Source organism: Rhinolophus sinicus, chromosome 10, assembly GCF_057876585.1.
Source record: "Rhinolophus sinicus isolate RSI-liver-muscle chromosome 10, RSI-T2T, whole genome shotgun sequence".
In the NCBI taxonomy this organism is placed as follows: Eukaryota; Metazoa; Chordata; class Mammalia; order Chiroptera; family Rhinolophidae; genus Rhinolophus; species Rhinolophus sinicus.
The window spans coordinates 17118518-17227889 of NC_142510.1; the positions used below are offsets into that span (position 1 = coordinate 17118518).

A 109372-nucleotide genomic window follows, 5' to 3' on the forward strand; every position below is an offset into this window, starting at 1 on the left:
AACTAGGCTATCAGAGAGACCAAACTCCCTGCTCTCTGAATTTCAGAAATGGGGACGGGACCCTGTGTCATCACCGGCTTAAAAGATGTCATCCAGAGGGTGGGAGGCAGGCGACCCTACGAGCTGGAGCCCTCTGACGCCCTCCCTCCCTGGGCGCACACACCGGCCCCTCCCTCACTGCCCCGCTCCCCCCAGCCCAGGACGGTCCCCTCCCCTGCATGCCGGCCCTGAAGAAGCTCTGAGCGGAAAGAAGCTCCCTAACCAGTGTTTATATAACAACAACATAAGCATTTTATTTTTTCATTAAGCTTTTTAGTTTCTTAGTATCACAATGGAATGATGAGAAAACAAGAACAAAAAAACCCCCACGAGTCTGCAAATCTCTAACACAAAGCAGAGACTTCAAGGCAATGGGGGGGGGGGGGGGGCTTGACAGAAGTGCCAAACAGTTCCTACTTCACGTTTCTCTTCAGCCAGCTGGGCCGGGATGGGGGGTTGGGGGGTGGAATGGTGAGAAGGTGGCACTGTCACAAGCTGTCCTTGGCATTTGTCTCGTGACTGACACACGAAGGATTTGCACGTCCCGCCCACAGGACTTGCCGGGGCCTCACGGGTACCTGGCCACACGACCCTCCGTCTGCCCCAAACGCCCTGGGCACCCCAATGAGTGCTAAGACACCCCCTGAGGCCAGTTCTGGGTACAGGAGGAGCGTGGAGGAGGGTGGAGGGCGTGAGGATCCAGGGAGTGGCCACCACCGTCCCGGAGTCACCTGGCAGGAGGTGAGCTGGTGCAGTGGCAGCGGCAGCATCGGTCCTTCGGGCGCCGGCGGCCCCGCCTAGAGCTTCACGGTGCCGGGGGGCAGGCTGTCGTTGCAGAGTCGGTAGTAACGCAGGTCGTTCACCAGCCTGTGCACGTTCTGGGTGAACGAGGGCAGGTCCTGGACGGGAGGGGCACAGCTAAGCCCCCGGCACCCTGTCACCCGCCCGCCACCCCAGTCACCCACCTGGCACCCCGAGTCACCTACCCGCCACCCCAGCACTTGAGTCACCCATCTGCCATCCTTACCACCCCGAGTCACCCACCCACCATCCCCGAGTCACCCACCCGCCATCCCCGAGTCACCCACCCGCCATCCCCGTCACCCCGAGTCACCCACCCGCCACCCCCGAGTCACCCACCCGCCACCAGCACAGCGCTCCCCCACCCCCCGAGTGTGACCAGGGACCTGCGAACATCTCCCACGCCTGACGCGCAGCTCATACCCCTTCCCACATGTGTGAGCACAGGCGCCGTAGGGGGAAAGAACGCAGCTCGCACCTGCCCGTGTGCGTCCGGGCCACCTCCGCCCAGAACTCATCCCTCATGCCTGTCGTCCCCAGCGTGTGCCCGGGCCACCTCCACCCGGGGACTCCCAGCTTGCGTGTCGTCCCCACACACGCCTGCTGCATGGGGTCTGTTAGCACCACCACTCTAAGGGTGAAGATGGTGAAGCAGAGGTCGCGGAGCTCGCCCCGGTTACGAGACAGGAGGGAAGGAGGTGAGCACGCGTGTGGCTGCAGTGTGCGTCTCTCCTTCCCCACGGCCAGCCGAGCCATGTCCTCTGGGCAGCCCACGTGACAGTCATGCTGACAGCAGCCCACAGACTACATGGAGGGCGCCCCTCGCAGCTGGAACCCCAAAGCCCCAGGCAGCACCAGGAGACCGCCGGCCCAAGGCCCGCGTTCTTATCCTTCATTTGGGGTTACTGGGCGCCCGACTGTAGGGCCACCTGCGGAGTCGCACATCACAGCTCTCTGACTGGCTGGGAGCGCCAACGCGATGGCTTCTAAAAGCCCAGTGATGGGGGAGGCTCAGCAAACAGCTCTCCTCTGCCCCCACCACCTGGCTACCCTCCACTCCTCTCCAAACGGCAGCACAAAGCGCACCAGCGCCCAGAAGGCCCCCAGAAGCTGCCGCTTCCCAGCCCAGCCGGCAGGTCAGCGCGTCCTCCGGGGCCACCAGAGCGGCCTGCTTACTGCGCTGCTGGTGGAGCCACAGCCCCAGGCCCGACCTGCTCCGGGCGCCCCAGGGGCCTGCCGCCCTTTGGGGCCTGGGTTCACCTGAGAAACGGGGTAACAACAGGACCCACTGAGGCATGGCTGCCAGGCTTCCCAGCAAGACGCCTGGGAGGCAGCAGCATGTGGCTCCCAAATGCCGAACCTAAACTCCCTGGTGGGACACGCGACACACGACATGCGACCACGCTTCTGTACGTTTAGTAAGCCCCCCAGGTGCTCTGATGCATGACTAGACCGGAGACCACGGCTTTCAGTCAAGACGCTAACTGATAACGACATCAGTAGAAACTGATCATTAAATATTAGGACCTGGCCTCTAGTAAAAAAAAATACCCAAGTGGCTGAAGTGAACTTCAAGAAGCTCAAGAGAGACCAAGGTAAGAGCCAGGAAAGAAAGATTCCAAGACAAAGGAAAGCAGGAGCCGAGCCTAAGGAAAACGTGCCCCGACACCCAGCTCAGGAGACAAGCAGGAGAAAGTCTGCTCCAGCACCAGCCCCCGTGATCTGGGGACGAAGCGAAGGGGTGGGCGGGCCACACGGGGGACGCGGGCAGAAGAGGTTCTGTTTTCTCAAGTGCGAGGCGCTGACGGCCGAAAACGACTTCTCCCGCAGGGGAGCCCGTCGACGGACCGGCACGCAGCGGATCTAACAGCTACAAGAAGGAGGCCCCAGGAGAGGAAACGCAAGGCGCCGCGGGGCCGACACCCAGCATCAGGGCTGTCACCCCAGCTCTCACCCAAGGCACGGAAAAGGAGGGGACAGCTCACCAGACCTTCCCCGGGAGGGCAGGTGGCAAGAGGGTGAGTACTGCGGGGTCCTCGCCAGACCTGGAAGCAGGTCGGGCCCCTCTAGCCGGGCGGGGGTGGTCGGGGAGGAGCCAGGGTCCATGTCTATGCCTGGGGCCCCAAGAAGCAGCTCTGAACACCCATCTTCGCAGCCCATGACCATAGGAACCAGCGGCGCAGCCCCATGTGCTCAGCGGGGGACAGTGACTGAGAAGCTGAGAACGCAGCTGGGCTGCCGGGGCCCAAACGGGGGCGCAAACGGGGGCCCAGCGGCTGAGATGGAGAACTTGGTGCTGCTGAAGCCCAAATGGGGCCAGCACGGACCCTGCATCCAGGAGCTGCACGCGCGGCCCGGGGCTGCCAGGGGCACAGCCCACACGCGGAGGCAGCCCGGCCCCTCGCTGAGCAGGGCCGGGCGTGGGGGCCCACAGCCGTCCTCCCGTTAGCCTGGCCGCTCGCGCCTCACCCGGTCCATCTTGAAATTCCGGCCCAGGACGTTCTTCTGGTTGGCGTCCACGCCGTCGCAGCTGCTGAGGAACTCAGGCAGGAAGGCTGCGAAGAAGCCGTCAAAGTCCACGGAGGCCATGTTGTACACGGCGATGCCGATCTCCTCCTGCAGGAGGTCGTGCGACCGGTGCACCAGCACCTGCAGCAGCACGTTCACGAACTGGAACAGCATGGTGGTCCGGAAGGGCTTCTGCACAGACAGCGGGTGTGATGGCTGCGGCCGCGCAGGGCGCCGGGGCCGCTTCCCACGCGCAGGGGGCAGGGAGCCCGGGGAAGGATGCCTTCTGACGGGCTCTTACCTTGTGGTACAGCTTCTGCTTGGTGTTCAGAGTCTCCAAGTAGAACAGATTTTGTTTAAACAAGTGGATGTCAGGCTGAAGAAAGGACTGTCCAAAGGCCTGTCCAAGGAAGGGAGACCACCATCTATGAGCAGCACTGAGACCAGCCCTCCGGGCGCCCCCACCCCACAATGGCTCCTTCCACCACGGCGGGGCCACGGGTCACCGTCCCGAGGCTTCGGCCTGTCGGGCACACCTGTGGACCCCCGCCCCCCGTAACCTTGGCTCCTAAGGCCTCCCCACTGGGCCTCACTTCCTCTCTTGGTCTCACCCCGCACCTTTTGTTATAAAACTCTAGACCCCTCCACGGGACGTGTCTCTGAAGCAAGAAGCTGACGACTCTAGTCAAAAACACCGCAGCTTCCCCTCAAGCCGACCACCTGCACCCCCTCAGCTGCCCGCTCCCTGGCGTCCCAGGCCTCATAAGCCAAATCCGCAGCAGCTCCTTCACAGCTGGCTGCCTCTGCCTTGGCGCTAAGCAATAGCAAGTTTTTTAAACTGCTTTGCAATTTCTGGGCTGTAAAAGTTATTCGTTCAAGGGCAAAAAGACCCCCCCCACACACATCAGAAAAACCCAAACAGAGCTGTGCCCCAACAGGCGGTGGGAGGAGCGGAGGAGGCCCTCAGAATGGAAACCTGGGGTGTGCAGGGCAACCCCTCCAACAAGCTGGTGGCCCCTCTGCCGTTCCGTCCTGGGCTCCTGAGCTACAAGAAGGGTCTCAAGACCCCTGCGGCCGTGACAGCATCTCCATGCTGCCTGGTGGTTCTCATTCACTTCTGTTTTTAAAGTCGGCTTACTGAAGCATAACACAGTAAGTCACCCTTCACGATGGAATTCTGACCCCCACAGCAGCTCACCTACCGCCCTCCCCATCAGGACTCAGACACACACACCTACAGCTCCTCCGGAAGTTCCCGCACCCCCCGCACCCCATGGTCAGGGCTCCCCGCGCCCTAGGCCACCCCTGTTCATTTCCCATCCCTGCAGGACTGCCTCTTCCAGAAGGTACATAATGGAGTATGTGTGCGCATGTGTGTGTTGGTGGGGCGCTGAAGGGAAGACACCTTCTTGCTTTCCCGTGAGGAAAAACATGCACTAAAGAAAACAAAAAGGAAACCTACTTCCACCTGAAGTTAAAACACAAAAGTCACATAGCTGTGTGCAGGACACGCAGGGCCCCTGGAAGGGGACACGGACGGACGCCCTGAGGAGGGGAGGCCGGCCCAGTCCTCCCTGGCACGGCGGGGCCCGCCCCACCGGGCAGCTCTGACGGGAGTGGACTCACAGGGCAGCGCTCCGCCCAGCGCGGCACAGACAGAAGTCTCTCTTCAAACGCAGCTCACGCCCCCCCACCCCCTGCCCCAGACACTCCTGTTCAGTTCACTTCCAGTTAGAGGGGCCCGGTGACTGGCAGGCAGTGTCCTTGCACTTGGGGACACAGTCTCTAGGGCAGAGGGGCGGACATCTCTCCAACATGTGCACGTGCCAGGTGTTCTGTGCGCTCATTTCCCCGCACGACCCTGTGAAGCCGGCAGTCAGCCCCAGCCGCTGATGGAGACCCTGAGGTCCCAGGAAGTCACTCAGCTCCGCGGAACTGGGAGGGAGGCTGAGCTCCGGCTCTAAGGCTGCAGGGCTTCGGAGACTGGCCCTGTCGCAGTGGCCACTTTAAGAAAAAAGGGCCCATGTGCCCAAGAAGCAAACCAAGGACGACAGTCGGCCGACCCCGGCGGTGTCCCGACCGCAGCGTCTGGCCCTGGCTCCGCGGGCACCCCCAGCTCTGCCACGCTTGGTACCTGCATGATGGCGCTGAACTGAGGCTCGTTCTCCATGGGCTCCTCGGCGAGGCCCCTCTGGACGCTGGCCAGCACGGTGGACTTGAAGAAGTACCTCCAGTTGTGATGGAGCGTCCGGAAGAGGAGCTCAAACAGCTCGGCCTTCACGTCAGGGGAGGGGCGCTGGGGACACACACAGGCCTTCAGACCTTCCCTGCCTGCAGCGCGGGAGCCCCTCAGCGCCGGGCCCAGAGCGACACAGGCCGGGGCGCAGCGTCCCACCCCACCCCACTCCTGTCCTGTCGGCCCCCATGGCAGCAGCTCACACCACGAGCACATCGGTAGAGACCAGCCACATCTGAGACATTTGCCTGGGTCAGCGCCAGGGGCCCTTTTTCTGAGGGAAGCACTCAGCTTCTCAAGCTAAGAAGGGGCTACTAAATGGAAAAACAATTAGGAATATGGATTTTCTGTTCAGAAAGCAGCTGAATTCACCGGCCACTTCATCAGGGTCTGCTGCCCCTTTTCCAGGATAAACAATGCTGTCCCGCTAACCTTGTGATCTTATGCGACCCTTGAGGCGTAAAGCACATCTGCCTCTATAGAAAGGGAGTGGAAGGAGCACTTAGGAGCCACAGACAGACTCGTCTGAGGGCCTCCGGGAGGAGGCGGTGTGCAGCGCTAACCACTCTCTTCTACCGGCAGCTGCCGTTCTGGGATGAGGAGGGAAGAGGGGAGCAGGCTCAGCATTATTTTCTAATTTGACCAAAAATCTCCAAATCACTGGAAAATATGACAGGTCACATTATTCCAGATGTCTCTGTAGAATTCAAAATTATAAGCCCAGATATTTAATTCAGCCTGATTAAGATGAAACGGGACCTGAAGGCACAAGCTGCCACGGCTGAATCCTTCCAGGGCCCACGTTTTAATGATGCAAAGCAACGGGGCTCACTTAGGCCTCGGTGCGGGCTCTTACTTGCATGACTACTACATACAATGGAGCTAAGTCTACACAGTGGTACCTCAGTTTTCGAACGTCTCCGTTGACGAACATTTCGGTTTACGAACGCTGTAAATTTTATGGATCTGTGGTATCATTAGACAGTAAAATTCATGCTAAACTTGCAGTTTTAGGGGTTGGTTTGAAAGTTCTGGAACAGATTCATCCAGTTTGCATCACTTTCTATGGGGAAACCGCACCTCGGTTTTCGAACGTTTCAGAACGCGAACGGTCTTCCGGAACGGATTGCGTTTGAAAACCGAGGCACCACTGTACTTATTCTGGCTCTTGTCAAGCTGAGTGTCCGTCTGTTTTCTAAGAACAAAGAGTTTTCCTGTAAGAAGGAAAGCTGTGACTCATTCCAAGAACTTGCCTTGTCACCTTGAGGTCAAGGATTTTCTTAGTAGGACAGGACACCTGTTAAAATGTTTGCTACAGAAAACCACATATTCACCTAAAGTTATACACTTCGCCTTGGGAGACGGATCTGATCTACCCGCCAACCTTGTGACAATTCCCCTGCCTGCTCACACTGGACTAGTTTAACTGACTCAACCAACATGAAAATACTGATCCGAGCTAAAGGCCTTCTTTCTTGGAAAACAATCATTTACAAGGAAACTGAAACAACCAACTGGCTTTAAAACACAAACCACGTCCCTTGACATTTCAACCTGTCCCCGCCCAGTCGACGGGCGCCGCCTCCTACCTCGGCGATGATGGGGTACACCTGCTCCATGCACAGGGAGACGATACTGGGCAGGAAGGGCTTGAACACCTGGCCGGGCTCCTGGACCACCACCTGCAGGATCTTCAGGAACTTCTCGACCACCCGGCAGCCGGTGCTGCCCTCGTGGAGGATGCTCTCAGCCAGCTGTTCTCTGCAGACGAGAGAAACCACACGAGAGTAGCCAAGGACAGGTTTCCCTGGGGCGAGCAAAGAGCCGCGGCCTCTGCAGCCAGGCCCCCTTCACTCCTCCTCACTGGGACTCTGAACACCAGGGACAGACAGCAGCGGGAGGTTACCTGGTAAACATATTGAGGAACGTCTGTATGATCTGCTCAGTGAAAGGCACGCCCATCTGTACTCTAAGGCCTCGGAACAAAGTGAGGAAAAAGCTCAGCATCTCATCAGTCACATCTAAACAAAGGGACAAAGCAAAGGCTCAGGCGCGCGCACACAGGAACAGAATCCCTGTCCGACGGACTGCCTCCTGCCATCGGCACTGCCGTCTCTAGGCTTCCTGCTGGAAGTAACGTCCCAGCACCATGGGAGCCGGGGGTGGAAGTGGAAAATGATTAGGGGCCCACTGAGAAACCAGCTCAGGGACGGCGAGCCTCTGCCCGGCACCGCACCTTGGGAAACGAAGCCCCCCTCCCGGCCCGGACTCAGCGATGCTCAGTTTTCACTGCAGGTGGATCATTTTGTGAGCACACGATGGAACTAGTCAATGGGTCAGCACCCCAGTGCTTTAGCCATTTCTCTCTCTGACCAATAATCCCTGCAGCTGGGATTAAATCAGGGTTAAGTGGCTAAAAGTGGATCGTGAAGGTATATTCAGATTGTATGGCCCTGGTCCATTAAATGCATTAACTGCAGAAAATATTGACTACATTTAATGTGGTTCTATTTCCAGATCTAAACAACCATCTTGTATAGCATGTTTTGGCTCTAGCCACACAAACTCTGCTTACATGAGGCAATCAGTGCATTCTGGCTGGCTGAGAAGCTCCCGATATTCTTCTCATAAGACTAACAAGACGACGACTGCAAATGACTCAGGAGAGCCAGGCACGTGCCTCCAGGAAGCCAGCGACAGTGACAGAGTGGGGTGAGGGGAACCATCTCAGCAAAATCCCCCTTGTCGTGGAAGTGAATGAGCAGCACTTATGGAAAGTTCTTTCCTCGCCTGTGTACTGCCCCCATTCCTCCCACCACGTACGCCCCATTCTGGAGAAGGCGAAGCCTTAAAAATGAAAATGAGGACACAGGTGTGAGGCCCGTACGAAGGCTCCAGGGGGCCCTGGCCCAGGCCCCACAGAACCCTCCCTGCCCTCGGCCGTCAGCGTCAAGGCCGGCCCGGCCCTGTGCCTCGGTGGGCTCCGCAGAGCTAAGCAGTCTCTCTGACCCTCGCCAGCACCCTGCACCCCACCCGAGAGGCCTGCCTGCCGCCAGCGCCTACCTGACTGATGAATAAAAGCTGGGAAGAGGGCCAGGGAGACCTGAACGGATTCCTGCAGCGAGTGGTAGCAGATCTGGCGGGACTTGGTAGATTCCCCGGAGACGTTCTCCACGATATCTTCCAAGACACTGAGTGTCTGGTGGATGATCACTTTGGCTGCAAATCAAGAGGAAGCTGCAGGTCATGACTTGTCTGAGGACACAGCAGAGTAACAGAGAGCACGAGGGAAGTGGAAGAAACCTGCACAGGTACTCAGAGGACAGTAACAGACGTCTTGCCAAAGGAATCCCCAGTCTCTTGACTGAGTTCTCTCTCTCTCTCTCTCTGTATCTCTATTTCTATATCCTTTTCTTTCTTTCATTTTTTTCCTTTTTACCGTTAGGACTCGTTGCCTGCTCAGCTTTTCCCCCCTCTAGTCTGCTTCTATCCACCAGAAACAAGTCCACAGAGAAGATGAAATGTACCCTCAGGTTAGGTGCCTTGGACTTAATCAAGACTCTAAAATGGTGAACTGACTGGTGAGAAAATAAGTGTCGTAAGATAATTACCACAGGCAAGAATGGATACATGCAGGTCAAACACTCCCCTTCAACTCCAAATATGACTCTGCCTGGTAATCCACACAGCACCTCCTGTGCACACTGTGAAAATACTGCGAAGCCCTGAAGGGAGAAATTTCACACACGTACCGCTCGGTGCAGCCTGCGTGACCCGCAGAAAGAAGATAAGAACTATTTTGACAAGGAAGGTGATTTTTCACATAGGAACTTCGTCTCCTGCTTTTAAGAAAAAGAAGGCGGCTCCCTCCCTGCCCCAACAAGGACGCACTAACCACCACTTGCAGCCAATGGGAAACTGCCACAACCTCCAACTCTTGTTCTCCAACAAACTTCGGTTCAAAACATCCTCCCCAGTTTCCTCCTAAAACCAAATAAAAGCTTCCCTTCCCTTTGTCTTTCCAGACGTGCCTGTAGCTTGCTACAAATTGCTTGTCCCAAACTGCAATTCTCTGCTATTCCCAAAGAAACCCATTTTGCTGGTAAAATAAGTGGCTATTTTATTTTTGAGGTTGACATTATGTGGTGTCAGAAGTGGGATCCAAAGGAGACGGCCCTGAGCAGCTAGTGAGGGCCCCACCTGAGCGGCGTGTGCTCTCCACTCCCAGGAGAGCTCCCTCTCCATTCGGTCTGGTCTATCTGTGCGGTGCCGAGCTCCCTCCCTTTGGCTGAGCCCTCCGACTTCATCTGGGATCTATTGAAAGGCGTTATCCTTTCGGTTTGCATGGAGACATGCCCTTCCTGGTGAGTACTCTTTCTGTTTGGAATTGCAATGGCCATTCTGGGGACCCTTTGTTTTAAGTAAGTCCATCTTAAGGGGTAGAGTACCCTTAAAAGAGATAACTCCAAACCTCTCAGAGACAATGAAATGTATCCTTTGGTTGATATGCAGAAGCTTCAAAATGATAAAATAACTCCAGAAACAGCTCTAAAAAGGATCCTTACAGCATGCAAATTTGAAAAAATCTTTACTATGAAACTTTGGCCATTTGAGCAGGAAACCTTAACTTACTCCGTATCTGCCAGAAACACAATGTGGATCCAACTATTTTCTTTTGAGTTTTATGCCTGAGACATGGCTGATATTTTAAAAAATCTGTGTCTATTTGTATGTCTATATATGTATGTGATATTTTTCTACCTTCAGATGGTATTACCAAAATTGATTTGTAAAGAGCTCTATTTAATGGGCTTTAAAAAATTAAGCATTTATATAAATTAAGCATACTCTCAGAAACATTACAGAAAATAACCCAAATGAATTTCAGGGAAAATACTCAATATTCACGTTAGTGCCAGGTTGTCGGTTTAATTAAAATACGCATGGCTTTAGAATTATTAGTGTAATACTTTTATGCTATCTAGGTTTACTGAAAATCAAATAAGTTCATATTATCTCAGTTACAAAATTTGTCAGCAAGGAAATAACTTAAGATGATGGTTAGCTGTGTAATGTCTAATCCAAGCATAACTGTTAAAAACAATTTAAATAAATGCAAATAAGATCAAACTTTATACTAAGTTAAACTAAATAACAGATATTCACTGAATATCTAAATCATTTCCAAATAAAATAAACAATGAATGCTAAACATAAATTTATCCACTTTTGGCACTTTGAGTTTTATATAAAAAATGTTGATTATGAGGAAGACTATACCTCCAAAAATTATGAAACGTATTTATAAGTTTGCTGGTCTACTACTGCTGGATGCTATTATATGATAAACAGTTCACTACTGCCTGTTTCCTAGTTTTCACTAGAAAGCAAAGATTACAAATAGTTTAAAAAGTTGGAAGAAGAGCTAAGAATACAAATAACTACAGAGAAAATATCAAAACACCTAGAGTAATAAGCATAAATTAAGTGCACAAACTACGAGCACTGATGCTGAGAATGGGAAATAAGAAGCAATGGAACTCGCCTGCGAACTTTCTCCCACTACAGAGATGCACTGTAACTTCTTGTTCTGTAAACTGTGATGACAGCCCCTGCTGAGCTATGATTAACATTTACTGAAACAGAAAACATACACATTATCTGTATTTGTCAGTACTGACAAATGGATAAGGTATATCTTTAAGTTTATCTATAATTTATAGATTGTAGATTGATAGATATGTAAATAAGAGTAATTTTATAAAGTGCAAAATGGACGGCATGCACGGCATATCCTGAAAACAGGAAACACACGTCAATTTGATAAACTCTTATTTGTTACTTAGATGATTCTGGATGTGCAGGTATATGCTGGTCCATTTATACCCTGTATTTCTTGCTGTGAAATGACCCCAGTCTGCAGCTGGCTGCAGAGGCCAGTCCAAGAACGACACCTTTCGGTCCTGTACCCGCAGCGTCAGTTCCTCAGGCCAGGCTGTCATCACGCTGAGAGGCTCCTACTTTGCTGCCTGTCTTTTCAGATTTGTCACCAGGCAGTAATCTTGATTGAAAAGAACGTCTCCCATTTCTTATGACTTGCAAGGCTGAGGATTCTGGTCGTGGCTCCCCAGATCTTTACCGCTCTGCCATCAGTTTAGAAGTTGCCCCATCTTTCACATCTTTATTCTGCCGACTCGACACAGAGCTATCCTTCTCGGCAACAACGGGGGCTCCTACTGCCCCCGCCTCTTCTAATCGTTATTCTAACTATTTATGTCGAAAAAGTTTATTTCATTTAACGTGATGCACAGGCAATCACGCTGTCCTCTAGGAGTAAGGCTTAATTACTCTGTAACAAATGCCTTGCATCACTTCTTTCCTAGACCAGATTTGTAAGTTTCTGAAATTGAGAAAATAACACTTAAACTAATAACACTGAAATTATTACCCCCGAAAAAGCTTTTTTACAAAACTACTGGGAAATAATGAGGATGAAAGAAAATGATTGTATATGAAAAGTAGGATGTGTGTTTTTTATGAAAAAAGGTCTGAGGAATAGAGATGCATTTTTTGGAAAGGGGGGAAAAAAGAATTTTGTCCTAAAGTAAAATGATTATTCCAAAACAAGAAAGAAAAAATACAGGACATCACCTAATTGGATATGAAAAGTTACAGAAGGTTTATGGAAAAGAAATCTTGAGAAAGGAATTTTGTCTTGACCGGAGATGGGAATTCCAATAAGCAACTATAGTCTGCTTGTCCCCAGATGCAATTCTCCACTAGTCCCAAATAAACTCATTTTGCTGGTAAAAGAACGGGCTATTTCATCTTTGAGTGTGAGCACATCTACCGCTGACGTGTTCAGGAATAAACTGCCCGATCAATCCTGGGCCTAACAGGCCTGTGGCCTGACAACGTTTTCAATTATTGTCATTACAGCGGACTGTATGTTGCTGACAATACATACTTGTAACAGTACCCTGATGTCTGAGCTCACTGGATGACTCAAGACAGCACAGGGGGCAGAGATGGCTCGGCACCCCGGGCTCGGCCCACAGCCCCACCCTGCACAGCGGCGTGGGGACCAGAGACAAGGGTCAGAGTAATTCTGGCCCAGTGTCTGGTGTATCAGAAGGTCCAGGAGAGGAAAGCTGCCGTCGTTCCCCAGCAAGGGTGGGGTGCTTTCCCCCTTAGACGTGGCTCCCGAGCTGGGCTCCGAGAGCTGCTCTCCACTTGGCAGTTCTTTCTGGGCCGCACGGTCCCCCGAGCTCAGCAGCCTGTGGGGGGCTGAGGCGGCTTCCAGGGAAGGGGGCAACATGCTTGGAGGTGGGTGGAATCAGCTTTAACTCCTGAGCTAATCAACTTTAACATTCTGAGGCTCGGTTTCCTCATATGAAGAAGTGGAAAGATGACGCGGCCTCACTCACGGGGGCTGAGCACGAGAGGAGAGAGCGGCTCACACAGGCCTGGTCCACAACGGCTGGTCCCGGGGATGCTGGACAGTGGATGAAGGCCCACCCGCCCACACGGCTGATCACGGAGCCATCACTCACCACGACCACAACGCGGGGACTTTCCGAGCCAGGAAACTGCACCGAGCAGACTTTTCCCCAAGAATTACATACACGAGGCACAAGGAAGGCAGTTTAAGGAAAGGCCAAGAGTCAGGGAACCAAAATCTGACCTCTGACGTGTATGGAAATTGAAACAAGAACCAAGATTTATTCACAAAAGTATACAAGTGAAAAGCTGAAAGCACCATTAAATACATAGTAACGGCACAGGCATGTAAATGGTGGTACTGCCACAGGCTAGGCTATTACAAGGCAATGAAAGACAACGTTTTCCAGAAAAAGGGGCAGTGTGGGGAAGAGCGCAGGTTTGGAGCCATTCAGCCCCACGTCCAACTCCTGCCCCAACTTTCCCTCTGATCCTGAGCACCTTCCACCTGCCAGGCCCGGGGGGCGGGGGGTGAAGGCACTTTGACAATGGAGAGAGCAGCAGACACTGCCTGAAGCAGGCAGGCACACTGAGCATCCAATAACGGGACAAACAGAAGCGATGCCACAGGCAACACACATCACCACCTGGGTGGTGTCCCTGCCAAAACCTGCGGGGAACGATCAGACAGAACAAGATACAGGACCTTCTACCAAAAAAGCCACGCCAGGACTCTTCAAAGTCAAGGTCATGAAAAAGAAGAAAGAGGAATGCTTGTCTATATTAAGAGACTAAAGAGATCTGGCAACCAAATATAACACATGATCCTTGATTGTATCTTAGATTTTTAAAAAGCGAAAAAAGGACATTTTGGGAAAATCTGGACAGGGTCTATATGTTCAATGACATCATAATAATGTGACAGACACCGCTTGGTTGTGTTAATGGTATTATGGTTATATTAAGAGGGTATCTTGTTTTCAAAGATACAGGTTAAATATTCAGGGATAGTGTCAATGTCTGCAATTTGCTTTAAATAGCTCAGTTAAAAAGAAAAAGTACATGTGAGTGGGGGAGAACACAAATGTGGCCAATTATTAACAACTGGTGAATCCTGGTGAAAGATATATACTTGTTCATTTGCTTATTCTTCCAACTATTCTGCAGGCTTGAAAATTTTTCCAAGTTTAAAGTCAGGCTAGGAAAAACTTTCCAGGCCTTCATTTCATCAGTTGGAAGATGAGGATAAGATATACCAGACAGGACTATGGGAAGACTAAACAAAATAATGTGTATGATGTTCTCAACCCACTGTCTGGCATGCAGTAAACATTCAACAAATGTTAACTATGTTTTTAATTACATCCACTGTGGAAATCATTCATGCTTTTCAGCAAGTATTTCCAGCACATGCTGGCATCACACTTTAAATCCCCCTGAAGTTAAGCCATGGTCATGTAACCATGCACTCTGGCCAACAAAACACGAGTGGAAGTGGTAAGTACCACTTATAGGCCGGAGCTTTACGAACAACTACATGACTCATAGGAAAGCACTCACTGGAATGGACCCTTCAGAAGCCTGGGTCCTTCAGTGACTGGAATGAGCAGGAGCTCCCCAGCCCTCCTGCCCCAAGCTGGACATGTAGTATCAACAGGAAATACAGTTCTCCCTGCATTAAGCCACTAAGCTTTTGGGATTGTTTGTTACACATACCATAACTTAGCTGGTGCTGACTGATACAAGTACATGTAAGATAAAATAAAAAAAATAAAAAAGACAAACTTCATAAAACACGATTCCACAGTAATTATATGTAACACCTGAGCAAGTTACTTAACCTTCTCATACCTCAGTTTCCTCATGGATCAAGTCAGGATAATTCACAGTACCTAGCTCATAAGGCTGATATGAGAATTAAATGAATTACTGAGTGTAAAACACTCGGAATCAGACAAGTACCAGACTGTGACAGCTGATGCTGGCACAGTCAGAGATCTGATGATGGAGAGAAGATGGCCAAAGCCAGCATGCCCTCACACAGCACGCCAGCCATTCTTAAGCAACTAGGTAACTATAATACATATTTGAAAACAGGAAAAGGAAAACAGGACAATTAAAACGGTCACTTTGTAAAATACTAAAACTGTGAGATTTTAGAGTTTCTTTTTTCTTCTTTATACTATTCTAACATTTCTGTACAATGAGCATATGATAAAGTTCCTAATTATAAAAGTAATTTTTTTTAGATGTTGAGTATTTATTACTATTTCTAACACTTCACAAAGCATTTTGTTAACATTCTATAATGATGTTACCCAGTAAATGTCCCATTATTTCCTTATGTGAAACAGACCATATTTTAGAAGTACATCTAATCTCTCAGGAAGGTTTTTCAGAGAAATCTGACTCCTTCTACTTGACTACTGAGTGCTCCTGATGGAGTTTTCCTCCCTCCTTTAACATAAACAGTCAACTTAAAGTGCCATTTGTGAAGATATCGAGCTCTTGTGAATCTCTCTGAAATATCTATATTTGGAGAAAGGTTAAAACGTTTCAAAAGATAATTTTTAACTTCTTTGCTCCCCAGTGTGCAGAGGCGCACTGCTCTGCTTGCTTGTACAAGTATCTAAAATAGATCGGTCATCCCTGCAGGACTTTTTTATCCACAGAAGGCACCATCAACAGTGCTTCCAATAAACGTTTTTCTTATTTTTTACATTTCAAATACGAGAAGGGGCAGCCTGCCCTCAGGAAACAGGCCCCGCTGATGTGTTCACTGAACCCCACAGCTAAGTGGTGTCTCCCCAGGCTGACTCTTCCCCGTGACAGCCATGTGACTGCGCACAGAGAATTCACCGCATGAGCTTCAGATGCAAATTGCAGCCGCCACAAAGCAAGAACACTGCGGCCCTGCTAGCTCCTGGGATGTCCCTGCCCGGCAGCCACTTACTGTCATCCAGTGGCATCTTCCTCTGTGGGGCCACCGCATTGGCTTTCAGGTTGCGATAGTCCCGGGACAGTGCGGAGATGAGGCTGGCATGGTTGATGGAGCGCACAGGCCACTGCTGCTCGTTCTCGGGGAGGTTTGGCCATGGGAGCAGCAGGATGTTAGAGAGAGCGCGGCACACCAACACCTGAGCCTGGAAGAGACCCCACCGCATGCATCGTAAGACGTTCCAGAGCATCGGAGAACAGAGCGGCCATGCGTCACAGCCCTTGGTACCCGAGCTCGGGCCCCAGGCTCCTTTCTTAAAACCTGGACCTGGGGCTTTGCTTCAACTCGGGAAACCCAGGGAGGAAAGAGAAAAGGAAGCATAACACCAGGGCCAGCCCCAGTAACCAATCCTGGCACCGTCACTTCCCCTCTAATCTAGTGCTTGCCCCAGCAGAGGGACACGTCTGACCCTGCCTCTAACTGGCCTCCACAGCTGGCTTCTGACACCCTCTGAGGAGCTCAGAAGAGTGCTGGTGGGACAATCGCTTCCCATCAGTGTCCCCTGGCGCCAGCTCAGCAGCCAGGGGCTCGGAAAGAACTGTCTTGAGCCCCTCCAACCATCTGGATTGTTTCTGAGCTTCCAGCCTGAGCCTCCCAGGAGGCCTCGCGCAGTAGCAGCCACACTGCCAGCTCTGCCAGCAGCACGGCCGCTGTGCGTTACCGGGAGCACTGCTCCTGTGTGAACCAACACGCCGCCTGCCCCGTCAGAGGGCATTACAGGCGGGCATAGAGGCTGCTCAGCGCCAGGCCTTAGGAAAGCCGTCCACATTGGCATGGCCATTAAGTGCTGGGCGCAAAAAGCAAGGCCAGACTCTTCTCCGCAGCTTCCCCAAGGACGAGCCCCGGCTCCGGTGCCCACCAGGTGGCCCCGTGGCCTCACCTTGTCAACGAGGCGCTGGGCAGAGGCGTCCGTGATCCTGTTGAACAGTTTCTGCACAGCGGGGATGCTGATCAGGAAGACGGGCCTCACGGTGGTGGCCAGAGACACCAACAGGTGGCACGCAGACAGCAGCAGCTTGTCCTGGACCTGACGGGGCGGGGGGAGAGGACACGTCAGCTCGCTGCACCCCGAGGGACCGGCATGAGAACTCTGAGGAGGCAGCCACAAGCGAAACGCGGTTCTTGGCCGCCAAGCTAGGGCGCGCAGGCTCTCTCTGAAAGGCGCTTTCCTCCGGTGACGCCCGTCAAGAGGCGTCCTCTTCTCTGCCGTGTGCACAGCTCCTCCCGCAGGCCAGCACCGCCACCTCCAGCTCCTCCAGCTCAACAGTCTACAGTGGCTCCCGTCAGCCCTTGCACCACATGCCCACCTCCTGGGCAGGGCACCCGAACCACTCAGACGGGTCACCTCCTTCCTCTACTCCAAGCAAACAAGACCCCGCGGCCGCGCCTCTGTGCTCCGCCAGTCCCCAGGCTCCCCACTGCCTGCACGCAACGTGCCAGTCAGAAACGGGATTCCAGCACCGTTCTGCCCTTGTCACAGTAGCAAAGGAGAGAACTTTCTATAGGCAAGACTTTATGCTGGGAAGACATGGTGAAAACAATACACAAAAGCGTCAGGGGCACGCAGACGTGCTTAGGGAAGAAACGTTACTATAATTTCCTGGGAGCACAAAGTATCCCTAACCTTTCACGCTACAATCCCACCAATTCCAAGGAAATTACCTAAAAGGAGGAAGTTACGTTCATGAATACACGCACTTTACAAATATTTGCAATGGCTGTTTTCAAGTGGCAGCTACTTAAAAGTCCAGCAGTAGCTAGGGAAACTATGAAAACACCCCCCTCCGTGGGATATCACAACTCATTTACAAATTACAAGCATAAGCACAACGGAAAGCTGTGGAAAACAGTTCATTATCCTGTCAATAGTGGCACAGAACGCTGTGTGTGACTGAAACCATGGGACAGAGAAACGAGCGTCTATACGCTCTGGTGATATAAGCTGCTGTCTTCCTGGAGCATAACTTCCTAGAACCTATCAAGGCTTATGTGGACATAACCTTCCGCCCAGCAGTTCCACTTGCAGGGACCCACCTACAAGGGTCCAACCTCCGCTAACACGAGCGTTATAATACATCCCACTGCAGAGCCACAGGAGGCAGTTTGCAAAACCGAAGTGGCTCTGCACGTGTAAAGGACGCCAAACCACACTGTTAGGCAAAGGAACCCGTATCTCCAGGCATCGGCCAACTGTCAGTGACATGTGTAAGAGGAACACGTCTGAAGGACACACAGCCGTGGAGAATGTTTGGGAAGAAGGGCGTAAAGGGCACCACAGCTTTTCAGTCTATAAATCTGAACTGTGCTGTACTTTTCACAATAAGCGCGTATCCACATAGGACTCAGAGAACTAAAACCAGGAAGTTCTATGTGACTTTATGTGAAATGACGCGTACTGTACCCCAGCAGTGTAACAACTGAGTCTAATGCTATGTAGCCTTCGGGGCTACAGTCAGCGGGTTCGAGGACAGAGGCACAGAGGAAGCTAAAGGGGCAGCTTCGCCGTTGAGACCTTGGTGCTGATCAGGGGTGTGACGGCATCCATGGTGGTGGAGATGAGCGTGACGAACTGCTGCGTGTTCTGCCGATGGGCGTCGCTGCAGTACTGCGCCAACCAGTGCGAGTAAGCCTGCAGAGCAGCCAGGGACTGGGCGTGCCTGCGGGAAGGAGACAGGGCGCGAGGTCAGAGGTCACGGGCAACGTACGGTAGCGTCACACGTGTCGCAGGAGGAGACAATGCCATCTGCTGCGTTTCCTGTTCCAGGATCCGTCCAACAGCATGGAAATCGTTTACTGGCTCACGCAGCACCTAAAAACTGAAACCATGAGCTAAATGTTGCCACCACAGCCTGAAACCCAGGGGGCAGTCAGTAAATGTCTCCCAGATCTTACTCGATCTCTCTGTGACACCCGTGAGCTCCCCTGAGAAAATGATAATAAAAAACAGAACCAAAGAACTTAGGTGATAATGACTTGACTTGGGAACTAGCAAAAATGTAACATCCACAGCTGCGGATCAGGGTGTAGACACCTACCAGGTTTTACCGCTTTACAAACAAGTTTTGCTGGAAGCTTCCACAGTTTAAGCCTCTGTCCCACCATGTATTGTATCTGACTATGGGACAACTCTGGAGGTGGCAAACACTATTTGGTTTATGCCAATTTTGTACTGCATTACAAAATTGTACAGGCAACAAAATATACATCATGACAGCTCAGAATTCATCAAGGCTAATACATCTTAAAGTGGGGCAGACCTTACAAACACCACACCTCCTAATAAACCTAAATGTAACTTCTCCCTTTCCTATCATAATCTGTGGGGTGACCCTCGGAGACTATGTAAATATTCTGTTCCCCAACAAACACCCATGGTTTTATCACCCATTGAGGATCCCTGCCAAAATCATTACTGCATTGGTGAACGCAAACTGGTGATTTTTCTAATTCTACTTTTTCTTTTCTGTTCATTAGCTGACATTCTTCTGTAAAAAAGAGCTTTCCTTCCCCATCTTTTTTCAATCACTATGGATGCATGGATTCTTATATTCAATGTTACAATCCATTATCATTGTTATTCTTTCTTGATGATCAACTTGTCACCTCTGGCAGGAGTAACCCTCTCAGGCTGGTCCCTGCATCCTTTACATGTCCCTGACATTCACTGAGCACTTCCTTCCTTCCTGACTCAACAAGAGTCTCCAGGGTCCCCCTCCCCAAACTCAGAGCATTTCTCAAGGAGCCCCGCCTTTTAGTGGAGAATGACCCTTAGAAACCGAGAGCCGGGATACTCGGTAGCACTACTTCTAGGATCTTTCAGTAGACAGTGCTGGGACGTATGCAGACCCACTTTAAAATCAAACTTAGCATCAAAACTCACAGGGCAAGGTAAACTCAAGTGCCTCCAGACATGATGCAAGAGGAAGGACACACCACCACCTACGTAGTCTTCTTGCTAAACATGTTTCTAATATTACAGGAGGAAAAACAACTAGACAAATCCAGATTTTTAAGATTGCTTTAAAAAACAAATTTCGGGGCTGGATCTCCGAAACGTCAGTCTGTCTCTCTCTACCCCTCCATCTTCCCATTCCTCTTCCCTGCAAACATGCACAATCGGAAGAACTGTTCTAGATTTTAAGAGACAAATGTAATCTGTGGTTCATAAGTAGTTACGCTTTGGATCCAAATCGATACATGTATATATGTATACAGGACACGCCTGGGACAATTGGGAGCATATGAATATAGAAACGTGTATCTGTATGTGTGTCTTCTCTCTCTCTCAAAAACACTAGGTGATATTACTGTATTCATGCAAGTTTCTTAGCGTTGCTAAGGGTATTATGGCTACACAGGAGAATTACCTTGTTGCTAGGAGACACATGCTAAAGAATTTATTGGTGAAGCAACATAGTCTGCAATTTATTTTTAAGTAGTTCACACACACAAAAATGTATGTATGTGTGTATGTACACATGTGTACACAGAGAAAAAGCACAAGAAACAAGAGCAAATGTGACAGAATATTTACAATCGATGAGTCTATCCTAAGAGTATAAAGGTGTTCCTTATGTTTCCCCCTTTTCTATAGCTTGGCACTTTTTCAAAATAAGAAGTTAGGTAAGAAATGTACTAAGTGCCTTAAAGTAAGAAAATATAGATATTGAGAGAGTTTAAAATTCATAGCGACCAGGCAGTTCTTTCGCCTTCTGTACTGAGAATCCAGTGACCGTTTTACCCTTCGTTTAGGATCTGAGCACAAAGGCAGGAGGGAGGACTTGAAGTCTGCCTCTACAGGCTCAGAATTTCGGTCAATCCATCAGATTGATGGAGCTCCTTAAGGACAAAGGGACGGGCTCTAAAACTTCCAGAAATCGTGTGCAAGGGGATTGTGTTTATAGGCAAATTAGCGCCTTTTGCAGGAGAAGATTCACAGCTTTCTTTAAGTTCTCAAAAAGGAAAGAAATATTTACAACATGGAAACCACCATAGTGAAAAAAGATTCTATCATTTATCTAATTTGCAGCTCCAGAATGCTCCAGAACAGACGTCAGCAGACTTTTTCTGTAAAAACCAGTGTAAATATTTTAAGCTCTGCAGGCCACACATTCTCTGTCACATTCAACTCTGCCATTATAATGCAAAAGCAGCACAAACAATATGTATGTACATGAGTGGGCATGGCTGTGTGCCAATAAAACTTTATTTACAAAAGCTGGCAGCGGGTTAGATGTGGCCCGCTCTAGCCTAGAGCAGGCCTTCTGGGCAGTGTGACCTCTGGGTTATGGCCCATGTCAGTCCCCATTCCTCTACCCCATTTGTCACTTTCCTAATGGCTTCCGATCATCTATCCAGTCTCTCAAAGCGTGGTCCCTGCAAGTCCTGTGTCAGCATCGCCTGAGGCTGTTTCCTGGGCCTTATGCCAGCCTATCCATCAGAACCTGTGAGCAGATGTGTCCCCACGTCATTCTCTGCACATCACAGCGCCGGTCCGTTCTAGGCTCAGACCCACGGCATTCACGGTGCTTCCGCCCTGGCTCCCATGCCCACCTGTGCAGCCCCACCTCCCAGCGCCCGATGTGCACCACCTCGCCCCGTCTCGGCCTGTGCCGTCCTCTCCTCCTGAAATGACGCCCCCTCCGTGGATCCCCCGTTCCCAGAGCTCCGCTGCCTGATGGAGCCCACTCTCTCCGACCACCTCGGCCCGGGCGTTCCATCAAACAATCTTCCTCTTCCAGGTTTGGAGGTGGGAGTTTTCTCGTGCAGCCACCACTGTGGCCTTTATCTGCACAATTCCTGGGGGCTGGGGGACAAGGTCCTTCCCGAGACGACAGACGTCTGCCTGTACTTACACATCGATGAGGTCCGGTTTCAGGACCGACGGCACGGCAGTCTCAATGTTGTACAGTTTGATCTGAGAGCCGTACAGAGTGACTTTGACCAACCTGCCGGCAAAGGAGGTGAGAGAAAACACTCAGCTTCTGAACCAAAGGAAGACAAAAGGAGAGAGGCGCCAACAGAGGTCCCCAAAATAAAGGCCAGACCTTCAGTTTCATCCCAGAGATATGACCTGAGATGTGCATAAAAGATTTATCCACAGACACCCACGAAAGCATTACTTACAGTAGCAAAAATTTTTGAAAACCCTATAAATATCTAACATATACTCTCTATGATGTACTATAATATATACAATAAAAATAATTAAAATATAAGTTTTGGTTGTGTGTTTTACAATAAAAAAATTTTTTTTAAGTAAACATTTCAAATGGGTAGATCTATATGATAAAGCAAATACAGCTCTGTAGAATCTGGGTGATGGGCGTAGCCTGTATTATTTTCCCACTTTGCTGAAGATTTGAAAATGTTCATGATAAAATATTGGGGCAGTGAGTGGAGGGAGCAAAAGTCCTTAGAATGAATCGAGGGTTTTTTTCGTTTGTTTTGCTCTGATCACCCTCACTGGGTGCCAGAGGCACACGGTGGTTTTCCTGGAGCAGCTGCGCAGTGGCCACTTGCGACTGGACCTCTATCCCTCCACTGGGTTCCTCTGCACAGAACACACCAGAAATGTGCCATCGCCACCTCCACCAACAGTGACACTGCGTGGTGTGAGAATCCCCAAACAGCTCACTGATGCTCACTTACTCCAAGCAGCAGCAGCTGCGTAAATCCAGGTGTTTTCTTTCCCAGCACAACTTTCAGAAGCGAGCGGCTGAGCCTGCTGCCGCCCGGGGCTCACTGCACACCAACGAGCATTAAATGCAGGAACTAAAAGCCAGCTCTCCTGGCGCATGGAAAACGCCTCTTTCCTCAGAGACAGACAGACACTCTTTTCTGAGTCAAGAGGGACAAACTGGAGACCTGGCGAAGTTCCCTCCGTGCCTGCTCAGAAAGGAAAGCTGCGAGCAGGCCTGACCGGACGCCAGGGAAGACAGCGTGCTCCTCCCTCCGTGCAGCAGAGCAGGGCTTCTCGAGCTTCGCTGGGCGTGAGAATCACCGGCGAGCTTGTTACCAGGGCGAGCTCCCCGTCCTACCCCACACACCATAGCTGGAAATAGGCATCTCTGGAAAGCACCCGGGGGCTCTGATGCCTGCGGACACCCTCTGGGAATGCTCCTCGGCTGCGGGCAGAGGAGGACTTCATCACAAAGCTACAAGCTGGTCAGAAAGGGGCAGACAGGCGGGCACTGCCAGTCAGTCAAGAAGGGGAGGGTCAAAGAGCCACGGCCCCCAGTCTGACCTCCCAGGAAGGGGGGCGGTGACTAGAAATCTGAACAGTTACTACAGGAAGGAGTACACATGTGCCCTGGGGTCCTCTTCAAATTGCTCTCCATGCTTACACTCGTACAGTAAGTACTAAGTATATTCACAACGGGCAACTATCACCACCAACCATTTCATCCTGTAGAACTTGATACCCATTAAATAATAATTCTCCATATCCCAGCCCCGGCCCTGCAACCACCATTCTCCTTCCCGACCCTATGAATCTGACGCCTCTAGGGACCTTCTATGCGTGACTCACACAGGACGACCACATTCTGTTTTTACATTCCACGGCGTTCTTTAACGCTGTTCCACACTAAAAATGGACTTTTGAATGTCTTTTAATGTTTCTATGGTTAGCAGTTTTAATGCCAGGTTTGTTTTCTGGAACCTATAGGTGAAAACACTGCTAAACACACTGGCTATTAAGATCACGTGGCTATAACAAGGCACCGCCTCTCACACTTTAAGTTGAAGACAAAATTAGCTGAGTATCTTTAAGTACTGGTGCTCTGGACTGAAGCGGTGCAGAGAGGTCCCAAGCTGTCACTTCCCAGGTCCTGAGAGATACATCTCTCTGCACTGAGGCCTGGAAGCAAAGGGCACAGTCCTGGACTCAGGAAGCTGCTTAGTCCACGGGCTCCGTCACAGGAGCTGTGTGACCCGAGGCAAGGCACTCAGCGTCTCTGGGCCTCGCTGACTCGCAGGTAAAGTGACAATACCTGTCCCTCCAAGTACAGATGGAAGGTGCAAAACGACTTTCGAAAACGTCCTACTACTATAGGCCACTTTTATTATCGATATTAATCTGGCTTTTAAAGAGTCACTTAAAATTCTTAGTTATCTCTATTTTTAAGCTTAGAGTAACAGTTAAATAAAAACCTGGGAAGCAAGTGACGAGGCTTGCAGCTTGGTGTCCCCTCAGTGTGTTAGCAGTGATGCGGCTACTGGGCCAGGGGAAGCACCAAGCGTCTCCATCTTGACTTTGGGCTGGACCCACATCCACCCAGTTTTGATCCAATCAACTCAGTGTTACTGTGAAATGCACGAACCGCCCATCACTTCCATCTTAAGCGTATGACTTAAGTGTGTGAGTTCCTGAGCAGAGGGGCAGCGGGCAGACTAGGTAGCATGAAATGTTCCTCAACAAATGCAGCTGTGAACCCTACGAGGGACCCAGGGGAGGAAGTCGCGAGAGGGCTTGGTGGTGGGAAGGCTGGGAACCCCTCTCAGGTCAGGCGTGGCGGCAGCCCAGCTTTAACTCCCTAGGACCCGAACAGGACGAGAAAAGCAGTCCTATTACACCAGGACAGGGAAAGTCCCACCTGTGACATCTAGCTGCCTATTACCTGCTTGTTTGTCCTTTTATTAATTAACATGGCCTTCCTGATGTCTCTGTAGCCTCTAAGCAGAGACCTCACCTTCTCATCTGGCTAATCCTGTCTTTACATCTACATACGAGACCCTCAATGAAATTAACAGCTGTATTTTTGTCTGCTACACAGCAGGCCCGGTGCCAAGTGCCTCATCTCATTAATTCCCCCAAGAAACCGACAAGAGACTCCTCCCCACTCCACTCTACCAGTGAGGAGCCTGAGGCTCAGAGGCCACGGGACCCACGTCTCCATGTTCACGTTGCAGGGGCAGAGCCTTGGTTTCCCTGGCGCCAGGGCAGCGGCTGGCGGGAGTGCACTGCCCTCACACACGAAGGCACAGCGGAGCGCCGCAGAGGGCCTGGCGGCCAGCCTACCTCTCCACGACTGTGAAGGCATCGCTGAAGCGCGCAGCGAACACGTCTCCGGTGAAGTACTCGGCCAAGCGGCCGGCAGCCTGCAGCAGCGAGCTCAGGTCTCTCAGGGAGCAGTGCAGCCGCCGGCAGTCGTTCTCCGCTGTGATGTTCAGCCTGTGGCCTGCAACACAGCAGTGCAGACGTGTCGTCATGGGAAGAACATGCCTTAGTGACCACGACAGACAACGGCTCAGCCAGGCCAGATACGTTTAGCAAAACCCATTCTCTAAACTCAGCAACCCACAGGCTGACTCCCGGGACCACGCAGGGCGGCTGGGCCAGCCTGGGGGTGACAAATGGACCGAGCACCTGTCAGGTCCTGACGCCACCAGTTTTACAGACAAGGGAGCACACCCGGGAGGCCCAGTAACGTGCCCAGTGTGGGCCCCATTTCCGGGGCAGAGCTGCTGTCCTCATCAAGCCCGTCTAAGCAGCTCCACACCTCCCTGCCCTCTGCACACGGCCCTGCCATAGGATGATGTCTCCATGGGCTGAGGGGCGGGACTGTCCCTGCTCAAAGAACAGGGTCGCTCGGCGGCCCAGCCCAGGAGAGCCGTAGGCGCAGAGCATGAGACACCCAGCACAGCACTGGGACTCGGGGCAGGTTCCCTGCCACCTGCTGGCTCTGGGCCTCGGCAAGCCCTTCTGTCTCATCTTCAAAATGGAAAAATATGCTACTATTTCATTCACTGTTGTAAGGGCCAAGCTGGAATGCACAGAAAAACCCATACACTATACACCATTATTCAATGTTTGCAATAATTATGACAGAAAAAGCTAGTGATTTTCTAAGGCCTGAAACTCCCTTGCTTTTCAACATCATTTCTACAAGCTGAGCAAGGATAATGCAAAGATGAAAGACAAAACTGCCTCAGTTCGGCAACCTCTTGGGCCCCTCTCCCCACAAGGCCCACAAGACAGTAAGAACCATGAGCCAGAGGGGGGGGCTCTGCGTTCGATAAAGTCCTCCTCCATCACCCAGCAGGACTGAGGGGGGGCAGTACCAGTCAGCCCACTGCCCCCGGGTACCTGCGATCCCACCAGTCCCGACACTGTCCAAGGCTTTGCCCTCCGCTGCCACTTCAGGGCTTTACTGTCAGGAGACAAGCACCTCAAAGCGCTCATCACCAACCCTCCTCCCGCGGCGCTCCACAAACACCTTCCTAGAACCCCGATGGAAGCGCACAGCGCCCTGCAGCAAGGGGCCAAAGCCTCCTGGGCCCTCCAGCCAAAGGGGGAGCCTGAACTCCCAGTACCAGCTCCAGGTCTCCCACGACCTCACCGCCCCCGATGATTCCACTCTATCATTGCGACCCGATAACCCCCAGGGCACCTCATGCCTGCACAAGGGTGTCCCTTCCTGGACTGCCCACCCGCCTTGCTCGCTCTCACGTCTCCTGCACACCCACGTAACCAGCACCTCTTCTGGGAGGCCCGCCCCCCCACCCTTCCCCCAGCAGAGAACCTGCCTCCCGCCTCCTGAGTTCCTCCCGGGCACCTCCTCCCGGGCACCTCACGCACAGACAGATAAACTAATGATTTGCAAGTCTTCTCACTTTCAAGTCCTTCATGGGAAGGGGCCATGCCCAGTGTCACACAGCACCTGGTACAGCACAAGTGACCCCAGGTGCAGAAGTGAGTTCAATACAACAGAACAAAAAGCAAACTAGACAGAGCAGAAGAGGGAATCTTGGGAGCTTAACTTCCTCGAACTGCCCTTGGGGATATTCACATTAGTATTTAAAGGTGAATGCGGATGAGCTACACCTGTGGAGAAGAAACCAGCAAAGCTGAATGAACACCTACGAAGGTGATGGGTGAAGTAGCCGGTTTGATGCCTGACCTCCTACACCGACTTCCGAGCGGTGAAGCTGGGGACGGACCTGTGACAACACATGGAAAAGGGGACACTGTGTCCAGGGCACTGTGGGTCACATCCCAAGGAGAACAAAAGAAGGGGCAGGTCCAGGAAGGACCTTACAAGGTGACAAAGGCCAGCTCTGACCGGCCCCGATCGCGTGTTCTTTCCTCCACAGAGAGCAAGCAGAGCCTTCGTGCAGAGATGACTGTCCGCCCCCAGGCAGCCCTGCGAGGGCCCCGGGGGGGCATCCAGGAGCCTGAGCCAGGCCCCCCAGTCAGAGCAACGGGAGGACCAGCCCACAGCACCAGCCTGGTGAGCCCACAGCAGACCGAACCAGGAACCATTTCTAGCCACGCTGGGTCACATGAGAGGACACACCCCTCTCTTCATCCCCACCCCGTTAACAAAAGGAGCACAATTATACACCTCCCGAGTGTCTGGGATTTTCAGGGTCAAGGAGAGCCAGCCGACTCCCAGGGTAAACTTCTAAACCCTGCGGCTCCCCTGCACACCCGCCACGCCTTCCGGCTCTGTGGGAAACAAACCTCCTGAACACACCCCCGGGAACGGATGTGGTGGCAGGACAGGGACAAGGCCAGCCTTTCCTTCGAAAGCGGTGTGGGTGGGCTCTGACTGAGAGCCCGCGGCCAATCACTCTCCCTGCACCCACCCATCTTCATCTTCACTCCGTCTCCCACAAGCTCCGCCCTGATCACTAATTTTCAGCTTATCTGTTGTACTGAATACCTGGAACGAGGCACCCTCAGGTGTACGTTTAAGAACTAGGTTCTTAAATATTTGAAGCATGAAGGGAAACATTCTGTTTCTGTCTTAAAAACCAACTCCAAACACCACCGTAAGTCAAGGTCCCGTCTGCGTACAGCCCGACAGACAGTCATTAGACAGCCAAGAGCCACCCTGCCCAGGCCTGCGGCCCTCCCCTCTGCCCACCCGCCATCCACACAAACCACCTGAGGCACGGCCCTTCCCTGGCACCGCACCCAGATGCCACGGAGCCCAGTGCCCCTGGAGGGAGCCCCCACCCATGGACGCCTTGGTCAGACGTGGGGAACCTCCTGCCTTTACTTCCTCCTCACGTCCCCGGCCCACTCCTGGAGGGTGGAACACAAACTGAGCCGGAGCCTGCTGACACGCGACAGGCAGTCCTGGAGGGATGTGAAGACAGGGGAGACGTTCCTGCAAACTGCACTTGGCTGACATAACGCCCGAGGGTCCCTTCCGTGTCCCATCACCCTCCTGGGAGTCCTCACCATCCGGGTCACTCCCCGCTACACCTGCCCTAACTTGTCTAACGAGGAGCCGTGTCCACAAGGAGAAGCAGCTCGGACTGCCGTGCGTGGTTTCCACTAACTAGGAGTTTGAACCATATGCAACTGCTGAGGTTTGGCCATTTCTGGCCGAACAAAACTGCAATTCCATGTAATTCATCTTAACACACGTGCCATCTAAGGTGCATGTTAACCCAAACTGCAGCTGGTTCTTTCCCGCAGTACCTGCAAGCCGGACGAACACACAGGCAGAAGGACCCCGTCCAAGGCTCCGCCTAGGAACCTCCTACCCCCAGCCCCACTGCCAGGTCACCAGGCACCCCCTCCCCCTGAGGAGGCAGGCTGGGGCTCCCACTGCGGAAAGCCATTCAGATCCCCCCCCTTCCTCTACTTGGCTAAGCTCAGGGCTCCCCCCAGCAGCACAGAGTCTGCAGAGTGGGGCGTTCAGGTGAGAACACTGCTCCGTGTGGGTTTGAAACAGAAGAAATCACGGCCACGCTCAAGTCCCATCTTCCAGAAACCACCCCCTGAAGCTGCCCACATGCACTCTGAGCCACCTCCGAAAAGGAGCTCCCTGGCAAACCACTGCCCTGGAAATAAACACCTCCTGTCATGCGAGTTCAGTCTTCTCCTTCTGAGGGGGCTGGGGAGGTGAAGGTGTGAAAATGAGCGATTGCGGTTTGCGGCATTCCACCCCGAGGAAAAGGCAGGCCCTAAACAAACCCAAGCAGAACAAAGAATTAAGTCCCAAACTCTTACATATTGTAGCTGAAGCACTTGGTTAGGACAGACAGTCTACATGGCCAAGAGGAGGGGCTCACAGGGTTTCTCAGGGCAGAAATACTGCCCCAGGCAGGAAACATCTCAGGAGAACAGCAGACATCACACTCACACGAGGAACGGATCCCTCGGGCCAGAAAGGGCACAAACGCCGGGTGAAGGGAAAGATAGGCAGCGAGGGCAGGGCCCCGCAGGGTGAGGGAGCCCACGGCAACGGCCCTGTCACAGCGACATGTCTGCCTTGGACTTGACTGAGGAAGAGGAAGCAGGAAGGTGAGCAGCAGTGGAGAAAAAGTGAGGCTGCCATCCACACAGGCTCCAGGAGACCCAAGAATTAAAGGCCGGGAGGATAAATATGAGTGGAAGGCGTGGGCCACAACCTATGGGGACAGGACACCGTGGCTTCTGCTGCGAGGCTAATAAGCACGCAAGTTATGTGGGGGGTAAGCAGCCATGGGAACCAGGGACAGAATGTACTCAGAGTTTCCATTTGTTAATAGCCTTTGCGTTGGAAACTTGGCTTTGGAGCCACCAAGGGATGGGAGAATACTTCGTTATGGATTGGAGAGCTCATTTTAAAAAAGGAAATAAGTGTTTCTGTGGCCTGAGAGGCAGTGCCACTGGAGTCTGCACTAAGGAGCAGGCGAGGGTGAGATTTAGAAATAATCTGGAAGAGCCTAGCACACTGTGAAATTGCCAGTAAATGAGCAGGGATACGGTACCGCACTTGGGGAAAACTAAGTCAGATTATCCTCCTCGGATGAGAAGCTCTAAGTGATCGGCTATGTCTCAGAAAAAGGATTTAAGAATCATCACTGAAAATTTTCACCTCAAGACAGACTCGATGTAATATACGAAAGGCAGCTACCACACTAAAAAGGAAGCTGAGGGGTCGATTCTGGGGGGAGGGAATACATGCTTAGTGTTTTATTTTTAAGGTCAAGAACAGTGTCGTCAGGGTCCTGAGTACATTTTAGGAGAGACCCCCAGGGTGCGCTTTTTCCCAAGAATGGATTCTGGAAACATCCGTAGCATCTGTACACAGTCAAATGATTTTCATTCATGTTGACAACCTATTTTACAGGTGTGCTTGCTCTGCAAAGTTCTGTAGAAGCTGTTCTTGCCCTGTCTACAAAACCAGGGCCTGTACTTGGGCCATGCCAAGTCCCATCAACCTCCAGGGGCCCAGTGGATTATTTAGAAGCTCATCTAGTCATGGAAAGAAGCCGTCACAGGCCACCCAGAAGGGCGGTCTCAGAAAGAGCACCCCAGGGAGGCCGTGCCATGAAAAACAAAGTGACCAGGAGCCGGGCTGCACCTTGCAGCTCGATGACAGGCTGAAACAAGAGTCACCCAGCCCCGGGGCTGCAGGCCAGGGCCAGGCCAACTCCGGCAGGGAAAACCCTGGAGGAGGAGTGCGAATGACTGCAGGAGATGCGCAGGCAGCCCGGGCGTCTGCAAACGCACTCGTGAGTGTCTGGTGTTTGCAGCAGGCATGATGCACGTCCGATTTTAGTTCATTCAACTTGGTATCCTTCCCCGTCACACCATCTTGGGACCAGCAGAAATGAGCTACGTGACTGAGTAAATTAACACCTTTGAGCAGCTCTGATTTCCTCTTTTGTAAAATAGAGCTAACGAGTATTAATGCTAACACCTCACAGGCCAGCTAAGGGAACGAAAGAAGATAACATAAGCAAATAACACAATGCGTGGCATGGAATGAGTGTTTTACAAATGGAGGTTATCATTATTACTACTATTGTTATCATTACTAGCAATAAATAAACAAGTGCTAGCCCTAAACCCCAAGAGGTGAGCTGGGTACTTGGCAGCCCAGAGCTTTCCCAGCGGCCGTTTCTACGGGGGACGCTAAGGTCCCCGGGCTCCAGGTGCTCCCCACCGGCCGGTCTGCTCCATGACTGCTCTTCTGTCCTCCTGGACTCTGACGTCCAGACAAGAAGACGTGTGTCACGGCACAGCCTTGGGTCATGTTTTCCCAGCACACCCGCAGATTTATAGGACATCAGGACATACTCCAAGGGCCAGAGTTTTTAAAAAGCCCCACCTCTGCTCCAGATTATCTCCTCCCCCCACTGAAACCTCTGGAACAGACTGTCACAGGCTTATCTTTGAGCTCCCCGTGCCCCTTTTTATCATGGCTTTTCCTTTTTTCTGTTTAGAAGTGAGGGGAGATGAGCAGCAGGGAGGTGGCAGAGGAGAAACCATGTTCTGACAGTACAGAAAGCAGTAATTGAATGTTAGTCAATCTGTTTGAATGTTGGTTAAATTAGACAATAAAAACGAGTTTACCTGACCCTGAAGTAACTACAAACTGCTGTAAGCCCAGATAAACGTCTAAATTGTCCTGAAGAACTGGGAACTGAAAACAAAGAAACAAAGATTAAAAACAAAATCATAAATGTGAGTTTTAACAGCATTTTTCCATTAAAACAGTACAAGTCCTTGGGGGGGGGGGGGGGTAGGCGCAGATAAAGGTTCTCCTGGGAACCTTTCCAGGCAGCTAAGAGGTGGCTCCCTTCAGTGTCCCCCCGTTCCCACAACTGAAACCACCACGTCATATTTGGACTAAGAAAAAAAACGTCAGTTTGACACTTTTTTAAATTTTTAAACAAAACAGTGGATGCTAAGTATGCCTATTACGCTCCTAGAGGCCGTCCAGCCCCCAATGATCTCCCCCTTTGGGAGCTGAGACTGGCCTAGCTCCCTTCAAATCCAAGTCCAAGGGAAACCCGACCTTTGAGAGAAATGTACACATGCCTTTAGTGAAAGGCAGGCCGAGTGAGAAGACGGCTGGACTATATGGAAGTCAGCTTCCCTTACTCATTTAGTGACAGGACCTTCAGAACCAGGGCGGCAGCTTCTCTTTCTAAACTGCTAACTCCCCATGAAGATAAAACCTAATGTGACAGGTCCCTAAGAAAGGCAGATGACAAAATAAAATGCCGCTTTCCATCGGAGAACATGAGATACAGCGCGGCTGCACAATGCAAGGCCCCCCATTAGGTTAGCTTGCCTGTGAAGAAGAGACAGGTTAGAGAAATCTCCTCGCAAGACAAGCACCACCTAGGGAATGAATGGGCCGTGTGATGGAAGCTGCCAGCACCTGAGCACAGGCAAGCAGTGCCAGCCCCTGCCAGGATGCACCTCCCAGCGGCTCGCTGTTCAGCAGCGTAACTCGTGGAAGTAAACCCTCTATGGCCTGGCCTGTCAAACCACCGATGAAGGCAGTAGTAAAACTCACATTACGTCCCAGAGCCGCGCAAAGAAAAACAGGGCTTCCCAAAGTTGACTTAAAATATTTCGAGAAAATGCTAACATTTGATCAATGGAAGGGTCGGGGCTGGCACTTAGTTTCTGTTTGGCATACTCACTTTGGTAACACCAGTGACAAAGCAGCCCTCCTCCTCACACTGTCTGCGAAAGGAGAGCGTGAGGCTCCTGCCCCCCACACGGTGACTTACCAGGGTTGAGAAGGCGTGTGTGGGAAGCAGCTCCATCACTCTGGCCACGACCTCCAAGCTCTGGCGTAAGTACCGCTGCCACTCAGTCTGCTGCTGCAGGGGGACACGGAAGAGTCAGCTCTCCTAACGGGCAGAGTCTTGTCACCTTCCCTGCCCACCTGTCCTCGGCCTAAGGCCACTCTCAGACAGAACATTTTGAAGGAAAGGCTAGTGATGGAACCAGGTTATTTGGTACTTGAAAAACGCCAAGCTAAAATATATCTTAAATCCAATGAATTAATGTCATTAAAAGCTTTTTCCTGAGAAAGCAAATGATCCATGCAGAATGAACCGACTCTATCCCCTACAGTCATAGGAACAGATAAAAAGGCACTTGGGAAATGCTCGAGTCCCCTTTGCGGCAGCCCGACTGTAAGACCGGGCCCCTCACTGCCCTCTGAGCCAGTCCACACTGCATTCCTGTAAGTATAACCTCAGTGCCGCGCCAGGTGTGGTCTGCAGACGGCCTGTCAGAGATGCAAATGCTGGGTCCTGTCCCCAGCCCAACCCTACCGGCGAAACTCATCCATGGAAAGTGCGAGAAGCACTGGCCTCAATCACACAGTTCACAAGAAGTGAAGCTAGTTCACAAGCACCTACTATGCACCAGGCACCAGGCACCAGGCACGCGGCCATTCCTGCCTTGTGAGTTACCCTCACATAACTGTCAACACCGACATATCACCCCCTTCCAGGAGATGAGAAACTAAGGCTCAGAGAAATCCCATGTCCACAGCTCAGTCTCCTTCATGCGAGGTTGCAGATTCACACCCAGGATACCTGGTTCCGAGAACGGGACTCTTTCTAACCCTGTAGACACGGCTCCCTCAAGGTCTTCACAATGCCACACTCACTGCTCTTTTGAAAGCCATACCAGTGACTTGAAAATGTTAAAAGCGCACGTGGTCAAGCAAAGAGCACAGGAGTTGGGGCCTTAGCGCCGCGGGGGACACCAGCATCAGTAAGTTCAAGGCTGACTTGACGAGAGCAGTTTACAAAATGTGCTCGGAAGCAACTTCCCCTCCTTCTAGCCTTATCGTGACGACTCCACCAGCAGCCAGGCGCGGGCGCAAGGCAGGGGAAGCGGGAGGCACACAGAGCTCTCACTAAACCACGCGTCCATGTACACGTGTACTTACGCCTCCCGACCACACAGGTCAAAATGCCTGAAAAACTGGTTTTTTACAATTAATGAACCCAAAGAGACAGGCTGGATACAAATATCACACGTGCAACTCAAGCCCTAAGATGACTGGCTTAGAAGACTCAGAGCAGAGGCTGACAGGCTCCAAGTCTCCTGTCAGAGCGCGAGTGACAGTGGCCACAGCTCAGGGAGGCTGTGTCCCTTACGTCGTCGTCCAGAGTCTCGTCGTCCAGCTCCTCCAGCTGCGCCTGGTTGTATCTGAACTGGATTCGATGCAACACCTCCGTGAGCAGGAGGCCGAGGGCGTCTTCGTACCTGGGTGGCGGCAGGAGGAATTCAAGGTCAGGTGACAGCAGGCTTTGAGCGTCGGGTCTGAAAAGGCCCCCAAGGCCCCCCGCACTGTGAAGGGTGTGTGTGAGTCATATACAAGCGGCATCTAAGCTACACTCAGCTGATGGGGTGGCACATGTGTATGTGACAGTGGAACAGCAGCAGGTTTCTCTTTATTTAGCTGTGTTCCAGGCACCTCGATGGACTGACCCTTTCTTTTCTCATTATATAACGTCCTCCTTTGTCTCTGGTAGCAATTTTTGTCTTAAAGTCTATTTTGTCTGTGTAACTACGCTAGATCTCTTTTGGTTATTGTGAGCATGGACTATCTTTTCCTATCCTTTCACTTGCAACCTAGTTGTGTCTTCGAAACTAAAGTGAGTCGCTTGGAGACAAACAACATGGAGTTGGGCCATGTTTTTTAATCCCTTCTGCCAATCTCTGCTTTTTAACTGGAGAAGTTAATCTTTTACATTTAACGTAATTACTGATAAGGAAGGACTTCTACCATTTTGCTGTTTTCTCTCTGTCATATCTTTTGTTCCTCAATCCCACCACTACTGCCTTCTTTTGTATTTTCTAGAATACCATTTTAATTCCCTTGCCATTTTTTTTCCTCTTCTTCCGCCTCCCCCCCCCCCCCCACTCTGGTTCAAGCCGTAGTTTCTCAGTCTAGTTGTGTAGGACGCAGCTCCCTGGCCCATGCTGGTGTTATGAGCCTTGTGCTCCACACCCCACCCCACCCCGCTGAGGCAGTTGGTTGGTGGTCAGCCGCTCTCGATGGCTGCCGGCCACTCACGCTGGCCACTGACCGCTCATGGCAGCCCATGGCAGCACACAGCAGCCCGTGGCAGCTCACGCTGGCTGCCGGCCACTCACAGTAGCACATGGTAGCCCACGGCAGCTCACATCAATCTCCGACTGCTCATGGCAACTCAGCTCCAGGGAGAGCTGTTGTTCACAATCTTAGCTGTAGAGGGCGCAGCTCACTGGCCCATGGGGGAGTCGAACCAGTGACCTCGGCGGCGTTAGGAGCAGGCGCTCCAAACACCTGAGCCACTGGGCAAGCCCTTTGCCATTTCTTTTACCATATATTTTTTAGTTATTTTCTCAGTGGTTGTCTTGGGAAGTACAGGTACTATATTTAACTACCAGTTAATTCAATAATTCAATCCTTTTAACAACTGTGAGAGGCAGGTGGTATTGATGGTGTTTTTCTGACAATTTTAATAAACCCAAACCTTAGTCCTAGGGGTGGAGCTGCTTCCTGTAGCTATCGTCTGTATCATCTCAGGGCCCCCTTTTGCTTTTCCAGTCCCCTAAAGCCAGTTTAATTCATTTCCTACATTGAATTCCTAAAATAATTAAGTGTGGTTTCTGTTTTCCTGACAGGACTCTAATAAACCACCTAATCTACTCAGGTGAGTATTAGGATAACGAGATAACGAACGCTAAAAGGTATCCAATGCCAATATCAAATGCAGTCCATCTAGACTAAGAGTTCCAGACTCTGGAGAGACCGTCTAAAGACATTTCAGAGTGTGGTGGGGGAAGAGATCATTTCTTCACTAGAGACAGAAATGCTGCCCACTCTCCCCACCCCAACAATGACTCCCTCGGTCTTTGTAAGTGACTAGACTTAACGGAGACTAGATTGCCAACAGAGCATGGGGAAAAAAAGGAGTGATGGCAGGAAAATCACTAATAAAATAGGCAATTATTTGTGGGGAAAATTGCCAAGAGAATCAAAATCCCACTTAGGTAGACTTCAGAGAGAGGTAAGACCAAACACTTGAGTCTGGAGCCTATATTTGCCATTTGTTCAAGACATAAATTCCTAACATTACAGAAGTTGCATGCTATAATTTACTATGATGAACCAAAACATTTTCACAATTTTGCTAAGAAAGAAAATCTTCTTCACACTAGAGGACATAAAATCTGTCACCTATAAACTGTCTTATTGAGCTAAAAGGGAATTTAAAGACTTTGTACGCAAAGGTTACCCCTAAGTTAGACCTAAAATCCTTACTGGTAGTTGGTAACTATGGCTGCAGAAAAAAACCGTATCACTTAGAAAATTAAAGCCGACTGGGAACCAGGCTGAAGCACACTAAGGTGACTCATCCCCCGAGTGTGGGGTGAGGGCTGGGGAGCATATGGAGGTGGCAGACGCCAGTTGCCTACCCAGCAGCCATTCTTCCCTCCTCTGTAAGAGAACACTGGGCATTGAGGCCATCCATCTGTGAGACTACGTTTCCCAGCCTCATTTGCAGATTAGGGGTATGGTCAAGGACGTATTAAAAGGAGTCACCACGTGGGGCCTTTGGGAAAGCTTCTTTGTCCAACTTCCCCCTCTCATTCCTGCTCCCTGAATTGTGGGTCTGATGCCTGGGAATTCAGCGTGCATCTTTGACCATAAGGGGACAGCAGAGATGGAAACCATGTCTAAGGCTGGTAGAACAAACAGGTAAAAGGAGCCAAAATATAAGTCAACACACCAAGAAACGAGAAGGCACTGACCCTTTTATCAAGGGAAAGACAATCAACAGGTGCCAACCTCAAGATGACACGGATGCTGGAATTATCCGACGTTTACAGCACTTACTATAACCACCCTCCATGAGGTTCTTCAGGTGGGAGGTGTTATGGGCTGAACTATGTCCACTCAAAATTCCTATGTTGAAGCCTGGACCCCTAGTGTGACTGTATTTGAAGATAGGGCCACTAAAAAGGGAATGAAAGTTGCATGGGGTCATCAGGGTTGGAGCCTTAATCCCACAGGACTAGAGCTCTAAATGAAGGGCCACGAGGGCGTGTGTGTGCTTGCCCGCTCTGTCCTGTGCATGAGCAGAAGAAAGGCCATGGGAGACACAGAGAGAAGGCAGCCCCTGTGAGTCGGGGAGAGTCCTCACCAGAACGGCATCTGCCAGCACCTCCAGTCTCCAGAACTATAGGAAAATAGATTTCCATTCTTGAAGCCACCCAACCTGCAGTATTTCATTATGGCAGACCGAGATAATACATAATATTAGGTTGGTGCAAAAGTAATTGTGGTTTAAAAGGTAAAAAATAGTTGCAAAAACCGCAGTTACTTTTGCACCAACCTAACAGAAGGTAAATGATTATAAGAAAGAAACCTGGAACTTCAAGAAAGAAGGTAAAATAAGAGACCTGGCAAACGCCTGGGTAAATACCATAGACTATTTCTCTCCTGTTAAGATCTTTAAAATATGAATGATGGGTGAAAGCAAACACTGAACACTGTCTGATGGGGTTTTCAATGTACACAGATGTAAAACATACAGCAACCTCAATATAAAGAAGGGAGCGTGAAAGGATCTACGTGGCGATGAGGTTTCTACATTACACTGGAAGTGGTCAAAAAATGTGCGAAGTATATATGATACCCAGAGCAACCACTTAAAAATCTCATATAATGAGATATATAGTCAGACACTCAATAGATACATTGAAAAGGAAAATTAAATTTGTGTGCAACTAACAGTCTCAAAATAAATGAAACAAAAACTGACAGAATTGACGAGAGAGATGGACAAATCCACAATTATACCTGGAGCATTCACCTCTCTTGGTAACTGATGGACCAAGCAAGATAAAAACAACACGTAGAACATGATTGATCGATCAGCCTGACCTGACTGAAATTCACAGAACACTCCACCCAACAACAGCAGAATACACACTCTTTTCAAGTGCACGATGAACAATCGCCACGAAGACTAGGTCATACACAAACTGTAACAAATGGAAAATAACTGAAATTGTACTATGTTTACAGATCAATATCAACTAGAAAACAATAATAACAAGATATATGGAAAACTCTCAAAATATTTGGAAATTAAAGAGGAAATCTCAAGAGAAATTTCAAAATATATTGGACAATGAAAAGGAAAATGGGACATATTGAAATTTGATGGATGAAGCCAAAGCACTGCTCAGAGGAAAATTTATAGCATCAAACACTTCAACATACAATGGAGATAAACCTATAGGCCTGTGTGGATCAAGCCCACAGATGTGATTCCAAAAGCACCCCAACTTCTTCTGAGAGTTAAATAAAGTTGTACGTGTTAAGGCAACTACATAGTAGGTTTGCTCAGTAAGTATATGATGAATGAAAGAACAAACGAACAAAGAAATAAACAACTCGGGCAATAAACAAAGTTCCAAGTAGGATAACTACGAAGGACTGAAGCATAATCCTAGATAGCTTTTTCAACTCTAAGAAATAACTAAGATCCATTCACTCGCTCTCTGGGGCAGTCAATAGCACAAACCTCTCGTAGCAAGAGCTAGAAAGCTACTGGAACCCGACATACACCTGGTTAACACCTTTTATTAGTTGTAGCAAAACGCCATGTGTCATAATGGCACTTCCTCTTTATTAAGCAGAAAACTATATTAAGCAGGGAAAAAAGGGGCAGCAATTTTTCTCACGCTCACCCACATTTGTTTACAGTCCAATCTAATGTCACCCGGAATCCCTGGCTGGTCTGTGGCCAGAGCTTGCCCGTGTTCTCAAGACAAAGAGGTTTACAGGCCATGGCTCAATAATGTTAGGTTGCTTAACTCACTTCAGGTTGCCCCATCTTCCTGTAAAAATAAGTTTGTACACAGGTGACTCCCTCCACATTGACAAGCACAAAGTGAAGGGAAGGAGAGAAAAGGGAAGAAAACCAATACTTATTTACTCAGCACTCACTGTCAGCCAAGGTACGTAGTGTGATCAAACAATACGGTGAATGTTTAAATAAAGAAAATTTATTACAGTAAAAGACACGTTGCCATTAATCCCCTTGAAATACTCCCCCTTGCTTCGAACACACTTACCCATCGTTCTTGTCACTTGCTGAAGCAGCTCTGGAAGTCCTCTTTCATGAGTGTCTTCAGTTGCGCTGTTGTGGCTGCACTGATGTCCTGAATCATCAGAAGTCACTTGGTGCCAGATCCAGTGAATAAGGTGGATGAGGACACACCATAATGTTTTTATTTGACAGAATCGCCGTACCAGCCGTGATGTGTGACACAGAGCGTTGTCATGATGGAGGATTATTTACGGCACACTTTAAAACACACCTTCTCTAAACCATAGCTCACACCTGACTGACTGCACCGAACAAGTTGAAACTTGTCCCACACTGTTACTAAGGTTCGTCGCGTCACTTCCCGTATTGAAGATCCTGCCTTTCCGTTGGATGGCACTTGGCAGCAGCATCCACCGTGGTTTGTGATCACAATGGAAAGGCTCCATGTCACATATCACTTCTTGCACAGCATTTTCTGTCAAATAAAAATGTTACAGTGTGTCCTCATCCACCTTATTCACCAGATCTGGCACCATGTGACTTCTGGCTCTTCCCCCAAGTTAAATGATTCAGGATATCGAGGCAGCCATGACAGCGTCACTGAAAACACTCAGGAAAGAGGACTTCCAGAACTGCTTCAGAAAGTGGCAAAACGATGGGATAAGTGTGTTCAAAGTGAGGGGGAGTATCTTCAGGGCGGTTAATGGCAATGTGCCTTTTACTGTAATAAAATTTTTTTTAATTTAAACATTCACCGTATTGTTTGATCACACTGCATACTTTACACACACTGGTTCATTTAATTTTCTCAAAAACTTGTAAGACAGGTACAACCATCCCCAAAGTACAAATGAGGAAAAGGAAACTGAAAATTCAGGTCTCTCCACACCACTTGAAAATGGTGAATCTGGACCATAAGCCCCATCGGCAATTCCGTTCAGCAGGGTATGTTACAGAACATTCATCCCATGAACACTGGGAACCAAGCTCTCTGAAGTCCCCACCCGCTCTGACTAAGACCCTCTGAGCGTTCTCACTGAGCAAGGAACACGCAGAGCCAACACGCTCCAAAGACTGAAAATAAATGCCCGTACGATTTGTGCTTCTCCACGTGTGGCCCCCACTGTGTTGTGATGAATGATGAGAAACCTTTAAACCACAAGAGACAGGAACTCAGCGCTGCCTCTGTGACTTAACCACACCTACATTTCCCACTGAACACACAGAGAAAACATTCGACTACTTCCAGCAAGATCAGTTGTTTCTGAAATTCTGACTCAAGCCACAAGTGTGATTCCAAAAGCACCAACTTCTCTCAGATATATTTTGTCAGCTGCAAAACACCTGATCACATTTATAAGCTCCTGGGTAAAACGAATGTGGTAACTACCAGGAGCCAGTGCTCTTATCAGCTGCTTCTGCAAAACCACGCACTCTGATAATCGGGGTCTTTTATAACCTAGAACAATGGCTGTCAAACTTTCCAGACTTTCATTTAAAACCTTTGGAGCACAGCCTTGTATCCGTGTACAGTGTAAGAGGTAACAGGTAAAATATGTAAGTTTCACAGGCAGGTGCCCAGATGATGGTTACGCTAACAGCATAAACCACAGACCAGCTTTGAAGGTTTGGGGTTTTTGTCTTTTTTGTTTAACTAAAGGCATAAAAGCGTTATAAGTGTTCTGTTTAAAAAACAAAAAAGGTCCCGCATAATTAGAAAGCCTTAGGATGATAATCAACTGCTCACAGAAGAATCCCTCAGGGGTAAAGTGCTCAGCCAGAGCCACTGCCAACTGTGCGCTCAGCCTGTATCAGATGACAGGGGCCTGGGCAGACAGGTCCACATCTGCAGGAGGGCTCCAGGCTGTCCAGGGGCCCTTGTCACCTAACTGCATGGTCACCACCACAGCCCGATGGCAGCCACATCACCCACTAGCTATTATCACTGTGGGGTCACCTCTGTGACCATTTCCTGAGTGCCTACCCGTGCTAGAGGCTGTCCCAGGCAGCTTACACACGTGGTTTTCCTGAATCCTAACCATCGTTCAACAGAGGTATTAATTAGTATGCTCATTTTGCAAGAGGAAATGTGCTCAGCACATAAAACCTGACCAAAAGTAACAATGCGACCATGAAGCAGAAAAGGAATTTAAACTCTATACCACTGCTCCTTCTACGGGTTGGTGCACTAATTTGAGTAAGTGTGTATCTAATAGCAATACTTTGTTGCTGTACTTTGCTCAATGGAACCATATTCTCCATACCTAAAGCACAACCGTACTGTGCTTTAAAAAGCATTTTCATATTAATAATTTCCCTAAGTTATCCTTCCAACAGCCTGAGAGATATGAAAGAATATCTACCACTCAACACAGCAAAATCAGGCACAGTTCCCAGACCAAAGGATGAGACTGCTAAGCATCCAAGAAAGACAATTTGGTGGAATTACCTTTTCTCTGAAGAATCTCATTCAAGAACACAATTACTCACAGCTGGCAAATTCATCAAAAACAGGATCTACTGTTGTATAATAAGGTTTCTGATACATGAATATACTACCCATAACCACATTTGACCCAGCACCATGGCAACCTGGAAGCTATTTTGCAATCACAAAACTAAAGTTAGGAGACAAAGTGCAAATGTTGAAACTTGGAATGCAAATCTTCTGTTTAAAATTTTTAAAAACTCAAAACCTCGGCTCTTCCCGGGCAAAGGGTTCTAAAGGATGGGTCCAGCCTCTTCCCGGGAGGGGATTCTCCTCCCAGTTCCGCCTGGCATGGTTCTGGGGAAGGGGTGGGTGTTCACGGTGTCCACCACCCAACACTGACACCATTTACTGAGCACTCAGAATGTGCCAAGCATTCTAGACACATTAGCTCATTGTTTCATTTCTGAAATGAAATAATGACCACAGTGCACAGGAAACATACTTTCTGCCTGCAAGCAAGAAAAACAGGCTTGAGAAACATAGGGAAAAAGCATTTCCCCATTTTCTATTTTTAAAAAATACAATGAAGGGCCGGCCTGGTGGCTCACATGGTTAGAGCTCCATGCTCCTAACTCCGAAGGCTGCCAGTTCGATTCCCACATGGGCCAGTGGGCTCTTAACCACAAGGTTGCCAGTTCAATTCCTCAAGTCCCGCAAGGGATGGTGGGCTCCGCCCCCTGCAACTAAGGTTGATCACAGCACCTTGAACTGAGCTGCCTCCCAGATGGCTCAGTTGGTTGGAGCGCACGCGGGCTCTCAACCACAAGGTTGCCAGTTCAATTCTTCGACTTCTGCAAGGGATGGTGGGCAGCGCCCCCTGCAACTAAAATTGAACACGGCACCTTGAGCTGAGCTGCCTCCCGGATGGCTCAGTTGGTTGGAGCGCATCCTCTCAACCACAAGGTTGCCGGTTCAATTCCCAAAAAGGATGGTGGGCTGTGCACCCCCTGCAACTAGCAACGGCAACTGGACCTGGAGCTGAGCTGCGCCCTCCACAACTAAGACTAAAAGAACAACAACTTGAAGCTGAACAGCACCCTCCACAACTGAGATTGAAAGGACAACAACTTGACTTGGAAAAAAGGCCTGGAAGTACACACTGTTCCCCAATCAAGTCCTGTTCCCCTTCCCCAATAAAATCTTTAAAAATAAAAAAAAATACAATGAAAAGTACAAAAGTCATTATCTTGGATGGTGGGATTATGGATAACTTATCTTTTTTATATTTTTCGATCTTTTCCTGGTTTCTAAAATAAATACCTTTCAGGAAATGTTCAAACATGTACAAAAGGAATAAGAATATAATGGAACCCAAGTTCCTATCAACTAAGTTCAACATCAATTATCAACACGTGGCCCGCCCACTTCCCCTCCTCCCCAGTGGATTACTTTAGAGCAAATCCCAGGTGTCATATCATTTCGTCCCCTAAAATACTTCAATTTGTATCTCTAAAGCAGTGCCATTAAAAAGAAACAAACACAAAAGCATTATCACACCTTAAAAAATTAACAATACTCACTACTTTTTTCATCAGAAAAAAAAATATGTTTTCAGAAAATGAGATATTTAAGGGGAAAAAAGAAGAAGAAAATACTCATTACTACCTAAACAGCCCATGTGACTCAATTTCACTAAAGGGTCTGGCTGCATGGCTGCCCCTTTAGGCCGTAAGAAAAATAGGCAAAAATGTCTATTTCTAGTTATCAATGTTTCTGGGGTTTACCTGTTGAGAACTGCTTCCTTGTCTCCCAGACGACTTTTAATTTTACTTGTCAGATAGTCCAAAAACAGCGTCCAGATATCCAAGCAAGAGAAGTAACCTTCATGAGTAGGCTATGGTGCAAAAGAAATCCAGACAATAAAATTACTTACTGCAAATACTCCTTAGAAACACACCCACCAGATTACTTCCACCAGAAAGTTACAACCATGAGCCTAGATGCCCTCAGCGTCCTGGTAACCACAACTGGTGTCGTACAGTCGGTGTTTCCAATCGGACCCCGTTCACCCTCACAGGACAAGGGTACAATGGGAAACATCATTAGGGAGCGGCTATTTAGGGCAGACACAGTTACAAACACGCCGAGCGAACACCTGTCTTTGATCCGAGACTGCTGAGGAGGGCTCTTACAGATCACCCACTTCAAATCTGTTTTACAGAGAAAAGAACTGAGATCCAGAGACGTGATTTACTCAAGGTCAGGGGAAGGAGTAGGCCCGCTTTCCCCCAGCTAACGCTCTTTCCACAGCAAACCATCAGAAAATCAAAAATAAGTTTCAGTGGCTCCAAAGGTGCCAAGTGGACACATCTGAACAGCAGGAAAGTAACTCGATGTAACGGACTGACAATGAGCTGGTTGAGTCTGACCACTGGACATTATCTCTGTACAAGTAGGGGTGTGCAACACGTAACAGCAAGCTCTAAGCCGGTGCTGATAAGGGCAAAGAAAAGAGAGAAGAGGAAGTGTCTGCAGGGTCCGTGTGCTAGGCCCCCGCACCAACCACTTCCAAAGCCTGGAGATTCTATTTCAGGCGAAACCCAGGCGTTAAGCTCGCCAACATCTAGTCCTTCTCACCCATACTCAGTTTCGCCTTGTGGTCCCCCAACCCCTTACACAGCCACTCAAATTCTTGAACCTGCAAAAGTTCTTTGGTTTTATTTTTCATTGCTTTATGAGCCACGTGATTGGTGGCAGGATCAGATATGGAAAGAAAGAATACCATCGTCTCTTTGGATCAGTTTTCCTTCCATTTCTGATCCATAAGGAAATCCAGTTCACAAGGGCATGTATTGAGTGAGGTGCCCAAGAGGTCCCTGACAGTAGGCGGTCGCACGCGGTGGGAGTTCTGTACCCAGGCTGGTTCTGAGACAGAAAACTGTAACTTAGAGAACGGGCAGACTCCAAGCCCATAGTCCACAGGGCAGCCCCGGAGCCAGACCGCTCTGCTCGGTCAGGACCACTGACAAGTCACCCAAAACACCCGTTTCCTGTCTCTGAAAAATCCAGGAGATGCAATGAAGCAGAATAAGCAGGAAAAACAATGAATGAGCCACGTGGACATAAGATGGGTAGTGATGGATGACACTCAACTGGCACAGCCAGGAAATGTCGTCTCAGACCCATTTTAAAAGTGTACCTGTGCTCAGATTTACTTTTTGGATTCCAGGGCTGATTTACCACTGAAGACCCGGGCCAGTTCCTTCAGGAAACTAGTGAATGACACCACTCTTACCCCCCAGTGGTTCACAGTGGTTGTTATTTGCATTGGTCAGTTTGATCTTCACGATCGTCCTAGAAAGTGGACAGATGTATTTTTTCTTCTTCCCATCTTACAGATAAAGAACCCAAGGTTCAGAAGTGAAGTTACCTGCCCAAGGTGACAAGATAAGAACCAGAACTGGAACCAGAATGTGGATCTGAAGACTCTGCTCGGGAGCCCGCCCTCCTCTCCGAGGCCACACCATCGCAGGCAGTTTTAGGAAGAAGAAGGGGCAACAGGAGAAGCGCAAGACCAAGAAGGAATCGCGGATGATACAATAAGAGAAGGAGCAGGAAGACCGAAAGCATATGCTCATGCAGACACCTCAGGGGCTCGGCAAGCCAGGAGGTGACAACGTGACAACACTGGAGAGCGCTGGGTCTGAAGGGACTGCGGCCAAAACTCAGGTGGGAGAGGAACAGAAGAGAGGAGCTGCTAAAAAAAGGTACGGACACCATCCTGTCTTATTACGATGCTTTCAAAGTATGTTTACCAGCACCTAAATGTCTCAGAATTTTAGAAACAAAGGCCAAAATAGTGAGCACACCCCTAGTAATCCTCTAGACAAGAAGAAAGACGCTTTCCCGCTTTACAGGTAACTACCTATGATAAAGTAAGTTAGTAGATAAGAACTTCAAGCTCTCTCGGGAGGGCATGGACTTTCTTATTCTTAAATCTTACCCCCAAAACTCCCCTCCGACCAGCTCCTGATCCGAGCGCGTCCCCTGCCATCTCTTCTCCACGCTCCCTCTGCAGCACAGGGCTGCCTACCCCTCAGTCAACTGCACGAGCCTGGACTTGGGGACACCAGCCCCCACTCTGTGAGAACCTGTGCCCAGAAAGAAAGGTCCTCACCCAGGAGGCCAAGCGAGCAGAAGGGAACTCGGCTGACAGAGACCTACAGGTAAAGGGGGAAGAAAGAAGCTTGCTGTTTGCCCCACGACCGCATCTAGTTCTTTTTCCAGTGTATAGATATAATATATACAAATACATGAAACCATCACTTTCAGTTCCATGGCAAACTAACAGGCAGGATTCTAGGGAAAGAACCCTAACGGTCGAACGCTGGGAAAGCCCCTGAAGATGCTCCCTGCAGCCTCGCTCCTCAGGCGAGGAAACTGAAATCGAAGGAAATTAAAGACTTTCCAAGGACACAGACCCGACAGAAATAACCAGAACTCAACACAGAACTTCTGGTCCAAGTCCAAAGGAGCAAGCGTAAGACGGGCACACTTCAACACACTTGTGTAGCTTTCTCCTATCCCATAATACCAAGGATCCTTTTACACAGGGAGCGAAACTGCAAGATATTCTTTCCATTTCCCCAAACAAGCCCCTCCTTTCTGACCTCAGCACAGGCTCTGGACCTCTCTTGCATTTCTGCTACACTCATCCTGAGGCATCTGTCAAATCCTTCTTTTTTTCTGGGTCCCCTTTTAGATTTCTCATCCTGCCCCTCCCACAACTCACCCCGTCTTCTATTTCTTCCTGGGCCTGGTGAGCTCTGTGTGCTCTGCCTGCTCTGCCCTTAGCGGCCCCTCTGTCAGACATTTCGACACCTCTGTACACTGTGGCCACCCTCCCCCGAGCCCTCCCCATTCCCAGGAATGGCTCACCCTTACCATGGGGCACTCGGGCTTGTTTTTTTCTCGCCTCCTAATACATTTCTTTAAATTTTATTAACTGAGTACTCTGACTTCCACGTGCCAGGTACCTCATTGCAGGGCTGGCTCCACACAATCCTTACTCCAAACCCCGTCACACATGCACTCCTCCCAGCCTCGGTCCTTGCTTCGCCTCTAGCCTCATAAAGCCACAAAAGTAGTGGTTTAAACAACCAAGAGAGTCTACTTATAAAATCAGATGCCTCACTAACCCAGAGAAAGAGCTACCTATGTGCCCCCAAAATGCGTGCAGACATGTTCACGTTTGCTGCAGCATGAACTGTGACCATCCAAACGGAAAGCAGCCCGAATCCGCAGTGAAACGGACTTTCAGGTAAAGACTCTATAAGCAAGATGAACGACTGCCACACACACGGATGAATCTCACACGTGTAACATACAGAAGAAAAGCCCGGGAGAACAGAACCAATATACCTTGTGTTTCCACTGAGAGAAATTCGAAAACAGGCAAAACCAATGTGGGGTATCAGAGTCAGGATTTGGGGTACTCCTGGGGAACAGGATGGGAAGGGACAAGACAGGGCTTGTTATGCTCGTTCTGGACTCAGCTGGTGGTTACAGTCTGTTCATTTGGGGAAAATGCATCGGGCTGTACCTGTGCGATTTATGTACTTTCCCGTGTTTGTAATACTTCAATAAAAAGCTGCTTTTAAAAACACACAGGGGGGCACAGAAATAGGGCCCGATGGTAATGTCTCAAACGGGACTGTGGTGATGGCTGCCCAAGTCTGTAGACTCATTGGGCATCACTGAATTAGACAATGACAACGCTGGATTCAGCAGCACCTAACTTTCACCTTCATAAAGCTGGTAAAATGTATACAAATACAAAATACTGGGTCCCTAGACTGCAAACTCAGTGGCAGCAAGGACTTTGAGGGTTAGATGCCCAGCTCCCGAAATATAACAGGAGTTCAAGAAAATATTTGCTGGATGGGGGAAAACCTGGATCCACAAAAACTCAACTCGAGAGCTTCACTATAACCTCCTTCTGGGAAGTTCCCGGGACAGTTTCAGGACAGAACTAGAGGCCTCACTTCAGACTTCCCCTTTAGTTTGCTTCTCCAACACAACAGTGGGTAAGAGCACAGACTCCATGGGTTCAAATCCTGGCTCCATCGGTTACTAACTGTACGACCCTGAGCAAGTTACTCTGTGCCTCAGTTTCTTTCTCTGTAAAATGGTGATGCTGACGATGGTGCTAATGCCACCTACCTCACAGGGCTGTGATGAAGGATAAACGGATTCACCTTCACACAGCACGCACTACGTAAATCTCTGGGAAATAAGGTAGTTCTTTCTCCTGAAAATAACCAAGTAGCCCGTTTGGGGAGGAAGCGCTGGGCCGTGGTGCTTTACCTGGTGAAACGTGTACTTGAACAAAAGCGTCAAAAACTCCACCACAGGGAACTGGGAGTAGGACTCGATTCTTCTCAGGTGAACACTCACGAAGAGACGCACAAAGTCCGTGAACTTCTCGATGTAGCTGAGACGACAAGAAGACAAAGGCGACAGTAAGAAGCCCGGCCACCTCCTCGGAAGAGAACTCAAATTCAATCCAAATTTCTTTCAGTACAGAACTGTACAGATTGATATTTTCAGTTAAAAATATAAAGGCCTGCAACAATTACCTACAGGTCAGGCAACCCTTCATTCCATTACCACCTGAAACATAGCAGAAAAGCAACTTTAATCCTCAGACACCACACACGAAGGCATCTTATCAGCTAGTGCGCTCAGATCGCCTATCTCATTAGTGTTATGACCCAGCGAAAGGGAATGGTACTAAAAAGGCGAGGGACACAGTGTGTGTGTCATTTCAATGTGGTAAGTCTGGAAGGCTGGTTTTCTTGGCGAGGAGGCCAACACATTAAAATGCATGTGCTACAAAACACAAGAACAGAACCAGGCTGTACAAAAGGCACGGGTGGCGTCCAGGTAAGATATCCAGGCTTGCCCGCTTGTTCCTGGTGCTAATTAAACACAGCACATCCCAATCCACTCCAAAGTGATTTCAAATATTAGAAGGATGGCTGTTCGAGCTGGAAAAGCTTGAGGACAATTTATCTGATGCTTCATGTGACAGACAAGGCCCACACAGGCGAAGTGACCAGTCCAAGGTCACTCGGCCAGCTCCTGGCAGAAGGGGACCACCACCCACTCCCAACCCAGGGCTCTTTCTTTTCACAGCACAGTGAATCCCCAAATCGTTTGTACTCAGAAAATCACTTCACAGAAGAGTGTGGGTCACAGCTCAAGAATAAGAGATTTGTTTTGCTATTAAATCCACAGCACATCACCACGCTCACATTTCAGAAACTGTCATTTAAAGCCCCTAAATACCAAAAGGTGATTAGAAAATGAGATGGACGTAGCTCCATAAATCACATTTCAGAGACCAAAAAAGAAAAAAAAAAAAAGATACAGACGTAATAGGCCTTAGCCAAAAATTAAATAATGGCTAAAACCAATTCCAAAACTCGTAACTGGAAAAATCTATTTTTTTAAAGCACAGATATCTGAAATAATGAAGGGGGAGAGGAAGACGCGACTCAGAAGAGCCAAACTGGCCCATAAATAAAATGTCCCCATGGCTCCTGGGGCCGATCGTGCCGAAAGGACCAACCCGTACACCTGACCTCCACATGTGTAAACTTATCTGCAGCTTTAAAAAAAAAAAAAACATTAATGGGTTTGATAAGGATTATGGGGCCAAATACTTGAAAACCAGTGAGGCACTGAAATCAACCGTTTTCAGAGCTAGAAAAGTACAGAGACTTCTCTCCGATGCCCTTGATCGCTAACAGTTACGAGGAGGAGCTTCTCACTGCTCGCTCAGCTTATGACATCGTTTTTTTCACATGGATTTGCAAAGTCGTCGACCAATCCCTCATCTTTAGGGAGATGCACTCAGTTCCCTCCCACCCGTAAAAGAACACAGAGAAGCCAAGGGTAAAATGTCGCACAATCTCAATTTTATTTTCATCTCCAACCCAATTTTGGAAAGAATACCAACAAGGCCGTTGAGTAGCTAAAACTACGGATTTTATTTCACCTCATTTTCTTTCCCTTGCCCACCTTCTGGTACAGGTGCTAATGAGCAGTAGAAAGTTAGGAAAAAGGCAGGAGAGGAGAAGAGAAGCCAGGACCTGGTTAGGAAGCTCCTAAACAACCGAGAGTGGCCTTAGCTGTTTAGAATTAGTGGAGCCGAGAGGCAGGAAGCAAGCACACAGTATACTGTTTATGTCACCTTTCTGCTCCCAGGCACCTCTCAGCTTTCACGGGGCAAGAGGAAGCATAGGATTAAAATATAAAACCAAGAGCACAAAAGTTACACGTAACACAATCAGTACAAAGATAACCCATGATATTTCTACACCACCCGAAGGTAAGCGTAACAAACATGGTGCTACAAGAAAAAGTCAAAACAACTGATACGTGCTGAATGGTACAAGCAGCTAGATTTCTTTTAAACATATGAAAATACAACCTTTCTTAACCAAAGCTAGACAGAATATAAAATTGGGTTTGAATACTGCCGCCTTTGAATTCATAGAGGAAGTTATTACCAAATAATGAAAAATAAAATATATTACCATACCGAATTATGAGTTCTTTTGTGATACAGAGAAAATTTTACACAGAGCTTGTTTATCATGAAGCAAAGCAAAATCACCTTATGTACCGATATTTTTCACCTTAGAAACTTATTAAAATTGCTAAATTTGCAAAGCACCAAAAGTGTCTTAACTTTAGGCACTTGATTTTATATTCTATTTACTCTAAGGAAAAGGAAATGGCTTACCTCTATGTACCTTAATAACAAAATTCAGCCCAGGAAAATTTATTAAAATATTAATGTTGGCTGCCTATACACATTTACTACCTCAATACAATGTATCTGCTTGGAAGTTTGTGAACAGTCAACATGAGGTTGTTATATAAGTTTCCAATTTTTCCCTCTGGGTTTTTACCCGCAGGAGCACCATATTAAGGACAGTTGTAATCCAGGTAACTGACATCATCTGCAAGAGAACTAATGAGACCAGGTGCCTGGGGGGGAGGGCTGTGATGGAGTCATGTTCAGAGCACTTAAGAAAGGCCAGGTGATTTTAGGCTCCATTCAAAAGGAGAATGACAAAGAAACGCGGCTGTGTGCCACACTAATTCACCTCTGCCTGCATGAACACGCTCTCCTTTCTTTTGATGACAACTTGCCGTCTGTGTAAAACTTACAATAGTAACGACAATCCCTTATGCTGCCTGATGTTCACTTGGGGAAAGTCAAACAGTAACAAGTGACAAGCCACACCAAGTGAGAAAGGGCGACTGTAACTCCTGTACCTCCGCCGACCTCCTCTCCTGTCCTTGGCTACGCATGAGCAGAGTCTCAGTTCCTGCACCACCTCAGACCTGCAGGCAAATAGTAGGGGGGCGGGGTGGAAGGGAGGACAGGAGATGGGGGGGAAGAGACAACAAACCTACACAATTCACAGTCACTTTGCAAACTCACCTCGGTTCCCCTAACCACCCGAGCCCTTCCGGCTAAGCTCAGACTCACTGGTACACACCTACCTTTCCGTTCCTCAGAAGCCCACATTCTGAAACCAAAGAGGGTTACAGACACCATGCGCGCAGCCGCGGCCCTTTCTCAGGGCAGCGACGCCACGCCTGTTTCATTACCTCTCCTCGAGCTCTTCTAGCCTGTTCTTCACCGTGTGCGCATTGTGGTCCTTGGTGATTTTCTGCAGGAGGTAGAAAGTCTGCTGGAACATCCGCAGCAAGTACTCCTCGAATTCCATAGGCACGCAGTTCTTGGACATGAGTTCATTGATGCAGGACATGGCCAGGACCCCGAGGCGGCCGCGCTCCTGACCCAGCACACAGTTCTGGCTGCTGCCGTTCACTGACGCCATCTTTCGGGCCCGGATGTCGCAGCCAAAACGCGCAAAGTGGAAGATGGTGGTCAGGAGGGATGGGGTGATGCTGGCAGACAGAGGAATCCAACTGAAGAGGTGGGCCAGGCACTCCAGGGCCAGGGAACACACATACTCACTGTCGGCGTCGAGGAGGGGGATGGGCTGACTCAGCAGCTTGGCTGAACTGGGGCTCTGCAGCAGGTTACTGAGCAAGTCACCTGCAAACACAAGAGGCTTCTGAGGCCCGCACGCTCGCACCTCTGACAAACCCACCGATGTGACTCTCCAAGCTTTACGATTCAGTAGCACTTCTCACAATTTGGTCCCAGGGACCCCGAGGGGCCCCAAGACCCTTCCGGGAGTTCACAAAGTCAAAACTGTGTTTTGTTTTGTTTTAAGACTACCATAATGCTATTTCCTTTCTCACTGTTACTAGCTTACAAAATGGAGCGTTCCAGAGGCTACGTGCCATGTGCTACCCAACAGAGAGAAAGCCACAAGCTCTTCCATTAAACCACCTATTACAGAGATCTGCAAAGATGTGAAATAATGTCGCTCTTGTCAGTAAACGTTTTCATTTGCTTTGGAAAAGTTATTTTTCATTAAAATATGCTTATAGATAATGAGCTCATCGCAGTTATTTTTAAATGAGTAAATATTTGTAAGTTTCCTCAGTTTTAATACCAGTAACTCACGAGAGTTTCTGAAGACCTCAATGATTTATTTTTTATTTTTTTATTTTTTTAGGGGGGCGCAGCTCACAGTGGCCCATGCGGGAATCAAACCAGTAACCTTGGTGTTATTAGCACCGCGCTCTAACCAACTGAGCTACCCGGCAGCCCCTCAATGATTTTTATTTAAGAGGAAAGGAGTCCTGGGTGATGGAGGTCAAAAGGTACAAACATCTGGCTACAAGCTGCGTACGTCCTGGCAATGGCAGGTCCAGCACCGTGAGTATCGCCAACAACCTACCTGAAAGCTGCTGAGAGAGTAGATCTTAAAAGTTCTCATCACGAGAGAAAAAATGGGTAGCCTTGTGTGGTGACGGATGTTAACTAGACTTGTTGTGGTGATCATTTCACGATATACACATGTATCAATCAAATCATTATGTTGTACATCTACAACTATAAATGAACACCGTGCTACATGCCAATCATACTCAAGTTTTTAAAAAGAATAGAGGAGTCCAGAGACCAAAAATTTAAGAACTACTTGCTGGGCTAGACAAGGTGCGGTGTGTGGGCCTGTGCCACCGGCACCACCGTGGGCTCGTCAGAAACACAAATTATCAGACCCCATCCCCCCCACACCTACTGAAGTGGAACCACGAGGGACAGGCCCAGGAATCTGCATTTTCACAAGCTCTCTGGGAGATTCTTAAGCTTGCTTAGTTTTTGAGAAGCACTGGACAAGGAAATTATGTCAAATGAAATGGGGGGGAGACTATAAAATGATTTCAGAAAACACAAAACGAGAAAAATATTCAAAACTATAACAAGGAGAAAATTTTCCTGAAGATGTGACTATACAAAATAAAAGGACTTACTCAAAAATTGATAAAGAGTAAGGAAGAAATGTAGGCAGAAAAAGCATATATACAACAGAGAAAACGCTAATTTCAGACTCCACAGAAACCTTCAAAGTCAGAAAACAGTGGTGCAGTGTCTCCAAGTTCTAGGGCAAAAAATGACTTAACCCAAAGCTCTACTATGAGTATAAAGGAAGGTGACATTTCCTCCAAATGTGCAAAAACTCAGATAACATTGCTCACAAATGCTTGAGGAGGATACTGAACAATGAAACCATGCAAATAAAGCGATAAACAAAAGAATTAAGGAATGGAGCAGCTGTGGAAAGGGACTAATGCAAGCACTAAATTAAATACAGAATCGAGACCAAACAAACATAGGAATTCTAGAAGGGTATGCTAACTTTCTCATCTTTCACAAGCAAGACGTCTCTAAATACACGGTCTACAACTAAAACATGTAGTAAGAAACTGGCTTTCATCATCTTTTTTTCTTAACCTTAGAGGTTAATATTCTTTGTGGAAAAAGCATCTCAAGGTCAGCAATAACTTCCATTTAATACCTTCTGTTAAATTCAAATAAAACTAAAAGGTTTTTATTCAAAATAAAAACATATGATACAATGCCATTTTATCTTTGCATCCAGTTTTCTCTCTTACCTACATCTGTGTAGAGAGCGATGTCTGGAATGACATTATTTTGTATGGTTGAACACTGGGTAAATTTTTATTTTATTTTGTACCTTAACAATTCTCAAATGTTTGAGGTCTCAGAACCCCTTTAAGGCTCTAAAAAATTATTGAGGACACCAAACAGCTTTTGTGTATGCAGGCTGTTTCTACTGATATTTGTCATATTTGAAATTAAAACTGAGTTTTCATTTCAATCATTTAACAACAAACCTATTACATGTTAGCATAAATAACATTTTTAAATGAAAAGGCTATAATTTGCTCTCCCCAAATTAGTGAGAAGAGTAGCACAGTTTTCCCATTTCTGGACATCTCTTAAATGTCTGGCTGAAAAGAAGACAGGCTGATTCTCTCATCTGCTTCTGCATTCAATCTGTTGCAATATGTTATTTTCATTGAAGTATATGAAGAAAACCCAGCTTCACCTAGATATACGACTGGGGAAAAAAAGTGTTTTAGTGGCTTTTCCAGATAACTGTAGCTATTGTTTAACATAATATTAAAATTGGACACGTAGTAATTTCTTAAAAGTTAACTGCTATTCGGTATACTCATGAGAGGATGAGAATAAAAACAACAAACAATGTCTTACTATTTTTATGAACACCTGTGTGACCTTTGGGACCCCTGAAAGGGTGTGGGGGACCACCAGGGGCCCCCAGACCTACTGAGAACTGCTGCTTTACACTGAAGCAGGATGAATAAGAACAAATCAGTTCATCTTTCTCAACTTCAATCTTCTCAGCCATTAAAATGAGGAGTTTGTGACTTATTAACACAGAGATTAATTTCCATTGTTAGAAACAGATTAAAAGGTGTCCCTTGGCATTTTATCTAGAAGAATGTTTGCTGGTTTCTGTGGTGAAAAAGGCGCATGGAATGCCTGACGAGACTCATCACCTCAGCGACCCGAGCTGATGACCAGAAAACTTGGCGTCACAGTATAATGTTCAAGCAGGGTCTGCAAACGTTCCACTCTGTTAGCCACTGGACTAATACTGTTGATTTTTGGAATCGCTGTGGTGGCTTTCCACTTGAATCATACTTTCTCTCTTCCAGTGACACCAACTGTTTCTGGTATTACTTTGTTCGTCATCCGGGGATTGGTGGCCGTTAAAAAAAAGATGCCGGAGTGAGCAGAAACCTCCACTAGGCAACTGGCATTCGTGGGGTGTATACCTACCCAGGACCAAGCTGAGGTTTCAGCAATGGAGGAACCGACAGACGCCGCCTCATTTGATCTTACACAAAAACCAGACATCTTTGGGCCCTCGGAACCTTGTAAAAGTCTCTTGAACGTTTTTAAATAGAAATAAACTCTGGCTTTAAAAACAAAAACCAGAAACGTCTGAACTCGTTGGCTCAGAAGAATTTTCCAGGACAGGACTGCTGAAGGAAAACTGATGACAGTAACACAGGGCTGTTATCATGTGCCGGGCGCTGGCCCGAGCACCTGACACACACATGCTGACTTCGGGCGCACAGCTCTGACGTGGGTCCTATCACGACCTGCATTTATGGGTGGTCAGAACAACTGACACAGACAGACAAGGCATCCCCCGCGTTCCTCAGCTGGTCAGAGGAGAGCTGAAATAAACCCCAAACCGACAACTCCTCCCGAGAAGGCGGGTCTTTTGGAAAGATTACGCAACCAGGAAAAATGGTCAGTAAGAAAGCTCAGATGCAGATTGAGGAAAAGATGGATGGTCTAACGTCACCCGTAAAACGGCACGTGGACACTGTGACCGCAACTACTGGACAGTATCAGGCAAAGGCAGAAATTACTGAAGTGGATAGGATGACCTATCATTTTTCCCCCCCTCAAAACAACAATGTTTTAACGTTGTTTCTCAATAAAAGTGATTTTACTCTACTTTAAATGTTCCGAGATATTTTTGTAGATTACAGAAGAGTTTTTCTAAAACTGTGTTCTAATCAAAGTAGAAGCGATCACCACACCAGACTCTGCTTCATGCTTCATGCTGGAGCATTTCCAATGCAAACCTGAGAGAGCTTTAACCAGCTACCTGTGTCAGAGGGCACCTGGTGAGTGGGTGACGTCATGCTCCCTGACCTGGGCCAGCCCTGGCAGCTACACGCACCCATGCCCCAGGAGGCGAGAGGGCGACTCCGGGGCATTTCCTGACCTGGGAGCAACCCAGACATGTGGTTGCAACACCTATAATGGGCGTTCGTGCAAAGATCCCCTCGGCTCTTTTACTTTTCTGAATTACTGAAATTTTCTGTGTTCTCTTCAGTTCTACATTTACTAACTCAGAGTTTCCCAACCTCAGTCCTACTGACATTTAAGGCTGGTTAGGCCCTGCTGTTCTGTGCACTGTAGGGTATTTAGCAGTGGCCCCGGGCCTCTCCTCTAGATGCTGGAACCCAGGGGGCACGTTCTCCTCTAGATGCTGGAACCCAAAGAATCCCTCCGCAATGCCACACACTCTCTGAGGGCGAAATCGCCCCAGGTGAGAAGCACTGACCTAACTGCAGCCTCACTCAGCCCAGTAAAATGGGAGGGAGTATTCAAGGCACCTGCAGGTGGAGAAAACAGGATGACAGGAGTTGGGAGTGACTGTCCCAAGTCCCACCTTTCTCTAAGGAGCTTACAAAGGAACACGTGAAAAGATTTGCAAATGCACAAAGGTATGCAATTTGCAAAGAGTTTGGGGAAAAACTAGAAGGTGTCAATTGGTCTCCATCAATCCGAACTCTCTGCACCCTGAAAAATCTCCATCACCACTGCACACACAGACCTATAACTGCAACGACATGCCTGGGGGACAAGAAATTTTTACTGCAGAACAATGAAAACTAACTCAGAATTGCAGGATTTACAGAATTTCATTTCGTCCATCTGTCTAAGCAAAGAGAAGACCAGAGGAGACTAACTCAGAGGGCTGAGGCTGCGCAGATGACAGCAACAGCTGCAGCAGGCACAGGACACAGCCATGTCGTCCCTCATTTCATCCTCAGAGGACAGCTGAGGACATCACAGTGAGAGAAGGCACAGAGTGAGGGGCAGAGCAGGGACTCCAAAGCAGGGGGAGGGGAGGCCACCAGAAGCGGTGACCGTGACCAGGAAAGCCACCTTAGGACAAAGACAGGGCAGCCAAGTAGCATGATGGGCTCGCATCCCTGTTCCACCCTTTACTGGCGATGGGACCTCTGGCCAGTTGCTTACTCCCCACCAGCCCCAGCTTCCTTGTTGGTAAGCGAGACATAAAACCATCATCTCCTTCACAGGACTCTGGCCTAGTGAGGGGAATGTAGGCGCGATAAGGCAACAATTTGGGGAACTAGTCTGAGAAAGCAACCACACACACCCTTCAAGACTTTTTCTGTACCGACCGTTAAGAGTAGTTGCTGCAGGAACTAGTCCCTGGGTTTTATTCTTTGAAAGTGATCAGACGGAACTCGGCTGAGAAAGGAGACGGAAGGCCCACAGGCCTGTGTGACGGGGCGCTGCCTAGAGATTTGGGCAGGGAAGTGAGAGCCGGCAGGACCTGCTGAGGGCGGGTGTTCAGGAATTATTATACTTGGTTACTCACGGGGCCCTACGATTTCTCAGAATGAATTTCTTCCATAAAACTAAGCTTACGATCAAGAAAGTAAAACAATTCTCTAGAAATTTTACGCTTAACTTGGTGTCTTAAGTTCACAAAAGCTGTTGAGCAAAAGCATCAAAACAAACGTTGATTAAATCATCAGTGCTGTCCAAATAATGAAGCAAGATCTGATGACTTCACTTGTAACTGTCACAGAGAGAAAAAGGCATAACAAGTGAGTGTGCAATTCTGTTTTTTAAAGGGGAAGTGTTACCAGCTTAAAAGCTGACTTAACTCCCCAGGCCACCGCCACCCCCCATCTCAATTTATTTTGTTTTTCTCAAATACTAAAATTCAAGACTTCAAAAGTTTTGCAGAGTGTCTAAGAGGCAATTCTCAAGAAGCAAGCTCCATATTTTTAGGTTTTATTCATGTGGAAGTGTCAAATTAATTCTTATTTTATTTCACCTAACCTCATAAACAAAACCTAGACAACACATGAAAGAGCAAGCATGCATTTTGATTTGTATTATTTGATATTCCCAAACTGTCCTCCAGGAAAAAAAACATCTATCAAAGTATAAACTGAGTGATTAGCTCAGAACATGTACCTGAATGAAGCCAACTAGAACACACAGCTTTTAGTAGCAGAGAATCATCCCAGAAAAGCACATTTCACTGGAGTAAACTGCAGCTAACTTAAGCTGGATGCTAAGTTAGTGTTCAACTAGCTCAAAACAAATCAAATTAAAAAAAACACAAATCAAATTCAAAAAAAAACAAAACAATGGCTCTTTGCAAACTATTATTTAAATAAAATGACACATTTAATATCAGCCAAACTACAGGAAATTTCAAGGGGTACATTCATAAAATCAATTTCTACGTCATTTACAATTTTTTCTTTAATCATTCAAATATTGCAAAATATAAATCTCTAAGTCACCTCGAATATCCACCTTGAAAATGAAGGTTTGCCACCAAGCACAAAGTTCAATTTCTTGTAGGCTTTTAATATATACTGGACCTCTGTAATAGTTTTTAGTCCAAGAAGTATGACAAATGACTCTAGTAGTTTTTATTCCAAGTTTGATAAGTGGAATTTGGAATGAATATATATACTATGAGCAGTCCCCAAAACTTCACAGATTTTCAATTCTCCAGTAACTGCAAGAATTTCCATCTCCACATATTAACAACAGGCTATATGAAACAGCTTGGGCTGAGAGATGTCTGATTTCAACAGCCCGTTTCCTTGGGGTAAAGGAGAAAGATGTGGAAATATTTCTCATCAGCCATATCAACCTTTACAGTAGAGGAAGAAGTATGTGCCAATTCACGGGACGTACTCTACTTAAAAAGCATGTGTGATCAGTTAGTGTAAACAGAAGCATTTAGAAACTAAAAGTTCATGCTCAGACACAATTTCCCCTTTCCGTCCATCCTTGAAAGTAGCCATTTTTAGGTGAACTGCACTCTGACTTCTGAAACCAATATTAATATAACAGTGGGCAGTAACTTGCCACCAGTGAACTATTTAATGACTGCTGCAAATACACCCATTCTTTATCAAATTATTCTGGGCTGATGGAGACTGCATACTGGTTTTCAATCCATCCCAGCCAACAGGACATTGCCCTGAGCCCAGTGGGGAAGAAAGCACCCCCACGTTCCCCTGTCCCCTCCTGCAAGCTGCGTAACAGCAAAGCAGACCTGTCAAGCCCACAGGCTCATACCAACTTCAGCATGAAAACTGAGAAAAAGAGGAAAACAAACCAGGAGGGTCAGCAGGAAGTGGATGACAGGTGCCACCTTCCCAATGGGCAAGGAAGAAACAAATTATGTTGTTCAAAATATTCTATCAGACAGCACTAGGGCTTACGAGGAACTAAGAAAGTTAGCTGCTCAGAAAACAGGGGCAAGAGGACCAAAAATAGATTAAGGAAGAATCGGTGTCTGGCATAAATGAGCAACTGCTGTCTTGCTGGGACCCTCAACTGCACATAAAAGGGGAAACACATGTGTGGGGGTGGGTGGGGGTGGGGGGTGGACCATACCACTTTCTCCTGAGGTCGGGGATGGTGGTGGGGTGGCGGCAGTAACGCTGTGCTTATCCCAGACGGTCTCCAAGATACCTACACCGAGAAGGAGAAACCACGTTTAAGAAAGAAATCAAGTCCAACATGTAAGGCAGATTTAGAAAGTCAATTCACTGCTGCCTCTGAGCAAACATCAGCGTCTGAACATCCCTCCCTGAACCGCACGTCTAACTGCTTCTTAGATACTCAAAACTCAGTGCATCCTCCCCACAAGTGTGCGACGAACCCCCTGAGGCAGGTTCCTCATGTAAACAGCACCACCCCACAATCCAGGCCTTCCCCCCACCCCACACACAAGGCTTCACCATGCTGAACAGTTTGCTGCTCATTCCACGTGTCCTTCTCGTTCTCAACCTCTGACCTGCTCTCCTTCCTCTGAACCCCAACCTGACGTTCACACTTGTCAGGCCCTCAGAATGCCATTCTGCTGTCACCTCCTCCAGGAAGTCTTGCTGGTTAGGTTTTACCTATCCATAAAACTGTGACTTTTCACACACTGGTTTAAACTATCTTTCTCCCGCACTAGAGCAGACATTACTAGAGGGCAGACACTGTTTTATTCCTCTTCGTATCTCCTTACAGAACTTGGCACCTAAGATAATCATAACAGCTTTTAAAGATATTTTGTTCTCAAAATATTTAATAGTATATCATGGATAAACCTTGAAAATAGCATGTTAAGTAAAAGACGCCAGACACGAAAGTTCACATACTGTATGACTCCACTTTTATGAAACATCCAAATAGGAAAATCCAGAGACAGATAATAGATTAATAGTTGCTAGGGGTTGCGGGGGGCACTGAAAATGTTCTGGAATTAAATAGTGTGACAGTTGCACAACCTTGTGAATATTAAAAACCACTGAGTTGTTACACTTTTAAGTGGTGTATTTTATGATATGTAAATTATATCTCAGTTTAGAACAATTTTATGTTCGCACAGTAGGACACAGAGATATCAGACACAGCCCCCTCCTAACTAGAAATGTAACCGCCATCCAGTTGGGGATGTCGGTAAGTGCTCGGACTGAATAAACGCTCGGATTGAATAAATGCTCTGAGAGTTGGGTTTGCCCCTGGGGATCCAGGGAAGGACGGGGGCAAACGACACGACTGCTTTTAATCAAGCGTCTCACAGCCGACGTGAAGTGCTCACCACATGCCAAGCACATACAAAAGGAAAAAGCTCCTACGCGTCCTGGAAGAGCCCTGGCAGGGGAGCTGGAGACGAGGACACCTCCGAGCAGCCCAGGCTCCCGGTGCCTCCGGGGCCCCGGCTCCCGGTGCCTCCGGGGCCCCGGCTGGCACCCTCTGTGCCTCCCAACAAGCCAGCCACACGGCAGCGGCAGCACAGCGGTCACGGCCCCATGATTCAGGATACTCGCTCCTCTCTCTTCCTACCTCACGGACTTGTTCTGTGGTTTGCTTTCTGTTTATTCTTCCTCTTCACACATTGTCATGGGCGCCCATGACACAAACAGGATGATAGAGAAAACGCTACAACCTAGCGCAGGGCGCCGGTTCCACACCCCGCTTCATTGCCCTGCACAGGATCTGAAATGTTCCTATCTTCCTCCTCCTCCACCTTCTTCTGATCTTAAATTCCAATCACTCCAAATACAGCTTCCTTAGATGCAGGTATCAGCATTTCAATCACATTCCTATGACCCAGTCCAGACCTCCTTCAGCACAGCAATAGCGAGGACCAATGAATGGAAGTCTGACTTATCAGGAAAGCCAGTCACAAACACGTCAGAGGTCCTGCCACGCGCTGGGCTAGTGCTGGGAACACGCAGCGCATTCTTCCTGTTTCCACGCTCAGGCTGGGAGACAGCGCCAGGCGCCGGGCGTCTGCAGGCCACGGCTGCGCACCGCCCACTGCTCACCTGTCAGGAGCCCGAGCACCGTCTGCACCTGGTCCAGCAGCAGCTTCCGCAGCTCCTCCTTGCGAGCCACGCTGAGGTCCTCGCGGGGACAGGCCAGCTCTTCGGAAGTAGTCTTCAACATGATCAGCCCGAGGGGGGTGGTCACAGGGGACTGGATCAACTGCCGAGAAAACGCAAGTTGTGAGCAGGCCATTTTAGCCGCTGAGAGGCAAAGAGGACTGAGTCACAGTAAACCTGCCAGTACCTCTGGGTGCTTAATCTCACAGGAACCAGTTACACCCATCAACGCTTGTGAAAAATGACTTAACAGTACATTTACGTACCTTATCTAACCATTCAAAATATATTCTCATCTTATTTTAAAGACAAAATGCTAACACCATGAACTTAAAAAAAGACAAGAAAACAATGCTCTTTTACACCTAACGTGGCAATTTTTATACATGTCCAGATTCCCAAAAGAGCCTGGGTTACTTTGCCCCGATTAATGTATTAGTGATTAAGATATGTATAAACCAATTTGTGTTATCTTTTCAACATTCAGGTGTTGAAAATCAACTTTACATTTCTAAACTTTGCATGCTTCATGTAAGTTCAAGAGTAAACATGTGGCAGAGCAGAAACATATATACCGTGTTTCCCCGAAAATAAGACCTCGCTGGACCATCGGCTCTAATGCGTCTTTTGGAGCCAAAATTAATATGAGACCCGGTCTTATTTTACTATAACACCTGGTCTTTATGACATGATATGATATGGTATGATATAAGACCAGGTCTCATATTAATTTTGGCTCCAAAAGACACATTAGAGCCGATGGCCCGGCCAGGTCTTATTTTTGGGGAAACACAGTACACATCATTAAACTGTGACTAAGGTTATGATTCTGCAAATACCTATGCAGCAAATTAAGTAACTTTTTCTAGCACCTGCAATATCCACTATACCATAAGAAAGTTTCCTTCAACGAAAGACAGAAAAAAGGTACACCTTCGACAGCATAACACTACTTACTATATCTTAGATCTAATCAATTTCAGAAAAATTCAAAGCATCACTACTGCATTTATTTTTCAGTTTCCAGAAATGGTCAAAGTAAGCACATTGCCACTAAAATTCTCTGTTGAGTTACATGCTCCAAGCTATAAGAGAGCAAACAATTTAAGGAACGCTTGACCATTTTCTTAAATCATAATTAACTCTAAATGTAGTTCATTCTCTGATACAAATAAAATTTTTATGTACTCAATCTACAAAATGAAAGCCTTAGGGAAGAGGGGGACACCAGGCATTGAACCCAGATAGAATGTACATTCCCCACTTCAAGAAATACAAGGCACTTTCCTTCCCCTTGAAAACAATTCTTCCCATTGCAGGCCAAGGAAAAGTCCTTCCCCAAAAAGTAGGAAAAGTACTCAAATAATGACAACTTAGGATAAATTCTTCTGCCCTCAGAAGCAGCATGAGGTAAAACCTGCAGAAATGACTGGCATGTTACAAAGGCTCTGGGTGGGTAAGTAACAGAAGGAAACGAGGCTTGGGTGGTGAGCCTGCAATAGAGAGTGCGGATGGCGAGTTATTAATATAATGTCCACCTGAAATGTATATGGTGTTGACCAACACGACTGCCATGTTAAAAATGCTCTCTATGAAATCAGTTCTTTAGAACGCTAATAAAACTTCAAGTCCATCCTCCACAAGTTTTCTCTTCATTTTCTACAAGTTTGGACTATTTCTACCACCAACTTAAATTCAGGTAACGCAGAAGGGGAGGACAGGAAACCCTCGCCTAACAGTGTTTCTTTCCATAACAAAGTGGAACTGACCCTTCCCAGGCTCCTCTATCTGCAGACCTTTGGCTTATCTGCCTGTACTTTGTAAGATTTCCGTTACTGCCTCCCTCCTTTCACTTCTTTCCTTCTCTGTCTACCGCTTGTGTCTAAGCCCCCAACTTTACTCTCTCATCTGGAATAACTCGTCCTACCAAATATTCCATTTGGCAACACACTTCCCTGTAGATATGAAATGCTCTGTGCTCCCCAGAAATAAATTCCCGCAGTATGGGAAATGTATCTTAAAGCCCTCCTCTTTCATCCTTTGAGAGAAGGGGAGACAGTCGGGCAGGAAACAGGCTGAAACCGAAAGTCATTCGTTACTTGAAAGAACAGCCTGCTAACGTGTAATTCTACTTCTCACTAGCTTGTGTGCAGAAGCTTTTTATTACAACAGTGTTTCCCTTTACCATCTTCACATATGTAACTTAAGCTCAGGACACAGGTGACCTCTGCAACTTACTTTAACAGAGAATAAGCACCTTTCAGTTGAAGATCAAGTTCAGCTCTTAGCGTGAGCTTCTGAAAAGGTACAATTTTTATTACAGCACCAACCAGAGAAGCAAAGGCAATTCTTTCCTATGCTGCTTGCTGCTTGTCCTTTAGTCACCTGGCCCTGCTTACAGTATGACTACAGGCCTTTAATCTGGCCCCGCACACAGTGTGACTACAGGTCCAGCTCGGCAGACTCCAGACAGCTGTGGTGTGCGTGTGAGTGCACAGGGGGTGAGGAGGTTGGGGGCAGGTCAGTTTTGACTTCAACCACTTCTGCAAGTATCTTTCTGGGACCCTAACTCAACTCCTCTCTGCCTGGTATGGTGGTTGCCACAATTATGGCATAAATCGTATAGATAACCCCAGACAAATGTTAAGACTTAAAAATTAGAAAAAGAAATTAAAAACTATCACCCTAGACTACAAGCAGACCAGATGGAAATGAGCGAATAAAACTTTTCAGATGGTTTAACCAAGGGACCGTACTCCAGAACCGGTTTGGTCTTGTTTACCAACACCTGAAGAAAAGGTTCGCTTTGTCGTCATTATCTGAAACATCAGCAATTGAAAACCAACCATTCTTGACTTTCATACCCCTGGCTGGTTCTGGACACATAAGCAGCAGAGAATAACAACACGACTGGAAAGGAGTTTAAAGCTTACCTAGTCCATCCTCTCACTTCACACGGCGGAAATGGAGGCTCCGCCACACGGCGGCCAGACTTGCTAAATCCAAACATGCTCTGGGACAAAATGGACCAGACCCCAACCCGCTGCCTGTCAGTGCAGCGCTCTTTCCGCTGCGGGGGTTTCACAGCCATGAAGGCTGCAGGAGGTGACAGGAGGCGCGTGTGACGGGGCGGAAAGACTGAAGCGGCAGCGGGCAGGGGAGGACAACTAGCCTTTTTAAACCTCCACGACCACGTCACCCAAAAGCGCTCTTCCAAATGCCCGTTTATCATCATTAATTATACACAGGGTTTCCAGGCGGAAATTCCTGCCCGTTCTCAGGAGTTTTTCTCCGCTTTCCCGGTGCCAAATCCCGAGATATAAACTGTTTTCTGTTCTCCACGATGCATCGTTTCAACAAGGTGATGGCCGATACTGCCAACCACCTGGGTTCAAGAAGCCGATTTTCCTGATTTCCCAACCAAATTTTCTCAGGATTCAGGAACGGAAAAACAAAAAAAATTCCCAAGAACAGGCGGGAATTCCCGCCCGGAAACCCTAATATACGTCATGGGTGGACGGAAACGGCTTCCCTGAAGGGACTGAGCCCGGCTCCTCTTCTCGGACTCCGTCTGGCAGGACACTGGCCGCCAGGCTCATGTCCCACCGCTGCCTGCACAGGACATGCCCACAAATGAAGTCACTAGGCCTCCAGCCCTCTGGGCCTTTCCATCTCCACCAGACTTACTGGCTCCCTCCCAGCAAGCCCTGGAGTTACCACAGCTGTCCGCAACGTGGCGTGGGGGTAAGGGAGCCACAGGGAACCCGCAAAGCCACTCACCTCAGACCTGCCACTCCGGGCTCCGCACCCTCCCTCAGGTTCCTGGCACGTGTTCTGTTCTCTCCGCCTCAAACACTGTTCCCCTGGGTACCCACCCACGTGGCTCCCTCCATCACTTCCACTCTGGCTTCTGCTCAAACGTCTGCTTCTCAGAAAAGCCATCCAGGATCACCCCATCAAGTGACACCCTGATACTCCCCTTCTCCTTACTCCAAATTTAGTTTTCATCATTCTCCTTTAATTACCTGCGAGTATTTACTTGCTCACTGTCTACTGATGCCTCCCCCTTGAGATTTCAAGCTCTGTGAAGACTGGATACTGGATAGTTGTTCGTTACTATAAACTTACCACACACTTAGTTGTTAGCACACGGCTGATATTCAACAAACAGTTTACTGAACAAATGCATGAATCTCGTTTACAAGATCAATTCAGTAAAACTCTACATAAGTGAGCAAACAAACAAAACAAAACTGAATGAAGAATTTGTGGGCTATTTTGAGCAGCAATCTGAGAGAAGCAACATTGATGCTAAATTTTTTTTAATTGCTGCGTCATTCAAATGGTTTGTAGCAAAAGCAGGCAGAATATCAGAAAATGGTATTATTCTGGAAAATCCTGAACCTACTACAGTCACTGACATCATAACCCATTATTTTTATTTCTATAAACTGTGCGGTAACATCCATTTCCTGAACACCCAAGATTGTCTCAATAGTGTGATGTTTCCAGCACTATCACATGATTCAAAGAGCATCACCTGCCTCTGAGCTTTCAGGTCACACCTATTCCATCCAGGTCATACCTATTCCAGGTCACACCTATTCCACCCAGGTCACACCTATTCCAGGTCACACCTATTCCACCCAGGTCACACCTATTCCACCCAGGTCACACTTATTCCAGATCACACCTATTCCATCCAGATCACACCTATTCCACCCAGGTCACCCCTATTCCATCCAGGTCACACCTATTGTAGGTCATACCTATTCCATCCAGGTCACACCTATTCCAGATCACACCTATTCCATCCAGGTCACACCGATTCCAGGTCACACCTATTCCACCCAGGTCACACCTATTCCACCCAGGTCACACCTATTCCACCCAGGTCACGCCTATTCCACCCAGGTCACACCTATTCTACCCAGGTCACACCTATTCCAGGCCCCACCTGTTCCCTGATGACTTCCAAATCCTGACCTGCATGTAGTCATACCTCTTTCCTGAACCTCAGATCCACATTTCCGAATGTCTTACTAGATACACACAGACGGAAATACAAATCCTAAATGCATTTTCTGCCAAACGGAACTCATCATCTACGAAAATCCAGTCCTTCTTTCTTCATCCCAGGCCTGGAAAACCTGCTCTCTCAGCCAGACACTAGAAGGCATCCAGAGTGCTCGCTCCCTCGTCCCGGCCGCCTGGTCTGACCAAAGCGCCTTGCCTCGTCTGCCAAGCGCCTGGTCTCCACCGCCGGCCGAGGTACAGGGCAGCCTTCCTGGCCACCTTCACTCCAGCCGCATCCCTCTTGATGCAGACTCCACAGTACTGCTAACATTGCCCTTGCATCGTAAAAGGGGGCATGCTTCCTCTCTTCTGCAGACTGTTCATTAGCTCACGAGGAAAGACTACAGTTTACACACTGAAGCCCCGTAGGAGCCAGGCCCTTCCCCGCCCGGCCTGTGCCCATCAATCCAGCCTCTGACCGCTCCAGCACCGCTCATCTCATGACCGACACCATGGAAACCGTCACAGCTCCGAGTCTAAATGCTTGGCACCACCGCACTTGACACCTACCCCACCACAGTGATTGCCAGTGTTGGATAATCACTGTTTGCACAGCTATCTCCCCACTACACTGTGACTACCGAAGCCCTGTAAGCCAACACCTGGCCAACACCTGGCACAGCACCAAAGAGGCGTTCAAATATTTGCTGAACAAAATTTCACAAGAGGTCAACAAAGCGATTGGGTTTCCCCCGCCCTTTCTCCACCGCACAAAGGTACAACATGTCATTGCAACAACATGGATGGGCCTGGAGGATATTACGCTAAGTGAAGTAAGTCAGACTGAGAAAGACAAATACCACATGACCTCACTTATACGTGGAATCTAAAGAACAGAATAAACAAGCAAACAAACAGAAACAGATGCACAGACACAGAGAACAAACCGATGATTGCTAGATGGGAGGGGGTTGGGGGATGGGTGGGAAGGTGAAGGGATTAGAAAGTAAGTTGGTCGTCACAAAATAGTCACGGGGATGTGAAATACAGCGTGGGGAATACAGCGTGGGGATCACGTTGTAAAGGTTGTATGGGGTGGCAGACGGGTACTGCGCTTCTCGGGGGATCACTTCACAGAGTATGTAGATGCCTGACCACTGTGCTGTACCCCTGAAGCTGATGCGGAATAATACTGAATGTCAACTATAATTAAACATATATATATGTATAGTCACGGGATGTAAAGCACAGCATAGGGAATATAGCCAATGGTATTGTAACAGCTATGTACAGTGTCAGATGGGTGGTAGACTTGGTGGGGTCATCTATCACTTTGTGAGGGGTGTAAATGTCTAATCACTATGTTGTTCTGTACACCTGAAACTAATAATAAAATTAAATTTAAAAAAATATTTAAAACAAAGAGAGACAACATGTCTCAAGAATACAAAGCGAATCTATCCTGTATCGACCTTATTACCGCAGTTCCAAACAGCTAACCTTAAAACGCCTCTTCAGGACGAGAAAATAATCACTTGCACAAAGCAACGATTTACAAGATGGAGTTTCCGTAGCATAGCCTTACCTGTAAAATGTTAGTAAAGAAGTCATGGTAGAACATGGGCCAGTCCTGACGGCCAATGTCGACGATGACTTTGCAGAGCTTGTTCCGGATAAAGTACGGTAAGGTTTTGTGGTGAGCCAGGAGGAGTTTGGGTAGGCAGCTACGAATTTCCATCTTATCCTGAGATGGCACCCCAAGCCACATTTTATTGATCAGATTCTGCAAAATACATACACACCTTTTAAGTTAGCAATCTATACACAAAAAGAACTGGTTTCATCCAGTTGTAGCTGTATCATCTTACATAAGAAACCCTGATCTTAAACAAAGGTTTGGGGCAATTTGGCAATCAAAGTAATAAAAATATTCAAGTCTTATGAGCTACAATCCCACTCCTAGGAAGAGCTGCTAAAAAATTCAATGGAAACAAAAAGCTGTATGGGCAAAAACTATTTATTATACCACCGTCGCTAAAGGCCCCCCAAAAAGTAATCTGAAACAACTTTAACATTCAAAAACAGCAGAACAGCTTGGTGTTGAGTGGTATTAATACAACCGCTTATGGGAATGTAATAGGAAGGTTAAGTTGGGGGAAAAAATGCAGAACACAAAAGGCCATGAGAAATATGATTGCTATAATTAGGCATTTTTTTTAAGTACGCATAGGAAGACAAAAATGGGAAGAGAGTGCATAAAAATGAAAATTTTTGTGGTTGGGATGATGGTCAGGGCATTCGCCTTCCTTCCAAACTGTTTTTCTTTCACTATCTTTCTTTTTCAAATGAGAACATGAAAGGAAAAGCTATATGCCACCACGAAGGACCTGCCTGCCTAATGCCACCTTACCTTGCTGGTGTCGCACATGAAAGGGGGCCCAGAACACCAGACATCTCAACCCAGGCAGCATGCGGAGAAGCCCCTGAGCTGAGGTACCACTGTTTCCCAGCCATCACTACATCAAAGTTATAGCCCAGTGCCAATGACGTGGCTGTGTGACTAGGAAATACTTTTCAGGACGGGGTAAAATGGTCTGACGACTTACCTCAAACACCGTCAAACTGTACATCATTACATAGTCATTCCTAGTGCTGGAGAGAAAATACAGGCAGAACCTCCAGGCTCCTACTTGCTGGGCAAAGTTATTAAGAAGCTCCTCTGGAAAAGTTAAATGGCAACAAAAGAAGGCTATGAACATACATGCAATGAATCCAAGGCCGGGCTGTCTTATTATTTTCTAATCTCGCCTCTCTCCATATACGTATGCAAATGAGGTCAGGACCAACTACAAACCCGAGCTGACGCTTCAGCACGAAAGGACAGGCCAGACTTTATTGTCCCGACTCTGGGCGACCATAAACACTGACAGTGTATTCAGCCATTGGAAAGCCAGTGGCTTCTAGAGACACTTTTATAGGCAGAAAAACATTCATTGTTCAAGTTCTTACTTAACCTAACTCATGGATAGACCATGATAAGAGTATCATTTCACCTTATAAATGGCTAATTGTTAACTTGTTTCCTCTGGGGTAGAACCTGTATCTCCTCACCACTCACTCTGTACACACACACACACACACACACACACACACACACACACACAGACGATGGCTTGAGAAGTAGGAAAAGTTTAAAACTAACCTTATAAGTAAAGGATAGGAAAAAGGCAAGAATATTCAAGAAGGCTAATCCTCTTCACTTGGGTTGGTTTCATTTTTAACTACCGCCCCAAAAGGAGGACGAGCAGCCATCATGGGAGCTGCCAGGAGCTGCCCTGTCCACATAAATCCGTTAGAAACGGTATTCCTCGTCCCTCGGGCTGCTGGCAGCACCCACGAAACCGCAGCCAGCCAGCATTACGAGACTGCCACCACACAGTGGGCACACTGCCCCTTGTCACCTTAACCTGCCGCACTGGTCATGAAATGCAACAGAAAAGGGGGGACCACAAGGGCAACAACCTGAGAGAGTGTAGGAGGCCCTGGCAAAGTGGGCGGCATGGCCTGTTCTGATCCTGCAGTCTGCCCCACTGGGCACCCCCAGGAAGCCGACGGCCTGTCTATAAGGAAGGAAGTTTCTATGAATCCCAGAGGTGAAGTCAAACTGGAGAGAATGAGCTCTGGCCGGAACTGAGGAACCGGGCTCTGTTCTAGACGTTGCCGCGAACTCGCTGAGTCTGGTCCCAAGTGAACCACTGCTGCCCTTCGATGTGTCAGCTTCCTTCACTGCTGCAATGACCTTGGGGTCTCCTGGGGCTCCCCACTAACAGCCCTATCTCTAGAGCACTAATAACACACCTCTGGTGGAGAGTGGGTGGAGCCCCTATAATGAAAGGCCTCCCGCCTCGCTAGGAAAGCCAGAGTGGTTCCAGCCCACACACTTGAATACAGCTACGAAGACTGGTACAAAGAGAACTGAACTAAGACACGCTCACTGCAGAGAAGCAAACCCCCGGATTCCCCTTAGTCCGCATTTAAATTAAACATTTGTAGCATCTGGTTATTTAAAGATATTTTTAAATAAGATTAAAATGCGAACATGTTCAGAAGGTTCTACTTGTAATTCATGAACGCTGAAGCAGTATTTGCTTTGCAAACCAAAAATTAAGAGGAAAACTAAAAGCATTTCAAGTATAAGCTAAAACCTGGACTTTACAGAAATGAGTGTTACAATACAGCAGACTGATATAAGGGAAAGGCCCTTCAACTTCTTTGGTAAAAATCACGGGTGATGTTTTTACTATAAGGTACATACTCTGGTAGCACAAAACTAACAGAGGGGTCACTCTGGGGGCGGGACGAGGGTCCGAGCACCGAGTAATAAGAGAGAACCTAGGGAAGCAAGCAGAGGGGCTCCTCTAAGCCAAATGCCTCGTCACCCACGGGGCTCTGCTTCTGTCAGCACCCAGTTTACACACTCTGGTTCTCTGCAGGGCACCCCCTCAGAAAAGAGGGGCATGCACAGGGCAAGCCCAAAGGAGACCACCAAGTTTCAAATTACGAGGTAAGAGTTAGCATCTACCAGGAGCTGCTATGATGACGCTAGAGCAGCCAGTGGGGGCTACAGAGAAAGGTCTACGGCCACCTGGACATCCTAACCCCGGTCAAACTCTGGACCAAAGGCGGACAGCAGCCCTGACACTTAACTGCTCAGAGAAGCCAGTGGAGCCAAGAAATGGGCCTCCGAGGAGGTGAGAGCAGTGAACGTGAGGTCAGCACAGACATCCAAGGGAAAAGCCACCAGGTGTGAAGAGAGGAAAACATTTTTCATTTTCAAATTCAGGGCTTAAGTGAGGGCTCGGGGGAAAAGGATGATTCTAGGCCCACAGGGCCACGTGGCCCTGAGGCAGAGACCTGACACCTGCATCCACTTTCCAGTTTACAGCCCGCTTTAATGAATATTGTTCATGTCAATGAATAGAAAATTCAAAGAGGTTCTAGAAGGTGCTGAGGTTCTCAGGAGACCTGAGTGATGACACCTACACCTCTCTGAACGAACAAGGTAACAGTGGAGACGAGGAAAAAGAAAGGGAATGGTGGTAAGAGGCTCTCTGGGCACTAGGTGGGGTTCAGCTGGGACATCTCCACACCAAAATTATGTTCCCTTTGACACTTAGAGGAGATTCTTGAAACTAACAGTCGCAGGCTTATAAAGGTCAACCCTGCTGAAATGAAGAACGACACAGGGAGGGCTTTCCTACACTTCCCCGAAGGAAAGAAAATCCAGCATCATGGATTACGAGTGGGCTCCCCGGACTACAGCCCTTCCGGCTACATGTGCAGACCTCCCCGGCCTCCAAGCAGCAGCCCCAGGAGGAACGCGCAGGCCTGGCCGGCCCAGGCGGCGCTCCTTCCTCCCACGGGGCGGGCCTTTCTGTTATAGACAGCTCTTCACAACTCAGTACTTCACTTACCTATCTCTCGTTTTCTTTCATTGGTTGTACAGTCATGAAAAAACTCTGACATCAGACTTTCCAGTGCCCTGAGGGAGGCTTCTTCAGATGCCTAACAAAGGAATTTGGGGGGGGAAAAAATCAATAAAACTGTATCTTTAGTTCTACCATTCCTCAGTTCCTTCCAGGTCACATGCAACAAGCAATGGTAATTTACTTCCTCAAAACATTTTGGTTCAACATTCTTCAAATACATGGTGTAAGCCAGAAAGACTGAAGGGACTTTCCCGACTGGCTGGAAACGCAAAGTTTTAGTATGCTCTATAAATTCATGCTGCTGCGAAATCAATTTTCAGTTATTTATGCTAAGGAAAAGAGCAAATAATTCAAAATTTAATTCTGGAAACATACTGAAAGCAAATTAACAGCCTGGCCCTGGCTGAACAGGCGGCGTGGAGACATTAGGGAAAAGGTTAGGGTTCCCTACAGCCGATCCCACAACAACACATTTGCCCCATGTCGGAATAATTAGCCATATTTTGATGCAGGGCCATTGTAGGCAAGCTGTGTGTGGATTTGGGGGTTTCCTGAAGGTGCGTCAGGAGCCGTGTGTCCAGCCCACTCTCCACCTCCCCTGAGCAGCCCACAGAGACTGAGGCGCAGCTACGAGCCACGCTGCGCAGGGACTCAGAACTAGACAGCACCCCCAATCCCACGCCCACACAGCCAGATTCTCAGCAGAACAGTTCAGGGGGGGAATGAGAAGAGAGGGGCCTTCAACGTTCTTCCGTCCCTCTCTACATGGAGCCCCAAACCCACTTCCTCTTCTCTCCCTGAAGTAGGGGCGTCAGCTGCAGTGGGGAGCTTGAGCCAGCACCCCTCCACACAAGCCAACTGCCAAAGTGAGCACGGCCAGACCCCGTCTGCCCTCCCTGGCGTTCACCTCCCCAGGGACCACCCAGAGCCAACAGCAGTTCTGGTTTCTTAATTCCCGTCTTCCCACCCTCCTGCCGCCCCTCCTCCCTTCCCCCATCCTCTCCGTGCCCCCAGGGGGAGCGCTGAGGACAACAACAGTATTTTAAAACAAGTCCACATTCAAATGTGCCCCATAGCCAACTGTGCTACTGCGGGAGGCTGGCTTGGTCACTGATTTTGGGGGAGACGGAAGGACTCGGGGTCTGACTACGGAGGCCGTCAGGCTGGCACCAGCCCCACGTCAGCGGCTCGGGCAAGCGCACGACAGAGCACTGGGGGCCACGTCCGGGCACTGCCAGCCCACTGTCCCGGCCACACTGCAGTCATGGCGGGCCGGCTGTGTGATGACAACTGAACCGGGACGTGCTGAGTGACAAATCACTGTACAATGGTTTCAGCACTTGTGAGTGTGACGTACGTTGAGTGTTGTACTTATGATAAAGATCAGCCTTCTACTCCTTTTCTGACCCAATATGTCAGGACAACTGAAAAATATCCCTGGATGGCAAGCTGTAAAAACTGCAATTTTTTCAAATGCAGAAATAACTAGACTATGGGACTAAAATAAGACTAATCTTTTTTATAACCCATTTCAAGTTTTTGTGATCAAAATAGCCTCACTATTCTCACTGACTTTCTGAATAAATGCTATAAATTCAAATTTCTAAAATGAATTTATATAAAAAAAGACTACTTTAGTCTGTTTCATGAATCAACTTGGTGTAGCACTTCTCTTGAAAAAAAGGATTTGCTGCTTAAAAAAAGTTTGTGGGATGATTTTAAAGAATGAAAGGGAAATCTCACGTTAAAGAAACTTACTAGCCAAAATAAAAATAAAATAAACGTAACTCAAGAGGTATCAGTTGAACTAAAGTCAGCTATTTAGTTAAAATACATCCATAATTCTCTAGGAGCCAAAATGGATTCCTGGAAACTCAGGCCGTACCTTCCAGTGACAGCTGCCCCACAGCTTTTTCTTGCAGTGAATCATTTTAGAGTAGCGCCTGGAAAAGACCTGAGCTCATCACATCCAGACAATCAACCACCGTGGTCTAGTTAAGAACCAAACAAGTCTGTGACCTTGACAACTATGGACCCTGCACTAAAGGCTACTGGGGCATGTTCCTGACAATCTCCCCCAAACAGTCCAGCTCCATTCCCGGTCCCACCCACCCACCCTCCCTGCTCCAACCCAAAATGCCAACAGGCCAGCAGAATGTGGAAAGAAAAAAGTATCCACAGAACGGATGCTCCCACCCCACCATGGTCCCATGAAGAAGGAAACTCCGTAACCTAATCCAGTGGCGGCGTCACCAGGAGTTTCTCAACAGAAACGACGTACTGTTTGCATTTCCAATCACTTCTGTAACTGCAGGACTAAACTAACCACCTACCTCAGGGGTTTTATAAAGATCAAATGAAATGACCCATGTAAAGCTACTACGAAAACTCGAAGGAGTTATCTAATTCAGAGTTATGGCCGCTACCCATTTTGATTTGGTCTGAGCTACCAAATGCAAACAGACCAAAGCAAAACAATAGAAGAGGTCAGGCCCACGTGACACTGAGATTCATGACCCCAGGATGAAGGGCTTTGACCCAAACATAGCTAGTGGGGCTTTTCCAACTGGATTTCCAAATGAAACTACGTCAAGTCACAGAAGGAAGGGAGGCCGAGACGTTGCCAACATCACACAATCAGAACAGAGATGTAAAGACAAAAAATATGTTCGAGACCTGCAACTGGTTGCAAGACACTGGCAGAGTCCCCCCGCCCCCCATTTGGCAAGGAGGCTGTTTCAAGCAGGTGGTGAAGCCGAATCCACACTGCAGTGAGGTAAGGAATGAATGGCAAGTGAGGACGTGGTCATATTCCACGTAGGCTACACTTTCAAGTAATAAAGGGACAAAGGACATAAAACAAAGAGCAAGCGCCGTGTGTGGCACGGAGAAGAGGTGAAGGCCACTCGAGCCCCGCTCGGATTGTCTGATGCGGACACTGGGAATCACACACACCCGACTGCTCCCGGTTTTGTGCTTGGGATTCAAGGCCCAGAAGAACTAAGGACAGATGAGATCAGCTTCAAACCAAGGGAGACTTTCACGCAAAAAAAAAGGAAAAAAAAAAAATCTACTTGGACTGCAGAGAGAAAATGTGAGAGGTAAAACAACAAAGCTTCTAAAAAAAATGTAGAACATCTTCATGACCTGGGGGCAGGGAAAACTGTCTCGTCCAGGACACACGAAAGCAGTAAACGTAAAGGAAAAGACTGGTCACAAGGGGTGTCCATCAGCTGGCACAGAGAAGAGAGTGGGAAAGAAAGCCACCAACTGGGAGACAGTCCTTCCAGTACAAATAGCTAGGAGAACTCTCGTCAGAGCACAGCAGGTTTTGTTCTAACACTGATGAGACGTCCGAGGAATTTAATTCTTGTTTATATAAGTTAAGCCTATGGTAAACTAGTTTCATTGTACATCGTTTCGCTGAAAGTCGCAGAACCTATCCATGAGTCAAGGGAGGCTTTACTGTACAAAATAAGTTCCACTAATCAATCAGGAACAGACAAGCACCTCAATTACTTTTGACAAAGTTATAAAGGGGTATTCAAAAAGCCAATACATAAAATTAGCGCTCAATCTCACTAATCGTCAGGGAAATGCAAATTAAAAACAACCAAACAGGGCTCGAGGTCCACCAAAATGGCTAGAATCAAAGTCACAAATGTCGGTAAGGAGGTGGGCACCCGGGACACGTATATACTGCTTTACATTATGGTTTATGCACTTTTCTATAAGTATACACACAGAATTTTTAAAAACTTAACATACATCTTGTTAACAATCAGGTTGGTATTTTCAGACTTGGACCTTAGAACCTGCGTTCTCCCCGTTAGCACAACTCTTAAGAGCTGTTGGGGGCCTGCAGGGAGCCCGCTGCTGCAGTCTGAGCTGCGACTCCGGATTCCCCGGAACCATCACCTACTTGTCTTCAGAGATGCCAGGATATGACGGACACAAAGCATTACAATCCCATGAGCCTGTGGGTTAGACCTGGCTTCCCTCAACGGCAAATTAAAATCCTTGGCAGGATCATGAGTCCAACTTGGCTCAGAATACACTCTTGCAGAGCTATGACTATATTTCAAACAAACCAAACTTTTCTGCTCCAGAAAGAGTTAAAATCTGCACAGCGGTGGCGCTCGCAGCGGTGCCTGCCGTCCCCTGACCTGCTCCTTCACCGCGCTGCTCATGGAGCAGCAGTGCAGACACCTATACTGCTGACTCGTTTACTGAGGAACTAAGTCAATCGAGGCCCATAATCACCTACTAAATTATAAGGAAACCGTGCAAGAACAGGAGGGGCACATCACTGGAAGTCTCCGTTGGCTCTGCCCCAATCCTCTAGGCCCACACAGATGTCACCAGGCCCGAGGCTGGCTTGACACTATTTCTCACATTTGTAGCTTTACCCCACACTACTCTGCCACGCCCTAACCACCTCCTGCCCAGGTTACTGTCATTTCTTTCACTTGGTCGCCCTGATGTCAGCTCTCCCAATGCCAATCCAATCTGTACTTCACCACCAGATAAATTCTCCTAAATAACAGAATTTCTGCCTCAATTATTCTAAGCCTGGCTTTAAAGAGCCTTTACATCTGGACCCACTGAGAAACTCAGCTATTCATTCAACAAACAAATAGGCTCAATACTCACTAAGCAACTGATCCTGCATTTAAGCCCCTGAGACACAAATTGAGTCAGACTGTCCTTAACTTCAAAGAACTGAGGGGGCGGGGGGGGGGGGGGAAGGGTAGGATCTATGAATAAAAAAGCAGAAAAGGATGGTTTACATCCCATAATCGTGACATCCACATAAACAGCTCCAACAGCCCAGAGAACTAACTCTGTCTGCGACATGGAAAGCTTCCCAGAGATGAGGAGATACTTTGGATTCTGAAGGATGCAGAGGTCTCCTGGGAGGAGACGAGGAGGAGAGCTGGCCTGACTGACCCGCACCCCCCGCCCCCGAGAAGCCATCCCTCCCGTCTGAACAGTCCGGGTCTCAGCAGCCAATTCCCATGGTGCCCCTGCTCCGGAGCAGAGCACACACGGCGCGGTCCCACTGCGGTCCCGTCTCTGACCTCCTCAGTCTGCCCTCTCACCGGGCTGCACGTTCTGCCCAGGGCACCGTTCTCTGCCCACTGCAGAAGGACACAGCTAAGAGCACAGGTTCTGGTGCCGGGTTCCTTGGGCTCCAATCAAAACGCACCTCCCTTCGGCCTAGATATCCAATCTGTCACTCTTCCCCTGGTGCACAGTGGGGATAACAGAGAACGTGACACATGGGTTACTCTGGGGCTCACACACCACAATCAACGTACAGCACACGGTAATCACAATGCCAGAAACAAAGGAAGGGCGGCAGGTCCGCTCTGCAAATACCCCACAGACACGAGGCCTGTGTCCCGACCGGAATATCCACCGTCTGGGAAGAGGCTCTGCCTGACCGGTTTGGATCTTCTGTAGCATCCGGTACGGACTGGTGCTCAAACAAGCTACAGACCAGACTCAGGAGAGGAAAAGGGACAAGTAGACGAGCAGTACCACTTTTCACTTCTCAGGAAAGCTAGTAGTTCCTCTAAACTCAAGACACCTACGACTGTTCAACTTCCCCCTTGATGGACTCCGACAATGACCTTTGCTCAGAAGCACCCAATGAAAACAGAGACTAAAGGTGGATAACATAGTGCTTTGGCCCTTTAAATAACAAGGCACCTAGGTGACCGTTTTCTCAAACCCTGATCAAATCTGTAATGTTTTATCTAATTGGCTCTAAAACATCCCCTGTAAAGTATAACCTTTTACAAAACTGGAAGTTGGGGGGAGAAAATGAATCTTTTTAATCAAAAAACTGTACTCAAGCATTCTGCCACCCTTTCCAAGGGCTATGCTTCGCAGACCCTACAAGGTGAATCGTCTGTGCCTCCTGACGGCAAACCTAGAACAATGGGGACTAGCATCTCAGAGTCCCATTCAAATATTCCTGTGGCGTCTCTAGAACAACTTTCCGACTTTATTTACTTGGATATGAAGAAAGGTTCAGGGAAAAGTGATGCCATAGCAGCTGCTGAGCGAGGCTGAAAGGTAAGCGAAAGACGGTGTTACAACAGCGGCCGGCAGCCAAGACAAGAGCAAAGAACTTACACCTCATACAACCCTGGAAGCGAACGGGGTCATCACGGACGCCTGGCCTCTCTCTCCGAAGAATGCCTCATTCTTCCCTGTCTTCCCCTCTGCAGGAAAACACCTCCTCGGCCTGGAGGCCTGCGTGGAGATGAATGCTCGGCTTAAATAACACACACTGGGAACCAGTGCGACACCCACGCAGCCCCTCCTGGAGTCGGCTCAGGCGCCAGGAAGCAGGAAAGCACAGCCGGTGCCCCAGTTAGAAGAACGACACTCAGAACAGGTCTTCTTCCCATCTTTCCTGTCACTGCTCTCGTGTCTCCAACTGCAGACCCTGTCCTTTTTTAAGAAACCAACCAAATCCACCGCGAGGAAGCAGACATCTCGTCCGAGTTCTCGCAAAGCAAACTGGTAAAGCCAGCCGAGTCTCCAGTCTAGCACCCAGAAGTGAGGCCCGGAAAGCCCGAGGCACCGAATGCCTCTCACAGGTGCACAGCTAGTACGCGGCAGCCAGGTCTCCCCTCGGTCCCTCGGCCAGCTCGTGACAGGCAGAGAAAGGTTAAGCGGAGGGGAGATTCTATACAGCTGAGCCTTGAACCATGTGGGGGTTAGGGGACCGAACCCCCACACATTCAAAAATCTACATGTCACTTCTGTCTCCCCAAAAACTTAACTACTAGTCGCCCACTAGACCAGAAGCCACTAGACCAGAAGCCTTGCCAATAACAAAGCTGATTTTGATAATTCTAGGCGACGTGGTTGGCCTGAGTTTTTTCAATTGCTGCAAATCTCAAAAAACACGTTCCAATATATTTATGGAAAAAACCCTGTATATATGTGAACCTACGACCACAGCCGTGTTGTTCAACTGTACACTGAAGAAATTAACGCTAAAAGTATGTACAAAAGTTGCTGGAAAAGAGTGTCTTCTACTGAAGGAAAGCAACCGAGAGCCAGGCCGCGTGCCACGAGAGCCCGGCCGAGGGGGGTGCACTGCCCCAGCTTCCGAACGCGTGTCCGGAAGTAACCACTGGAGTTATGCGTTGGCCCCCACGGCTCCTGCTGTCCTGCCTACAGCTTCCATCTGAACGACGTTTGCCCATTGGGAGACCACAGACACCACCTGGCACACCACCACGAGATATTTAATGTGTGATTCAGACAGATACTCTGGCCGCACCCAAACACAATGCTAGTCGTTAAAAGGTCCTTTTAGGCTTCAGGCTCAACGGCTGTCAAGCTGACCACCGGGAGAATGTTCCGCCCAGAATTCCTCGGCTTGGCACCAAATGCCCAGAGTCTCGGGCTCTTCCAGGAATAAAGGGATGTTTACTGCTGAGGACCATGCGTTAGAAGCAGGATGACCGCCAGGCGTCGCGGCCAGAAAGCCCAACTGGTCCCACTGTGGCAGCAGTAAGGCAGAATATTCTGTCCCCGTGGGACCAATCAGAGGAAATGTCTTGTACACAGAGGAGACGTACGACTGGCCAATACATCGAAACAAGCAGCACCAATTAGCTGCCGACCGACAGATGCCCTGGTTTCAAAAATTTAAAACAATTCAAGATGAACTGGTCATAACAAGTAAACGGAACATTTGACTCTCCAGTAGGTCCTGTACTGAAGGGGGAAATGCTACAAAGGACATAACCGACTGAACTGACAAAAGCAGAATGCAAACTATAGATCAGAAACAAGCACTGACCCTGCATCTCCTGAAGTTACCTGACGTTGGTAAGTGCACTGCGGTTATGTACGCGACGGCCCCTATTAGAAAACAGACTGCATCGGGGGAACGGCCCAGGATGCAGGCCACTTACTCTCTAGTTCAGGACAAAAACATCGTGACCATGTGTACATACGTAGATCTGCATGTTTACGTACAGCTGACGCCAGCCACACGGGTCCACTTACACAGACTTTTCTCAGTAAACACACGGCCGGCCCTCCATGGCCCTGGTTTCCATCTGCGGGTTCAGTCAAGCCCAGAGCGGAACCGCTGGGAGTCCGGGGGTGCAAAGAGCTGACTTACACTGCGTTCTGCACCCTTTCGTACAAGGGACCTGAGCATCCTCCAGTTTGGGTACCCGCAGGGGTCCTAGAACCAGGACCCACTGATCCCAAGGGGCGACTGGGTTTTGAGGGAATCAAAACCCGTATGTAGATTTTCGACTGCATGAGGTCAGCGCCCCTGAGCCCCGGGTTGTTCCAGGGTCAACTGTATATACGCCAAGTTCAAATAAAGCAAATAGCAAGATGTAAACAACCAGGGGAGTTTGGGAAAGGTAGGAGTGCTCTTTGCACTGCTCATCCTTTGCCATCTTTCCATCAATTTGAAATTACTTCCAAATAAAAGGTGGGACTGGTACCCTCCACCTTGCTCCACACTGTTCTAAACCAGGTGGGCAAGGAGAAAATGAGGAAAGGGGAGACTAAGTAGGAGGAGATTACTTTATTCTCTCGGATGCCAGGTTTATTGTCACACTTTTTTTTTTCCTGTGGTTTTTTTTTGGGTTTTTTTAACACATTGTTCTTGAAAAACGACATTAAATAGCCCAGACATTAAACACTTTGCATTTGCTGGTTGGGCAACAACCATATCTCACTAGGGAGGAGCTGAAGGCATATTAATTTATATACTTATTATCTTTATATTCCAGTCAGAAGGCTTTAATAAGACAGCCGAAAAAAAGCAAATGAGAAAATAGTTCTGTAAGAAACTGTCTGAAATAAATGAGTAATGTAGCCAAGAACAGGCTCTCTTCACAATCCCATCTGCTTCTCTTTCCCAGGTACACATCCCAGGAAGACGAAACGTTTCTATCTGCCTCCCTCGTCAGTTACACTCCAAAGCTACTCACTGAGCACATTAACACAAGGCACGCTACCAAGAAATCCTAGACCGGGATCACAGAATCTTTGGAAACAAACAAACTCCACAGAACAGCAAGTCCAACCTCATTTCACAGGTGAGGAACACGCAGCTTGGAGAGAACACCTTGCCCGAGTTACCAGCTCTTGGTCAGGGCAGCGGGCGGGGCCCCCAGCGCCTTGTCCCAGCCACAGCTCCTCCGCCCCCAGAGCAGCAGAGGAGTTCTGCGCCAAGGGCTGGCTGCAGGGTGAAGAATGAGCTGGCATCACTCGACAGCGAGTGAAATCAGGAACCCACGAGTGTGAAGCTGACGGCCCACTGGAAGTGCACGCTGAAAATCTACAATCACAATCAACACTCCCGGTTATGCGTAAACCATTTCATGTCAGCTGCTGCTACTATCTGCAACTGTTTAAGACAAGTCCCTTGTAAAACCCACACCACCTCCATCCTGAATTATTCCCGGACAGAACTGGCATTTTAAGTAAGTTCAAATAACATGTATTTTGACTTTGGCACGATTCTCCACTGTCGTGCAAACTGCTAGGATTTGGGGCAGCAGAATCACTTCCTTTCTCCCCTCCAGGTTCTATCCAGGGGCCTCTAGTCTCCAGAGACCAAATGCGGGTCCCAGTCTAACGTCCTCTCCACGCGGGAAAAGCTACAACACCTCCTCAGTCCCACCCAGGCCTAGAACAACAGGAAGGCAGGACAAAGAAGCCGAGCTTCTCCTGAGGGCAAGCAGGTGACAGCACCAGCACACAGCCAGGCAGTGCTCTGGGGCAGCGCATGGGCGGGCCAATGGTGGGAGGCTCTCCCCAGCGCCCCCCTCCCCAATATATAAAACAGGAGAGAAGGGAAAGCTGAGAGAGTAAACACAGCCCAGAAGAATGCACGCCCATACTGCTCCCACCTGGCACACACGTGTCAACCCCCCAATGTGCGCCAAGGTAAGAATGAGGGGACACAGAAAGGTGCCCTCTGCACAAGCAGCGAGGGAACTAACAGGCTCATGGGACTCGGTGCCACCACCGAGAGGCACATTGCCACAACAGGGCAGGCAGAGAAAACGACAGGTTTGAGCCAGTCCCGGTGCCACCAAGTCTGTGGGACTCGGGCAAATCCTGCCAGTTCCCGAGCATCCCGGTTACGGAACGCACCCAGGTGTGGGAGCCGCGTGCTGACGACAAAGCCTGTGCAAACGCGGGCTAATAGGCCACCCTGCCTCCCAAGTTTCTGTTGCCCAAACTCCACGTTTGCCTTTGTTCTGATTAAGCAAACTCCCCAGTTGTCAGCAGCCTGAAGCTCGCAATACACCCAGCAGCGCGGTAACACGTGAATTCCCTGTTGTGACGCTCAGACACATCACTCGGAGTCTCTCGGCCTCACCAGCAGCCAAGGGTCCTTCTGTGTCGCCCACCACCTGCTGCGTGGGCGGGACTGTGAGGTGTGGGGCTGCGAGGGCGGGACTGCGGGGGGGGGGGGGCAGTGAGGGGGGCGTGGTGGGCGGGGCCTCGGTGGGCGGGGCCAGGGCGGGGCCTGCAGGGCGCACCTCATGCCGGAAGCGAGCCGGCGCTGCAGAAGCCGAGATGCGTGTGCAGTAGGAAGTGACTCTTCCTGGCTGGGGTTGTAAGCGCTCCTCCCACCCCGCAGATGACGACTGGCAGCAGAGGAAGAGGCTGCTGCGCGCTGTGCGAGCGTCTGGGGTCTGCGCGGCACTAGCAGCGATGCCATTGCAAGCTCTACCGCCCACAGTGTGCGTGGTGATCAGACTATGGTGTTTAAAAGCTGTGACTTTGACACGATGGAAAACTATATCGTAACATTGAAACTACACAGGATTCCCTTCCTCTATCCCCCTGCAGGTTGCCTGGGTTAGAAAGGCAGAAAAGCAGCAATGTGTTTGTTTGTTTGCGGGGGGAGGCGCACAGGAGAAAAGGCATGGGGACTTCGCTCCCATCCAGCTCCCCAGTCCCCCAGGAACCGTGGCCTTGCTCACAGACCTGCACGCTGAGGGCTGACTTTCTACACGCAGTTTTCCCTCAGCCTCCAATGCCCCCAGGACAAGCTTGAGAGGCGAGCATGTGTCACCGTCCCCACAGCCTCCACGACCCTGCTAGAATCCAGGAACAATACCCTGGGAGAGCTGCTTTTGATTCACTCTGAACCCTAGTTCTGCCCCTTCCCGATGGGCAATGGCGCAAAGCCAAGGCCTAGAAATTCCAGACCATTCCACCTGAGCCCTTCTACTTCCGCAGGTGGCTGGCGACTCCCTATCCTGGGAGCGCCTACCACCCATTGTCCAGTGTAACCGGGAAGGGTGTGGCCTCTCCAGTCGGCCCAGATCTGCATCTCATTTCTGACTTCCCACTTCGCATTTTCAGGACCTTGAGCAAATTAACCTCTCTGAGCTCAAGGTTCTTCACTTGCAAAATGGGGTTACACCACCACTCCCACACAATATATGCATGTCCCTTGGCACCTTTAACCATAAATAAGCTAGATGATTTCACTATGTATTTCACTGGTGAGTCACTAAGCTTTAAGAAAAAGGAAGAAACCAAATAAAGTTCCCACATAACAAGTCAACTAAATGTTCAAAAAATCCCAAGAATGCCAAATGCCTTCTCTTTCACTTTTCTACAGCTCGCCGAGCAGCGCTGTGAAGAACGCTGGAAGGCACCACACCTTCCAGGCTCGTGTGTGTGGACATCATGGGTTTGGGGTTAGGTCCAGGATTCTAGCAGCAAAGCTTTTTTTTTTAATATCACATAGACCCCAATATATAAAACATACTCACAGACTATGCTAACTTAGTGGGGAAGTAGGAGGGGGGCCCAAAGGCCTCTATACCCCCCAAATCAGCATGTGACACTCCACCAAGAAACCCTATGGGCCTACAGAGCATAGAACCCCCCACGCTAAGATACCACTGCACTGGAGCCCTCCAGCTTTATGATTTGGGTTCTACCAAGTCCAGAAAGTTGTCTTCAGGTAACAAATGGTTGCTGAAAGAGTGATTTGTAAATACTCTCGGGCATCTTTCAACAGCAAGCCCCTCACCACCACACAGGGTCTTTACCACCTGACCCTGGGGGGGGGGGAATCAAAGCCCTGCATCACAGGGCCCTGTCCCACACTCCCTCATCCAGTCTCCCTCCCCACCCTAAGCTTCAGCCAGACCCAACGTCTCACCTTCCCTCCACATAACCTTCCATGTCTTCACACATGCCATTTCCTCTATCTAGACTGCTCTGCTTTACCTGGAAAAGTCCTACCTATGCGTTAAGAACCCTTGAAAACGGCACCACCTCTGTGAAGCCTCCAGTTCCTCGCCCTCGCACGGCCAGTCACTCTCTGGCCTTCCTAACAGTGCACTGCACACAGTAAACTGAACTGGATTCCTTCCCGCTCACACAGCGCTGGCGAATGCATAACTTAGTACCACCTCCGTGGGAGATGACTTAGGTCGACCTACCAAAGTTTCAATGCACAGACAACTTCACCCAGTAAGTACATGCTTAGGGATTATTTTCCTCCGAAGGTTTTCGTGTAAAAAAATCTTCATGTCAACGCTCTTTGCAAAACAAAAGATTGGGAAGCACCTGAATTTCCATCAAAGCAAGATCAGTTGGGTACCGCATGCATACCCACCCCCTGGAATACGACGGCTGTGAAAACCAGTAAGGAAGCCCTACGCGTACACATACGAGGTGGGACACTTAAGATCACAAATCCTGGAAAAAGTGCTCCATACCTCACTGCTGAATATCATTGCTGAGTATCACTGCTGAATATCACTATGGTCGCCCCCAAAGGACTCCCCTTGGGAAGCTATGCACCGACGCCAGCGCCTAGTCCACCCTTCAAAGCAATTTGGGAACTCTTTTTCTGGAATGGCCATCAGAGCTGTTGTCATATTACCCTTGATGTCCTGAATGTCATCAAAATGTCTTCCTTTCAACATTTCCTTTATCTTTGGGTAAAGAAAGAAGTCAATGGGGGCCAGATCAGGTGAGTAGGGAGGGTGTTCCAATATAGTTATTTGTTTCCTGGCTAAAAACTCCCTCACAGACAGTGCCGTGTGAGCTGGAGCATTGTCGTGATGCGAGAGCTGTGAATTGTTGGTGTAAACTTCATATTGTTTTAACTTTTTCACGCAGCCTTTTCAGCACTTCCAAATAGTAAACTTGGTTCACTGCTTGTCCAGTCGGTACAAATTCATCATGAATAATCCCTCTGATCTCAAAAACGGTGAGCAACATGGGTGCCACAAGTTCATGAACTTAACTGTCAGGCCTCATCTGTATATATGCAACTGTGTCCAATATAAATGAAATGTTTTAAAAAGGCACAGAACAGTGTGACAGTGCATACAGTATGCTACCCATTCACAGAGACAGAGTGGGGAACAGGAAAAAACATATCTCTATGATACATACACAGACACACTTTTTTCCTAAACTGGTGACAGTGGTTGCCTCTAGGGAAGGGAATGGGGTTCTGGGGACAGGGCAAAGGAAAAAGGCTTCACTCTACACATTCTCTTGTATCACTTAAATTCTATACAATATTCATTTGTTCTGAAAAATGAGAAAGAGAAGAGAAAAGAGCAATTACCTGCCAATGTGCAGGTTTCCACAGTAGCCTGGGAACGCACAGGCAGACTACTTCCTATCTCTACACTCCCAGGGCCTAGCACACAGTAGGCCCTTAATAAATATCTGCTGCAGGAATTACTTTAACTCTTTCTCTGATACTAAGTGAGGCTGTAAACTCGTCACTCAATGGCGTTAACTTAAAAAGCTGCCATTTACTGAGTAACACCAGGCTCTGTCCTGAGGACGTGACGTCATTACCTCCTTTAATCCTCCCAACAATCCCATTGCACAGATGAGGAGACTGAGGTCCAGAGAGATTAAGTAATCTGTCCCTGGTCACACAGATGGGTAAGTGATAGAGCCAGGACTCACATGCGGGTCCCAAAGTCCTGCTCTTACACACGAGGTTACACTATTCTTCACATACCCAGGAATGCACTGAAATCACGAAGCACTGACGTGCACTCCCCACTGAAAACCTGCTACAAACATCTCCTGTCCTTACCACTGAATCAAAAAAACTGGTGAAACAAAATGAGCTAGGCCACCGCCTATGTGGGGACTGAGGAATCCCTGTAATACAGTATCATCCGCCATTGTAAACATGTTTTATAGGAAATATCCAGAATAAGCAGAGCATGGAGACAGAAAGCAGAGACGTGGTTGCCAGCGTTTGGGGGGAGGGGCAAGTGGGGTTAACGGGTAAGGAGTTTCCTTTGGAGCCATGAAAAAGCTCCGGAACTACACAGAGTGGAAACAACTGCACAACATGGTGAATGTCCTTCAATGTCAGTGAATTGTACACTTTAAAATGGTCAATTTTATGTTATGTGTATTGGACCACAATAAAAAGACAAACCACCACCTTAAGACTGGAAAACAATATATTAACGCATCATTTCTGATACATGAAAGTAGGTATAAAGGACACGTAAGTAAGCATAAGGGACCGCTCTCCTATAAACAGACAAAAATAAAATCTAACTTGATAACTTTTCCGGAAAAAAAAAAGGTATTGAGGAACAATGAAAAGCCATTTTTAGCCTATTAAATCTGCAACATTTTTCTTAAGACTACTCAATGCTGATGAGTGTATTTGTCTCCAGTTGGTAGGAAGAATAAATTGGCATAACCTTTCTGGAAAATATCTGATGACGTACCTTAAAAATGTTCACACTAAATCTAAAACTATTTTAACATAAAAGGTTTATTTTTTTAAAAAAATTTTCATACCCTTGAGCCCTTCTGGGAATCTAGCCTGAGGCAATTTTCTGAAATACAGAAAAAGCTTTTTGCAAACACATTAATCACATATTATTTACAATGGCAAAAAATGGAACAATCTAACTGCCCAAGAATCCATGTAACGCAATCTTATAAGCCACTGTAAATATTTATGAAGTATTTAATGATTTGGAAAACCACTTATGCTATAATGTTAAGTGGAAAAGGCAGGAAAAAAACTGCATTTACACTGGGATCTCAACCATGTTTAAAAAGTAAATACAAAAAAGACTAGAAGGAAACAAACCAAAATGTTATTAAAGGTTGAATCACATGGTGATCATTTCTTGTCCTTTTTATACTTATCAAATTCCACAGAGCCCCATATACCTTCTACAATCAAGAATATGATAACTAAGCAAGGTCAGGAGGCGGCTTTCTGAGAAGCATCAGTGCCTATTTTAATTGCCAAAGTACTATAAGCAAGAAGGTGCAGAAACAGAGCTAACCTGTGAGCCACAATTCTTGGAAGGCTTGGCTGTTGCATTTTGGGGGGAATTGTTTGTTTGTTTGTTTTTAAATAAATCCCTATGGGAGAAGAGCATACAAGAACTCCCTGTACTATTTTTGCAGTGCTTCTGCAAGTCTCTAATTACCTCGAAGTAAGACATTTAAATGAAGTAAATCCTTGAGAGACCACTTAATTTGGCTTCCACTAAAAGCAATGCACAATGTGGATGAACAATCTCCTGGGCGGTAAGAAAGTGCACGGCTCCTTTCCCCAGGAATTAATAAATAAAAGCCTTCCCGGGAGGAGCTGCCCTCACAGAAATCACCTGTGCCGCCTGCTAGAAATCTTGCTCTTCAACATTTCAAAACCTTCATCTTCACAAACTCACCTAAACACAGAGCTTTCTTATTTTACCATAAATATCCATGGTTCCATCTGCCCCAAATGGCCCTTCTGCTTCCTCACTTCAGGCCCCGAACTCTTTTCCAGTGACTTCCCACTTCTATTTTGAAACCCAACTCAGCTGTCACCTCCTCTGGGAAGCCTTCCCTGACAGAGCACCCCCCATCCCCAATGTAGCCAGATTTTTATATTTAAGTGCAGTTGTACTCGCACAAGATTCTATTTCTGTATTTCTCCCTCAGCACGCTAATCATGTACTGATACGCACATCTCCTCATGCAGGCTTAGAAACTTCCAGAAGCTATAAACTTTCCCAAGGCACCCTTTCCCAAGCTTACATTCAATAGCTGTAAACCAGATGAATTCCCAATTATGTTGCCACCCGGCTGCAAGTACTCCCCCAAATTCACCAACAATGCCTCCTTCCGGCTCCCAATTTTCTATTTCAGTAAAGAATTACAAATGACACACCTCCCAGGGCATCGACTCACATGAGGAGTTAAATATGTTTTCAACTTTCTCTAAATAGTAAACAAGGTTTGCAAAGGCCCACACTCAGCCAGTCCTAGGAACTGCTTTCCTTTCTTTCTACACCTCGAGTATGGCAGGTCCAAGACACCAAACTTGAACATTCTACTCTCTGATTTACCCATAACTGTTATTTGCTAACTAAGAGCTTTAACTTCCTCCTATCTTTTAATGTTGCATCACCAGTGCTCAGTTGGATTTCTCTGGGAGGTTACCGTCCATAAAGTAATGAAGATTTTTATGACGCACGAGTCACAGCCTTGGCAAGTGAAGACGCTGCAGGCTCCACTGAGCTGGGTCGGCTGGGCCCACTCACCAGCCAGCTAAGTGACAAGGCGGACAAAACAGCCAGTGATTTGTCGAAGGCTTTGACGGTTACTGACAAATCATCAAAAGACGAGTGTTAAACAGCCAGGGTCTACTGAGTATGCCAATCAAAGCTCTTTCATCTTCAGTCTGTTCCCCACTGAGGTATAAAGGGGACTCTTTGCCTCCAAATGTTTTCTTCTATCTCTCTGAGTTGTTTTCTCTTTATAGAAGTCTCCTCTGCAGATCCACCGGGACGTGAGTCTCCAGCACTTCTCCATACAGCCCTCCTGTCCAAGCTCAGCAGGCGCCGACCTGTTACCTCCACCGTGAAACGAGAGGGAGGCGGCGCCGTGTTCCTTAAAGATGACCCTGTGCCTGGATCTTCAACTGCCTTGTGAAGACAGAGAAGGAAGGCATGGAGGGATGGGAGCAAGGATATATACTGACTTGTAAACAAGCAGTGTTTAAGGTACAACCCAAGATTGTTAAGAAATGTCAGGTTTACAGAGAGCTGCTCCGACCTACCTACAGACCCAGCACGGGGCTTAACCAGGTGTAGGCTCTCTGTGCTCCTGGGGGAATTTCAGTGGAAACTGAGAGAAACCCTAAGCATGACTGGTAAACTCTCCACGGAAGCTACTTCATCCAGCCTTTAATAATCTAAATTCATACTCTGGTTCATAAACCCAATTAACAGAACCAGCAACAAGTGATTACCAGAAAAATACTTTCTCCAAGGTGAGCTCTACAACTTTCTGGCAATGTAATGTTTTCCTATAGTTAAACCTGTTCTTACGTTATGTTGTAACAAATAAACATGAAGCTGAGTCAGGAGGAATATATATCTTAACTGCAAGGATCATCAGAAAAAAGGTAAATAAATGTATCATAGTTCAGAAAACTACCAGAGTATATCTAGTTCCATCACCAAAAGAACCATTTTATTCAAGTCCACAATATTTGTCCACGTGAAATGTTAATGTTCGTATTCTGTCTAAAATCAGCAGCATGAAATTCATCAACCAACTGTGCAAGCTATTCCAAATCTCATTTCATCAACATTCTAAAATTATTCAGCCAAATTACAATTTAAAAAAAAACAACTGTTGACTGACCCAACAAAAAAAAGTGCAAAGATCAAATAAGGAATGGTCAGATGACATAGGAAAAAATACATACGGTAATAAAATATCACAAGATGGTCCACATCACTTGTAACTAAAGGGCTGCACATGTAATTCCTGCGATGCCATTTTCACCTTTCACATTAAAATGTTTTAATGGTGTTAGCCAGAAGTTCAGGAAACAGAAACTATCCCGTTAGTGAGAGTACAAATTGATACGATACTTTTGTAGGAATGGCACTATCTACCAGAATTTTTCAATGCACGTATCACTTGCCCCATAATTCCACTTCTAGTCATTTATCCTACAATCACACAAAGTGGACAAATATATGTATATTCAGTGTGTTTCTTGGAGTACTGATGGTATCCACAGTAAACACTAGAAATCTAAAATAGCCAACATTAGGGAACCAGGTAAATATATGAAGGCAGGCACACCATGTTCCAGGGCAAAATGATAAAAGAATGAGCCAGGCTAAGAAGCATCAATGGAGTTACTGAACTTCAGCAAAATGGATTTCTGCCAGCAACTATGGCTGGGATAAAGGGAGAGCACTATGTGAATTAGACTAAACAAGTTTTTCCACACATCATTCAATGACAGATAACAATGAGAAATAGCTACAGACTTCTTAGGACAAGAATTGACACCCAGCCAGATTGCCATGCACGGGTAAGGACAACGGACAGATGTTTTCAAACATGAAATAATTCAGGAAATTAAGCAACTATGAACTCTTTTGAAAACAAACTATATCAGCTAATCAATGTTCAATGCATTATAAGGGTCAACAAAACACTCAATCCCAAATGGGGGAACAACATCTAGAAGAGCTGAGGGAAAGAGTAAACCCAAGAATTTCATACCTAGCCAACATGTCCTTTCAAGTACAGAGCCAGGCAGGCAAATGTTCTTAATTCACAAAATAAGGCACTCTTTTTAAAAACTGACAATAAAATCTAGCCAACAGGGAGATGAATCAAAGAATTCATATATGGAAAGACTACAGTTAAAAGAACCAGTGGGGAACACTGAATTCTTTAAAATGTAAAACTAGTACAAAATATTAAAGGAATTATGGGTATAGACCAGACTATGCTCTAAAGACACAAAATAAACAAGAGTAAAGAGGAGAAAGTGGAAGGAGTACAAATTTTCTTATTTTTCCTGTTATGAAGTATACTGATACTACCTAAAACTGAAACATGGGATATACATTTACATAAAATGCCATCATGTTAATATTTTTCATAATCTTTCCCCTTAACCTACATGGATTTATCAAGAACATTATTAAATTATTAAAGCAAAGATTTATTTAAAATTTGATAATTCCTTTTTCAGTTTCGTTTGTGGGTTTTTCGTGGGGGTTTTCTCTGCTATTAAATTCAAGTAAAATGAATAGACCTCAAGGGCATTACGCTTAGTGAAAAAAGTGAATCTGAAAAGGTTACATAAGGCAGATTATACTCATGTGTCATTCTCAAAATGACAAAACTCTGGAGATGGAGAACAGACTGGTGGCTGTTAGGAGAGCGGGAGGGGACTACAAACACAAAGAGCAAGGGGAAATTCTTTTGAGGTGATGGGACAGCTGTATTCCTTGACTGTGGTGGTAGCTACATGAATCGATACATGGAGTAAATTAGAAACACACACACACACACATACACACACACACGAATGCAGATTAAAAACTGGGGAAAACTGAATAAGGTCTGCAGTTTAGTTAATAATTGCTATGTACTAAGGTCGATTTCCTGGTTTTGATGTTGCCCACACACAGCTACATAAGACTGGGGGGAATCTGGGAGAAGGTACATGGGACTCTGTACTCATTTCGCAACTTCCTGTGTGTACACATTTCAAAGCTCTTTTTTTTTTTTTTAATGCAAGTGACAGTAAATTGATTTTTTTTTTTTTAAACTAGCATGAGTCAAAAAATCAGCACTTTTTTAATAAAAGTACTTAGATTAGGTGTCCACTCCCCTTATGGATGGCTGGATGGATAGAAACCAAGACATACAGAATGTTTGGATAATGTTAATCATAGTTTAAGGTAGAGGATATGGGGCGATTTCTTTTTCTGCCATGTCCTTTGTATCTTTTGATACAGCTTGATTTCTTTAATAAGCACATGTCATTTTTTAAAAAATTATCCAGTTGTTACTCTAGAAAAAAATCTTTGCAGTCTGATTATCAGCCAATTTAGAAAACAGTGATTTTTTTTTCCCCAGCTGCATTTAGCTATTAAATACCTTCAGCATTTCAGGGAGTCTGAGACCAGAGATCTTTCTCATTATAAGCTTCATATAAAACAGCAGCAGGCGGCTTGAATGTAAGTGAACCATCGCTAAGCCTAACAGGCTGAACTGAAACGCATACAGACATGAAGCAACTGGTCCTCAGTTTTAGAAAGTGAGGGTGAGGTGAGGGCAGGGTGTGCCAGAGAAGAGATCTAACAGGCAGTCAGATACCGGACGGGTACCTGATAAAAGGCCAGGACTGAGGGGAAAACGTGCAATTGTAAGACTGGGTATTATTATTATTATTTTGGTGAAAACATCGCCACACGCAGCTGTTTGTGCCTCTTCCCTGAGCTCCTCCACTAGGCTGGCACTTCCTGTAAGGCACTGGGATCTACGTATGGAAGCTGCTTCAGAAGCCTACTGGTGGGACGGATTTTTAGCAGGCCCATCATCAGGGGGAAGAGAAAGGAGGAGCTGCTACTGCAGAGGTAATCAGACGGCGTCAACTAATGCTCTGAGCATGGTCTGCAGTGTTCCCGGTCCACGGCAAAGCAAGTACAGAAACCGCGAGTATTTGGAGACTTTTCTATCAGGCTGGCCTTGCCCTAGCACCCAACTTCATGTCTGTCACATACAGTAACACCAACTCTGGGGCTGGATTTGGAAGGACGTTTTGCATTTCATCTTGCTAACAATTCATTTGTATTGCCTTCCACTAAAGCACTGGCCCATGATGCATTGAAAAACATCAATAAAAGACAACTAGTTCTTTACCATAAAAACCAAGCAACCGTCCCTTCTGTCGATGTCCTGTAACGTGGTCCAGCTACGTCTGCGCCCACAATAGTCATACTTTTTCTATCACAGTAGAGGAGATGCAGAAATATCTATTTTCTCTTTTGTTATCAGCAAACTTTGACCATCTTGCTCTGTCTACGATGAGGTAAATTTTTAAATGTTAAGGTTAGATGACTAGATGTACTGTTTTTCCTGAAACAGTACTTCCAATGGACTACATTTCAGCTGTAATACACACGCCCATGTAAATGTGTACAAGTTTAAGAAAACACCTAGTAATGGGGGGGGGGAAAGGGCTGTAGGTCTGAATCCTGCCTGTCAACTTGCTATGTAATTTTGGAGAAGCTACTCCCTGAACCTGTGTCCTCATCTCCCTCAGCTGTAAAATGGGAACAGGTACTAGTAACACCTTCCTTGTCGGGTGGCTGTAAGCTATTAAATGACGTGCGGACAGTGTGCATTCCACGAGAGCCCCCAACAACGGCCGGCACCCTGTAATTAGGAGACATGCACAGGCGTTTTTCTCTCCCCCTAAACCCCAGCTTCCTTCCCTTCCCATGAGCCTCTTTCACCTCCCTCACTTCTCTCCGCCTGTGGGCTTCCTCGGTCAGTATCCTCAAGTCCCCCACCTTCCCCGCCCCACGAGCAGTGGTCCCCCAGCACTCCTCCCAGCACATCTGTCACCCACACAGCAGTTGTTCCAACAACGCCCCTTGCTCACCTACTCCACACCTCCACCTGCCCAGGGGAAAAACACCTGAGCTTGTGAGCTGCCATGGGCTTTGGGAAAACAGGCTGTTCGGCTGTGTTCATACTGTTTCAATCTTACCACCCTCTAAACACTACTACCATCAGTCAGTAACTGCAAGGGCTGATCTTGACTCTCCTGGATTTATTTTCACACCTGACTCTCAATGACCTAAGTATGCAGAGTGAGACTCATTCTAATGTGGACTCGAAACAGCTAATCCCTCCGCCAGTGAGAGGAAGGATGCAAGTTTCACACTTTACTCTTCAAACTTCTGAATTGTTTGACACTTACTATAAGAATAAGGTCTGTAATTCCTATATCATAAAAACAAATAAACCAAAATAATAAAAGCAAAAAAAAGGCCGAACTATAGTCAAAGATGAGAAATGTGAAACTAGTGCTTTCCATTACTCTGCTGTCATAAACGACCATGGTCTGACGACAGTGGGGACCCTCTGTCCAGAGTGATTTGAGGTCACGGGGTACGATCACATCCGAGTTCCACGAGGTAGCTCTGGCAGGAATACATAAGACGACAGTGAAATCAAAACACAGTGAAATGGAGACAGTGACACCGACCACAGCAAAGGGAAAGGCCAGGGTCAGGACACACGCAAGTTAGCAGCAACGCCACCAGGTCTGGGGGAGGAGGGAGGGGGACCTGAAGGGGGACCTGAAGGGGAAGTTAAAGATGACTCAGGTCTATCACTGGAGCGTCTTGTGAATAAGGTCACGAACAGAACTAGGGCATGGGGGAAGGAGCGCTAACCTGAGGGGAAGGTGATGGATTTGGTTCAGACATGTTAATTTGATGTCTACGGGACACTCAGGTGGGGGGACACTCAGGTGGGTATCGAAGGCTGGAGAGGGAGGCGGAGTTCTCACGAGCACACCGGTCAAAGCCATGAGAAAGAAGATCAAGGGAGACTGAACCAAGAGACCAATACCACGGAAGCCAAGGGAGCCAAGGGAAAAAAAGGATTTCAGGAAAAGAAAAGGAGACAGGTGGTTGCAAAAGGAAAAGTCCGATGGCATAAGGACGGAAAAGAGGCTCAGAAGAGGTGCTTCCTACTGGAGTCTGCACACAGTGGCTACAGGTGACCTTGAAACGTAGTGAAGACAAGACGTCAGCCTGCAACGGCTGCAGAATGAACCTGAGGGGTGGGCAAGGCAACAAGTCTGGAAAAGGAGGCAGAGCGGCTGCTGCACGGTCGGGATTCCCTCCCTTCACCCCAGGCTGCGCTGGGCTGTGGTGGACACGGCACGGCCGCCATCCAAACACCTACAACCGTCAAGACCCTTGCCTTGCCTTGCCCGATGCCGGTGACTCGGTCTCCACAGCAGCAACTGCCCCCTCCCTACAGACAGCGCCCACGCCCTTACGTCATCAGCACACAGCCCGTCGCCTATCTTCTTCCTGTCAAGTTCTTTACCTGTCGTCTCTTCCATTCCCATCAAATCCAAATCCAGTTCATTCAAATTTCCCACTATTCCCAAGTGAGAGGCTTCCAAAATCAGGTTGACCTTTCCCCTTTTCATCAGCCCCTGAATCTGGAATCAGTCGGTTTTAAGTGACACCTGTCTCCCTCTTCCTCTCCATTCTTAATTCCACACCCAAAACAGGCCTTTGGCACATCCAGCCAGGCCTGGTGTCACACCTGGCTTCTCACACCAACCTACCCTACACATGACAGATCAATGAAGTTTCCTTTAAGGGAAGACCAGCCAAACATGAAAGCCCAGCTGCCTAGAGCTAGTCCTGGAGGGCCCTCCACAAACTACCTTTGCAGCTTTCGCTCCAACTGCTTCTTCACAGGAACCTCCACCGTGGCCAGGCCAGTCTCTCCTAACGTTACATTTTCAGTCACACCCTTCTCTCCTGACATATCCTCCCTGCAGGTTCTATTCATCACAGGGAACCTAGCTTCCCCCTCTGTCTACAGCCCCCTTGGGACACCCAAGACCTCCTACTACAATTTAACTGTCTACTAGCCAGGACCTGTTCTACACGCCTGGGATACATTAAACAAAGCAAAGATCCCTAGCTTTATGGAGTTAATATTTTAGTGGCAGGAGATACCAAAATTAGATTTCCTAAATGACATTAAGTATATAAAATGGTTACACACTGTAAATGCTATAAAAAGAAGGAAGCCAGGACATGAAGTCCTGGGCGCCGTGGAGTGGGCTGACGCTTTTAAACAGCGTGGTAAGGACAGGCCTCGTGGGGAAGGTGACTCTTGAGAAGGCCTGCAGAAGGTCAAACTTGTCGCTTAGGGAAAAGCGCCGTCCCAGCAGAGGCAACCGCGAGGCAGGAACACACCTGAAATGGGGAGAACTGCCAGGAGGCCAGGGGAGCTGAATGGAGCGAGCCAAGGGAGGGTAGCAGACGGGTTCAGAGTGTAGCCACGGGCCAGAATGTGGAGTGCACGGTGGCTCGTGCCGTGGCCTTCGCTCTAAGTGAGATGAGGAGCCACGGGAACAAAGACATGACCTGCCTTCAGCTTTCAAAGAATCACTGAGGCCACTATGTTGAAAACAGTCTCGAAAGGGGCCAGGTCAGAAGCTAGAACAGTCAGGAGGCAGCCGTGGTAAGGCAGGCAAGGTCTGAACCAGAGTGGCCACAGCGGAGGGAATAAGAAAGTGATACAGCCCTGGCCACGCTTTGAAGGTAGGAAACAATCGGCTTTCCCGATACAACCAGATGTGGGGAGTGAGAGAAAGAAAGGTCCCGGATGACTTCTAAGTGGCTGGCACAGCAGCTGAAGGATGGCGCTGCCCTCCAATGAGATAGAGACGGCTGTGGGCAGAGGAGACGTAGAGGGAACCAGGAAACACGCTGTGACGTGTTACCTTTGAAGCGCCTGACAAACAAGCTGGCATGTCCAGTAGCAGCTGGATACGTGAGAACTGCATCTGAGGAGAGAGGCCTGGACCGGGCACCCCCCACCCACCTGTTCAGAGATTCGGGGGAGTGGGGGGGACCAAAAGCGCTTCTCAGCATCCTGGAGACCAAAAGGAGACTTGGGGAAGAGGGCGTGCCCCACGCCCCACACGTGCAGAGCTCCTGACAGACCACCTAAGGGGAGGACAGAGAAGCAACCACCGCATTGAGCAAACGTGGCAGGAGGGCCCTTGACAAGTGAACTTCAGAGAGAACCAAGGGAGACCCCTTAGAGACCACTCTTACCTAGTTTCCGTGTAAAGGGGAACAAGGAAATACAGCAGCTGCTGGCAAGGAAAGTCGGGGTGAAAGTATTTACGAGGAGAAAAAGGCCATGTCAGTAGCACATGCGCTTGTGTATATGCACAGGACGCCCTAAAAGGCCGACACACTCAATGTGAATTCCTTTCTTTACTCTCCCTTCACACCTCACTTTCTATTATCTTCGCTGATGTGTATCTGATCTTAACGACCAGCAAACAACTTTCACTTGGAAAAGGCCCTGTTTTCCCGTGTCTAACTACTGTCAGACTCTTCCTAACCCTTCGGGACTCAAAACCCCTCCTGGGAAGCCTCCCAGCCTCACCTCATCAACCTCCCTCAGCAATGCTAACTTTGTGCCAGCGCACTCTTCTGCTGTCACCCTTCTCACAGTCCCTTGTAATTATCAGAATACACGTCCCATCTTCCTTAAACTGTCACAAGTGTAACTTTCCCAAAAGCTGTTGAAGTCATTTCATGGTATGTCACCAGTCTCCCCTCTACCTCTAATCGTGTGACTGACCACGGGCCCTCTGAGGAAGCTGGACCTTTCCCTGCCACCCCCTGTACCACCACGGCTCCTTCAAACGTCCCCACACGGTGGGCACCACGGAACACCTCTGATGAACAAGTGGCTGAGACACCTGAGCGGCCAAACCTAAGGTCGGGTTCTGCCTCCATTATAGGGACCCCTGGCAGAGGGTGACATTCAAAAATGAGAAGTCTCTGTAACCAAAGCAATTTTCTCAGCAACTGAAAAATGTAAGCCAGGGCTGAAGTTTCCACAAAATTTCCATAATAATCATTTAATATGAAGTGACAACTTTTCAGAGAGGTAACACCTCTAAGAGGGTACAGCACTCATGAACTCATGGGGATTCAATCCAAAATGATGATCTAATCCAATGCAGCTCCAGCAGAGCTGTTCTAGCAATTCTGCACTGCAACTACAAGTCTTTTTTAATTCATTCTAAGATCCTCCCTCCTCCTAGAGGGACAGTTTGAAGGAACCCGCATGCTCCCAGCCCCCATCACTGTCTATCTCAGAACCAAACAAAATAAGTTGGATGACATTCCCGATCACCTTCACGTGAGGCGACACAGGTACTGCAGAGGGCACCGTGGGGCCACACGCGTGTTAGACAGGCGTCACACAGCACGTCTGCTCATCTCCCCCTCCCACAGTAACTGCAATAACGTCACTGAGCAGGTGGGTGAGGTTACCTGATACTGAAGGACTTGAAGAAAAATGAATACATGAAGAACTGGATTATAACAGATACTAAATAAACTGTAGTTTTATCATGTTACACCATTTTCGCCGTATTAGAGTTGAAGTTTTAAAAAGAAGTTATTACAAAGGCTCAAACATATGCTAACTAATACTCTTAAAAGTAAGAACATTGTCAGTAAGAAATGGAAAGGAAAAAGCTGTGACTCCCCTCCTGTAAGATACAAACCAGGCAATGGCTTCCTTGCATTTGGGGGACAAGGCCCGCCCGGCCCACACCCCTGACCCTGGGACACCCACAGATGAACCCCTCGTATCAGTGACACAGAGAGGACACGATTAGACGGTCCTGTTCACCACACATCTACTGTGGTCATCCCTTTATGTTTAAATATGTGACTCAAACTTATTTCAAAAAAAAAAACATACGTGATCATGAAATCAATTACTTTACAATAGCTCAAAGGTGGCCGTTTCACAGTAATGCTCCCGATTGCCAACGAAAATGACACCTGAATACGAGGTTGCTTGGCTAGCTCAGTGATAACTAATAACATTCTGCCCAGGGGTCCCAAAGCTCCCTGAAGGGAAGACTGTACCTGTTCATCTGACTTTCTCTAGGGACGGGTACATAGTGACTATTTAAAAGTCATTGAAAGATGTGCACCCCTGTTCACAGCAGGATTACTCACAGTGGCCAAAAGGTGGAAGTAACCCAGGTGTCCATCAACAGATAAACGGATAAACAAAATGTGTGTACACACAATGGAGGATTATTCAGCCTTAAAAAGGAAGGAAATTCTGACATATGCTACAACACGGATGAACCTCAAGGACACTAACAGAGTGAGAAAAAGCCAGTCACAAACACACACGGCAGGAGTCCACTAATGAGGAACCTAGAGTCGTCAAGTTCATAGAGACAGAAAGTGGGATAGTGGGTGCCAGGGATGGGGAGAAGGGAATGGGAGGTAGTGTTTAATAGGTACCGTTTCAGTTTTGCAAGATGAAAAAAGTTCTGGAGATGGACGCACACCTCTAATCGTGTGACTGTACTTAAAGCTACAAAACTGTACGCCAAAAATGGTTGCAATGGTAAATTTCAGGTTGTGCGGATTTCAGTTTTAAAAAAATTCACTGAAAGAATAAATGAAGGAATACTCAGTACTATTTTCATCACTCACTAAAGGTTCTATTTCATATCTATGGACTATTCATTAGAGAATTCCTAGTTCCCCATCTTATAGATGGGGCTACAGGGACGCAGACAGCTTCAATGACCTGCCACTAAATGGTGTGGCCTATCTAACTGGTTGTAAGTAAGCCAAGCCCCATGAAGTCAAGGGCTATGCCTCTGGTCTTCTTTCAAGCCCAGAACCTGAACACAACAGCCACAGGCCCCTTCAACGTTCTGAAAATGCCACTGGCCTCAACATCTTTATCACAGATGTCGCTGTGTCCCTTTTTCAACTAAACCACTAATTTAACGGGGAAAATGGCCAGCCTTACGAAGAGTTTTGTCACTGGAGGTGCTCAAACACAGACTGGGCCATTAACCACATCCCATGGCTTACTATGTGCCAAGGGCTGGGGCACAGAAAGCTTCAGACAACTTCTCCTTGGAGGCAGCTAAGTCTTCTGCAGTAGACGGGTAAGATTCAGAAACACCGACCGTAACAAAACACAAATGCTTAATACATAGATGAGAGTACACAAATCTAAGGGAGTCTGAGAGTGGCTTGGGTCAGAAAGACAAGTAGCTTCCAGCAGAGGCAGCTTCTGAACTGGATCTGGAAGGATGAATAGCTTTCCAGGCCCTGCCAGGGAAAAAGCCACAGCATGTAGCAGAAAGAACAGCAGACTGGGTTTCAAAAGAGCACCACTCCTTGTTTGCTATTATCTAGATAAGTGACCTCTGAAAATCACAAACCCCGTTTCCCCAAATACAAAGCCACAACAAGACCCCGACCAGCTCTGGGTGTTGCATCTAACAGGAGACCTGGAGTCAGACGGCCTGGGTTCCAATGGTGCCACTGTCACTTAAGAGTGACCTTGAGCTGGGTAATTAGTTGCTCTGTGCCTCAGTCTGCCCCCTTCCGAAGAGGGCTAGTGGGCTAATTAAACCGTACACGTCAATCCTCTAGCGCAGGGCCTGGCACTCAGCAAGCCCTCCCCAAACGACAGCTACTGTAACGACGAGCTCCACGGAAAGACAGGCAAACACCAGGCGCAAGGGTGGTGCCTGCCGCGCTTCCAGGTCCCTCCCAGGCCCGAGACATCCCTGGAGGGGGATGGGAGCCGAGCCGGGCAGCAAACCCCGCACGCATGTGTCACTGCCCTGCTCGGCACGCGCCTGTCCCCGCCCCAGGGAGAAGCGATGGCTCAGCAGTCCCAGGACCCGCTCCCGCCTCTCAGGCCGGGCACCCGGGGAGGGAAGGGAGTCGCACCCCACTTACCATGCTGGCAGGGGGAGGGGACGGCTCAGGTGAGCTGGCTCTCAGGCTTCGGACACGTCCCGCTCGCACAGTTCAGGTCATGGTCCCGGCAGGCTCGGGAAGTCCCCCGCCCAGGCCACGAGCACCGCGTCCCCACCCGGGCCCCGCCGGGCCCCTCTAAACAGAGCGCGGCCCCCCGGCCCGCCTCATCGGGGACCCCCGGAACAATTCATCAAGACGCACCCGCGCCTCCCCAAGGAAACTGCAAAAGCAGGAAGTGGGGCTCGGAAGCCGGCAAGGAGTGCAGGGGCTCGGGGGCCCCCTGCCCGGGCCCGACCCCCGAGGGGAGGCTGCGGGCCCAGGCAGGGACTCCCCGGCCTCCGCGTTCAGAAGCAGCCGCGGGCCGGGCCCCGAGGCACAAGGGGCGGAGGCTGAAGGAGCCTCGGAGGCGCAGCCCGAGGGGCCGGCTCAGGGCAGAGGCCGGGGGCCCGCGCTGTCCTCGCCGCCTCAGCCTACACGGCCGCCGCCGCCACCCTCTGGAGCATCCCTGCGCGCGTCAGTCCCGGAGCCGCCCGCTCGCGCCGCGCGGCCACCCCCGACCAACAGCCCCAACGCGCCGGAAGTGGCGAGCGCCCGGCGTAGCCCCACGGCACGGCCGCCGGCTGCGGCGCTGGAACCGGACCAATCCGGAATCGCGCGGGGGGCGGGGGCACGTAGGGCGGGGCCGCACCTGACGGCTCCCGCTGGCCCCGCCCCTGCCCGGCCCCGCCCCCTGCGCCCGTCCACGCGGGCCGACGGCCATGTTGGTAAAGGGCGCCGGGCCTGCCATCTTAGTAAAGGGGCGCTTTCTCTTTCGCTTCCTGGGCTCCTTCATTCCGCACGTGTTTAGGGAGCGCCTCGTACGTGCCAGGCACCCGGCTAGAGGTCAGAGGCGTGCAGCCTCTGCCTTCGCGCAGGTTCCGTCCATTCAGGGCACGCACATTTCAGCCCTGCCGTGGCCCTGCGGGCGATGCTACGGGTGCAAGGACGGGCAGCAAACGAGACTGCTGTAGTCCCGCCCTCGAGGAGGTAGGTTCGCCACAAGGAGAGAGCAAAGGAATACATTAACTGTAAGGAACGAGGCGTGCTGTGTTATGAACGCCACCCACACGCGTGTGCTGAGAACATGGAAAGGGGAGATGGGAAATGTAAACCGGGACCTGACGGATTCAGGGCCGGGAAGCGTGATCCAACCGGAAGGGACAACTGCAGAGGTTCTGGGTTCCGAGACTGCAAAGAACGGGGAGAGTCCGTACCTATCCTCCAGCCCACTTTACTTGGAAAAGTGTTGATTTTAACAGACAAGCCCTAGAAGCGCAGCGGCTGCCCAGGTGTGCCTGCTGCGTCGACTTGGAGCAAATCTCTGGAACCCGATGGCTCTCAAACTCCAGCGTGAATCAGAACCACCTGGCAGGCCTGTTGAAATCAGATTGCCATCTAAACCCCATTCCCAGAATTTCTAACTCAGTGGGCCTGAGGTAGGGCCTAATTTACAGTCCTAACAAGTTCCCAGGTGATACTAATGCTGCCACCAAGGGACCACACTTGGAGAACCGCTGATGTAACACAGGACCACAGAAAGCTTTCACGTACTCTTTCAGCAAATATTTATTCTTGCCCACTAAGTGACAACCTCTGTTCTGAGGATTCAGTGCTGAGCAAAACAGACACACTTGTGCCCTTACGAACAGAGAGGCAAATTATTTTTAAAGTATTATACAAAAAGTAATCCGTTGTAAGTGTGATAAGAGCATGGAAGAAAAACACAAACCACCATGAGAGTTAATAGCCAAGGGATCTAAGCTAATCTTGAGGGGTGAGGTGGGGAGAGTGTCAGGAAGTGACATTTATTTAAGCTGTGGCCTGAAAGAAATGCTGTCATTTGCTAGGCAAAGAGAGGAGGCATAGAATATTGTAGAAACTGCAAGTACAAGAGAAGGTATCTCAGAAGGTAAGCAGATAACTCAGGACTGGGGCCGTTTCTTGGCTCAGTTTAGTGCCATGAGCAAATGCTTTTAGATGAGAACTAAGGGTGGAATCCCAGCTCTTAGTGTTAGCTGAGGTCTGTTGAGCACGTTACTTTCAAAGTCTTGGTTTCCTCGCTGTGTACTTGGATGAAATAACAGAAACTCAACTCAGACTGAATTAGAGGTGTGTCTTTGGCTCACATAACTCCCATAGCTAGACATCCAGAGATAGGTCAGCTTCAGGCTTGGAGTGTTGGGAGCCCTGGATCCATCATTGCTCTAGGATTTTCTTGGCTCTGCTCTCCTCCCTGTCCTCAAGATGGCTGCTGGGAACAGCCAGGGCCATAAACTTCCCCATGCACCTCCAGCAAGAGAGAGCACCTTTTCTCACCTTTTCTCAAGGCAGTAAGCTTTATCCTACTGGTCCTAATGGACGCGGGCCTGCCCATCCCTGAACTAGCTGCTGTGGAGGAGGATGGAACTGCTGTGATTGGCTTAGAGAATCAACACCTGGAGTTGATTTCAATTCCCCAGAATAAAGTGGGTTTGGTGGAGTCACATGTCTGTTGCCAGGCTGGCGTGAAGATTAAATTTAATATACACAAAACACCTGGCGCATAAGGCATATAATAAATCACAACTATTATTAATTTTACTCCAGGGATTTTTGTCCAAGTCAACCAAATAACATTTTGTTATTAATATTAATCTCAATCCTGTCTATTCAAAACAAAAAAAAGATTTAAGGCTGCTATTACTTTTTGTTGGCACTGCAGGGACGTCCCCCACACACCTCCTCCTGCCCGTTCCTGCTGCTACTGCCTCGGTCTCATTCATTCAGTTACTCGTTCAACAAACTTTCAATGAGTTAGCATCAATTTGGTGCCCAGCCTTTTGCAAAAATGAAGAGTTCCAAATGAATAAGATTCAGGCAAATCGTGTACTGCCTCGTGGTAGAAATAGCCACCCAAACAATTATGGCTCGGTGTGCGAGGTGCTGTAATAGAGGTGTGTATCAACCTAAGCATACAAGTGAGGAGGGAGCAACTATGGGGGAAAAACCAATTGGAAGGCTGAACAAAGATGGTGACATTTCAACTAGGTCTTGATGGAAGAATTTAAGTTCACCTGACTGCTGCAGTCCGTACTCATCTTCCCGCTCCAAGCTATCGTCCATTGTGTCAAGACTCTTTCCACTGCAAGTGACAATGTTGAGACTCTAGAGTTGGGACTCTATCATAAAGAAAAAGGGGACTATCGGGTCTCACGTAAAAGAATCATCCAAAGGGTTGTATGGAGGTCAAACATGGCTGGATTCGGGGTCCGAAATGGTATCGCAGAATTCAGTTTCTTGGTTCTGCTTCTGTGATTGGGCAGGGAGGGGGTCCTTTATCCACACAGGTGGCTCCTGGCATATCCAGGCTTTATCTTCTCTGGGTTGAATCCTGGTAGAGAAGAAGAGGTCAAGCTTCTCCTATAAATATTTCAGGAAAATAATCCCATTGGCTTGGATTGGATCACCCCTGAACCAATCACAGTAACCAGAGGGAATGTGATGCTCTGATTGGCTGGACCTTGATCACATGCTCTACTCCCAGCTTCTGGAAAGCTCTCAGCCCCACCAAAGCTCTGCAAGGCTATCAGAGCCTAGAGAATTCAGCAAGAGGAGGTCTAGGTCTGAAGAGGCAAGAGTAGGAACGGTTTCCAGAATCGGACAAGGGAATCATGTGAGAGCAACTGAGAAAAACAACCAGCCAAGGTGATCCTGCAGGGAGACCAATGGGATACACTGACTACAATGGGACAAATCCAATGGGAAGCCAAAGAGCAAGGGAGAATGGTGATGTCATCCATAGGCACCAACCTCCAGAGCACAGGGCTGGGTAGAGAAAGGGAAAGGGACTCCAGGGTACAAATGGAAGAAACCCAGGGAGCACCCTTACTATAGGAAAGCTCAGGGCATGTGTAGAACTGTGCCTGGCACATGAAAAGATTTTCAATACATTTTCGTTATTATTATATTTCCATCCTAGTTCCAACCCACCTTTCTCTCTTCTCTTCCTCTACAAGCCCACCAAGCTCGATTCCTCATGGCTCTTGGAGCACAGCAGGCTCTTTCATGTTTCTTACTCATCCCAAAGGCCCAATTCAAATGTCTCCTACTGAGTTGACCTCCTTGTGTGGAATAAATGGCTGTTTACAAACATCCACTAATATGATTAATGGAGAGATTTTGCCTGAAAAGCTACCTAATGGTGACATCCAACAGGAATTATCCATGGGTGCAACAGAATGGGGGAGAGGCCGCTACTGTTCAGCCATGTCTGCCTCTGCTCTCTTCCAAGTACAAGGGAGGAGTCCACTTCCCCACTCCTTGCAGTTGGATGGGACGGTGCCAAGAAAGTGGAAGTGACTCATGCCACCTCTGGGCCAGAGCATTTCCTTGCCTGTACAAGTCCCTCTGCTCTCCCCCACCAGAGTGAGCCCTGACGTGTCATGTGGAGATTGTGGTGTCATGAGATGAAATGACTAGCGGGGACAGATCCCCTCTCTGACCCCCACCAGGGTCAGCAGAACAAGCTTTTGCATATTGAGACAGAGATTCAGTGGTGGTGTTTTCCTGGCCTTTCCTGACTGGCACACGTGGTCATGTGCGGCAGCTGGTCTACAAATGTGGGCCCCCACTGAACCAGGTCTGTCAGTATTCACCGACTGTGAAGTCCCCTGGCCTCAAAGCTGGGCTGGTTCTGTGAATTCACTTCTGACCAATGAAATGGAGTGGAAAGAAGCATGACTTCCAAAGTTAGATCTCAAAAAGCTTGACAGTGTTGGCCTGGCTTTCTTGGAATATTGCCTCTGGGGCAAGCCAGCCCCCATGTGAGAAGTCTGATTACCTAAGAATGCCATGCTGTGAAGAAGTCCTAGCTAGCCACACGGACAGACCACGTGAAGAAGAGTATTGCCTGCTCAGCTTCTGTGGCGGCAGCTAGGCCCCTGGAGACACCAGCGGTGTGAGAGAAGAGGACACCTTGGACAGCTGAGCCAGTCATGACTTTCGAAGACCCCAGCCCCAGCACCTCTCTGACTATATAACTGCACCCACAGGAGAGATCCCAGGTGAGAACCATCTGTCTTGGCCCAGGTCAGCTGCAGAATTCTGTGAACTACTAAGTTATGTTTTAAGTCATTGTTTTGGGGTGTTTTGTCATGCAACAGCCCATAACCAGAACACTATAGTAAAGGTCTGCCCTTTAAGGAAACTAAGAAGGAGCCATCACAGCTCTTGTCTTGTATGACTTTGAAAAACCAGTTGTCCGTAACCCCAATCAACCCTAGGTGACCACGTGACATGAGACCTGGACCATGTCTGTTGACTGTATCCTAAAAGACAGGAAGTGTCTGTAGCTCACATTATGCAACAGCACCCCCTACCCAAACCCAAGACACACCCCGATGTCCCAGCTTCAGTGAGCCTGGGATCAGAGACCCTGCAGCTGGAGCCCAACCCTCCCTCCCCCTTCACTCTTAGCTAGTTGCTGAAATGCATCTCTGTTGGCATGGCAAACTTTGGAAGAAATTATGACGTGATAAATCAGGGCATGTGTATTATCAACAGAAACATTTCTGGGAGCTGTAGTACTCCCCGTTCTGAACCGTGTATGTAACCGTTATGTTGATCTAAATTATTTCCCAAATGACATCTAAGTTCAGAAAATCGAGTGTGTTATTAATCAATAATTACTTTTTTAATGGCAAACAAAAATGGGGAGGATAATGAAAGATCGCAAATGGACCCCAAAATATGGTGCTAACAAATGAGAAGATGAGCCCTGGTCAGTGAACAAATGAATACAAATGGAGTGTAAAATACCTCTATTTTATATGCAGTTTAGAACGAATTAAAAAAATGTAAAATCAGAAAATAAGGACAATTTATTATGAAGCAGATGACAAAGAGGAAATAAGCCTAGGGCTGTCATGAAGGAAGGCACCAAACGACCAAGTGACGTAGCTACGATATAATCAAAGTCTTAAATGCAGGTGCAGCCCAGGTGTCAGCTGTTCCTTTATCCTTTGGTTCCTGTATGCTCTGTGTTTTGCCCAATATCAACCTGGCTGCACAAGTCAGGACATCTTTAAGTTCCCCCAAAACAATCCACTCACACCAAAGCAGCGTTTCCAACGGAGTTGCTACTGGTCTTGTGCAAGAGACATCTCACCAGTTATGATCCAGGTAGCAGTCAGTGATGCCCCTTTTTACTGCCCCACCCCCAAGCCATCACTGTGGCACGTAAACCCAGCCACAAGTTTCTGGGGCTCCTGGGGGCAATACCACCTTCAACAGAGAAACCCTGCCTCAAAGCAATAGGGACCCATCTTTACTGAAGATTTTATAGGGATACAGAAGGCAGAACTTACACCACACATTCCATCGCCAACAACTTAGAACCTTCATTTACACTTTCTGCTCTTTCCCAGAATCCTTCATCAGCCGGACTGCTACTACATCATTTTTTTCCTTAGCTCCTCAACTCAGAATGCCTGACTGTTTAATTCATCTCTTCTCCTTCCAAAATTTCATTCCAAATGTCGTCTCTCTCCCGGCTATTATGCAGAGAGGTGATTCAATGCTGCCCTGGTGGATACCTCAAATCTGCATAGCCACAGTGCATCAACGCAAAGGGCCTTCAGGTTAATAGAAACTAGCATCCTCACAGGTGGAGTAGCCGCCGGCTCTGGTTACCTGACCACACCTCAAAATCTCATTCTGAGTGCTGTCTCACCTTTGGTCTCCAGCATTCTGATGAATGGAGTTGTTTGCATCTTGTTACACAGGAAGAGAACAGATGACACAAGAGACATCTATTTTTTTTTCTTATCTCTTCTTCTGATAACCCCAACTTTGTAGGAAGAACCACCTCTCCTCCAAGCTCAGTTCTTGAAGTTTGGGTGGGGCTACCCCCACTCCTTGGGGTCACGGGTAAGCATGTGACCCAAGACAACGTGGCTTTCCTTCTTTTACTGACAAGACCAATGCTGTAAAAAATCATGCATATAGTCCATAAGTGTGCCCATGTATCTATAGGATAAATTCACAAAAGTAGAATTGCTGGCTCAAAGGGTAGATACCTTTGTGTTTTCGATGGATTGTGCCGAATCTCCCTCCATAGGAGTTGTGTATTCCTGCCAGCACACAGAGAGTATCGATTTCCACATAGACTGGCCAATGCGATATAGCCGCAAACTTCTGGATGTTTGCCAATCTGAGGTGAGATATGGTACCTTAGTGTCATCACAGCTTTTGGGGAACTGTCTGTTCATGTACTTTTCGCCTCTTGCTACTTAGTTGTCGGGCTCCTTTGCCTACAGTTCTAGGAGTTCTTTATATAATATGGGGATTAACTCTTTGTGATATTAACTTGCAAATATTTTCCCCAGATTGTTGTTTGTCTTTTGACTCTGCTTACAGTTTTACTTTTCCATGAAGAAGCTGTTAATTTATTTTTTAGAGTTGAATGGATCAATATTTTATGGTTTCTGGATTTTGAGTCATACTTAGTAAGAATGTTCCCATGCCAATGTTTAAAGGAATTTGCCTATGCTTTCTTCAAGTACTTTTATAGCTTTAAAAAAAAAAAAAAACAAGTAAATTTTTTATCTACTTGGAGTTTATTTTGGCGTACCGTGTGAGGGATAAATTCAAACTGTTGTTTGAGACAGGAGGAGCCAAAGCCAAACCAGGCACAGATTCAGGTGACTTAGTCCCCAGAAAGAGGCCAGGCCACATGCAAGGATCTGACACATAGAACAAAAACAAGTGCCCGGAACTGGCCAAGTTTAGACTCCAGGACAGCTGGACGTAACACCATGTCACAGAAAGGTGATGGCAAGAAGCGGGATCAGATGGCAAACCCAAGGTCCCAGCCAGCAGAGGGATGAGGAGGTCAGGAAAAGGGCCTGGGAAGCTGCTTCCACATGCCAGACAAATGCCTGACCTCTGGGAAACCTTGCGGCTCCAAGTCGCTGAAGCTTCACAGTTGTCAGTCCCCTAAACCCTACTACTAACTGGGACACAGTTGGGAAAGAGTCCTTGCACTCATTCTTAGGATTCACAACCAATCCTAATAAAAGACTGAAAGCAGAATAAAGATCAAAGAACGCTGAGCAATGTCTTCTGACCAAGAGGTCTTCATGGAGGAAGTGATGGTATTTGAGCTGAACCTTCAAGAATTGATGAGCTGTTACCAGATGGAGATTTCTTTTTATTGCAATAACATTAATTGTGTAGTTCTTTATGCGGTTGACTTCTCTTTCAAGAATAAGTTTGCCATCCCATGAGTTCAGTCTTCTTTTGCATCATTCTGCAGTATTTTAAATGTTCCTTCATAAAGAGTTCATGCATTTCTTATTAGGTCTATTCTTAGGTCTTTTATGCGTACCTTTTGTGTTGCTATTGCAAATGGAGTTACCACTTCTATTTTATCTTCTAAGTGGTTGCTGTTGGTATAAATAGGAAAGCTATTGATTCCCTTAGTTGAATGTTGGACCCAGACAACTAACTGAATAGTTGTATTGTTTTTCAAAAGATTCACTTGGGTTTTCCAGATATAAAACTGTATCATCTGCAAATCATGTTAATTTTACCTCCCTTTCTCCATTTTCTAGAGGTGACTGAAAAGCGAGGAGGGCATTCCTCCTGATTTTAAGCCTTGCATGTTTGATGAGGAGGAAGATGAGAGAAATTTGCATCTACTATAGTACCTCATGGTCTTGACATTACATTCTTTCCTTTGCCACACACCCCCTTTACAGAGTACAGTAGTCCCCCGTTATTCCTGGGGGATATATGTGTATTCTGCAACCCCCAATGGATGCCTGAAACTGCAGTTTCTGTATACATAGTACAAATCCTCTATATACTATGTTTTTTCCTATACATACACACCTATGGTAAAGTTTCATTTATAAGTTAGGCAATTTCATAGATAGAAGATCCATTCTTACTATAAATCTTAGCACCTCAGCATATTTTTTTTCTTTCTTTATAAAGTTGAGACCCTTCACCTTTTCGCTTAAAGGTAGCACTGTATGGCTTCTATTTGGTGTATCTGAATTCCCAGCATCACTGCTCTTGAGCTTTGGGGCCATTTTTAAGTAAAATAAGGGTGACTTGACACAAGTACTGTGAGGCCACCACAGTCGGCTACTAAGTGACTAATGGACAGGGATCGTCTATCGTTCTACAGTGTGGATACACTGGACAAAGATATGATTCACATCCCAGGCAGGATGGAGCGGGATAGCGCGCGATTTCATCACGTTTCTCAGAATAATGAGCAATCTAAGACGTATGAGTTGTTTATTTCTGAAATTTTTCATTTCATATTTTCAGACCATGGTTGACCCCAGGTAACCAAAACCTTGGAAAGTAAAACCATGGATAAGGGGGGAGTACTGTAGCTCCCCATCA

The 109372-nt window shown here is 48.0% G+C and overlaps 1 protein-coding gene across 2 annotated transcripts; it reads right to left on the reverse strand.

Annotated features, from left to right (window-relative positions):
• Positions 1-267: 267 nt before the first annotated feature.
• XPO6 (exportin 6) lies at positions 268-100533 on the reverse strand. 2 transcript variants are annotated; one of them, XM_019754694.3, is made up of 24 exons: positions 99917-100533; positions 71511-71601; positions 68643-68755; positions 67622-67819; positions 60964-61123; positions 59036-59113; positions 50965-51418; positions 47641-47767; positions 43059-43168; positions 33888-33996; positions 32499-32591; positions 31327-31396; positions 25045-25204; positions 21878-21970; positions 18535-18679; positions 16903-17049; positions 15978-16167; positions 8648-8803; positions 7491-7605; positions 7174-7345; positions 5483-5644; positions 3650-3748; positions 3310-3540; positions 268-938 (listed from the first exon to the last, which is right to left on the reverse strand). In XM_019754694.3, the coding sequence occupies exons 1-24, from the start codon at positions 99917-99919 to the stop codon at positions 837-839; spliced, it is 3378 nt and encodes a 1125-aa protein (XP_019610253.2). In that variant the 5' UTR covers positions 99920-100533; the 3' UTR covers positions 268-836. The 2 variants fall into 2 exon arrangements, with proteins under 2 accessions (XP_019610253.2, XP_074179080.1); XM_074322979.2 differs by lacking the exons at positions 68643-68755; positions 71511-71601 and having other exon boundaries at positions 99917-100009.
• Positions 100534-109372: the final 8839 nt, after the last annotated feature.

Bases quoted from the DNA above. Each gene is read 5' to 3' on its own strand.
- XPO6 (XM_019754694.3), bottom strand. The intron at 31,397-32,498 runs GTAAGTCACCGT...CTTTGTTTTCAG, and splicing joins CACACGCCTTCTCAACCCTG to TTCCCAGTTCTTCAGGACAA. The intron at 5,645-7,173 runs GTAGGAGGCGGC...GTGTGTCCCCAG, and splicing joins TGTACCCCATCATCGCCGAG to CGCCCCTCCCCTGACGTGAA.